This window comes from Adiantum capillus-veneris, chromosome 10 (assembly GCF_014529385.1).
Source record: "Adiantum capillus-veneris isolate H3 chromosome 10, ASM1452938v2, whole genome shotgun sequence".
In the NCBI taxonomy this organism is placed as follows: Eukaryota; Viridiplantae; Streptophyta; class Polypodiopsida; order Polypodiales; family Pteridaceae; genus Adiantum; species Adiantum capillus-veneris.
In genome coordinates this window covers 8,009,272-8,153,450 of record NC_140940.1, presented here as the reverse complement: position 1 = coordinate 8,153,450, position 144,179 = coordinate 8,009,272, and the positions used below count along the sequence as shown (strand labels likewise).

Genomic DNA, 144,179 nt, shown 5'->3' with positions numbered 1-144,179 from the left:
TATTGCTCACATTGCTGGTAAACATAATCAAGTGGCCAATGCACTATCACAAAGACCAAGGCTAAATATAGTGTTTATAGCAACTCACAATGATCTATCTTCCATGATAGATGAGAACGCTACTGACCCTGATTGTAAAGACATAATATCAGCCCTTGCCTTAGGGAAGAAAGAGGAACCATTCACCTTGCAGGATGGTTATCTTCTCCATGGCAATAGGCTATGTGTTACTCCCTATGCGAGGCATCAACGGATTCAACCTACTCTTCGAGGAGTAGAAACGTACTTCTATTGGCCTACCATGAATGTGTACAGAGTATGTATCCAAAGGTGTGATATTCTAGAAGACAAAGTATGATAGAGGGAAACAACCTTGATTACTCCATCCATTGCCAATCCCTAATTCTCCATGGGAGAGTATTTCCATGGATTTTATCTTTGGATTTTACTGAGTCTATCCATGGGAATATGGGAATATGGACAATAGTTGACAGGTTTAGCAAACAAGCACACTTTATTCCTGTCAAAAAGACTAATAAGGCACACCAAATGGCAACCCTCTTCATATCTCAGATTTTCAAACACCATGGATTGAGATCCTAGAATGACCAGTAATTTTTGGAAAGGTTTCTTTGAAAATCTAGGTACAAGATTGAATTTCTCTTTAGCCTATCACCCACAAATGGATGGCCAAAGTGAAATATCCAATCTTACAATCCTCAATCTACTAAAGACCTTTGTTAAAGTAATCAACGCTCACAATGGGAGAAGCACTTACCCCTTGTAAAGTATGTATACAATAATACTGCCCATACTACTATGGGAAAGGCACCTTTTGAGATCATAGAGGGAAGACCTAAAAGTCCCTTGCTACTTAAAGTACATGGGAAGATCTTCACTACCGATGAGTCATGACCTACAAGAATCTTTCCAAAAGATTAAGGAGGCTATATCCATCTTTCAACAAAGGCAAAAAGCTACTGTTGTGATAAGCACAAAAGGGCCTTAACGTTCAAAGAAAATGATTAGGTCTTGCTCAAATTTTTCAAGGCTTGATTGAGGAAATTGACGGGCAAAAATCCCACGGGCCACCAAAAGTATTATGCTAAACTAGCAAGAAGATACTATGGTCTTTTTCAAATCTTGAAGCCAATCATTGACATGGCTTATCAACTCAAGTTGCCCAACCATCGGCTCACACAACGATTTTTATGTGATCCTACTCAAACCTTACAAAGGAGAGCCATTAACAAACCCAATAATTGAAGACCTCCCAGAAATCAAAAACCATAGAGAGGTTCTACAACCCAAAGCTATCCTTCAGCATGAGGACAAGGTGCTACGGCATGGTAAGATTATCTGATGATATCTTATTAAGTTAAAAAATTATCCTTTTGAAGATGTTAGATGGATGCAAGGAATACAGCTTAAGGATAGTATGAACCCTGTCAATGCTTACAATGCTACATTAGAGTAAGCAAATGTAAATGTTTCGTTTAAATTATCAATGATTTTGTCTACCAAGTAGAAATTTTCACTCTACTTTGGGAGAATGAAATGGACTCAAGAGTAGACATGCTTGTGGCAGCTAAGTCTCCCAAGCCCCAAATGGATTATTCATCCATCTTGGAATGACATCGTAGGGTAAAAAGGGATCCTCTACCCTCTAAGAAACATTGACTAATGACTAAGGCTTTATAAATTATCTCTTCCACCTCATAGTCGAGGACAACTATGATTTCAAGAGAGAGGTAATGTCATAAAATCTAACATCTAACTAACCCAAATGATTTTCTCATATTAAACTGATCATTTGGGAGAATAAACGAGAACAAGAGTTAGGATATAGACATGTGCTTATGGATCTATCTCAACACGGGGCCAAAGTCAATGGGTCCAAATGAGAGATGATCTGTCAAAGAGAAATGTTAGCTAATGGAGCTTAAAGACCTTAGGGTTAGCTTCATTGAAGACCTCCAAAGGTTAGTGTCAAAAGTCATTAGACCTAGGAACTTAGGCAAGCTAGGGTTGTATTGGAGGTGGGAACCCGGCCCATGATTGAGGTGCTTGTCGTGCTTGCTGGCTAAGGTGCTTGAGGTGCTTGTCATGCTTGATGACTAAGAGGCTTGAGGTGCTTCAGGTGATTGATCTGCTTCATGACTAAGGTGCTTGAGGGGCTTAAGGTGTTCCAAAAATCAACAAGGATCCCTACATATACTTGTAGGAGCATGAGAGAGAACACACACACCCTCACTCAAGCCAAGCCTAGTCTAAAGAGGTAACAAGGACGCATGTCGAGCTCCTCTCCATGTTGCCCTCATAAGGTGCCTATAGCCTATTGATTGGCCTTTAAAGGGGTCCAATAAGCTTTTAGCTAATTAAAATAATTGTTTAAGCATTTATCAAGTCCTGTCTCTCAAAGGGGAAAGGAGGACACTTGTCCAAAGGCTACCTCTATTGCTAGTTGTGACCAAGGCTTGTGATTGGCTAGGCTTGAGAGAGCCAATGAGCCACAATCATGATCTAGAAGACGGGGTTGACCATGCAAGTAGAGGGCTTGCTTGAGGGATATACTCTCTCTCTCTCTCTCTCTCTCTCTCTCTCTCTCTCTCTCTCTCTCTCTCTCTCTCTCTCTCTCTCTCTCTCTCTCTCTCTCTCACACACACACACACACACACTCATTTTGTGAAGTACCAAGTGCAAGAGCTTCATCTCCTTCTCCAATCTTGTTGAGAAGTGGATATCTTACACCAACAGTCTTGGCTATGGAATGCAAATCCAACAAAAAGCCATGCTTCAATGTTAAAGCTTGCCATCTTCTCCATCTTCATTACTATGCTATTATGTTATGCTAAGCAACAAGAGTGATGATAAGTGACGAACTATTTCTTTCTCTTAAGAATGTTTCTTCTTCCTCTTCCCTACCCTCATTCCTTGCTAGCTCTCTCCACCTTAGAAGGTGTTTGAGGTCTTGGGATTGAGGCCACGGACAAGTTAATGCTTTCATTTAGCTAAGTGTTGGGGGTTTCCATCGTTGCATAGATCGAATGACCAACGAAATTATCAATCCGGAGGGATGAGCTACCCAGCTAGGGCATGGAAACACTTACACGATTAGTGAGCTAATCATGGCAACACAAATGGGGACTCTACGAGGTGACCTTCTCGGTCTATGGAGGAGCTAAGCCACAATGATGGGCAATCTCCACATCCACTTCTCTTCACCTCTAATCAACCCAATCACACACACTAGATTGCAAGACGCACACAACACTAATCCTATCTGCAACACACTAATCTCAAGCACACACACATAGATCTATCAAGCACCACTCTCCTAGAAAACCTACATGCACACACAAGCAAAAGAGGGCAAGCACACAAGATTAGTGCGGGATTAAACACTAATTAGTTACAATCTAGCTAATTAAAGCATCATAGGCAATCATAAGAAGCATGATAGAGGCATAGTGAAAGAGAATTAAGCATTGATTAGTGTTAATAAAGTCACGTGAGCAAGGAGAAGCTCAAGGACTCCATAGCCACACACCTCAAGAGCTCTCACCAAAGAGTGCTCTAAACAAATGAGCTTGAGAACCCTAATTTCTTTTACACAGTGCTTTATATACCTAGGGTAAAAATATGCAATGTCCGGGTACCCAATGCCTTTAGGGCTCCACCACTTACTAAATCTGCAACCTAGGCACGCTATATGACCTATTCTTTACATCTTGGAACTCCCATTGAGCCCGTAACACATTAACATATTACAATGTCTAAAAATAAATGGGGAATTTACAATACATGACCATTTTGGGGAAATGTGGAAAATGTGTAACTCCAATCTTCACTGCTTCTTTCTGTTGATCTTCGATGTGCATCCGTATGTCTTTGGTCTTTAGCAGCTCTTGTTAACTGACATTGACTTAGTTAACATTCTCCCCTTCCGATTTAAGTGCCCGTCATCGGGCACTGTTGAAAAGTGTCCGTGGAGGCTGTAGAAGGTTTTTTATTGGTTGTTGATGGGCTAATTTCTTCAAGTGTCGTTGTGAATTTGTTGATGAGGTTCAATTTGTTGCAGCATCTTCATTGTTCCGAATATGTCTGTTGTGAGAGATGATGTTGCATTTGTCCATTCTAATAGCATAATGATGAGGCTACTCTTTATTTATGAAAAGCATCTACAAGGAAGTAGAACAATGAGGTTTTAAATTAGGCTCTAATATCTGGATGACCAAAGGGAAAAAACCTAGTGAAGAAAAAGTGCCTTTAGGATACGCGCATTATTGGAGCACTTATTAGCATTGGAAATATTAATAAAGTACTCAAGGGATTATTTGTTGATAGATATGGAATTAAAAAGGTAGCAAATATGAAAGGGTAGCATGATGGAACATTTGGTTTGCCTTTTGTAGTCCACTCAAGGTGCATAGGTGGAAGCAAGAAAAGTGTCTAATGCATATGTCCAATGATGGGACATCCTATTTATGCATACACAAAAATGCATGGAAAACAACATGTTGTGCAAGAAGGATTTTGAGGGGTTCTTCAAAAAGATGGTGTAGCTATAAAAGCATATGACATGATTTTGCAAGCTGACACCCCTTTAAGAATGATTTTCGTTGACGAGGATATTTGCTCTCATCTTACTGTGCATTGTGCATGAGTGTTGGACTCTACGAACACCAATTGTAAGTTAATAGACTTTGACTCTTATGCTCATCTCATCCAGCATGAGCAACACGACTTAGATATTCTCAACTCTTCCAGCTTGAGCGTAAGCCTAATAACTATGACTCTTAGCATAGAGTTTAATATGACTTGAAGCTTTGGGACTAATGCTTTGCTCATTTTATGGCTCAGCAGCCCGACTCTAACTAAGCCAAAGAGTGTTTTTTGCACCCCTGGCGACTTGACTTTTTACATTCTTGTGCTTACTATAAACATTTCTTCAGGTAAAAGTAAGCTTGAATCCTCAAAAAGAGGATTAGTGAAGGACCAAGTTGGCATCGAAGGTTTCTTTTGCCATACCTATTTTATCATCTTTGAATCTGCGTTCTCGTTGGTTGGGTTGTCTTTCTTTGACTGTGAAGACTCCATTATCTGTTTGATTCTCCAATGAGGCCTGTTGATAGGAGTCTTTGATGTTGTTGTAGGCCTCTGTTGGTTGTCGACATCTGGCTTTTGACTCAGAGCATTGGAAGACTTAGGAATCCAAATCTTTTGAGGACCTTTGTAATTCCTTTGTTGACTTTGCTTCGCTTTAGGTCTTGTTGAGCTCTTGAAATCTTCATGCAGGTCTAGTGTAGTTGCAGCTGGCTTGTGGTTGACTAGTAGCCAAATCTTTCTATAACCTATGTAGAATCCTTGTCCAAGAGGAAGATTCTTTGAGATCCGTCTTTGTTTTGTATCCTCTTGAAAGTTGTGGTAGACTTTAGCATCTTTCAATGTTGTTTTGTTTTGTACCTGCTTCTTAGGTATCCTGGAATATTGTCAAGGTTGATACCTAGTGGGCCTTCTTTCTTGGGAGGGACTTGACATTACTTCATATGCTCTAACTTGCAATTTTGGTACCCATATCTTTCTGTTACCTCTATAGTACTCCTTTTCTTTTAAGCTCCATCATGATGCTATCTATCCCATGTGTTTGTCTTTCTGTGTTGATTTTTTATCTTTAAAACTGGATCATTGACTTTGACTAAACTACTCGGAACAAACACTTGCTTGACTTTCCTTTGCTTTCTTGAGTACTTTGGGTGAAATATCTTTGCTTTCTTGGGTGTCTCCTTAGAGGTTTCAGTTGGATCAGCAATTGACTTGAAGTTTTGAAATCCTGACTTGCTTTAAGAAGCTTATCCATGAGGGTTCTTTAATGTAGAGTCATATTCTGTCACACCTTCTTTGCTAATCGATGGAATTTCCACTTTAGCTTTACCTTTGTCTGCAAGATTTATCTTTGATTCTTGTGACTTCTGCAACTCTCAATCTAGCATTATTGGTACCTGTATCTGCTGCTTGCTATCTCTTGGAAAAGAGAGTATTAGCATTTTATCTTCTTTGTAGGCTCTGTGTTGGTCTAACCACTGATGTCCAATGATGACATCTGCAAGCATTTTCTTTAAAGGCTTCACCTGAAACTTCACCTGCTCTTCATGATTGTGGATGCTAAGGGTAGCAACCATTTCTTTTTGACATGTATGCAAACCTAGCATTGTTTTGCTATCATGTTTGCATGGAGTAATCTCTAGAATGCTCTAAATGTGGTCTGTAACCATATTGCACTTTGCGTATTTATCCAGTAGAGCATTGCATCTGACACTTGCTCCATTTACACTACTGAGGACTAGAGGCCATGCACATAATCTTTATGATAATTCTTTATGTATTTAGGATATAATCGATATTTACCTTGGTAGCCAGATTTGTCTTTGCGCTTACCACTTTTGGCCAAAGTCTCTCAAGTTTCTGGAGCCTCTCCTTTGGAGCGTAGACTTGTCCACCATTGGCAAGTTGATTTCTAAAAGTGCATAGCAACATGTCAGAGTTGGGAAGACATGAAGAAATTATCGTCTACAAAAGCCACATTGAATTGTTGAATGAAGCTCAACACTTTGTCAATATTTCCAAAAAAAGTCCTTCAAAATAAAGGAAGGTAGCCCTTTTTCCGAAATTTTGCAAGCGGCTAGCTCTCAACGACCTCTTCGCATGGACTTTTCGGAGTAGCTACTATCTGAGTTGGAAGAACTTTTTGATTTAGATGAGCTTGATGATGATGAAGGAGAGGTTTATGATTTCTTCTTTCTCTGCTTCTCTCAGGTTTCTTTTCACTCTCCTCTAAATGAAGAGAGGAGTTGGAGCTTGAAGATCTCCTGTTAGAAGGGGAAGGAGAAAGTGATCTTCTAGGACGACGTCTCCTTGGGTGAACATCTACTTCAGGTGACACATGACTATCCATATCATTCATAGAAGACTTCTCTCATGTAACCTTGGTCTTCTTACTTCCCTTTGCATTGCTTTGGGGTTTCATACTCTTTTTTTTAGTTGAATGCTACTTTCACTAAATATAATTTCCTCTTTTGGAAGTCTCTCTAAGAGACTTCGCATGAGAATTCTCTTTGGGAATGATAGCAATCAAATATGTGTTTGAAGCTACATTTGCTCCACATTTGCAAATTAGAATTAGACATAGCTTCCGACAACCTTTGAGCAAAATACTCGACTCTTCGTACTCCATTAAAAGTAGCATTGTCATTGATTAAATCAAGACTAGTGAAATCAATTTCTCTCTCCTCTACATGTGGAATTTCAGTCATGGTGATGGTCTTTTTAAATCAAGAATCTATCTATAAAGAGTGATTACTTAGTGTAGAATTTACATCTATTTTTCCCTCAAGAATCAAGGAGAAGCTCTAATGGATTTCACACACCCTTGGTTTAAACTCTGTTGGGGTATAAAGCCCAATGTGGTCGCCCAGGTAAGTGGGCGGGCCGCCAGGTATGTACACATATTCTTTTGTAAAAACCTAATAAGAACTCACTATGCTCTACACATTACAGTAGAGCGAGTTCACCATATCGTCGTGCTCTTCTTCTCGCACTCTCTCTTGCGTCGCACTTCCGCTCGTACTCCTTCAACTGGTATCAGAGCTCAAATCGAGGCTCGGGGCAGCACTGCAGGAGGCTAGAGTCACCAGCTCAGATTGGAGTGAAATAAGACACGGCTCAGAATTTCATTCTGAGGTCATCTCGGTCACCGTTCGGCTTCGACAAAGGTCTGCGCAGGCCATTTTCGACTACGTGGTCTCAGCGGGTGCAGATCCGACTCTGCAAATTTGGGGTTTTCGGCTTACGATTGCAGGTGCTGAAGATATCGACACTCCCAGAGTGTTGATTTGTGGCTATCTACACATCGAAGGACGGCTCACAGTTCTTGGAGGCGTGTCACATACGACACGGGCGCATCTACACACAGACTGTAGGCGATATCCACTAGTTCATCAAGTAGCTTGTGTTTGCTGCTTGATATTCCAGATTTCATCCTGACATTGTAGGTACTTCCACATGGGATGTATTGTCAGAGATGATGTATGTCTGTTGAGGGTTTGCTGGCTGTGAGTCATGCAACAAACAACCGCCGCAGCGGTTACAGCATACAGTGGGAAATTTGTGGATGTATGACTTTGTGGGAAGTCTATGTACTGTCAGATTTACTGCAGCCTTTGTTGAGGGTCGAGTGAGGTTTTATTGAGCTGGGGGATTCTCGAATGTTGAGATCCTTTCGGTGATACAGGTCTTAGAGCGATCCCTCGAGCACCCTTAGATAGGCAGCTAGGATGTATTGACTGTGAGTTAGACAATTGGGATTGCATCTTTGCTTTACAGCCATTGAGGCATTGTCGCAGTCTATGCTTACAGGACAGTGACAGGACAGTGAGAGACAGTACAGGTGCAGGACAGGTTTACCCGCAGCTTACAGTGTCAGAGAGACAGTGTTTTTGAGCTGTTTTTTGGTCTGTTTTGAGTACACCAGAGCCATTTTACAAAGGAGACTCTGCCGAAATTTATGCAGAATCTGAAGCTTTCTTGGTTCATTTGACAGGTTGATATTGGTTCAGAGGTCAGTTTACAGGGGAAACTCTGCCGAATTTTTCCCAGGAAAGTAAACCACTGTGAAGCGTAGCTATGGCTGGATCACAGGACACTGCTCTTTACAATATCCAGAAGCTGGATGGAACCAATTTCCCATTGTGGAAGAAGCAGATTTGGCACGTGTTGGTACAAAAGAAGCAGATAAAACCTATAAAGCTCAAGGGGATAAAACCAGAAGATATGGACGAAGATGAATGGAGCAAAATGGATGAATTGGCACTTTCTACCATTATGCTAACTTTGGCAAAAAGCGTTTACTTCAATGTAGCAGACGAGATGTCGGCTTATCAAGCATGGTTAAAGCTGAGTGATCTTTATGAGAAGTAGAGTGCAGCCTCACAGGTATACTGGCTTAAGAAGCTTGTTGACTTGAAGATGAAAGAAGGGACACCTATGTCCAATCATCTGAATGAATTCAACACAATCTATAGTCAGTTGTCAGCTCAAGGTGTCAAGTTTGATGAACCTGTTAGAGCTATGTTCCTGCTGATCACATTGCCGGAAAGTTGGGACACTTTTCGCACAGCTTTGAGTAATTCTGCACCTCCAGATGGTTTGAACATAGCAGGTGTAGAAGGAAGTCTGCTTACTGAAGAAACCAATAGAAAGACAGGCCTACCTCCCACGACTATTTATGCTTTGTATCTCTCTCTAGTGATTTGACATGGGTTGTCGGAAGATTTGTGTCTCTTTTGAAATCAAAATCCCCAAGGATGTATTTTCCTAATGTAGATATGTTGCGTTTTCTAGATTTTCCTATTTTATAAATAAGTGTAAGTATCAATCTAGGATAAATCTTGTTGGAGAGTAAAAATTTCACCGATAAACTCACAATTTTTGAATAATTCCATTTGTTTATTCATTATTGGAGCCCATAATATGATCCTTTTGTGTCGAGAGAGCACCAAATTTCTTATAAAAACTAGCAAAAAATGAAACATCAAGAGATTTTTCTAATATTGACAAGAGTGCATTGGAATTTAAGCCGGCCAAATTTAAGAGTAATTTGGAAGGTTTTGACAAAATGTGCTACAAAATAAGGGGTATTGTGAAAATATATGAGCTTAGAAGGATATTTTGGAAATTTCACAAAGTTCCAAAGGCATCATGATAATTTCTTAAAACAATACAAAAATGAAATGTACTATGTTTTTTTAGTGGCAACGAGCGCACGCGACCCGCCTAAGGCGGGTCTCGTTCGCTCTTACTTGCAAACAGGTCAATCCTTTACAGTTTCTCAAGCTCATTCATGTGAGTATGTCAGTACGTACCTAAGTGTGTGTGTGTGTGTGTGTGTGTGTGTGTGTGTGTGTGTGTGTGTGTTGCTCTTTCAAAGTAATGGACTTTCTATCCAACATGATGTCATTTTGATTATATTTTATATAGGATATGTCATAATAATCAATATCTAATTCTCCTAAATGATTTTCTCATGTTAAACTGATCATTCAATATGGGGAAGTGCTAAGGGAGAAAAAGCTAGAATATTGGTTAAGCTAGCAGACCGGCCATAGTAGGGATCCAAAGGAGGGAAAATAGGGATCCAAAGGGGGGGGCATCTGAAAAAGAGCTATGTGCAACAATGGGCTCAAAAGACCCTAAGGTTCAGCCCATTAAGACTTCCAAAATGCTAAGGTTCCAAAATTCAAAGGTTAAGTCCAAAGGTCAAACATTAGGGGAATTGGATGCTTTGTGTGTGTCCCAAAGATTCTTTGTCAAGCCCTACATAGGAAGGGGCGAGCCCAAGAAGTAGGGGATGAGAGAGAAACACCCACACACACTCACAAGCTTCGTTTGTACACAAGGGGAAAGAAAGACACATGTCAGCTCCCTAGGCCAGATGCCCACAGGGTGTACTCAAATCCTATTGGATGGCCATGGAGGTGGACCAATGAGAATTAGGCTAGAGTAAACCTAGTTTAATTAATTTAAAAACACTTAATAAAAGAACTAATAATAATTAAGCTCTCTAGAAGACTATTGGACAGTCTCCCAAAGGGACCAATGAGCATTCAACAGCCCAATGGCTTGCCTGATTCCTATTGGCAAGGAGGCAAAGGGGTCCAATGAGAGTTTCGTTGCATTTATTAATTACCTAAAGCTCTCACAAAAGGGGAAAGGGGGACACATGTCAAAAGACTATCACTTATGCTGCTTAATTTCCATTGGCTAGGCTTGGGGAGGTCCAATAGGGCTGTAGCATGAGCATTTAGCAAGGGGGGTCAACCAAGAGAGAGAGGGGGACCGATTTTTGCAAGGCATTATCACACACACACTCACACAATCTCATGTGTGAAGCAAAGAAAACTCTCTCTCCTTCTCAAGCTTTAATGGAAAGCTTACCACCTACTCCAAGCTTGTGAGAAGAGATGCCTACACCAACAACTCTTGGCTTTGTGATGCAAATCCAACCAAGAGCCAAGCGTCAATGCATGCTCATCTCCTCTACCATGCTAATTACTAAGCTAAGCTATGCTAATATGAGTGATATGTGAGGAGATGTACATCTTTCTCGTAAGAATACTCCTTCTTCCTCTCAATCTACTCTCATACCCCGCTAGCTCTCACCATCTTCGAAGGTGTGTGAGATCTTGGATCTGAGATCGTGAGGGAATTGATGTTGTGTTTGATAAGTGTTTTGCTTAGTGCATGATGTTTCCATCTTCATTGCACTAGCTAGTATTGAACACAAAGAATTGTATTGTTAAATGTCTCTCTTAATGGGAGAAACCATAATACAAAGCCTTTTGGAGGGGGGACCGTCGGCTCCATGCAAATCCGGTCCTCAACTGTTGTCAATGGATTAATTTCTTTCTCTTTTGAAGTATTGTTCATGCTATCTAACTAGGTGTTATGCTTTTTGTTGCTCTCTCCACCCAAGCACTCTTGTTATTCTCATTAGGAAGCTATTCTAATGAAATGCTCACTATGTTCATGCTATTTTCCGCTACACACAAGTTACTAGACCATTAAATGTTACAGGATATGATCAATAGGAAGGCGGCCAAGAAGCAATTGGCTATTTTTAGAAAGTGTGAAGTGATAAATCTCCCAAATGGAGGCCTTTGAAATGCACTCATATGGAATCTTTGGATGCTTTTCAAAGAATGCGATAGGAGGGAATCACCCAAGAAGCAATTACTCTTGTTTAACGTGCTCTATGCATATAGTCACTCACATGATTAGATGCAAGAAATATGCACTTTAACAACATGAGGGAAAAATATGCCATTGCGATAAAAATAGAACGGAGACTTTGCATGGTTAACCTTTTTGTAGCCTAAGATTACTCTCTCTAATCAACAACAGCTCACCATACCAGAAATGGAGTATGCCATGCAACATAGGTGGGTAGGGAATGAAGAGTCCTTGCATGAAGTATTAAGGTTTAAGAAAGCCCACGTTATCCCCCTTTGTTTGCTTTGCTCGTGTCGTAGCTGAATCTTGAAAATGGCCCCGTGATGTAGTCTCTATGCGAGTAATCTAGTGCTTTGGGTCATCTCTACATTCTCGAACAATCTTTGCATGTTGTAGTGCAACCCCTCTTTGAAAGCGGTACATGGTACTAGAAATTTTGTGAAAGAAGTATGTGATCAGTTGCGACTGCCATCCTCAAGAAACACACTTCCCCCTACTCTCATCATAAAAATCACATCATGTTATTTTGTACTTTTGTCCATTCTTGATAGATAGAGAACACACACACACGTATGTTTGATTTGTCTCATAGGCTGATTTCGGCATCTAATACTCGTACCCTAGTCAAGATAAGAGTACGAAGATAACAATAGGCAGACAATTAAAGAGATAACATAAACTGCACTGGGTGTTTGTGAAATTCAAGATACATTTTAGTACGGCATGCATTGGTGCGTAGGGAATGAAGATTCCTTGCATGAAGTAGTAGGGTTTAAGAAAGCCCACTCTATCTCCCTTTGCTTGCTTTGCTCATGTCATAGTTGAATCTCGGCAGCATGACGTAGTCTATGGCAGCTAGTAACTTGGTGCTTAGGGTCATCTACAGGCTTGAATAATCTTTGCATATCATAATGCAACCCCTGTTTGAAAGCAATCAGTGGTACTGGAATCTTTGTTGAAAAAAGCACGTGAATTGTGACTACCATCCTCCATTGGGGTGTGTGGGTGACTGAAGGAGAGCCTCTTTATGCCTAAATCTTTATCTCAAGATCTTTATAAGAATCAATCTAGTTGTCTCTGGTCTCTCGACTCTAATGTGTGGGATGTCTCGTGAAAAAGGTTGTATATTGGACCCGTATGATCTCATATGTTGGGCATCTACATACATAGTGCACCTCGTTCTCCATGCATCCACCTTTATATGCAGTGCAAGTCCTTTGGTCTAATCAATCAATCAAGACATAGTGGATTCAAGTGGAAGATAAGGGTGGGGCACATGACTGTGGCAACTGGGATAGTTGGTTACAAAGGAAAAGGTGAGTCAATGGAGCTTGATGCCGATATTCTATTGTAGATGTAAGGAAATGGTGATGAAAGGGAACTTAGAATGTTCTCAAGCTATTTAGTTTGTGGATTGCAATGAGTATTGGTACCATATACCATCAATGCAGCTTGCTTTGTATCTCTCTCTAGTGATTTGACATGGGTTGTTGATAGCTTTGTGTCTCTTTTGAAATCAAAATCCCCAAAGATGTATTTTTCTTATGTAGATATGTTGCATTTTCTAGATTTTCCTATTTTATAAATAATTGTAAGTATTAATCTAGGAAAAATCTTGTTTGGAGTGTACAAAAGTTTTGCTAGAAAATGCCTGCCTGAAATAACCCCCTTTACATTGATTCTATCCAATGAAAATGACATATCTTAAATCCTTAGATAACAATTTTCATTGATAAACTCACAATTTTGAATCATTCCATTTATTTATTCGTTATTGGAGCCCATAATATGATCCTTTTGTGTCGAGAAAGCACCAAGTTTCTTATAAAAACTAGCAAAAAATGAAACCTCAAGAGGAGTTTCTAATATTGACAAGAGTGCATTGGGATTTAAGCCGGCCAAATTTAAGTAATTTGGAAGGTTTTGACAAAATGTGCTAAAAAATAAGGGGTATTGTGAAAATCTTTGAGCTTAGAAGGATATTTTGGAAATTTCACAAATTTCCAAAGAAAACAATACAAAAATGAGATGTACTATGTTTTTTTAGGGGCAATAGGGAGTTAAAACAAGTGACAAAATCACAAGGCCTGCCAATAGATGAAACGAATTAAGAAAGTGGAAAGCAAAGACAAAGGTACAAGGATGGAAGTCACATTGATTGAGAAAGTGATTTGCAGATTACATTACAGAATGTCGGTCTTGATGAAGGATTGAAGAGTGGGAAAGTTGCATCTTCTTAGGATAAAGGTAGGCATAGAAAAGGGAAATATGGTTTGTTTTTGTTGAGAGGATGAGGGAAGGGAGAGATGACGGGAAAAAGGGAGGGAGGGAGGGATGGAGGTATAAGAATCATTTAGGAATGATTAGATGTGTAGATGAATGATCGGACCAAAAGCAAAACCGTGTGCCTGAGATGAATGATGCAGGGGGATTTTTAATCCAAACATGATCGAGCTTTGAGTTGTACATAGTGGTCACATCATGAATTTGTTGTGTGTAGCCATGTGCTTGGAGCCTCTCCTCCAAGTAATGATATTGATTGTTTGTGGGCTCATTGTGTACATTAAAGTCTCCCATGATGACACTCATTCGTGTAGGATGGGATTGTTGCAGCAAGGTACAGAGTTGTGTGACCAATGCGGTTGAAGATGTGTTTGGTGATTTGTAGACGCATATGATTTCCCAATCAAGGTGTTCATGAATGGCTAATATAACTTGAATGATTTCTATTCCTGGAGCTAGCAATGTTTTTGCAGAGTGGAGCTTGATGCTAGGTTTGTAGTAGATTGAAACACCTGTTTTGCTGTGGTGATGGACATGATAAAACTTTGGTGCAAGATCATTGGAAGGATTTTTTTGCTTTGTTTCTTAGAGGCATAGAATGTCAAAACTTGTAAAATTCCAATCGTCTTTGATATGTTTGAGATATTTGTGACTAGAAACGATGTTCAATAATTGAATGATATGATGTGTGCGTTTGTATGCGAATGGAAATTTTGTCAAATACTCCCATTTGGCATCATTGTTGAGGCGGTCAAGCTCGTCAAGCACAATTTTGTCGACTTTGATTTGAGCTGGATGAATCGGATCGAGAATGTGGAGGTTTGATGGATCTTTGATGCGAGAAAGAGCTGTGTAAACCAATCCATGTGAGTTTATTGATGTTGGATCAAATGCTGCGGTTGCTCATTGTCAAGCCTTGTGATCTATGGATACTGCGTGCATTCGCTGCTTGTATTGGAAATTGAGTTCGAGAGACAATGTTCAATGTATTTTTACCAACTTGAAATTAATTGTTGTTTGAAAAATTGGTGTCCACTGAGGGCCAATGGGAATCGTATTAAGGTGCTGGTTCACATGTCGTTGCTTGGAGCCTGTTGAGAAATCAAAAAACTCTATCCATGCAATAGGACAGTTAGCTCTACTATCTACAAGCTTCAGAATTCCATCTGCGCCATTCACAAGACCGTCGAAAATATCAATATTGCCACCACAAAGCTCGACAATCATTCCTGCTTTAAGCTCCAACATTGAGGACAAGCCTGCTGTGTTTTGTGGGTTTTTTGGAACAACAAGGTTTTTCGAGCAAGTTTTATGGTGGTTGTCTTTTTAATGGATTATGTATGCGTGACTAGGCAATTCTTAAAAAACAAGACGATTATGTGAGTCCTTCAAGTTATTGGTGAAGTATAAATGTGGTGTTGTCAATTTGTTAAAGATCTTGTTAGTATGGTTGGTATTCAAGAGCAACAAATCCTCGGTTGTGTGTTTTGCTTTGCGTATTCTATTGAGAATGGCAATGAAGTCATTATCTGATTGACGCATTGTCTTTGTGAGCTCGTGGCATTTTATATGGGTGAGCCAGAATGAAGGCAAGAGCAATTGTAGAGAATCCTGTGGCTCGTTGAATATCCAACGATCTCGAACCGGGCTTGCTTGACACAGGTCACCGTAGAAGATGACATCTAGACCACCAAATGGTTCCATGTGATTGTGCTTAATTGATCGCAGTCTTGTGTCTATGATACGCAAGAGTCTATTCCCAATCAAGGATGTCTCATCGAACACAACAAGCTTGAGGTTTCTATACAGTTGCGAGAGCTCGGCAAGGCTCTCAGAAGAAAGAGAAATATTTGGTTGGAACACAAGGGGCAAACACAGTGCTGATGAATCGTTGTCCCTCCAAGGTTGAAAGCTGCTTTTCCTGTATATGCCATTAACAATGTTGAGGGGAGATGAACATCTAATTCAAGGGAGGTATTGTAGTGACGAATTAAGCCTTGCACGATTGCTTGCAAAGTGAAAGTTTTTCCCGTTCCTGCACCCCCAATCAGAAAGAGATAGATTGGTTGAGTTGGTTGCAAGCGCTTCCTAATCATAATGTCGTCAAAAAGGGAACGTTGCTCGATGTTCAACTTGGATACAAGTGAGTGATACTCTTTGTTGTATAATGCCAAATTTTGAAATGTTGGTAAGGATCTTGTAGTGGTCTTGCTTGGTTGAATATCAAGTGCTAACTCATATTTGTATGACTCACAAGGCTTAGATCTTGAGGATGAGGGTAATGAGGCCGTGTTTGAGCTTGCTGCACGAAGTTGTAGCTTACAATATTTTTGATGATTGCCATCTATAATTGCATAGTTTGTGGTATATTTGTCTTTCCAACAATCAACACTTGTCTCAAAGGTTTTCTCATCCACCATAAATGGAAGAAACAATAAGCAAAGTTCATGGAAATGCCTCTCTACATCTTTCTCCAAAATGAAGTTAGCATATCGTATGACTCGAGGGTTCTTAGACTTGCGGGTGGAGCCATGCACGCAACGGTAGTTGCTTGCATAATCAGCCAAACATATGTGTGCAAGGTTGTCTGGACGATTGGTGTATTTGGTGACAATGTCGTCAAAGAAAATGTTAGAGTCATCAGGATTCAAAGTATTCAATGCAGCTCTTCTTTTCAACAACAATGTGCATTGATTTTCAAAATTTGCATTGATGAATACAAATTGTTTGCTCGCACTATGCAATGAAAGAAAAATGTATATGGCTTGCTGTGATGTCATCTCTTGTGTATTGATCAAAGCACTGCCAATTTTTCTCAATCGATCCAATGTTGACACACTTGTCTTCTTGCAATCTTGCAATATGTGCTTGATTGTTTTGCTTGTGGTCGAATCGTTTTTAGTCATGTATGATGTGCAATATGCAGCACCGCCATGGCCATTGAATATAAATTGAATGTCAATGTTTGCATCCCATAGACTACACAACTCTTTGTTGAAATTATTTGTGTAAATGTCCTTTGGATGTCTTTTCAAGAGTAGTGTTGGCTCTATGATGCTCACTGAAAGGGACTTAATGTACACTTCTTCAGTCATTCCCAAAGAGGTCAACCATTCATCATACAATGCTTCTGAATCATGTCCAAGAGCAAGCAATTGATCGTCAATGCACTTTTTGTAGGCTAACAATACGTCTTTCTCTGTTTGTGCCACTGTTACTGGATATAGAATCATAGTTTCTCGAGAGGGTGCACGCAGAAAACCAAACCGACACAAACTTTTATGCTTTTTGCATGTTTTGCGATGGTGGTGGGCTTGTACGCTTTTGAGAGACTCTTCTAGCAAATTCTTGTCGGTAGTAATATGTGTGTCAATAAAATGTATTGTATCATTATCCGGCGCTACACCAAAGAGAGGTGCATCTTTTACCCAAAGCAATCCATGATCATGCTGACTTTCTCTATTTTGAAACTCGGTCACAAAAAAGTAATCGATCAACTCACCAAGGATGGCGTTGTTGCGTTTCAATTCTGTTTTAATTGCTTGAAATCTATGGACGTAGTATCGCGCTGTTGTTATAGGGTCAGCCCGTACAAGTGCACAAATGAATGAGGCTTTGGTTGAGTAATCTGTTTCTTTAATATGAGGATTCAATGCACACAAACATTTTTTCAAAGGGTCCCATCTTTGCTCAGCACATGAAAATGTTACAAAGAAAGTCGGTTGACCCAACTGACGAATCATTGCAAACACGTTTCGCTTAAGCTTCACCTTGTAATCGATTGAAGTGCGCAACGATTGGAAGTCGTGGTACCCTAGCTCGGATGAAAGCAGCTGCTCTATGTTAGTGCTAGCTTGAACATCTTTTGCTTGTAATTGCTTGCCACAAAGTTTTCCCTTGCGTAAGCGCACCCATATAGATCCAAGCACTTTCGCAATTGTTAACCCTCACGGCACACGGACACCCTATCGCCTACGATGGACGTGTATTATGTATTTGGTAGAGTCAGGTACCGGGCTTGTCGGACCAATAGGGAAAGGTAGAGTGATCGTCGATGAGAGGCGCACTTTAACTTGGACATTCAAGGGATTAGTTGGTTAAGCATGGGCGCCCAAGTGTGAATGGGGTGAGCTCCTATAAAATCCAACTAAACCTAATTTTTACTCATTCTCTCATTTGTGCAATAGAAGAGTGCTCTTGCTCCATCTCCATCTCCTTCTTCTTCTTCACCTCCTTGTGTGTGTGTGTGTGTGTGTGTGTGTGTGAGAGAGAGAGAGAGAGGGAGAGTGTGTGTGCGATCGAGCATTACGAAGGCACGACAGCGGCGAAGCGGTTGAGCGCGGCACAACTGCAGCTTCTTCTTCATCGCGGCGAGGAATCCACCACGAAGGCGAGCGTAGAGCGGTGAGTGACACACCCTTTGTTTCCTTGAGCTTGCTAGTTTAGGCTTGTTGTGTGCTTGGAGCCGTTTGTGGCTCGCACACGGTGTATTGGCAAGTCCCTTGCTTCGACAGTGCGACAAAGAGCGCACATTTTTGGCGCCGTTGCCGGGGATATGCCCTACACTAAGCTCGGTTAGCACTTTACGCTTCCTTGTGGTGCAATTTCTATCATAGGAAAGGCAGGGAAGGAATGTGTGGAGATTTCTGTTTTTTGCGTTTTCTGCATTTGCTGTCAAGTTTCAATTTCTGCTATTGTCTGCGTTTTTTCAATTTCTGCACTTTCTGCATTTTCAAGTTCGGCGTTTTCAATTTCTGTAATTTTCTGCATTTCTGCGTTTTTTCAATTTTCTGCAATTTCTGCATTTTCAAGTTCGGCGTTTTCAATTTCTGCAATTTTCAATTTGTGCGTTTTCAATTTCTGCAATTTTCTGCATTTCTGCGTTTTCAAGTTCGGCGTTTTCAATTTCTTTATTTTCTGCATTTCAGTTTTTTTCAATTTTCTGCATTTCTGCGTTTTCAATTCTTGTATTTTCTGCATTTTATTATATAAAAAAAAGTTTTTTTGAAAAAAAAATTTATGGAAAAAAATTTATTTTTTTTAAAAAAATTATTTTTTAAAAAAATGTCGAAAAATAAAAAACGCGAGTGAGCGGGCGGCGAAATAAAAACGTGACTCTTAAAACGGACGGGGTGGTTTGTATAAAAGATAGATCGGGATCGGGATCATTTGCCCAGGCCCAGGCCTCAGGCCTCAGTCTTATGATATATACTAGACTCACTCTTATATATATACCCTACTCCCTCAAGAGAGAATGAGAGCATGTGGGACTTGTCCTCCACTCTCCTCCTTTCTCTTCCCACTTGCACCCTTAGACTTTCTAGTTTGGGCATAGTTCCCTACTGGAAATTGACAGTTTTAGGGATTCCGAGGGCATAGAGTGACCAAACGGAGGGCTGTAAAGCACGGCACGACCCTCTGACCGATACGCTCGTTTCGAGCTATCACACGGCCCATTCCACGACACACTCTAAAAAATCTAGCAAAAAAACAAACAAAAAACATGCTAAAAACTAGTCACAAGGCCTCCTAGAGCAGCTTTTTGACACCTTAGGGTATCAAAAGCACATGCACTTACGCTCTGGGCGGGTGCTAGAACACAAGCATATTGAGAGTGCCTCTGTTCATACGGACACCCATTACCCATCCACGATAAGCTCTAGACCCTCAGCGGGGACACAAGGTAGCACCACCCAAGACCCTAAAATAGCCGCTAGTGATTCCTCCTCCGACTCAGAAATCATGGAAGCATACCCTACCCAAAACACTGAGAGAGAAGGCCATGCACCTCCCGAAGCTCCACAGCCTAGTACTAGTATGTTTAGCCGTTTCATGGAAACATTAGGTAGAGCTACTCGCTCGGAACCTGATGCAAATGAAGCACACGAAGGGGGTGGGGAGGTGGACTCTCCTTTCACATCGCACGTGGACCCCACACCCCCAAAGAGTGTCCATGTGGATATCCTGCCAACTTCTTACCAAGAAGGCCTTGTTGAGCTGCCTCCTTCAGAAGTTCCCTCTAGAGTACCGTTGGTGACAAGTAAAACCACGGGGAGCAACATTGCTTCTACCTCAAAAGAAACCGTTAACACGTCGACTCTAGAAGGATTGTTCATTAATGATCATTGGACATACGACCTCCACACTGAGGTGTTGACGGATCTACACTCTGGCCACGCCTACCATGTAGGATGGATAGAGATTGTACAATCCACCTCTAGTGCCACGAGCATCGAAGATCAACAGAAAATGATATGTAATGTTATCCATGGCATTATTCAATCAGAAAGGCAAAACCGAGGGGTAAATATACTCTCAACTGGCCCCATGAGATTTCTGGATACGAGCAAGGCTCAACAGCCTACTCTATCACAAATGGAGACTCCTCTAATGAGTCCCATGGACCCATCTTACGTCATTTCACCTGGGGTCTCTATGCAATCTGAGCCTCCGAGCGAAAACTTTAGCTTCCCTAACTTGTCTCAACCCTCTATTAAGGAAAACACAATGCTCACTCCAGGGATAAGCCTGACAGAGAATGTACCGATGACATCTACGGTTAGCGCAGTGCCACTACCTAGTGTCGTAGTACCTAATATGGGGCCTCGACCATATGTGCCTCTAGCCCCTTATGCACACATGGCCCCCACACCTCCAATTGTACCACTTGCTTATGCTCCTCGAGTGCCGCTCCCTAGCTCTTATCCGAGTGGACCTATGCCCGGTTATGTTCCATATCCTGCATCATCCACACATATGCCAAGACCGGTACCCGTCCCTCTCCCACATATGATTCCAAGAGTACCTCCACCAGCCCTACCTCCTCACATAGGTGACTTGGCAGCGTTTGCTCAAACCATAGGTCGATCTATCGCGGAAAATATGCGTCACGCATCTGATAGAGAGCCTAGAAGTAAGGCAGTACAAATTGCCAAACTCACGCAAAAATTCAATGGGGACGAAGATGCTAGGAAACACATTGAAGTGTTTGAACAAGTATGTGATTCCTTAGGGGAACGCAACGAACTACATAAGTGCAATGCCTTAAGCTTGACATTAAGTGGGAAGGCTGGAGATTGGTATAGGACCCTAAGGGTGGACGAGAAAAAAATCTACCCTACCCTTCGAAGGTTTTTTCTAAAGGAGTACATACGAGAAGGTGTGCTTTGGGGTGTAGCATCTCAGCTACAAAAGGCTGAACGTAAGGAAGGAGAGTCAGTAAGGGACTTCATTAGTCGCCTAAAGCACTTAAACTCTCGTTGCCCTGTAAATGAGCGCTTCAACAATAACCAACTGCTTGATCGATTCATTCGAGGGTTGAGGAATGAAGGAATCTATAATGGACTAGTGATTAGAGGTATCACAACCTGGGAAGATGTCACTGCCAATGCAATCCAATTGGAAGACAACTTGATGATAGCAGGCATGAGGGTGTCTACTGACACGAGATCCACTAGCTCACAAGCCATTGAGTATGAACCCATGACTGCAAAGCCCATTGCCAATGAGCCAAAGGTATTTGAGACATTCTTGACAGACCTCACCAAGGCAATCCAAGAGTCTCTTAAGGATAACCGACCCCCTAAAAATAGTCACATGTATCCAAGAAGGGAGCAACAATGGTGTTCCATTTGCTTAGGTCCACATAGCACTAGTGAGTGCCCTACGTTTAGAGTAAAATTTAATGGAACTTGCAACGCATGTGGTAGGTATGGTCACCAAGCTAAGGATTGTTTAATGATCAAACGTATGATGGCAAATAGACCACCTGTAGCCTGGACGGATGCACCTCGAGCTCCTGTATTGATGCCTACTCCACCTGTTGAGCAACTACCGCAACACATGGTCCCTAGATCTCAAAATGTTGTACAAGCTACACCGCTACCACCTCTTGTGCTAGGACCGCAGCCCCCGCATCCAAGAGTCGCCCCTATGAACCAAGTGGGTTGCGAGCCATCAAATGCTTATCCAGATGGCTGTGAGGAGGAAATATACACTAGTATTGCCTACGGACTTGATACATTGGAAGAGTGTCCTATATACTACATGGAAGATTGTTGGGGGCAAGTCAAGCCGGTTTATCAAGCTGCTGCTCTCGCATCCAGAGGTCAAAATATCAACACCCAGGCTAGGAGGCCACCTCTTCAATGCTACGAGTGTGGTGGACCACATCGAGCAGCGGAGTGCCCTATTAGGCTGCAAAAGAATGCTGCACAGATGCAAATGAATCAAGGGAGCACGTCTGCAATGCCAATACTCACATGTAATCGTTGTGGCATAGATCACTTGATTGCCCAATGTCCCTATAACCCAAATGCGCCTAAAATCACACCCCTAAATTTGGTCGAAATTGCTAGTGTGACATCGCCAATACCACCCGTCGCACCCGCTTATGCGATTACACGGTCCATGCTTCAAGGGCCAGGCCATATCCTCGAAGAGAGAGATACCGCGTCAGTTATCCAAGCAAAGAAAAAGAAGACACGAAGGAAGAAGTCGCAGAATACAGAAAATTCAAAGCCAAGTTCCAAAACAAACATAGGAACAGGAGATGACCCCGTGTATATGAATGACCTCGAGGATGATTCAGATTCAGCCGAGACAATGGAGACTAGAACCAATACCACAAAGGGAAAGACCGACAAAGAAAACCGTAACATGGAACCAAATGAAAACCGAATAAGAGAAAACCATAAAGAGCCTCTGAAAACACCACAAGTGTTTCCAAATCCAATCCAAGACCCCCAAGATAAACCGCAGGGGCAAAAAGGGAAGAATCGTAAAAAGAAGATTGGGACGTACCCAAACCCAGTAGACGAGATTAAGCAGGTGAAACATCTAAGAGGTTTAGTGGAGGAGACTCAAAGGAAATTAGAACCAGAACCCATGCATGTCAAAATTCATGACACAGTGTTTCCCACGCAAGTTCATCCACCCCACATGAACCATAGACCGTTAGCCATATATAGTATCATCCAAGAAGGGAGTGAGGACGGGACATCAGAAAGTGAGCATACACCCTTCTTGTTGGAAAGGATGTTTAACGAAGGAATACCTGATCCCATTGAGGAATATGAGATTCCATCCTCACCAGTTCCTAGTCAAGGACCTACACCCTGCAAAACGCCAATGAATGTTGCCAAACTAGTGGACTTCATGTCTTCTGAGGTCCGAACCACGATCATAGCAAAGCTGTATGGAGATCCTGAGTTATTCCTTGCACTTCGAGCATTCCTTAACGGAGAGCTACGAACGGGATTACCGCAGTTTGCGCAACCAAATAGGCCTGACTCGATTATGATTGATGAGGAAAATCATGTGCAATCACTTGACTTAGATGGACACGAGTCTGTGATTGAGGTACCCATTAACGAATTAGGGCAGTATTTTGAAGGCGACGAGTCTAATGCGACCCTACCCATCACTACCAAGGGATTAACTATAAAGGGAATTCTTGATGGTGGTGTGGGAGTTAGCATCGTTACAAAAGATTGTTGGGAATCCATGGGAAAACCCCGCCTCAGTGTTACTAACATTGTGGTAAAGATGGCAAATGGTACCATAGCCAAACCTATGGGGATGCTCAAGGATCTTAAGATCAAAGTTCTAGGACACAAGGTACGACATACGTTCATTGTAATGGATTTCTCTAAACACCTTATGTCATATGAAATGATTTTAGGACGACCATTCATGAGGGAAGCACAAATGGTTCACGATTGGTCTAAAAATCATGTCTATTTGCAATTCCAAGACTCTGTCCTTAGAGTGGATTTGGTGACTGGTAAGGTACACCCCTTAGGGAGTAAAACCATTATTGATCATCGCTCTGACACCACAGTTCACTCGGCCCCACTACAATATTATTACACTTGTAAGAAGGATACAGACATTGGCCAAGATTCTCCTTATATGGATATCCTACCTGGGATGACTGAATCAGACAATGTGGATTGGGTCCACCTAGCATCAACCATAGACACTTGGGGAAATAGGGGGACGACCTGGGTAACACCTGAGGGGGATGAAATGCCTATACCCTTAAATATGCTACAAGCAATGCATATCGCTTCCGACAAGACTCATCCTAATGTAACGAAGAAAACATACAAGTGGGTCCCTAAAGCTTCTTTAGTGACCATAGATAGTGCTAAAAAACAGAAGCCTTGTAAGAAACGTACCACTCGCTCCAATAAAAGTAAGAAAATGTTGCGATGGATCCCTAAACGACTATTGGAAGCCCAAGGCTACTATCAAGGAAATGATCATATCTGGGTGCCAAAACGTAGATTGTGCTCTTACCTATCACCTGACCCAAGTGAGCCCAATCCCGTAGCTCCAAAACGAATCAATGATCGTGGAAAGAAAAAAATCACAGAATGCTACACACCCGCTCCCGAGCTAGTTTGGGTACCAAAGAAAGAACGATTTGTTCCACCTAGCTCAGGAAGGGGAGAGTCCCATGAAGATTCTAGCTCATCATGTAATACATCCATAGAGGTAAAAGCTTCTACACAGCCTCCATCTATAGTAGTGGACCTCTATGAAGCTACACAAGAATCCACACCTCCCAGTGTTCAAGAATCACCTGATGAACCACTTCAAGTTCGATCCTGGGAGAGTACCTTACCACCGTTGCAACTTGACGAGGCACCTAGGGTAATAGAAAACTACTGGAAAAAATCCTCACCTATTACCAACTGGAACAATTGGTTTCAAAGGGTGACAAGCTCATTTCAAACGGTATGATCTACCCAAGGAAGGGGGGAGTGTTTGCTGACAGTCATCATTCACTTGCTTCCCTCTCAACCTTTTTCCCTTACCTCTCAATTCTAATCTTAGGGAATGTACATATAAAGCTTTATACTCACAAAAAACAAAAAAAAAAGAGCAAGAGCAATTAGCAAACGAGTATGCACATTAAAGTCAAAACATTGACTCAGACCTACACATGTCACATCTGGTACAGTGAAACAGAAACCTATGCCATAAAACACCTTTGATCCTCATCACTTGAGTGATGGAGGGTAAGTAAGATTAGTACGATAGGAGTGTTTCTGTTTTAGAGTTGAGTGATTAGCAAAGTTCTCTTTTCCCACTAATGTGCCTCCTGGAGGTATTCCTTTTGTTTCCTAGTGTGTACAGGAGCGTGTTGCTATTGATAGGATTTGGACCTTCATGGAACCTTTCTCTCGTTCACACTTCAAATCAAGCGTGACCATCAACACAAACATGTGTTTCTTATCCATTAGCATTGCCCTTATCTTTTTGTATCTATGATTGTCTGCTTTGATTGTGATTGGTAGCATAATATTCAGCGCATTGTCTTAGTATCAAACATTTAATTCAATGTAATGTTTTGTCATAATCACTTGTCTAGGTTTAAAAATCAAGCAGTCCGACTAAGCTAGTTTGACCAAGCTAGGTATTAGAAATCTTCTCTTAATACCATGGGGGATGCCTTCCTAATAATCAATGGTTACTTAGGTTCTTAATCCGATTTAGGCAGCATTGTATGACATGTACTAGGGCTTTCTAGTGGGCTTGACCCTATTGACCTTTAGCTTAAGTATTATAAAGGGAGTTTACTAATGTGATGAGCCTGGGGAGGGTAACAGTGTTATATGACCCCCCAAAGTTACAAAATTTAAATGTTGAAAATGAACAAGCAAAAATCAAAGTGCCACAATGTAAAATTTTAAGCTGGAAGAGAAATCCCTGCTTAAATTGGTACTTCAATCACATGTATCGCCTATGGTACTAGAGCCCTAGAGGTTCCCAGTGTGGGCGCTTTTCCTTGAAAAGCAAAAAACCCAAGGCATACAAAATAAGCACCCACTTCATAATTGAATCAATGTGAAAAGACTTTGGGGGGTCAAAGAAAAAGTAATCAGTCAGGCGATGATTTCATGAGAAATTCCTTTTATGGTAGCTTAACTACAAAGTTTTCTAGATATAGCCTCTAGTCAGCCCTCGAACATGAATACTTGGCTCTCGCGATTAAACAACTTAATTGACCACAGAAAATTAAGAAGCTTACCCATGGTATTAATATTCGATCTCTAGTGCCTTTCGACCGTCAAATTAGCGACCCCAGACTTTGAAAATTTTTTACCTTTACACCTGTTTATGCATTTGATTACATTGCAATTTAATGTTCATTGCTACCAAATTGTTTGAAATTCTTTTACCAATCAATTTGTCTACCTAAAACTGCATATGCTTTTTAAGAGAATGCAATTACTGTGCCAATGTTGTTTGATTTTGCAGTGACTGAAGAAGGCTAAGGACATTCATCTCAAATGCTCTTCCACCTCGACGAACCAGCTTCAACTCAATAGCTTCCGAGGACGGAATCTACATCAGGAAGGGGGGCATGTTAACCCTCACGGCACACGGACACCCTATCGCCTACGATGGACGTGTATTATGTATTTGGTAGAGTCAGGTACCGGGCTTGTCGGACCAATAGGGAAAGGTAGAGTGATCGTCGATGAGAGGCGCACTTTAACTTGGACATTCAAGGGATTAGTTGGTTAAGCATGGGTGCCCAACTATGAATGGGGTGAGCTCCTATAAAAGCCAACTAAACCTAATTTTTACTCATTCTCTCATTTGTGCAATAGAAGAGTGCTCTTGCTCCATCTCCATCTTCTTCTTCTTCTTCACCTCCTTGTGTGTGTGTGTGAGAGAGAGAGAGAGAGGGAGAGTGTGTGTGCGATCGAGCATTACGAAGGCACGACGGCGGCGAAGCGGTTGAGCGCGGCACAATTGCAGCTTCTTCTTCATCGCGGCGAGGAATCCACCACGAAGGCGAGCGTAGAGCGGTGAGTGACACACCCTTTGTTTCCTTGAGCTTGCTAGTTTAGGCTTGTTGTGTGCTTGGAGCCGTTTGTGGCTCGCACACGGTGTATTGGCAAGTCCCTTGCTTCGACAGTGCGGCAAGGAGCGCACAACAATAATAATTTTCATTGTTTTAAAGAACAAATTTTCAATGTTTCTTGCAAATCGTCTATCCACATTTTAAAGCTCCCATTGTGCCACTTTTTGGTATTTTTTCTTCGCCAACAAATGATACTTTCTTCTTTGACCAAAAAACAATGTTGGGAATGACAACTCCTCACAAGATTCATCATCAAAAATGCTTAGAGGGTTGAATCCCTCACAAGGTGCTATACTTGCAACTTGTGAATTATGGTCCACAACTTGTTGAGCGGAGTAGATACCATGCACCAAAGTGTCCGTAGTATCATTCTCGTCTTCAAGATCTTCTTGGTGTGGACTGCGACACACATCTGCATGGATTGTGAAACTAGATGACCAAGATAAATCGATAGAAACACCATATTCAATGTACAAGGAAGTACTCAACAGGTCAACCAAAGCTTGAACCACACAATTTGGTCGCACAATGCCACTCAAGTAGGCATGATCATAATCAAGCTTGCGCTTAATTTCAACTAGAATTGAAGCTTGATCACTGGAGAAGCGTGGCAACACTCTTTGTACTCTCGACAAATCTGCCATTACATTCACAATGCTACCGCGTAAACCAAATTGACCTTCAAAATTGAGCTCACGAATTTATGCGAATGGTATACGTAAGACACAAGACGACTCTCTAGTGAATTCAGCCTTTCCACACTAGAGATTTTGACACTAAAAGTCATCTCTCTTCTCATGCAAAATAGTGGTTCCTCTTGTTTCTTCAATGCGACCTTGCATGGGTGACACACTCTAAGCACCTTATCATCAACCACAATGATTGATTTGATTTTTTTAAGAAGCAATAACTCCACCTTTGAAATGACATGCAAACTTTGACGAAACATAAGTGAACCACATGAGGCACAATCAAAAGAAGGAGTATCCTCGATTATCTTCGCATATTGTGAAACTCTACTAGGAGAAACTGCAGAGCTTTTTTGATGTGTTCGAGATGACTTTGACATATTGTAAATTTTGGTTATGACTTGTTTAAGGGTAAAGGTGTTGGGATATAGACTCAAAAAAATAGAAGCAACTTGCTGAACAGCAACATTATGCGTGTCAATGAGAGTAGCTAGAGACAATGTAGCCTCTTTCGGCCATACACATCGTTTATGTTTAGGACTGTCAAAACCATCGGGAAACCATAAGAATTCACCATGCAAACTCAACAAAACCAATGATGGCAAAGTTGAAGAGGAGCGACAACCATGCGTAGCAAAGGAGCGAGCTTCACGTATAGTCTCACCTTGGTAGAAGTAAAGTTTACATCCAGCAGAAAATATACTGCACATTATACCAACCAAGTGTACGCTCAACATCAATGAGGATTGGCGAGTAGACACGAGAGAGATTATAAAGTCTCTTTGATCAAGAGAGTGTGATTGAATACTTATGATCCAAGGCTGCACCCAAATTTTCAAAATGTCTTCATTTTTCAATGATATTTGATGCACAATCAAATCCACGACTTTAGACTCAAGAGATTGCAAAGAGAGGCTCAAGTTAAAAAGATGAAGTAAGCTTAGCAAAACATCTTTGTTGTTCGAGAAATTACATATAAATATGGGATCTAGGTACAATCTTTTACTTTCAACCCACAAAATCAGATCGCTTGCCATTTACAAAAAGGATAGTGTAAGAAAGAGATACACAACTAGGCACCTTTGAAAGCTGTGATCTGACCCGACTTGTCAATAGTAAACCAACCAGCCTTCTTAAAGTTCAAAAGCGACGATTTTAGGTCCACCAAACTTTGCTCAAAGAGATGCAGAAATGGACGAGAAAATCCAAGCACAGAGTCAACTACAGCACCTTGTAAAATAACACCAGCAGCCTCTCCATCTTGAGGATATAATTTGGCAGGTAACACAGGTTGTTTATTGATTGTAGATTGTCTTCCACAAGAGTAGCAAAATGGGTTGCTAGCTTGGCGGCTTACATTCAAACCTTTGCACGTGCCACAAGAAAACTCCACATCCAAACTGTTCACACTAACAATCTCCAAAGTTCCAAACACCTACCAATTTCACATTTTACAATGAGAATTATAACAATTTTTATTGGATATGCAATAAAAGATTACCTTCTTCCCAAAGCCTAAGTTCGAGACTTGTTTCTGCAAGTATTCTTGGAAGACATCAGCCAACAAAGGAGGCAAAGGACACAAGATTGTAGCATCGACGACACTTAGAGTGTTAGATAGGTGCTTGAAGACGTTAATGTTACGAGCAACGCAAGTGAAGAATCCTTTTTCTTTGACGTCATTGACCATAAGTTGATAGTCGAGGCACCGCGTTGGAACAAAGAGAAGCTGCCACACACATAGCTTAGAAAAAGGATACACAAAACTATATGAAAGGCTGGTTAAAACTTACACTAGCTCGATCGCTTGTTGACGGTCCAATCAGCAATGGTCAATCGAAAACTAGGAGTGCCATCACTTCGAGTTGCATTCTCTACTTTGATGACAATAAATGCAACAGTTGACACAAACTCGTTAGCATTAGAAGCTTGGGCCAACAACTCTTTGATCTTTTGTTCAGGATAAAGGTAGAGGCAGCACTTGAAAGGCTCCGCCTTAACAACTAAAGTAGTTGCATCTGCATACAGAGCCCACAAGCAAGTGCCACCGTCTTTTGCAACAGCCCTTTTAACACATGCCCCCTCGATGCGCACGTAATCATGGACAGCGAACGCCTCTATAAACTCTGAGAGATATATCTCAGTAACCACAAAATTTACAATATGGAGAGATTCTCTGTCAACGAGGTCTGCACGCATGTATCTACCATAGTTAGACTTTGGTATTTTATAAATAGCATACTTACAGAGCACTTTGCCTTCGAAGGCAAATCTAAAATTTGCAGTCTCGGACAACTCGGAGATCGCTAAGTTTCTTAGGGCAGGGGTTATGGCCAACTGAGAAGTGAACGATTCAGCATTTGGCTCGTCTTTCTCTTCACCTATATTTTTTATAAGAGGTGACAAGAATGAGGTATCTGCCAAGCACCTAGACGCTTTACCTAAAAACAACCATTGGTGTCAGTAATATAGTCTATCGAATCAGCAGGGAAACAACAAGTATTACCTCTAACTGCAAGCAATGCCTTTTTAATAGCCGAAGAAGAGGCTTTATTCGACTTTCCTCTTGGGCTAAGCTTTTTGCTATGCGGAGAAGGTTCTGAGGATTGATTGAGGCTTTGAGCCAAAGGAGAAAAATCAGCAACAGTGTTACACTTCTCACTGTCACGAAGCTCTTTTTGCACAGAAGGTGATTCTACACGCTCGGGCTCATACAGTGCATCATCAAAAGTAATGTCTACAAACATATGCTCATGTCAATGCTCAAGATCAGATGCTCAAAGTAAACACAGCTCAAGTAAAATCAAGATAACAACATACTCACCATTCATGGGAGTATCCATTGTATTAGATATGCAAGCTAGAATTGCAGGGAACTATGACAATAAGAGCTTAAGATTTAGGAATAGCATATGTACATGGTGCTAGAGGTAGTTGTTTATATAGGAGCTGTGAGAGGAGGAGTGGAGAGCAATGAGATGTTTCTATGATGAGAGCCAATGCCTCACGTTCAGCATTCAAACCAAAGCAAAGATATTGCAATATCTTTCAATAAATGAGAGGTATCATTTCACGTTTTCAAAAGTAAAAGCACATATTTTGAGTGCGACTTTATAACAACTCGAGGCAGTAATGACTAAGTACTCTTTTCTATTTTTTTCAAGAAGTGAGTTAAACATCTCACAATAAAGCTAAATAAAATAACCTAAATTATAGTTAACAAATATCTTATAGAACGATGCATTTATCATGGGCGACATGTTTTTTTCGATGGATTTAAATATAATCAAAAGATCTGAAGAAATAAATTTTAGGCTCATTTTAAATAATAAAATATCTCGACTCTATAAACCTAGCTCAATACAAAGTCCTAATCTTTAAAATAAGGATAGTATATGATTCTCAAAAGTAATATAAACCTATCTACTTTATAATATTAAAATTAAGTTTAAGCACAATGATATTTTCTTTATTTTGATAATTAGTAAGTGGAAAATAAAGACAACGAAAGAGTTATTTTTGCTTAAAATTCTATCCTAAGTTTAGACAAAAATCAATAGCCAAATGATGAGCTCCCGTTGAAAACCTAAACGGTGTGCCTTATCACTCCCTTCAAAAATCATCATAACCCAATAAAAATCCTACACGTCAGCCTCACCTCTACCAACCACCTAGGATACCCATTCCCAACCACTTTAATCATCCCACAAAGCGGTGCATGATAACAAACCACAAAATAAACATAAAACAAATAAAAAACATTTTAGTCAGCAAAAAGAGAAGTGATCTCTATAGCCTTTGCCCTTTGGGCAAGCCAACAAAAACCCTTTTTATAGGTAGGATAGAAATTTTAGGTGAAGTCCTTCTTCATCAGTCTTTTAAAAGTTGGGCTTGAACTCCGTCTTCGGAGCTTTACGTGCGTGCGAGGAAATGGAAGAGGGCGAGGCAAGTCTAGATGTGAAGCTTACGCTCTCGCAGAAGCTCTTTCTGATCCGCAGCCTCAACGTGCCGGACATTGAAAAGGTGCCGCTCAAGGAGGATGTCATGACTCTCATTCGCCAAGATGGTAAGCTTTGCTCAATGGTCCGATGCTTCGTATATTTCTGTGCACATGCTGACGGACATATCAGATAGGGCGTTTAATATGCGTGCAGAAAGCACCACAGTGTGTTTCATACTTGATCGTGCAAGTCTGGGTCTTAGCATGGTGTGTGTTGTCTCAGGCATGTCAGGACTTTATCAGAGTCTTTGCCATGAGCTTGGATGGGAACTGGACGAAAGTTTGCTGAATAGCATGCATTCTAGTTTTGAAGAGAAGGTTAAAGCTTTTGATGAAAAGTAAGTTTCTCTATTTACTGCACTGTTTCATTTTCTCTAGTACCCCTCACATTAGGAGAACCTTTTGTGAAACATAGATGTTACTATTGCAGCCAATGTCGTAGAGTCCAATTTAGGACACCTTTTTATATGTGTGAAGTCTTTGAATGTGTTCAATCTGAAAGAGGTATTGAGGTCTTTTGAATTACGTGTTCATGCATCTGCTCCTAGAAGCTAGCGCTAGAAACCCAAATCTGTCAGTGTAATTTGTGGAAATCCCTACAACCTGCCACGTGGAACCATCAGCGCAAAACAGTGAAAATCCGTACAATCTTGCCATGTCATCGTCTGTACGGCCTGCCACATCAACAAGTTAGCGCCTCTTACGAAAATCAGCCTCAAACTTCAAGCTTTGGGATTTTTAGGGCTAGGTCTCTCGGTTGGGCTCATAAGTTCTTTAAATTGGTGGGTTCAGTTTCTCTTGTCCACTCAGCCATTTCTCTTCCAGTTAGGTATGCCACGTTATCACTTTGTGACAAGGTGCCTCTTCCGTGGTTATTCGCTGTGAGCAAAGTAATCCTTCCTTGCTATTAATCTCTCACTCATGTTTTGAAAGGGGATAAAATACACAATTCAGTAGCATCTTTCAGTACATAGTCACACAAGTTTCTCTCTGTCATTCGTTCTCTATAGCATGAGAAGCATTTTTTGCATGATAGAGAATCAATTGTTCATAAGGATCATCAAGTCCTCAAGTGGCTCCAGTCTCTATCGAGTACAACTTAGAGTGATTGTCAAGCTAGATGGTTCCAGACTTTTGAGCAATTTGGTGGTTTGATTGATTATATTCTTAGTAAAGCTAACCCAATTGCAGATTTGCTCAGTCGCGAAGGACAGATCTTGGCTCTTGAGTCAAGGTCCACAATACCCATTCAAGAAGTATCTCTTGATAGCATGAAAAGGTAGTATGCATTTTGCGAGTCTCTCATTCGTGACGGTCTGTCACAAAGTGATGATGTGGCATGACCTAAAGGATGGACTTTGGACAATTGGGGTCAGAATTGTCACAAACTGATGATGTAACATGACCACCCGGGCTAGGACCAATTGATAACGTGGCAAAGCCGTACGGACGATCGGAAATTGCACTGGCATGTTGACATGGCTATAGTACGGACCTTCGCATTTTGCATTGACATGCCACGTCATCAGTTTGTGTATGGTGGGAGCTCAGGATGATCAGTGAGTGCTCAAGGTTCCATTTACTTAGCGGAAGGGAAAGCCTTTCGTACTTAGAGAGAGAATGTGTAATGGCCAAAACAAAGTAGAAAGTTGTAAGTGCAAAGTGCATGCGAGAGAGAGAGAGAGAGAGAGAGAGAGAGAGAGAGAGAGAGAGAGAGAGAGAGAGAGAGAGAGAGAGAGAGATCTGATACCACTGTCGCTTCTTGCTCGGAGAATCAACCTCCGTACTCAGTCGTCACGCGAACACTTGCAAATTCTGTCGCCAGGCTCTACTCCAGAATCCCAGCGCTGGTGCTTTTCTGCTGCTTCCGGCTCCTACAAATTGAAACGCTGGCTACCCTTTTATAGGATCTGACACCCGATAGGAATAGGGGTCCAAAAGCAGAGCTTGGTGCTCCTAGAGAGGAGAGAGAAAATCGCGTTTTCTAGAGAGAGGAGAGAGAGAGATCGCAAATCAACCCGTTGCCTTGGTTTTAGTGCTGGTTTTCTTTATAAGGGCCTTGCTTGCTTTATTTTATTAATAAAAGGGCTGGGCACTTTAAAGTGATCGGCCACTTTATAAAATAAAGTGTAACCTGTTCAAACTTTAAAAACTCGCCCAGTTAGTTAAAATAATGCTACACTGACACATTCCAAGCGTCCCCGGGTGCAGGACACGACACAGATGAAATGCAGACACAGACTCCTCGCGGGGAAACATCTGTCATCCCGCGACTGTTCCTGCTTTTCATAAAAAGCTTCATTGAACCCATCTTTATTCTTGTGCTTGCGTTCTTACGCGTATTTTCTTACTCAGTTCGGATTTCCTCCTTAGCCTACGGGATGCCTCCTTACTGATGCACCCGTCACCCATCATGTGACGCATCAGGGGTACTCGTAACCTGGCCCTTTCCATCGAACTAACGGAAACTCCTTCGCGATGTTTACCGTCACCCATCAAATGACACATCAGAGTTGTCCGTTCCTGATGGCAGTTCCTGTAGCTACAATCTTTTAACAGTTCCTAGTGCACATAATAAAATATCCTAAAAGAGATTAATCATTAAAAATAAGAAAATAGTCCAATTAGCAACATCCCTCTGGCTTCTAAACAGTTGACCTCAACTGTAGTGCTTGGACATATACCTCCAGTATCTCGGGATAAGCTGCTAATTCCTCCTGCGTCATCCACTGAGCATCTAGATTCAAATAGTTCTTAAACTTAACCAAATACTTCCGTGTTATCTTTCCGGATTTCAGAGACTACTCCTGATGACTTACTATCTGCTCCGGTTGGAGTATTTCTTCTGTTTCCTCAACCTCAGGAGGTTCCTCAGCACTAGGCTGGCTCGGAGGCGGTCCCACATACGGCCGGAGTAAACTGACATGGAAAGCATTATGGATCTTCCAATTAGGCGGTAGCTCTAATCGGAAAGCGACATCATTCACTCGCTCAGTAATCTTAAACGGCCCATAATAATGGGTAGAAAGTTTTACCACTTTCCCCTTATGAGACGCTTGTTTCTTAAGTCTTGCCTTCTCAAACTTGAGTAAGACTAACTGTCCGACTGTTAAGTCTAGATTCCTTCTATGCTTGTCTGCAGCTTTCTTATGCTTTTCTTGAGAGCGTAGAATAGCTCTCCCCACTTGCCCGTAGGCGGTGTCCAAATCCCGGACAAACTCATCTGCTGCAAAGATCTTATCCTTAGTTAAAAGGATAGGTGGAAGCAAAGGCTTACCATAGAGAATCTCAAAAGGTGCTTTCCCCGTCGATGAGTGTATGGTATTGTTATACGCATACTCGACAAGAGGCAAATATTTCTCCCAGTCAGATTGTCGGTCTGACACATAAGCTTTTAACATATCCAATACTGTGGAATTGGCTATCTCACTTTGCCCGTCCGTTTGAGGATGGTAGGCAGATGAAAAATTCAGCTTTGTACCAAGATTATCCATCAAGGCACGCCAAAAATTTTTCCTCGTGCGAGGATCTCGATCACTCACAATAGACTTAGGCATTCCATGATGCTTAAAGATCCGTGCTAGAAAGACCCTAGCCATATGATTTGCTTTGATCGTTTTCTTGACTGGTATAAAGTGTGCTTGCTTGCTAAACCTGTCCACAATGGTCCAGATCGCGTCATTTCCAGTCTGAGTTCCAGGGAGGTCCATGATGAAGTCCATGGCAATGCTTTCCCAAGGTTCATTAAGCACAGGCAAAGGTTGTAGCAAACGAGGCGTCTTATGCCGATCATACTTCACTTTTTGGCAAACCAAGCATTCCCTGACATACTTATCAATGTTTGCTTTAAGGCTAGGCCAAAAGAAATATCTTTCTATTGCTAAGGTTGTAGGGAGAATACCCCGATGACCCGCATAAGGCGAAGCGTGTGCTTCATCCATGATCTTCTTTCTTAATGGTTCCGCCACACATATGGCCTGATGGTGGTAGAGGTAACCGTCCCGAATGGAATAGGGAAACCCATTCTCTCCACGATGTAGCTTTCCCCAAATGGTGGAGAAGTCTGGATCATTTGGATACAAATCCGGTAGTGCTTCTAGTTCTTGGTGATACACCAAAGTGATAGCGTTCACCCTTGGCCGCCTAGACAATGCGTCTGCGACTACATTCTTACTCCCAGCCGTGTGAAGGATCTGGAAGTGAAACATAGACAAAAAGTTTGCCCACCTCATCTGCTTCTCAGATAGTTTCCTTTGCGTAAGAAAATACCGCAAACTCTGGTGATCAGTCTTGATCACAAAATCCGCTCCGAGAAGATAGTGCTTCCAGTTGGATAAGGCGTATATCACAGCCGAGAGTTCCTTTTCGTAGATTGATGCATGCAACTCTGCATCCTTAAGCTGGGAGTAAGACAGTCGGACAGTTAGTCTTACTCAAGTTTGAGAAGGCAAGACTTAAGAAACAAGCGTCTCATAAGGGGAAAGTGGTAAAACTTTCTACCCGTTATTATGGGCCGTTTAAGATCATTGAGCGAGTGAATGATGTCACTTTCCGATTAGAGCTACCGCCTAATTGGAAGATCCATAATGCTTTCCATGTCAATTTACTCCGGCCGTATGTGGGACTGCCTCCAAGCCGGAGCAGATAGTAAGTCATCAGGAGCGGTCTCTCAAATCCGGAAAGATAACACGGAAGTATTTGGTTAAGTTTAAGAACTACTCGAATCTAGATGCTCAGTGGATGACGCAGGAGGAACTAGCAGCTTATCCCGAGATACTGGAGGTATATGTCCAAGCACTACAGTTGAGGTCAACTGTTTAGAAGCCAGAGGGATGTTGCTAATTGGACTATTTTCTTATTTTTAATGATTAATCTCTTTTTAGAATATTTTATTATGTGCACTAAGAATTGTTAAAAGATTGTAGCTACAGGAACTGCCATCAGGAATGGACAACTTTGATGTGTCATTTGATGGGTGACGGTAAACATCGCAAAAGAGTTTCCGTAAGTTCAGTGGAAAGGGCCGGGTTACGAATGCCTCTGATGCGTCACATGATGGGTGACGGGTGCATCAGTAAGGGGATATCCCGTAGGCTGAGGAGGAAATCCAACTGAGTAAGAAAATACGCGTAAGAACGCAAGCACAAGAATAAAGATGGGTTCAATGAAGCTTTTTACGAAAAGCAGGAACAATCGCGGGAGGACAGATGTTTTCCCGCGAGGAGTCTGTGTCTGCATTGCATCTGTGTCGTGTCCTGCACCCGGGGACTCCTGGAATGTGTCCGTGTAGCATTATTTTAACTAACTGAGTGAGTTTTTAAAGTTTGAACAGGTTCACACTTTATTTTATAAAGTGGCTGGTCACTTTAAAGTGACCAGCCCCTTTATTAATAAAATAAAGCAAGCAAGGCACTTATAAAGAAAACCAGCGCTCAAACCAAGGCAGGGGGTTGATTTGCGATCTCTCTCTCCTCTCTCTAGAAATCGCGATTTTCTCTCTCCTCTCTCTAGGAGCGCCAAGCTCTGCTTTTGGACCCCTATTCCTGCCAGGTGTCAGACCTTATAAATGGATAGCCAGTGTTTCAATTTGGGAGAGCCGGAAGCAGCAGAAAAGCACTAGCGCTAGGATTCTGGAGCAGAGACTGGCGAAGGAACTGCAAGTGTTCGCGTGACGACTGAGTACGGAGGTCGATTCTCCAAGCAAGGAGCGACAGGTATAAGGTGTTGATACGCATTGAGAATTGTTGCTCTGTGTGGTTTGTTTTGCAGGAATCTCCCGTCTCAAGGGAAGGCCCTTTACGAGAAGTACGGCTTTACGCCTAAGTCCCTTTACGGGAAAGTACGGTTTCGCGCCTAAGTCCCTTATGGGAAGGAATGGCCTTGCGCCCAAGCCCTTTACGGGAAAGCACGACCTTCGGGTCTAAGGTTACAGAACGGAGGGGTTTCCTCGGGTTCTCGTGCTTGTATAAGAATTCTCCCTGAATAAAAGAATACTCTTAACGGGGGGGGGGGACCAACCCATCTTCTGGTCCCCAATACTGTGTCGATCTTCTCCCTTCTCTCATGTTTGCAAAGTATTATAATTTTCAGATTTTCTAAGTGCTCGTGTATGCTCCCGTTTTGTGACAGTGGTATCAGAACGTGCCGAGGTGCACAAAGGATCTTCGGATCGGAATAAACGGCCTGCTTCACGGAAAGGCCAGGAAAAAGCGCTCTCTCTGCTAGACGAGAGCAAGGACATCTCTATCTCATCTCCATCTTACTCTCCTGATTATACTTCTACTTCTCGATCATCTCGTCAGAAGAAGGAAGCAGCTACTACTGCCACTACCCTACATCAACCTAAAGATAAGCCTCGATCCAAGAAGCATGGTCGCAAGTCTCAACATCGCATGAGAGTCTTCAAATCGGGCGACAAGGACATCAAGTTCGAAACCTACAACGGATGGAGAGACATCTCCAAAGCACTGTCCTTCATCATACAGTTTGAAGTCGCTTTTACCAATGGGCACTTCACAGAAAGATCCAAATTACGCCATGTGGGGATGCACCTCAAGGAAACGGCAAGTAATTGGTGGTTAGCCAAGATTCTGGAAGGTTCTCAGGCCAGAACTTGGGAGTGCTTCAAATCTGAATTTTATGAATAATTTCTTCCACCTGACTTCGAGCAGGACATACGGAAGGAATGGGATTGGCTTGCCCAGAAGGAACATGAAAGAGTAACGACTTATGTGGACAAGTATTGGTCGGTTCTTCTGAAGGTCACTCCCTTCATGAAGATTGCCGATGAGGAAAAGAAAAGAAAGTTCGAAGCGAGTCTCCAACCGCAGCTTCGAAAGAGTATGGAGGTGTATCCGCATGATACTCTTCAAAGGATGATGGAGTCAGCAAACATTGCTGAGGATTTGCACTCAACTGGGACGCCCAGAAAGATGGAGCATAGCACTTACCGTGCAAGACAAAGAGGGGTCTACGATGACCAAGGGGGCCAAGGAAGAAAATGTCCTCCATCTAGAGACGATGATCATTCTAAGAAGCCAGAGGGCACTGGCAAGCGAACTAAGTATCTTTCTCCTACTCAACTTCAAACTTTCAGAGAGGAAGGAAGATGCTTCTACTGTGGCGAGAAAGGACATATGAAACCGCATTGCCCGCTAAAGCACCAACGACAAGAACAAGCCTCTACGAGGCAAGAGAAAGCAAGGAAGGAACCCGCACCACCAAGCTCAAACTCAATTCCAGATGTTCAAGGAAACACAGAAACGGAGAAAGGGAAGTGTCAACTTCTGAAGGGCTAGGGGTCTTTGAACAACGAGTGAGTATTGATTCTTTATGATCCAGGATCCACGGATAACTTCATCTCCCTGGATACTGCAGAACATTTGTGTCTTACACCGGCTCAGCTTGGCACACCGGTTACATCCGGATCGGCATTCGAGGGGTTGACAACCAATGCAACTCCCGTGCTAGGACAGCTCAATCTTCGGATTGGCGAGTACAAGGACCGCGAATCATTTTTGATGGCACCCATCGAGGGATGTGATATCATCTTGGGTATGCCATGGCACTTTCACATGACACCTATTCTCGATTATGTGGAAAAGACCCTCACTTTTGATCATGGGGGTAAGAAAATAAAGATTCAAGCTGATGCAGGAGATTGGCAGTTCCCAATTGTAAGCCATATCTCCATTAAGAAAGAAATGAAGAAGTGTGTTTCTGCTTACTTGATTTTTGCAAAGGATAAGACTAGTAGGGACTCTCTCTCTAGTCTGGAAATTAAGCGTCTTCAATTTATTGAAAAGTACAAGGATTGTTTCACGGAAACACTTCCTGATGAACTCCCTCCGGTACGCCCGGAAGATCACCGCATAGATCTCATACCGGGTAGCTCGCCTCCCAATCAACCCCCTTATCGGGTAAGTCTTGCTCAGCAAGAAGAAATTTTGAAGCAAGTCAACGAGCTTCTAGAGAAAGGGTTAGTACGGCCAAGTGCTTCACCCTACTGCTCTCCAGTACTACTGGTGCAGAAGAAAGATGGCACGTTTCGAATGTGCATAGACTACAGGTCTTTAAACAAGATCACGATCAAGAATCGCTTTCCGATCCCTCGGATTGATGATATACTTGATAAGTTGCAGGGTGCAAGTGTCTTTAGTTGTATAGACTTAAAGCGTGGGTATCATCAGATACGGATCGCCCCTGAGGATACTCCGAGTTACGAGTGCCCCTGATGCGTCACATGATGGGTGACGGGTGCATCAGTAAGGGGGCATCCCGTAGGCTAAGGAGGAAATCCGAACTGAGTAAGAAAATACGCGTAAGAACGCAAGCACAAGAATAAAGATGGGTTCAATGAAGCTTTTTACGAAAAGCAGGAACAGTCGCGGGAGGACAGATGTTTTCCCGCGAGGAGTCTGTGTCTGCATTGCATCTGTGTCGTGTCCTGCACTCGGGGACGCCTGGAATGTGTCCGTGTAGCATTGTTTTCATTAACTGAGTGAGTTTTTAAAGTTTGAACAGGTTCACACTTTATTTTATAAAGTGACCAGCCCCTTTATCAATAAAATAAAGCAAGCAAGACTCTTATAAAAAAAAGCCAGTGCTAATAGCTATGCAGGGGGCTGAATTGCGATTTTCTCTCTTCTCTCTCTAGAAAACACGATTTTCTCTCTCCTCTCTCTAGGAGCGCCAAGCTCTGCTTTTTGACCCCTATTCCTACCGAGTGTCAGACCCTATAAAAGGGTAGCCAACGTTTCAGTTTGGGAGAGCCGGAAGCAGCAGAAAAGCACCAGCGCTAGGGTTTTGGAGCAGAGTCTGGCGACGGAAACTGCAAGTATTTGCGTGACGATTGAGTACGGAGGTCGATTCTCCGAGCAAGAAGCGACAGGTATAAGGTGTTGATACGCTTTGAGAATTGTTGCTTTGTGGGGTTTGTTTTGCAGGAATCTCCCGTCTTACTGGAAAGTACGGCTTCATGCCTAAGGCCCTTCACGGGAATTACGGCTCCACGCCTAAGTCCCTTACGGGAAAGCACGGCTTCGCGCCTAAGTCCCTTACGGGAAGGAACGGCCTTGTGCCCAAGCCCTTTACGGGAAAGCACGACCTTTGGGTCTAAGATTACAGAACGGAGGGGTTTCCTCGGGTTCTCGTGCTTGTATAAGAATTCTCCTTGAATAAAAGAATACTCTTAACGGGGGGGGGGACCAGCCCATCTTGTGGTCCCCAATACTGTGTCGATCTTCTCCCTTCTCTCATGTTTTCAAAGAAATATAATTTTCAGATTTTCTAAGTGCTCGTGTACGCTCCCGTTTTGTGACACACAGAGAGAGAGAGAGAGAGAGAGAGAGAGAGAGAGAGAGAGAGTACCAGATGGGGTCCCAAACCCCCCTCCAAGGCCCCCTCCCTCTATTACTAGAGAGGTATTTGCTTTAGATTGCACAAAGGTCTGGTACAATGCTTCTAGACGCTGTGGTATTTGACGAGGATGATGTCGATGTCGATGTCAATGTCAATGTCAATGATGACAACGACAATGATGATGACTGTGACGATGACGACGATGGTGTCGCTGTCAAGGTCAAGACCTGGGAGGCTAATGGCTGAAATTTGAAAACGGTAGGTGAATTGTTGAGGATCTGCAACTGCGGTGCTGCTACGGGGCGGATCTGTAAATGTCTATGCATGCAATGGCTGGAAAGTGTAAAATGTTGGTTGTCTGAAAACTGATTCAGAAGCCTTGTAAGGTGCAGTAGAATGAATGTTGTCCTTTCTCAAGATGAGTGCTCCGAATTGTGCTGAAGGGTTTCTTTTACTTACGGAAGGGAGAGCCTTCCGTTCCTTTAGTGAGAGAGTGCAATGGACCCAAACAAAGTGAATGGACACTGTGAATGAAGGTGCATGAGACAGAGATAGAGAGAGAAGAATACGACACCAAGAAGTTGTCAAACTCTCCTCCAAAGGCCCCACTCTCTATGGCGAGAGCGGTCTACTTATGATTGCACAAATCTCTACAAGGCTTGAACTTGCCGATGATGTCGTCGACGATGAGGACGACGACGTGACGGGCTGAAATCTGAGAATGCTAAGGGCTGAAATCTGCAAATCTTGTATTTGCTGAATTTTGACTCTGTTGATGACGACGGTACGACGACGCGCTGAAAACGCAGATGCTGAAATCTGCTTTTTCTGGGCTGAAACTGCAAGCTTCGATGGATCCCACCGTGCGGCGAGGAATGACTGCAGGAAGGTGAGATCTGGGAGGTTCGGGACTTGTTCTGTTGTGTCTAAAGGCTGAAACTTGAAAACGTTGGTCCTAGGGCTGATTCTGTCCCGAAGATTTGCAAAAACGCTAGGTCTTTGGCTACGGTGGAAAACTGCTAACGCTAGGGCTGATCTGTTCCTTGGTGTTTCCGGGTAGATGTAGATGCAAAAACGCTGGTTGATCTAGGTTCTTGTCCAAAAAGGCTAGCTTTGTTGCAGTGATGCAAAAACGCTAGGCCTCTTGGGGGTTCTGCTGAGAAGTTACCTGTTGAGCGTGTGCTCCTGCTCACACCAATGTTGTTCTTTCTCAAGATGAGTGCTCCGAACTGTGCTCAAGAGTTTCTTTTACCTACGGAAGGGAGAGCCTTCCGTTCCTTTAGTGAGAGAGTGCAATGGACACAAACAAAGTGAATGGACACTATGAATGAAGGTGCATGAGACATAGAGATAGAGAGAAGAATACGACACCAGGAAGTTGTCAAACCCTCCTCCAAAGGCCCCACTCTCTATGGCGAGAGCGGTCTACTTATGATTGCACAAATCTCTACAATGCTTGGACTCGTCGACGATGTCGACGACGACGTGACGGGCTGAAATTTGAGAATGCTAAGGGCTGAAATCTGCAAATCTTGTATCTGCTGAATTCTGACTCTTATGTCGATGACGACGGTACGACGACGACGTGCTGAAACCGCATATGCTGAAATCTGCGTTTTTTGGGCTGAAACTGCAAACTTCGATGGATCCCATTGTGCGGCGAGGAACGATTGCGGGAAGGTGAGATGGTACGAGGTTCAGGATTTGTTCTGCTGTTTCTAAAGGCTGAAAACTGGAAACGCTGGTCCTAGGGCTGATTCCGTCGCGAAGATCTGCAAAAACGTTAGGTCTCTGTCTGATCCAAAAACGCTAGGCTGATTTAGGGTTCTGCGGTGGAAAACTGCTAACGCTAGGGCTGATCTGTTCCTTGTTGTCACCGGGTTGATGCAGGTGCAAAAACACTGGCTGATCTAGGTTCTTGTCCAAAAACGCTAGCTTTGCTGCAGTGATGCAAAAACGCTAGGCCTCTTGGGGGTTATGCTGAGAAGTTGACTGTTGAGCGTGTGCTCCTATTGCCTCTTCTGCCAGAAAGTGCTAGCTTTGGTTTGCTTATATATTATCTTAGCAAAATTGCCCTACCTATTTCCCAACAAATGTCAAAAATAGGTAAAATAGGCTAAATGCATTGGAAAATTCCCTTGAAGGATTCTGATGGATTTTGATAGAAATGCTTATGATCATGCTGTGTTCAACCAGAGGATATGCATCTACACTAAGTGCCTGGGCATGCACGGTCTGCGAATAGACTCACGAAAGTGCCAGAGCATTTCTAATCTAGATTGACTGGACTGACTGAACCCTTGTCGTGCTGTAGCTTGCCCACGGACACATAGGGTTGGATGTGTCACGTGACATCCCCTCCTTTTCAAATTGAGGTACTGGTACCGAACTGTATGGCGTCGAGGGAGATCGCCGATAGCATCCGGAATCCTGGAAGGGTTTCTTCGCCGGCCCACTCTGATGTGTGGTTCGTGCAGTTGTCACGTGACAGATCCAACCCTATGTGTCCGTGGTCAAGCTACAGCACGACAAGGGTTCAGTCAGTCCAGTCAGTCTAGATTTAGAAGTGATCTGGCACTTTTGTGAGTCTATTCGTAGACCGTGCATGCCCAGTCACTTAGTGTAGATGCATATCCTTTGGTTGCACACAGCATGATCATAAGCATTCCCATCAGAATCCATTAGAATCAGTTAGGGGAATTTTCCAGTGCATTTAGCCTATTTTACCTATTTTTTGGCATTTTTCACTTATTAATTTAAGCGACTTTCCAACAAAAGTAGGCAGGGCAATTTGAGTAAGAAAATATATAAGCAAACCAAAGTTAGCACTAAATGGCAGAAGAGGCAACAGGAGCCAAGCTCAGCAGGCAACTTCTCCAACAAGACCCTTGGTGGTTTCCCTCCAAGCAAATAACCCCATCACTAGCGTTTCCTCCAACAAGAATCCATTGCCATCCACAAGCATCCCCAGCGTTTTGCATCAAGCATCATCGCCCAAGCAAGCCTCAACATTGGTGTTTTTGCATCCGATCTTCCCGCAAGTATTCCACAACACTTAGCTTTTTTGGAAGACCAGCAAGTTGGCGTTTTTGGAACACATCAGTCCAGTGTTTTTGGTCCCAACTTCAGCCTTTGCAGATTCAGCATGCAGCGTTTTTCATCATTAAAGAACCTGCAAGATCAGCCCCTAAGAAGGTAGCAGATTCAGTCGGATAGACCATCAGTTTTTCAGCCTTAATGAACCTCAGTTTTCAGCCCTAAACCTGTAGATTGTCAGCGACAAAGAACCACAGAAATAGCCCCCCAAATCAGCGTTTTTGGATTGTAGCAGATTTCAGTCCATAGCGTTTTTGGACAGCAGATACAAGATTGCAGATTTCAGCCCTTAGGTCGGTCTCTTCGTCCCCATCATCATCGCCGACATAGCCTAGACTTGCATCAGTCTCATGCATTCCATTTGTGCAAGATTGTGCAATCATAAGTAGACCACTCTCGTCGACGAGTGGGCCCTTCGGAGGAGGGTTTTACAACGTCTCTGTTGTCGTATCTCTCTTCTCTCTTTGATGATGTTAGTGGGGATGTCGTGGTATTTATACTATACATGATGGAGCTGATGGTTATATTGTCTTGTGGTCGACTACCATGGGTCTATACCTTGCACTTTCCTTCAAGGGTGAATCTGGGCTTATCCTGGATTCATCTAGGTATATATATTCATCCGCTGCACCTAACAGCAGTCCTTGAACTTCATAAAGGTCTGCAAAGTCTTCTTCTTTGGGCCGCGCCAAAAGCGACACAAAATCTTTTGTGGATCCTTCCATGCTTCAACTTCGTCGAGAGTCATGCTTCTTTCTTCTTCAAGAATCTCCATGGCTGAGAAACCACTTCCAACACAAAACCATGAACATACCTATTTCATGTAAAGTGAGTGAAAAAAATCTTGTCTTCCTAAAAGATTGTGCATGCAATGTAGATGAACAAAGAGACGGAGTGTCAAACTGTTCACCACATACACGCAAACAATGAGATCGAATCTTGTCGTGTTGATTTAAAGCAATCAACAGTGGCAAATTACAATGGAAATGCCCATGCTTGGTGCTCATACTATCATGTGTTCTTTCTACAACTGTGTCGTGCCAAGGAAGAGACATGAAATATGACTTCCTTGAATGCATACTTTTCAGCTTTTCATGAGAAATCCGCATACATCCGTGCTCATTCATGAGTGAATCGTGCTCAACGTACAATATGTCATGCCTAGGAAAAGGGATCACATAAAGACGTTGACTAAAATACAGGAAACGATCACGAATGAAACACTCGATCAATGCGTGTGTACTAATCATGCGAACACATAGTACTTCCTGTAAGAGTTCTTTGGACCTAGGCTCGAGAGCCAAGATGGCTTCTTCTTGAGGGAGTTCTTTGGACCTTGACTCGAGAGCCAAGATTGATCATTCGTGATTGATCGTCACGTGACACGTCCAACCCTATGTGTCCGTGGACAAGCTATAGCACGACAAGGGTTCAATCAGTTCAGTTAGTCTAGATTAGAAGTGATCTGGCACTTTTTGTGAGTGTATTCGTAAACCGTGCAGGCCCAGTCACTTAGTGTAGATGCATATCCTTTGGTTGCGCGCAGCATGATCATAATCATTCCCATCAGAATCCATCAGAATCAGTCAGGGGAATTTTCCAGTGCATTTAGCCTATTTTACCTATTTTTGACATTTTTCACTTACTATTTTTAAGTGACTTTTGTTGGAAAGTAGGTAGGGCAATTTTGCTAAGTTTGTATATAAGCAAACCTAGGCTAGCACTAAATGGCAAAAGAGGCAACAGGTGTCCCAAAGTGATGACATGGCTACGGGAAGCTGAAACCCTAAAATCCCTGCAAACCCTAAAAACTGCCAAAAACCCTAATTTGCAGCAAACCCTAATTTGCAGCAAACCCTAATTTCTGCAGAAGCCCTAATTTTTGCTGAAACCCTAAATTTTGATAGCAAACCCTGATTTCTGCCGGGGTGCCACATGGCAGCAGCAAGGCAGTACGGATTTTTGGAAATTGCGCCGCAATTTGCGTTGACAGCTTTTGGGCGTTGCTTTTTGAATTCTACGCCATGAAAGAGAGAGAACTTGCTTAAAAAAAAAAAAAAGAGTCTCTATGAGAGAGAGAACTGATGCTTTTGATTTTGAAAGCTTTTGGGGCTCTGCTTTTGGGCATCCCTTGTATCTTTAAATATGTGGAGAGGGCTTCACTTCTCAGAGCATGTGGACGCAGAGTTTGAGAGTGAAACCCTAGCCACTCTCTTGTACTTTGATCTGATTAATATAAAAAGAAATACCGAAAGGGGCGCCAGTCTTTGGGGCCAATATCTCTAGGCACGGAACTCCGCCGGGCCAGTGTAAATCTATTGTGATCTATGACTTGTTTTGAAGTGGTTACTTGGTGTTGTCGCGGTTGATTCTTGACTTAGAGTGTCCAAGTCTGTTACAGTGGTATCAGAGCATGGCCGATTTCTCTTCTACGGGAAATCCGATCCCCAATTTTTTTTCCGCGGCACCTATGGCTTCACGCAAGGATCAGTCGACTCCCTCTGCATTTGGAGATGCGGGCTGGGATCGCAACGAAGATTCAGGCAGAGAGTATGGCCCGCCTCTCATAGTAACAAGGAATGGCCGTTTTCAGATCTCCGTTCCCCGTTCCCATTCCAAGTTCCTGTTCCGAATCTCCGTTCCGTGTTTCAAACGTGAGTACCCGTAACAGGGAATGGCATTTTGTTCCACGTTCCCGTTTCCCATTCTCGTTCCGGTTTCCCGTTCCTGGTAACTATGCCGCCTCGGCCTACTCAGGTGGAGAGACAAGAGATGGAGCATCGTCAATTAATCGGCGATGCAATGAAGATGATGCTCAGTTTTTCGAAGGATCCGAAATTGGCAAAATATATGAGCGAGACTTCTTTTCAGGAAGTGCATGAACAGTGGCAGAAAACCACTACACCACCATTGAAACCCGCTCTCAAGAAACTTTCTGATCACAAACAGTATTCAGAGAAGGAATTACAAGAGGTGGTTGATGCACGGATTGCGCAGCTTTTTGACGTGCAAAAGAAAGCCAACAAAGCACGAAAAAAAGCAGAAGAAAAGCACTGACTTCTTGGGATATTTGGGTCGTCAGTCGACATTTGACAAGGCAAAGAAACAGAAGAAGCGTGTCAAGTTTGAAGGCTTACCCACTTCTTCTTCTTCCATGAACAATTCTTCTAGCTCTTCAGACTCAAGCGAAGAAGTCAGAAAAAGCAAAAAGCGAAGCAAGAAACAAAGCTTCGGAAAGGGCAAGAAAAAGGCAAAGAAGGCTACATCTCGCTCAGAGACTGATAGTTCTACTGAGGACTAGTCTACAGACAGCTCAGATTCCGATGACGGAAACTTTTATGCGAACAAGAAGAATTTTTACAAAGCTAACCAGTATGACTTTCTCGAAGATAAAAGCAAGAAAGTCCGAGAGTTTTAAGGAAGGTGGCCACTCGATCAAGTTTGATACTTTTTCTGGATTCTCAGATGCTTCGAAGGCTTTGTCTTTTATACAACAGTTTGACATCGCTTTCGTGGGAGGACGCTATTCAGAGCACTCCAAGATTCGGAGAGCTGCCTCTTACTTTAAGGGGAATGCTCGTACTTGGTGGTCCACGCTTCTTTTAAACAAGATTGCGCCCGTTAAATGGCTGAAATTTAAGAAGCTTTTTATTTCTTCTTGGTTGACGCAAGAATATGAATGAGATGTACGAGCTGCTTAGAACCATCTTCGGATGACCAAGAAAGATACAATCAATGCTTATTGTGAAAGATTCTGGAGCTCTTTTCTACCCGCCTCTTCATTCAAGAAGATCTCGTTCAGAGAACAGATTGAGCGGTTTACCTTGGGTCTACCTACAAAGATCCGACATCACTGCTTGGAACAGAAGTCAGCTTCTATTCAGGAGTTGATGAGTCGTGCGAAGCGGGGCTTGGCCATTCACTCTGGCAGTCTGACCTACCCCACAGATGAGGCCATGACACAACGAGCCGAATAGACTTCTGGGAATGAAAGTAGAAGGAAAAAGAGCAACCCAGAGAAAAAGGATGCACGACCCAAGCTTACTCCTGAGGAGAGAGCTCGCTTTATCAGAGAGGGGAAGTGCTTTGGATGCGGGGAACATGGACATATCTCCGCGAAGTGCCCTAAACATGCACCGAAAGAACAAAAGGATAAGAACGACGACAGGCCTGAGAGTTCGAGAGCAGCTGAGGAACGTGGCAGAAAACGCAGATAGAAAGCAGAATTGGTACCACATGGCATGGGACCCGCACCGAATCTAATGAATGAAAGTACAAACTTTGCCGCTTTTGGAGCAAAATGAAGGATCAGGAAGCTCTTTTGAAGGAGCCAAGGCCAACTTCTTTTCACTTGGAATTGGCGGCTCGATTTGGAATTACGCCCGACAGACTGACGCCACAGGCGGAGGTAGTTCGATTGGCACTCGGATGGGATGTTGCCATTACACCGAGCATTGGCAAACTTCATTTGCAATGACAGGGGGTGTTCAGGGCACGTGAGTGACGTTCTACTTAGGATCCCTTGGTACCACAAGAACTACGTCGTGGTTGACTACTGGGCCGAGAAAGCGACTTTGATAAATGAAGGGCTTAGAGATTGTACTTGATGAACTTCAGTTTCTTACTCATTCTTTTGGGAGGCGAACTGAACGATGGATAAAGGTTGAATATGTTTTGACCTGAACAAAAGAACGCCAAGATTTTTTTCTCCACACTCATGTACATAGCTTTTTAGAGGGCCTGAAGATCAAACCATTGATTTGATACCTGGAAGCATGCCACCGAACCGGCCACCTTACCATGTGAGCCGAGCATAGAATGAAGAGATTATGGACCCAGTGAAAGACCTCTTGGAAAAGGGTCTTGTCCAGCGTAGTACTTCACCGTATTGCTCTCCACTGTTGTTGGATTTGAAGAAAGACGGATCTTGGAGAACGTGCATGGATTATAGATCTCTCAACAAAAATCACCATCAAGAATAGATTTCCGATTCGTAGGATCGATGATATACTCGACAGATTACAGGGATCCTCGTGCTTTAGCAGGATTGATTTGAAGAGTGGATATCATCAGATCCGAATTGCGACGGGAAACGTCTAGAAGACAGCCTTCCAGACTACTTTTGGGTTATTTGAGTTTTTGGTGATGCCTTTTGACTTAACCAATGCTCCTGCAACATTTAACCGGATGATGGACAGGATTTTTCGAGAGTACAGGCTATTTGTTGGCACTTTCTTTGATGATATCATTGTTTTTTCCAAGAATGAAGCAGAACACAGAGATCATATGCTTCAGAGATACAATTTTTTTGGGACACTTTGTCTCAACAACAAGAGTGCAAATGGATCCGGCCAAGATAGACACTACCCGTGATTGGCCCGATTTGAAGAATATCCATGAAGTTGAAAACTTCTTGGGACTGTGTTTGTACTACATGCGGTTGATACGAAAGTTTGCAGAGGTTGCTTCCCCTTGTGCATATCTTGATACAGAAAGGAGTCTCTTTCTCGTGGGGATCCACAGAGGTGACTGCCTTTCAGACATTGAAACAGAAATTGACTACATGACCAGATTTGACTTTGCCGGACTTGCAGAAGTCATTTGAAGTATTTTGTGATGCTTATGGTCGTAGTCTGGGTGCGGTCTTGATGCAAGAAGGCCATGTCATTGCTTACGAGAGCCGATTGTTCTCTAGGCCGGAGATGAGAGCACAGATACATGAGAAAGAGCTTTTGGCAGTGATCCATGCTCTTACTACAGTGGCGGCACTACCTACTCGGAGCGGATTTTACTGACTTTACATGCCATCAGAGTTTGCGCTACTTCTTGTCACAGAAGCGGCTTTCGGAACAGCAGATGCGCTGGGCGAACATCTTGTCACAGTTTCACTTCCAGATTGTCCATGAGCAGGGACAAAAGAATGTGGTGGCAGATGCTTTGTCTCGGAAGCCGTTGGATCTGGCTATTTCCGCGATACATCATAGGAGCTTCGAGGATATGGTCTATCAGTATGCCACAGATACAGATTTTGCAGATATTTTCACACGGATACGGGATGGGGAGACAGTAGCTGGATACTCCCTTCGGGAAGGCTACTTGATGAAAAAGACTATGTTGTGCGTTACACAACCGTTGAGGGAAAAGGTTATGACTGGATGCCACTGTCCACCTTTTACGAGTCACCGCGGCATTGCTACCACCATGAAGGGGGTAGAGAGATACTTCTTTGGGCCGAGACTCAAAAAGGATGTGGAAGAGTTTGTGCGCAGTTGCTTAGTATGCCAGAAGGTCAATTTTGACAGGCATAAGGCACAGGGATTGTTAAAGCCTTTACCCATACCCACCCTCCCCTGGAAAAGTATTGAAATGGATTTCATTTTTGATCTCCCGAGAACACAAAAAGATCATGATGATTTTCCGATTGCATGGCACGTCTGAGACGATTGTCTCCAACAGAGACCCCAGATTTATGAGTTTGTTTTGGAAGGCAATTTGAGAGAACATTGGCACGCAGTTGCAGTTCTCGTCATCGTTCCACTTGCAGACTGACGGGCAATTTGAGATTGCCAATTCAATGATTTTAGATTTATTGAAGTCTTGTATCTCGGATCAGAAGACTCAATGGGAAAAGAACTTACCTTTGGTGGAATTTGCCTACAATAACACGATACACTCTTCGACGGGGAAGACGCCATTTGAGATTGTTGAAAGTGCTGCGAAGGTTCCATCCTTTCTGAGCACAAAAGATTAGATATTTGAAGTGGATGAATATTCGCGAGATTTGGATATGGCTTTTGCCAAGGTTCGCGAGACTTTGTAGGAGTCTCAAGAACGACAGAAAAAGGCAGCGGATCGCCATCGTCGCGACTTGAAATTGAAGGAGGATGATTGGGTCCTCTTACGTTTTGAGAAGGCCCGCCTAAGAAAGAAAAAGGGAAAGGAGAGGTGTTAGGTGCAGCGGAATGACTGTTGTATTTTCTCAAGATTAGTGATCTTTATTGCTCAAGGTTCCTTTTAGTTCTTAGGGAAAGAGAGAGCTTTCCGTCTTATGGAGAGTGCTATGATCACGAACAAAGTGAGTGGATTGTGCGTGCAAGTGAATGAGACTGAGAGAAGGAGAGAGAAGAGATACGACACCTGAGAGGTTGTAAAACCCTCCTCTGAAGGCCCCACTCTCGTCGGCGAGAGTGGTCTACTTTGATTGCACAAAGGTGTACAATGCGAATGCAATGGACTATGCAACTTGGACTATGCCGACGACGACGACTCGATGGCTGAAATCTGTAGGCTTCTAATCGCTGAATTCGGGGACTGTTTTGGTGGCTGAAAATGACTGTTTTAGCTGCGTTTTTATGGCTGAAAATGGGGAAGCATCTGCAACCAACTTGGGGGAAATCTGCTACTGTGCATAAGGCTGAAAATCTGCGTTTTTTTCAAGGCTGAATTCGTTGATAAAAAACGCTGACTGCTGCAGATACCTAGCGTTAGTAAATGGCTGAACTTCTGCCGTTCAACTGCTACCAAATGCTGCGTTTTTAAAAGGCTGAGAAGCTGATGAAAAACGCTGGTGTCTGCTGGTTCTTGCAATCCAAAAACGTTGGACCTTTGGGGCTGATGCTGTAGGTCAAAAACGCTAAGGCTGAGGTGACTCTGTCGCGGGGAAACACCGAGGATGGGGCTGATCTGCAAGGATCTGCTAACGCTAGGATACTGTGGTTGATGGCGATGACTGCAAGAGAGGAAAACGCCAGGCTTGCTGAGTTGATGCAAAAACGCCAGGAAGGGGAGAAGATGCAAAAACGCCAGGGATGGTCTAAGGGGGTACTGCTGAGAAGTTGCATGTTGAGCGGGAAGCTCCTGCTGCCTCTTTTGCCAGAAAGTGCCAACTTGGGTTTGCTTATATATTAACTTAGCAAAATTGTCCTACCTACTTTTGTTGGAAAGTCACTTAAAAATAATAAGTGAAAATACCAATAAATAAGAAAATAGGCTAAATGCATTGAAAAATTCCCCTAACTGATGCTAATGGATTCTGATGGGAATTCCGATGATCATGCTGTGTGCAACCGGAGGATATGCATCTATGCTAAGTGATTGGGCATGCACGGTCTACGAATAGACTCACAAAAGTGCCAGATCATTGCTAATCTAAACTGACTGAATTGACGGGAACCCTGCTATGGTGTAGCTTGTCCACGGACACATAGGGTTGGGATGTGTCACGTGACAAGAGGCTTTTTCCAAAGCTTAGTATGCGATACTACGGACCTTTCCAGATTACTGAAAAGATAAATGATGTCTCCTTCCGATTGAAACTGCCAGATACTTGGAGGATTCACAATGCATTGCATGTGAGTCTCTTGAAACTTGTTAAGGGTGATGTGCCTGATGAGCAACCCGAAGTGGAAGAAAACGAGGAGATCCTTGTTCCTGAATAGATTTTGGCACATAAGGATACAAAGAAAGGTAAAGTCCGAAGGCGGTTCTTGGTTAAGTTCAAGAACTTTCCTGCATTTGATGCGAAGTGGATCGCGGAGGAGGAACTAGCAGATACTCCTCGGATTGTGAAACTTTACCTCGATGTTTTGGTTTAGCATAGTCTACTCCAAACGGAACCCAAAAATGCAGCTTGGCCGAAGATCTGGTGCAGTGGGATGCACAAGAGGAGAGTTACTCCGCTCCTTTGTCAACAGATGCCTTGATTTAGATACTAGAGTCACTGATGTCTCTTTGAGCTTCAAGGATACTGAGAGCTGACAGTATTCTGCTGGATGACTTTATGAAATGGAATTCCTGATAATGATACTGATTTGTTCTTGACTTCTTGTGAGTGCACGAACTGATAGCCGAAATGACTACAGCATTTTGGTCTGATTGATCTCGAATAGACATGGTTGCAATAGGGGTTAGTCAATCGGACATCGATGAGGTCCCGATTGGACCTAGATGTGATTGCTAGCTACAGTGCCAAAAATCATGGTCTAAGATCCGAATGAATGAATGTCATGTGATGTCCTGTGATGTCTAGTGATGTCGTGTGATGTGACTGTCGATTTTGTACATGTGCTAGATATGTGTTCCTAGTACGTAGGTACTAACTGTCAGTGTCTGCTAAGACGGTTTATGGCTTTGGTCCGTTTTGCAGGCGTAATCGCGGTCGATTACAATGCTTTCAAGAGGGGGGTATGTCACAAAGTGATGACGTGGCTACGGGAAGCTGAAACCCTAAAATCCCTGCAAACCCTAAAAATTGCCAAAAACCCTAATTTGCAGCAAACCCTAATTTTTGACAGAAAACCCTAAGTTTTGCCGGGGTGCCACGTGGCAGCAGCAAGGCAATACGGATTTTCGCAAATTGCGCCGCAATTTGTGCTGACAGCTTTTGGGCGTTGCTTTTTGAATTCTACGCCATCAAAGAGAGAGAACTTGCTTTAAAAAAAAAAAAAAGACTATGAGAGAGAGAACTGATGCTTTTGATTTTGAAAGCTTTTGGGGCTCTGCTTTTGGGCATCCCTTGTACCTTTAAATATGTGGAGAGGGCTTCACTTCTCAGAGCATCTGGACGCAGAGTCTGAGAGTGAAACCCTAGCCACTCTCTTGTACTTTGATCTGATTAATATAAAAAGAAATACCGAAAGGGGCGCCAGTCTTTGGGGCCAATATCTCTAGGCACGGAACTCCGCCGGGCCAGTGTAAATCTATTGTGATCTATGACTTGTTTTGAAGTGGTTACTTGGTGTTGTCGCGGTTGATTCTTGACTTGGAGTGTCCAAGTCTGTTACAACAGGAGCCAAGCTCAATAGGCAACTTCTCAAGCAAGAACTTGGTGGTCTCCCCCTCCAAGCAAGCAAGGACTCAGCACCTTGGCGTTTTCTCATCAGGCATCATCGCCCTAGCACAGCAAGCCTTGGCGTTTTGCATCAGGACATGATGGCCCACAAACTCACAGATACCTAGCGTTTTGGATTTGCAGCCCTAGCGTTTTTCAAACCAGATCGCCCTCCATTGTAGCTGGCGTTTTTCAGCAGCAAGGCAACATCGGATTCAGCCTAAAGAACCTGCACAGATGCAGCCCTAAAAGAGTAGCAGATTCAGCCCAAAGAACTTCAGTTTTCAGCCCTACAGTTGATGCAGATTTTCAGCCCTAAAGACCAGCAAAATCAGCGTTTTCCTTAGCGTTTTTGGCAACAACAGATTTCAGCCCATAGCGTTTTTGGACAATAGATAAAAGATTGCAGATTTCAGCCCTTAGGTCGGTCTCGCCATCCCCGTCGTCATCACCGACGTAGCCTCGAATGGCATCATTCACATGCATACACTTTGTACCAATTTGTGCAATCAATCGTAGACCACTCTCGCCAACGAGAGTGGAGCCTTCGGAGGAGGGTTTTACAACGTCTCTGGTGTCGTGTCTCTCTTCTCTCTCTATCTCTCAATCTCATACACTTGCACGCATAGTGTCCACTCACTTTGGTCGTGATCATAGCATTCTCTCATTAAAGGCGGAAGGCTCTCCCTTCCATAAGAACTAAAAGGAACCTTGAGCAAAATATGGAATACTCATCTTGAGCAAAGTTCAAACATTCATTGCGCTGCACCTTACATTGGTATCAGAGCTTTGACAGGTTCTGTATCACTCAAGGAAAGAACCACAAGAATCACTGATTTTTTTTTGCTTGTTGAGGTCGCACGAACCCAAGTTTACTTGGGTGTCTCGATTCCTAATTGTGTTTTTGAAGAGTTACAAGAATCCCAAGAAAGAAGGGCTTGTCCAACCTCCCCTTGTGTCTCTTTTCACTCATTGAGAGCGGACCGTGCACTTAGTGGCCGGCCAATCGACGTGAGGTGGGAAAAAGCAACGTTGGTGTGAGCGCAAGGCTGCCAAGGGGTGCGCCCACGGAAAAGAGCAGAACTCGGGTGAAGAGAAGATCCTTCTCAAACACAGATTGCAAGCGAAAGAAAACCTCAAGAACCTCAAGAAGCTCAAGACCCTCAAGAACCCAAGAACCCAAGACCCTCAAGAACCCAAGTTCCTCGTGAACTTAAGAACCCAAGACTTCAGTGGATGGTCATCACTCGATGCGGAATGGATACTCGGCTTGGAGGTGATGAGCATGAGAGAGGCGATGAAGAATTTTCCCCACTAGGAGGTTTTTCCGACCCTCCCCCTTCCCCATCTACGCCAAGGATTGCACTAACTCCTATGGAGGAGTTGGAGCAATTGTTTATGGAAAGACAGTTAGAACGCGAAGAAAGAAAAGCAGAAAGAGAAGCAGAAAGAAAGGCCTACGAAGAACGAAGGGCAGCCATAGATCGTGAATACAAATAAGGAATGGCAGCCATAGAGCGTGAGCACGAGCAAGCACGCTTGGAAGCCAAAGAAAGACAAGCACAATTTGATCACGAGAACAATGAAAGACAAGCAGAATATGATCGTGAGAACAAAGCAAGACAAGAGAAGGGCGACCAACACATGAAGGAGTTGTGGCGACTTTTTTCTCAAGTGCAGGTGTACTTTGCACAGAATCAGGAAAAGGAGCCTCTCTCACTCCCTTCTTATCCCAAGCATGACACACATGATTTGCATGATGATGATTTGAATGACACTGACGAGCATGATGATTTGCATGATCAAGATGTGGTTTCTCACAAGCATGATGATTTGCATGAAGATCAGGTCATTGTTGTCACCAGCGTGTGACTACTATCTATCCTTTTTGTTGATTTCTTTCTTATTATCTATTTACTTTCACTTTTTGGAAACACCCCTCGGGAAATCTAACTGCCCTGCATTGCATAGCTAGTGTGGAACTGTCCAGAGGGAGTCAAGGCCTGAGGGCAAGAGAGCACTAAGGTTGGACAAGGACTATGGTTAGCCAAGTGGGGTCATTGACTAGCCAAAGTGGAATCCTTTGCTACAGAGGCTACATTTCAGTTCTGGATGTGGCCGCAGTGTACAAAGAGGGTCGGATGACCTAGAAAGATACAATGGCAGCATCTCCTAAAATTTAGGGAACTGCTATTTTGGGACCTGAAAATGTGTTGACGTCATTACCTCCGGAATGACAAGGGAACATTTTCTTACTCTGCCGTGAAGTCAACTGGGCAGCCGGTTGGGAGATTTTTAAGCGGCAACCCCGAAACGGGAAAATGCTTGTAAATGTGCCAAGTGGCACCTTCTGGTGCACTTGCCTCATGCAACAAGAAGTGGTGCTGAATTTAGGAGGGGGAGAGCTTCATTTTCAGTTTTTGTCACAGGTTAAGAGCTATGGAGTGCTTGCTTTCCTCTTATGCACAGTGCGGTGCCAGGAGTGATGCCTTGCACGCTACGCACTGCCCTCTCTCTCCCCTTTGGCAGTATGTTATGCCCCTCTAGTGGGCTCTTCATTTGACCAATGTACAGTTGTGTGGGTTCATGCGCGATTGCCTAGGCAAGAGCCTCTTGCACAGGACCTGGATTAGCTAGCGGCTAATCCCCTCGCAGGTACAGGTGAATTCGGAGAGGTTTCACGCCAGAAATCTCGTCCGATTCAAAGGGCAAGTAGCCCTACAGGTGCGGGAGCTCGAGGACTTGCTACGGATGCGACCGGCACGGGAAACGGAGCCCGAAACAGTGAATTACAGCCTGCTGTGTATTTTTGCAGGTTTATGGTTTTGGCCCTAAACGGACCCTAATACCCCCAGGAGGTTCGGGGACGCAAGGGGACCGCTGTACAGGTGATCTGGCGCATTTTCAGGGCTGAAAACAGAGAATTCAGCGTGCTGCAGATTCTCGCCAGGTTTTGCAAAGTGCCCGTATGCGTCGGGAAAGTCGGCCAATGCGTGGGAATACTGACCGTGAAGGGTTCTAGTACAGTTATGTTGCCGAAATCGGCCTGGAACAGTGGAAATTCAGCCGAGTTTGTGCGGGGCAGCTTGTAGGGAACCTCAGCGTTTATTCCCTCTTTTTAACAATAAAGAAATACCGAAAGGGGCGCCTAAGTTAGGGGCCAATCTGGTGTCCGTCTACTCATACAGGTGCAATCTAGCAGCTTGTATCTCTCTCCCCTTTGTTGTGTCTTGAAAGTACAGGTACAATAGACGACTAATAATGGGTGAAAGCTAAATCAAGGTTTAAAGTAAAGTCTACCGCCCTTTTTGGATTGAACAGGCCGGTTTCATGGTTCCATCGACGGGATTAAATCACTTTTTCCCATAGAAGTGAGCCTTGGTCAGTTTTGGGCTTGAAGACACAGGGGATCATAGACCAGACACAGTGAATTGCAATTATGGCTGACAGACCAGATGATGTGACTGAAGAGGTTTCCTCTTCACAGGGTCAACAGATACATGAAGTGGGTGAGTCCTCAAGACCACCACAGACAGATGACGATATATTCAGGACCCAGTTGGCTACTGCTGTGGCTATGTTCACACAAGTAATGCAGAACCCGAGGTTTTTAGCCTTTCTGCAACCTCTTGTTCCGTCTCAGCAAGCTGGGTCACTGGATCATATTCAAAAGCCTGTTAAGGCTCGAGCACAGGTGATTCATACTGCACAGTCAATGGAAACACCTGTACACTTGACGGAGAACATGCAGTCTCCACAACCTGTGCCTAAGGTGCAAGAACAGGTGGCTGAGATGCCAGTTTTTCAAGCTGTACCAATTCAGCCCGCCACCTTTCAGCAGCCCATAGCTGGTTCTAATGGGCAGGGAAGCAACCTACAGGCTATGCAACAGGTCTTCCCACCACCTTCAGTACACCCTGGCTATTTTGGAGGTGGATCCGTATTCCAGAGCATGGCTGGTCATGCACCTGGAAATCAGTTTTATACGCCAGGAACAGTGTTCGGGGTGCTCAAACGATGATGCCTAACCCCATGTACAGTGTCATGGGTATGCAACCAGGGTTTCAGAGCACTCACGGCCAATTTGGAATGCCACAGGCAAATTTTGGTATGGCTGGAATTACAAATCAGCAGCCAAATATGGCATTTCCAGGTCAAGTTAATAGCGGCCAAGGAACACAGATGAACCGTAATAGTGTTCCCATGTTTCAGTCACTTCCATATGACAATTTAACGCTGCTGGAGAGGCCAACTCCGTACAAAGAAGGTGGCAAAGGTGTGTCATTCACGACCTTTATAGGGTTTGATGACAGGAAGAAGGCTCTTTCATTCCTCCAACAGTTTGACAAGGCCTATGCAGGGGGAAACTTTACAGAGGCTTCAAAGGTCCGCAAGGCAGCCACTTTCTTGACAGGGAATGCGGGACAATGGTGGACAACTTTATTGCTTCAAGGGCAAGCTCCGTCCACATGGATTTACTTCAACTGCCACTTGTAGAAATCTGGATGATTACAATCGGAAGTTTTGGAAAGCTCTACTTCCAGTAACTTCCTATAGGTTTGTGCCATTGACAGAACAGATTGAAAAATACTGTTGTGGCCTACTCAAAGGATTGAGAAAATACTGCACGAAGACAAAAGTCACTACTTTGACGCAGCTCATCGAGGTAGCAAACACTGGCAATGGTTTGCTCAAGGGAGAAGATTGTGAATTTAACACTGGCGTCAAGGCAGGATCATGCAAGAAAAATTCAGCCAAGAAGCACGTTCCCAATGAGGCTCCTAAAGGGACTCAGGAGTCAGCCAACGCAGGGAAAGACAAAGCTACGGTTGAATCAGAAAAAGGACCAGCAAAGAAATGGAAAAGACGTTTTCCTCGCAAGTCAGAAGAGCAAAAGAAGGTCCTGAGGACAGAAAACAAATGCTTTATATGTGAGCAGCCTGGCCACATTGCTTACAACTGTCCTACAAAGAAAAGGCCAGCTGATTCTAATGACAAGGAAGACAGGAAAGGAAAGAAGCCCATGGTTGGTCTAGTGCCAGATATGGTGGGTGACAAGCCAAATTCAGATGCAAGTGAGCTTTGCAGAGCATGGGGAAAGGTTAGGGATCAAACAGTGCTTATCTTCTTTGATCCAGGTGCCAAAGCCAACTTCATTTCCCCAGAATTGGCTTCAAAGTTGGGAATCAGACCTGAAGAGATGGGGTATACAGCAGAGGCAGGTTTGGCATGTCCTGGCCATACAGAGGCTGTGACACCCATCATTGGAAAGTTGCGTCTACATATCCAGTCCTATGTAGATGCTGAAGAATTTTACATCATGCCACTAGACGGATGTGATGTGTTGTTAGGTATTCCTTGGTTGTTTCGTGTTCAGGGAATCATGGATGCCTACAACAAAAAGATCACTGTATAGAGCAGGGGAAAGACTCACATTCTGGATGTAAAGCTTAAAGGGGAGTCTATTCCTACTGTATCAGCTTCTGCTATTACTTCTGTAATGAAAAAGCATCTTTCTGCGTACTTGGTTTTTGCACGTGAAGTGTCAGATTGTGATGAATCAAATTTATCTGTGCTAGATAAAGAAAGGTCAATGTTTTTACAACAGTATAGTGACTGTTTTTCCGATTCATTACTGTCTCAATTACCGCCACAGAGACCCGAGGACCATGCGATAGATTTGGTGCCAGGCAGTAGCCCACCAAATAAGCCTCCGTACAGGGTTAGTGCGGCTCAGCAGAAAGAGATAATGGGCCAAGTACAGGAGCTGTTAGAAAAGGGGCTGATTCAGCCCAGTTCATCTCCATTCTGTTCTCCAGTGTTGTTGGTGCAGAAAAAGGATGGCTCATGGCGTATGTGCATCGACTATCGTGCACTGAACAAGAATACCATCAAGAATAGGTTCCCTATACCTAGAATTGATGATATTATGGACAAATTAGAAGGAGCAGCTATGTTTAGCAGGATAGATCTAAAGAGTGGGTACCATCAGATCCGCATTAGATCAGAGGATGTGCACAAGACTGCTTTTAGAACGACGTTTGGCCTTTACGAATTTTTAGTGATGCCCTTTGGTCTCACAAATGCTCTTGCTACGTTCAATAGGATGATGGACAGAATTTTCCGTCCACACCAGCAATTTGTTGGTACGTTCTTTGATGACATGATAGTCTACTCAAAGAATGAAGAGGAGCATAGGCATCACTTGGCCATTGTGTTCGAAGAGCTACACAGTCATAGGTTGCTCATCAATGCAAAGAAAAGTGTGTTTTCTCTGGAAGAGATCCACTTTCTGGGACACATTGTCTCAAAGGATGGTGTCAGAATGGATCCTGCAAAAGTTGAAGTGATCAAGTCATGGCCAAATTTGAAGACGGTGCATGATGTCTGAAGCTTTTTGGGACTATGCTCCTACTACAGAAGGTTTATCCGAAATTTCGCTGAGATTGCTTCACCTTTACATGCTCTTCAAAAGAAGGCAGTCACCTTTAGATGGACACAAAAAGAGATTTCAGCTTTTAATCTCTTAAAGGAAAAGATGACTTCGGATCCAGTCATTGTGTTGCCAGATCTTAGGAAGTCATTTGTGGTCCAGTGTGACGCCTGTGGTAGTAGCATTGGTGCAGTGCTAATGCCAGATGGCAGGGTAGTAGCCTATGAGAGCAGAATTTTGCAAGGGTCAGAGATGACCATGCAGGTCTATGAGAAAGAGTTACTGGCTGTGATTCATGCGCTCTTAAGTTGGAAACACTACCTGCTAGGTGCAGATTTCGTTGTCCAAACGGATCATCAGACCTTGCGATACTTCTTGACACAAACAAAGTTATCTGAGAAGCATATGCGATGGGCAAATATCTTGTCCATGTTCCATTTTTAGATTGTGCATGTGGAAGGCAAGAAGAACGTTGTGGCTGATGCCTTGTCAAGGAAGCCACAAATTTCAGCTGTGTCGATTCCTTATCATCATGAACTTGATGATATGAGAGAACAGTATGCAAATGATGAAGATTTTGCAAGGGTCTTCGAGCAACTAATGGATGGACAACGTCATGAACAATATCTTCTTAAAGACGGGTTCATGATGATGCATGGCAGATTGTGTCACAAAGCCATTGCGACGCAAAGTTATGGAAGAGAGTCATGTCCCACCGTATGCAGGGCATCGTGGTATCGATGCTACAGTTAAAGCGGTTGAGACATTCTTCTACTGGCCTACATTGAGAAGAGATGTGGATGCCTTTGTGCGAGAATGCCTAATATGCCAAAAGGTCAAGTTTGACAAGCAAAAGGCACCAGGGTTATTGCAACCACTACCTATTCCAGATAAACCGTGGGAAAGTATTGCTATGGATTTTATCTTTGATCTTCCGAGAACGCAGACAGGAAACGATGGTATTTGGACCATTATTTGCAGATTCAGCAAACAGGCTCATTTTATTCCTGTCAGGAAGAAGATAAAGCCAGATCAGATGGCACGCTTGTTTATGAGCAATATTTTCAAGTATCATGGCATGCCACAGTCGATTGTTAGCGACCGTGATCCACGCATGACAAGTTTGTTCTGGAGAGGCTTGTTTGAGAATATGGGCACCACGCTCAAATTCTCTTCGTCATTTCATCCTCAAACAGATGGGCAGTCAGAAGAGGCAAATTCTACTGTCCTAGATCTGCTGAAGTGCTATGTGTCAGAGCATAAAGGAAAGTGGGAGCAGTATTTGCCATTGGTGGAGTATGCATACAATAATACAGTGCATTCATCAACTGGCAAGGCACCTTTTGAGATAGTTGAAGGTGGCAAGAAAGTTCCTCCTATACTGCATACAAAGGACAAGATATTTGAAGCAGATAAGTATGTTTAGGACATGGATGAAATGTACAAGAAGGTCAAAGTGGCCTTAGAAAGGACTCAGGCAAAGCAAAAGAAAGCAGCTGATTGTCACCGTCGTGAAGTGGTATATTCACTTGGTGATTGGGTGCTTTTACGCTTTGAAAAGGCAAGGTTAAAGAAGATGAAGGGCAAGGAAAGACTGTTTCCAAAGCTCAACATGCGTTACTATGGGCCTTTTCAAGTGTGCGACATAATCAGTGATGTTGCATATAGGCTGAAATTGCCTGACAGTTGGAAGATTCACAATGCGTTTCATGTGAGTCTTCTCAGACCCTATGTGGGTGATGTGCCAGAAGATATGCCAGCTGAAGATCAGCCGGAAGTCGAGGAACTTGACGAGATCTTGGTCCGGGAACAGATTTTGGCACACAAAGAAAGGAAAGTGAAAGGCAAGGTTGCTAAGCATTACTTGGTAAAGTTCAGAAACTATCCACCAATGGATGCTAAGTGGATGGAAGAAGGTGAACTTGCAGAGTCACCAACTGGGTTATCACTTTACCTGGAAGCCTTCGATTTGCAACCTACCTTGACCCCTTGAGTTTCAAAGCTACATGGATTGTCAGTGTGACAATGGCTTCTGAAACAAATGATGTACATGGTATTTAAAGTGAGCTCAAAACAAATACCTGTTACATGAATGTTAGAGTTGTACAGATTGTCAGTTTGGCAATTGCTCTTATGGAATGTCCAAAAATTTGGTTAGTGCTATAGAAGTGAGTATTTCTTGTCAGTTTGTCAAGGATACAGTGATTGCTTCTATTGAAGAGTACATGTGTAACTGCATTCTTAAACTGTCGGTTTGGGTATGCTTGAAAGTGTTACAGGATCCAACGTGTACTATAAGACAGTGGCAAAATGAGTAGCTACCATTTTGTCATTGGACAGTTAGTGACTCAAAGCAATGGCACAGTGCGCAGCTACCACTATGTCATTGGGACAGGGTTCACACGCAGGCAATACATGAGTCAACAAGGTGTTGAATACACTAGGGTTGACAATGAGCATGTATGTGTCGTATATGTGTCGACAGGTGTTGAATACATCAGTGTTGACAGTAAGCATGTACGACATAGATGCAAACGAGGACGTTTGAGATTTCAAGAGGGGGGTATGTCACCAGCGTGTGACTACTATCTATCCTTTTTGTTGATTTCTTTCTTATTATCTATTTACTTTCACTTTTTGGAAACACCCCTCGGGAAATCTAACTGCCCTGCATTGCATAGCTAGTGTGGAACTGTCCAGAGGGAGTCCAGGCCTGAGGGCAAGAGAGCACTAAGGTTGGACAAGGACTATGGTTAGCCAAGTGGGGTGATTGACTAGCCAAAGTGGAATCCTTTGCTACAGAGGCTACATTTCAGTTCTGGATGTGGCCGCAGTGTACAAAGAGGGTCGGATGACCTAGAAAGATACAATGGTAGCATCTCCTAAAATTTAGGGAACTGCTATTTTGGGACCTGAAAATGTGTTGACGTCATTACCTCCGGAATGACAAAGGGAACATTTTCTTACTCTGCCGTGAAGTCAACTGGGCAGCCGGTTGGGAGATTTTAAGGCGGCAACCCCGAAACGGGAAAATGCTTGTAAATGTGCCAAGTGGCACCTTCTGGTGCACTTGCCTCATGCAACAAGAAGTGGCGCTGAATTTAGGAGGGGGAGAGCCTCATTTTCAGTTTTTGTCACAGGTTAAGAGCTATGGAGTGCTTGCTTTCCCTCTTATGCACAATGCGGTGCCAGGAGTGATGCCCTGCACGCTACGCACTGCCCTCTCTCTCCCCTTTGGCAGTATGTTATGCCCCTCTAGTGGGCTCTTCATTTGACCAATGTACAGTTGTGTGGGTTCATGCGCGATTGCCGAGGCAAGAGCCTCTTGCACAGGTACTGGGTTAGCTAGCGGCTAATCCCCCCGCAGGTACAGGTGAATTCGGAGAGGTTTCACGCCAGAAATCTCGTCCGATTCAAAGGGCAAGTAGCCCTACAGGTGCGGGAGCTCGAGGACTTGCTACGGATGCGACCGGCACGCGAAACGGAGCCCGAAACAGTGAATTACAGCCTGCTGTGTATTTTTGCAGGTTTAGGGTTTTGGCCCTAAACGGACCCTAATACCCCTAGGAGGTTCGGGGACGCAAGGGGACCGTTGTACAGGTGATCTGGCGCATTTTCAGGGCTGAAAACAGAGAATTCAGCGTGCTGCAGATTCTCGCCAGGTTTTGCAAAGTGCCCGTATGCGTCGGGAAAGTCGGCCAATGCGTGGGAATACTGACCGTGAAGGGTTCTAGTACAGTTATGCTACCGAAATCGGGCTGGAACAGTGGAAATTCAGCCGAGTTTGTGCGGGGCAGCTTGTAGGGAACCTCAGCGTTTATTCCCTCTTTTTAACAATAAAGAAATACCGAAAGGGGCGCCTAAGTTAGGGGCCAATCTGGTGTCCGTCTACTCATACAGGTGCAATCTAGTAGCCTGTATCCCTCTCCGCTTTGTTGTGTCTTGAAAGTACAGGTACAATAGACGACTAATAATGGGTGAAAGCTAAATCAAGGTTTAAAGTAAAGTCTACCGCCCTTTTTGGATTGAACAGGCCGGTTTCAATTGTTCACAAGGATGATGTGTTAGTTGATGCTTTTTCTAGCGAAGCTAACCTCGTTGCAGATTCGATCAATCACGAAGGATTGATCTTGACTCTCGAGCCTAGGTCCAAAGAACCTCCTTAGGAAGAATCGATCTTGGCTCTCGAGCCTAGGTCCAAAGAACCCTCACAGGAAGTATTATGTGTTCGCATGATTAGTACGCACGTAGTGATCGAGTGTTTCATTCGTGATTGTTTCCCGTATTTTAGTCAACATCTTTATGTGATCCCTTTTCGTAGGCATGACATATTGTACGTTGAGCACGTTTCACTCATGAATGAGCACATATGTATGCGGATTGTTCATGAAAAGCTGAAAAGCATGCATTGAAGGACGTCACATTCCGTGTCTCTTCCTTGGCATGACACATTTGTAGAAAGAGCACATGAAAGTATGAGCACAAAGCATGGGCATTTCCGTTGTGAATTGCCACAGTTGATTACTTTAGATCAAAAGAGGAAGATTCGATCTCATTATTTGCATGTGTGTGGTGAACGGTTTGGCACTCCGTCTCTTTGTTCATCTACATTGCATGCATAGTCTTTGAGCAAGACAAGATTTTTTCCAGTCACTTTACATGGAATAGGTATGTTCATGTTTTTGTGTTGGAAGTGGTTTCAGGAATTTTCAGCCATGGAGATTCTTGAAGAAGAAAGAAGCACGACTCTAGACAAAGTTGAAGCAGCGAAGGAGCCACAAAAAACTTTGTGTCGCTTTCGGTGCGGCCCAAAGAAGCAAGCGTTGCAGACCTTTATGAAGTTCAAGTACCGCACGATCCACACATCCGAGTGGGCTGACGAAGAGTCTCTTCTAGGATTCCAGACCCTGTTTGGCGATCTCCCTCGACGCCATACAGTTTGGTACCAGTATCTCACTTTGAAAAGGAGGGGATGTCACGTGACACATCCAACCCTATGTGTCCGTGGACAAGCTATAGCACGACAAGGGTTCAGTCAGTCCAGTCAGTCTAGATTAGAAGTGATCTGGCACTTTTTGTGAGTCTATTCGTAGACTGTGCATGCCCAGTCACTTAGTGTAGATAGTCACTTTACATGGAATAGATATGTTCATGTTTTTGTGTTGGAAGTGGTTTCAGGAATTTTCAGCCATGGAGATTCTTGAAGAAGAAAGAAGCACGACTCTAGACAAAATTGAAGCAGCGAAGGAGCCACAAAAAACTTTTTGTCGCTTTCGGTGCGGCCCAAAGAAGCAAGCGTTGCAGACCTTTATGAAGTTCAAGTACCGCACGATCCACACATCCGAGTGGGCTGACGAAGAGTCCCTTCTAGGATTCCAGACCCTGTTTGGCGATCTCCCTCGATGCCATACAGTTTGGTACCATTACCTCACTTTGAAAAGGAGGGGATGTCACGTGACACATCCAACCCTATGTGTCCGTGGACAAGCTATAGCACGACAAGGGTTCAGTCAGTCCAGTCAATCTAGATTAGAAGTGATCTGGCACTTTTTGTGAGTCTATTCGTAGACTGTGCATGCCCAGTCACTTAGTGTAGATGCATATCCTCTGGTTGCGCACTGCATGATCATAAGCATTCCCTTCAGAATCCATCAGAATCAGTCAGGGGAATTTTCCAGTGCATTTAGCCTATTTTACCTATTTTTGACATTTTTCACTTAGTATTTTTAAGTGACTTTTGTTGGCAAGTAGGTAGGGCAATTTTGCTAAGTTTGTTGTCTCCCCCTCCAAGCAAGAAGGACTCAGCACCTTGGCGTTTTCTCATCAGGCATCATCGCCCTAGCACAGCAAGCCTTGGCGTTTTGCATCAGGACATCATCGCCCACAAACTCACAGACACCTAGTGTTTTGGATTTGCAACCCTAGTGTTTTTCAAACCAGATCGCCCTCCATTGTAGTGGGCGTTTTTCAGCAGTAAGGCAACATGGGATTCAGCCTAAAGAACCTGCAGATTCAGCCCTAAAAGAGTAGCAGATTCAACCCAAAGAACTTCAGTTTTCAGCACTACAACTGATGCAGATTTTCAGCCCTAAAGACCAGCAAAATCAGCGTTTTCCTTAGCGTTTTCGGCAGCAGTAGATTTCAGCCCATAGCATTTTTGGACAGTAGATAAAAGATTGCAGATTTCAGCCCTTAGGTCGGTCTCGCCATCCCCGGTCATCACCGACATAGCCTCGAATTGCATCATTCACATGCATACACTTTGTACCGTAGACCACTCTCGCCAACGAGAGAGGGGCCTTCGGAGGAGGGTTTTATAACGTCTCTGGTGTCTTATCTCTCTTCTCTCTCTATCTCTCAGTCTCATACACTTGCACGCACAGTGTCCACTCACTTTGGTCGTGATCATAGCATTCTCTCATTAAAGGCAGAAGGCTCTCCCGTCCAGAAGAACTAAAAGAAACCTTGAGCAAAATATGGGACACTCATCTTGAGCAAAGTTCAAACATTCATTCCGTTGCACGTAACATTGATCGAATCTGCAACGAGGTTAGCTTCGCTATCGACTAACTCATCATCCTTGTGAACAATCACATCATCTTCATGAAAATCCTCATGCTTGTGAGAAATCACATCTTAATCATCATGCAAATCATCATGCTAATCATTAACATCCAAATCATCATCATGCAAATCATGTGTCATGTTTTGGAGAAGAAGAGATTGAGAGAGTCTCCTTCTCTTGAATCCGTTCAATCTTTGCCTGCACATTAGCAATGAGAGAGGGAGAATGAACAACTTCCTCTCCACGAACGACAATGGGAGAGTCACTTTTGGCATTCAAAGTGAATGTGTTTTCCACCCAATCAATGAGAGGGTTACACTCATGAAACCGAATGCCCAAAATCATATCACATCCTGAGAGAGGAGAGACAAAAAATCTTCTACGGAAAGCAGCTTGTTGAATTGTAAACAACATACCAAGACACTCTTTCGTGATGAGAGAGTCCATACTGGGAGCAAAGCCAGAGACCTCGAGAGGAGATTTCTGACTAACCTCTAGGCGGGCTTTCTCAACAAGAGAGGTATTGATCACATCATGCATGCTACCTGGGTCAAACAATATGACAAAACGTTGCCCCGTCATATGACCATAACATCTAATGAAAGACTCATTAATGGGAGGGTCAGGAGAAACTTGGGGCACACTCGTGTAGTCTGTTATTGCCTTAACAGAGGAAGTGGGTTTTGTGGATTCTTTAGATTCATTCGATTCAAGCTTAGGACATGTTCGTTTTATGTGACCCTTAATGTGACAATGAAAACAACGACCTTCCTTAGAATAAGTGTTTAGCTCTTCCGACGTGATGTATCCTCCTAAAATTCCTTGTGCTACCTTTTTATCTGGAGTGAGCTTAGGTTTAGCATTTGTGTTAGCCTTACCCTTAGGTTCATGGGAGGAATTCTTTTCTGAGAGATTGTTGGAAGATTGTTTAGAAGAGTTACCGTTTTTACCATTCTTACCGTTCTTACCGTTCTGAGGGTTTTGAGAAGTTTACGAGGTACTTGTGGAAGTCTTGTTCTCCTTAGGCTTTCCCTTGTGCTTCATCTCCTGTGCGAGAGCAATCGCTACCGCCTTGTTGAGATCGATTGGATCGAGCACCTCGACATCGTACTTGATATACTCGTCCAATCTATAAAGGAATGCCTCCTTGCGCTCATCATCCGACTTGCGTAATTGAGTGCCTAACTGCAAAACACGATTAGAGACGGTCTACAATTATCCAAATGGAATCATGGCCACGATTTGTAGTAGGTAGTCCTACTACAAAATCCATAGAGATACTCTCCCACTTACCTTGTGGAATATCTAAAGGATGTAAAAGGCCACCTACCTTGAGGAACTTTGCCTTATTAACTTGGCACTGTGGCAGTTTAGTATGTACTCTTGAACATCATGATGTAAGCTCGGCCAATAAAATTGCCGTTGAACTAAGGCATACGTCTTACGGATACCTGGATGACCAGCACTTGGACTATCGTGAAACTCAAATAAGATTTGGCGCCTAGTGTTTGAGTCCTTTGGCACAAATACTCTACCTTTGTGGAGTAAGTAGCCATCATCAATGCAAAAATTATTCCATCTCTTAAGCTCTTCCTGAGTAGGGGTGGAGCTTTGTGTGTTGGAGTTTCTATTTGCGCGTGCAGAGACATGTTGATCTGGCTGTTCAGAGACATGTGAGTGTGAGGGATCCCTTTTTAGAACTGCACTCCACACTTTAGCATATGAGTGATCTTGTGCACACTTGCCACGTAATGACTCTAAAAATCCACTCTTTAGTTCCGTGAAATCAAGTGAATTAATACGAGGCATCTGACTTAGTGCATCCCGGTGAAAGCATGGTTTGGTGGTACAAAAAAAGGACCTATTTTTCTTCTACCTAGTTGGTACTTCTACATATGTCCACACTTTGGAGGGAACCTTTTTTTTCATCTATGTTAAAGAATGGTAGGAGGGAAATTTGTATGATTTAAACTTTCCGTGAAAGAAAACGTGGGTGGGGCAATAAGTAATGCGAGTGGTGTTTTGAAACCGTGCCAAAAGTCTCATCATAGTAGCATGTGTTTGTGAGTGGCGCAGTTGCTCAACACGTTTTCCAGCTTCCACCTTGCTCTCTTACTACAACGCCTTCTGCAAACCACTATAGTTGCAAGTAACAAGCTCCCCGACTACTCACAATCAGGAAGATGAGGACGCCAGTGAGGAAATCAGCAGCCAAAGAGTCACCGGGCAATGGGAAGAGAAGAAGAGGACAATGGATGCAAAATCCCCTCGGAACATCGACACCCCAAATACGAGGGCTAGCAAGGGGGCCTCCTTTGTGGAGAGGGAGAAACCTGCGGTGTCCGTGGAGACTTCATTTAAGCTTGGGCCTCTTTTTACCGATGATGAGACTCCACGGTCATCTACAACATCTAAAGGTAGGTGCTATGAGAGCTCTGCGTTTTCTGGTGATTTACCATTTTCTTTTCCATGCATGCAAGCTTCTGCATGTCTTTTATCTGATGAGGGCTGCATTTTCTTTTTTTGCATGCAGCAAGTACATGTGCATGTTTGGGATTTTCTTAGGAATTTAGGGTTTAGGAAAGTTACAAAGTTACATGGATAAGCTGCTCTTTAGATAGCTAACTTGCATGCATGCAAGTGAAAAAATCAGTATATGTTGTGCATGAGCATAGCACAAAGTTGAAGCTCAGTAGGGCTGTCAGCATAACCAAATTGGGTTAGTACCAAATTTGGTACTAACCACTACCAAATTTGATACTAACCACTACCAAATTTGGCTTTGTACACAACTGAATTTTGCAATTGTCACGTGAATGAGATACATTCATTTCATTCCATGTGTTTTGTTTTGCACAACTGAAATGAGGCATATAGGGTGAATAATCAGGTATTTGGACTGCTCGAATGAGGGCATGTCTTTACTTGCGTGTTGTTTCCATATCACAAGAAAAAACAAGATGGAGAAGTACCCTATCTTGACAAAGTTTTGCTATACAGCACAAGAGCTTCATGATGAGTATGGATTGAGCATGGAGGGGGTGCTGCCAAAGGATCTTACGGAAGATGACATCCCCGATGACCAGTGGCTCACTGTATTCAGGCATTCTAGCCAGAAGAAGACAAAGATTTACTTAAATACGTGCAGCCACAGCTTCAGGATGAATGCAGGTTCCTGTTTCATAAGGTGTACCAAGCCCCACCATCATGTGGAGAGATCACTACAAAATTTGCCCGCTGTTTTGCATATGAGAAGTGTCATGCAGCCAAAGGACCTTGCGGGCCAGGTTTGGTGAGAATGTACTCAACGTGTTCCTCCCGACCAGGAGGCTTGTAAAATAAGGTTGAGAATTAGCGAAAGGCAAATGGTGCGTCCCAAGAAGGCCACCCGTCAAATACCAAGAAGCCCCGACTTACGCCAATCGGTAGTATGCCCCCTACAAAGAAAGTCCCCCCACAGCGTCATGAGAAGAAGACACCTGATTATATTGCGGATCTTTAAGCTATGGTTGGGAGAGTCCCTCGGACATGTGTGGGGGTAGCCGACAGGCTGAAAGAGTTGACAATGTCTCTAAAGCAGAAGAAGGAAACACTCTTGAGGACGGAGGGTTCCAATAAACTTGTCAAGGAGATTATGGACGACATCAAGGAATATGAGACCCAGTTGGAAACACTGAGACTGGCCAACATTGGTGATGACGCAGAAGTCAATGTGTTAGAAGCTGATTTGGCTGCCAGTCGAAGAATGCTACGTCGATGCGGAATCAATGAAGATACGTCATTACTCGACAAGGAGATTCTAGAGCAACAGGTGCTGGTAGTTTTGGGAGTTTTTGGTAGAACTGTTTATGCTTGGTTTGGTGGGATTGGTAGTGTTAGGTACCTTCGGTAGAGCTGTTTATGCTTGGTTTGGTGGGATTGGTAGTGTTAGGTACCTTTGATAGAATTGTTTATGCTTGGTTTGGTGGGATTGGTAATGTTAGGTACTTATGGTAGACATAACCGGCATACCATTTTTCTTGAGAGCGCGCCAATCGTCCTTCAATCGTGCGAGGTACTGAGGTGGCATAAACCGCGCCTTGAGCTTGTCTTGGAAATCAACCCAATTGAAGGAAAGGGGCGTGAATTCGTGAGCCTCCTCTAGGTGCGCGGCCAAGTGTGCCTCTTGCCATGCGTGGTACCAATTGATGGCATCACCGGCAAGGTACATGGCTGCCGTCAAAACTTTGCTATTTCCTGTCTTCTTAGTTGTGGCAAAATAAGTATTAATTTGATGCAACCAAGAATGAATTACCGTAGCATCCATCTTACCATCATACTTACTGAAAGTCAACTTCTCTGTGACTGGATTGTTGGAGTCTGCATCACGGCTTGCGCCACTTGAGGAACTACCAACCTCTTTGGCTAATTCAGACTTTGAGGCAAGAACTTGTCGAACCAATTCTTGAGTACGGAGTTCTCTTTGAGCCTCACGCTCGGCCTCCAAGGTTGCTCGTTGAGCCTCCCGATCGGCCTCCTAGGCCACTCGTCTTGCTTTCGCTTCCTCCTTTCTTTGTGGCTTTCTTTCTTTTCGTTCGTCGCGCTCGCGTTCCAAGGCAATGCGAGTCGCTTCTTGTTTGGCCATCATGTCCATCATCGTCTTGACCATCACCTCCATAGTATTTGGTACAATTCGTGGCGTAGATGGCGAAGGGGGAGGGTCGGAAAAATCTCTTGGTGGGGAAAATTGTTCGTCGCCTCTCTCATGCTCATCACCTGTATGCGAAGTATCCATTCCGCTTCGGGTGATGACCATGCACTATGATCTTTGGTTCTTAAGTTCACGAGGAACTTGGGTTCTTGAGGGTCTTGAGGTTCTTGGGTTCTTGAGGTCTTGAGGTTCTTGAGGTTTTCTTTTGCTTGCAATCTGTGTTTGAGAATGATCTTCTCTTCACCCGAGTTCTGCTCTTTTCCGCGGGCGCACCCCTTGTCGGCCTTGCGCTCACACCAAGGTTGCTTTTTCCCACCTCACGTCGATTGGCCGGCCGCTAAGTGCACGGTCCGCTCTCAATGAGTGAAAAGAGGCACAAGGGGAGACTGGACAAGCCCTTCTTTCTTGGGATTCCTGTCACTCTTCAAAAACACGATTAGGAATCGACACGCCCAAGCGAACTTGGTTCGTGCGACCTCAACAAGCAAAAGATATTCTTGTGATTCTTGTGGTTCTTTTCTCGAGTGATATAGAACACTGCCAAAACTCTGATACCAATGTAAGGTGCAGCGGAATGAATTTTGTTCTTTCTCAAGATGAGTGCTCCGAACTGTGCTCAAGGGTTTCTTTTACTTACGGAAGGGAGAGCCTTCCGTTCCTTTAGTAAGAGAGTGCAATGGACACAAACAAAGTGAATGGACATTGTGAATGAAGGTGCATGAGACTGATAGAGAGAGAAGAATACGACACCAGGAAGTTGTCAAACCCTCCTCCGAAGGCCCCACTCTTTATGGCGAGAGCGGTCTACTTATGATTGCACAAATCTCTACAAGGCTTGGACTTGCCGACGATGTCGACGACGACGACGACGAGGACGACTGAAATCTGCGTTTTCTGGGTTGAAACTGCAAACTTCGATGGATCCCATCGTGCGGCGAGGAACGACTGCGGGAAGGTGAGATCTGCGAGGTTTGGGACTTGTTCTGCTGTGTCTAAAGGCTTGAAACTTGAAAACGGTGGTCCTAGGCCTGATTCCGTCGCGATGATCTGCAAAAACGCTAGGTCTCTGGTTGATTCAAAAATGCTAGGTTGATTTGGGGTTCTGCGGTGGAAAACTGCTAAAGCTAGGGCTGATCTGTTCCTTGCTGTCGCCGGGTTGATGCAGATGCAAAAACGCTGGCTGATCTAGGTTCTTGTCCAAAAACGCTAGCTTTGCTGCAGTGATGCAAAAACGCTAGGCCTCTTGGGGGTTCTGTTGAGAAGTTGCCTGTTGAGCGTGTGCTCTTGCTGCCTCTTCTACCAGAAAGTGCTAGCTTTGGTTTGCTTATATATTATCTTAGCAAAATTGCCCTACCTAGTTCCCAACAAAAGTTACTTAAATTAATAAGTGAAAAATGTCAAAAATAGGTAAAGTAGGCTAAATGCACTGGAAAATTCCCCTGAAGGATTCTGATGGATTTTGATGGAAATGCTTATGATCATGCTGTGTGCAACCAGAGGATATGCATCTGCACTAAGTGCCTAGGCATGCACGGTCTGCGAACAGACTCACAAAAGTGCCAGAACACTTCTAATCTAGACTGGATTGATTGAACCCTTGTCGTGGTGTAGCTTGTCCACGGACACATAGGGTTGGATGTGTTACGTGACAAGCCTCCACGATTCTAATTGCCAATAATTTAATTATAAAAAATAATGCCATAAGAGGTGGTTCACATGCAGCTTGGGGAAAATCCTGTGGTCATACTGCTCATGCTGGGTACTGAGTACTTATGCTAATGATCCTGCGTTGTGCAATTAGAGGGTATGTAGCTACTCTAAGTGCTTGGACAGGCACGTCCTGCGTACTGGCTCACAAGGTTGCAAGAACATTTCCTAGGCTACCTAAACCCTAGTAGTAGGAACAACTTGTCCACATGCACATAGGGGTTTGATGTGCACGTGAAAACGACGAATCTTGTAAGAATCAAACGAACCCACCTGACAACTCCGGATCGGGTGAAAGTATGGGAAGTTCAAATGGACAATCAGAACAAGAGTACGTGTAAGGTGCAATGGAATGAATGTTGAACTTTGCTCAAGATGAGTGCTCCGAACTGTGCTCAAGGGTTCCTTTTACTTACGGAAGGGAGAGCCTTCCGTTCCTTTAGTGAGAGAGTGCAATGGACACAAACAAAGTGATGAACACCGTGAATGAAGGTGTTGAGACCGAGAGATAGAGAGAGAAGAATACGACATCAGAAAGTTGTCAAACCCTCCTCCGAAGGCCCCACTCTCTATGGCGAGAGCGGTCTACTTATGATTGCACAAATCTCTACAATGCTTGGACTTACCGACTATGTCGACGACGATGAGGACGACGACGAGACGGGCTGAAATCTGAAAATACTAATGGCTGAAATGTGCAAATCTTTACCTGCTGAATTCTGACTCTATGTCGGTGACGATGTCGATGACGACGATGCAACGACGATGCGCTGAAAACGCAGATGCTGAAATCTGCGTTTTCCGGGCTGAATCTACAAACTTCGCGGGATTTGACCGTGCGGCGAGGATCTACTGCGGAGAGGTGAGATCTGCGAGGTTTCTTGTTCTGCTATGTCTAAAGGCTGAAAACTGAAAACACTGGTCCTAGGGCTGAATTTGTCGCGATGATCTGCAAAACATTGAGGTGTCCTGCAGATGCAAAAACGCTAGGGCTGAAAATGGTCTTGCTGTGGAGAATCTGCTATCGTTGTGAGTCTTCTGCTTCTTGCTGTCGCCAGGTTGCCAATGCAAAAACGTTGGCTGATCTGGTCCAAAAACGCTAGCCTTCTGCTGTGATGCAAAAATGCTAGGGCATCTGGGGGTTCTACTGAGAAGTTGCTTGTTGAGCGAGTGCTCCTGCTGCCTCTTCTGCCAGAAAGTGTTATGGCTAGTTTTGCTTATATACAAACTTAGCAAAATTGCCCTACCTACTTTCCAACAAAAGTCACTTAAAAATAATAAGTGAAAAATGTCAAAAATAGGGAAAATAGGTTTTATGCACTGGAAAATTCCCCTGATGCGATTCTGATGGGAATGCTGATGATCATGCCGTGTGCAACCGGAGGATATGCATCTGTAACAGACTTGGATACTCCAAGTCAAGAATCAATCGCGACAGCACCACTTCAAAACAATTCACATATCACAATAGATTTACACTGGTCCGACGGAGTTCCGTACCTAGAAATATTGGCCCCAAAGACTGGCGCCCCTTTCGGTATTTCTTTTTGTATTAATCAATGTCAACGTACAAGAGTGGTTAGGGTTTCACTCTCAGACTCTGCGTCCAGATGCTCTGAAAAGTGAGGCCCTCACGGCATATTTAAATGTTACAAGGGATGCCCAAAAGCAGAGCCCCAAAAGCTTGAAAGCAAAAGCAGATTCTCTCTCTCTCTCTCTCTCTCTCTCAATGAGAGTAAAAGTAAAGCATATTCTCTCTTTATCTCTCTTCCAATTTCCTTGCAAAGCCAAAAAGCAGGGATTTGTGTCGCTAAAAAAATAAATAAATATTTTTTTTCCTCCGCGATTTTTGGAAATTAGGTTTTTTGGTAAAAATTAGGGTTTGTAGGAATTTTAGGGTTTCTGGCAGAAATTAGGGTTTTTGCTGTCGGTAGCCACGTCAACACTTTGTGACATACCCCCCTCGTGAAAGCATTGTAATCGACCATGATTACGCCTGCAAAACCAACAAAAGCAATAAATCGTCTTAGCAGACACTGACTGTTAGTACCTACGTACTAGGGACACACATCTAGCACATGTACCAAATCGACAGTCACATCACATGACATTTAACATTCATTCGGATCTTAGACCATGATTTTTCGGCAATGTAGCTAGCAATCACATCTAGGTCCAATCGGGACCTCATCGATGTTCGATTGACTAACCCCTATTGCAACCATGTCCAGTCGAGATCAATCAGACCAAAATGTTGCAGTCATTTCGTCTATCAGTTCCTGCATTCAAAAGAACTCAAGAACAAATCAGTATCATTATCAGGAATTCCATTTCATAAAGTCATCCAGCAGAATACTGTCAGCTCTCAGTATCCTTGAAGCTCAAAGAGACATCAGTGACTTTAGTATCAAAATCAAGGCATCTGTTGACGAAGGAGTGGAGTAACTCCCCTCTTGTGCATCCCACTGCACCAGATCTCCGGCCAAGCTGAATTTCTGGGTTCCGTTTGGGGTAGACTATGCTAAACCAAAAGCATCGAGGTAAAGTTTCACAATTTGAGGAGTATCTGTTGGGTTCTCCTCCATCCACTTCGCATCAAATGCAGGATAGTTCTTGAACTTAACCAAGAACCGCCTTCGGACTTTACCTTTCTTTGTATCCTTATGTGCCAAAATCTGTTCAGGAACAAGGATCTCCTCGTTTTCTTCCACTTCGGGTTGCTCATCAGGCTCCCCATCATCAGACACATTACCCTTAACAGGTTTCAAGAGACTCACATGCAATGCATTGTGAATCCTCTAAGTATCTGGCAATTTCAATCGGAAGGAGACATAATTTATCTTTTTAGTGATCTGGAAAGGTCCGTAGTATCGCATACTAAGCTTTGGAAAAAGCCTCTCCTTTCCGTTTTTCTTTCTTAGGCGTGCCTTCTCAAAACATAAGAGCACCCAATCATCCTCCTTCAATTTCAAGTCGCGACGATGGCGATCCGTTGCCTTTTTCTGTCGTTCTTCAGACTTTTGCAAAGTCTCGCGAACCTTGGCAAAAGCCGTAGCCAAATCTCGTGAATATTCATCCGCTTCAAATATCTAATCTTTCGTGCTCAGGAACGATGGAACATTCGCTGCGGCGTCTTCCCCGTCGAAGAGTGTATCGTGTTATTGTAGGCAAATTCCACCAAAGGTAAGTTCTTTTCCCATTGACTCTTCTGATCCGAGATACAAGACTTCAATAAATCTAAAACCACTGAATTGGCAATCTCAAATTGCCCGTTAGTCTGCAAGTGGAACGATGACGAGAACTGCAACTACGTGCCAATGTTCTCCCAAATTTGCCTTCCAAAACAAACTCATAAATCTGGGGTCTACAATCGTCTCAGACGTGCCATGTAATCGGAAAATCATTGTGGTTGTTTATGTAATCTGGGGTCTCTGTCGGAGACAATCGTCTCAGACGTGCCATGTAATCGGAAAATCATCGTGATCATTCTGTGTTCTCGGGAGATCAAAAATGAAATCCATTGCAATACTTTCCTAGGGGCAGGTGGGTATGGGTAAAGGTTGTAACAATCCCTGTGCCTTATGCCTGTCAAACTTGACCTTCTGGCATACTAAGCAACTGCGCACAAACTATTCCACATCCTTTTTGAGTCTCGGCCAAAAGAAGTATCTCTCTACCTCCTTCATGGTGGTAGCAATGCCGCGGTGACCTGTAAAAGGTGGACAGTGGCGTTCAATCATAACCTTTTCCCTCAACGGCTGTGTAACGCACACATGGTTTTTCTCATCAAGTAGCCTTCCTGAGGGGAGTATCCGGCTACTGTCTCCCCATCCCGTATCCGTGTGAAAATAAATCTGCAGAATATGTATCTTTCTTATAAATCTGTGCTGTCATTTCCGACCTAGAGAACAATCGGCTCTCGTAAGCAATGACATGGCCTTCTTGCATTAAGACCGCACGCAGACTACGACCACAAGTATCACAAAATACTTCAAAAGACTTCTGCAAGTCCGGCAAGGTCAAATCTCGTCCTGTAGTCAATTTCTCTTTCAATGTCTGAAAGGTAGTCACCTCTGTGGATCCCGACGAGAAAGGGACTCTTTCTGTATCAAGAATATGCAAAGGGAAAGCAACCTCTGCAAACTTTCGAATGGACCGTTTGTAGTACGAACACAGTCCCAAGAAGCTTCCAACTTCATGGACATTCTTCAAATTGGGCCAATCACGGATAGTGTCTATCTTGGCCGGATGCATTTGCACTTCTGTTGCTGAGACAAAGTGTCCCAAAAAATTGTATCTCTGAAGCATATGATCACTGTGTTCTGCTTCATTCTTGGAGAAAACAATGGTATCATCAAAGAAAGTGCCAACAAATAGCCTGTACTTTTGAAAAAAATCCTGTCCATCATCCGGTTTAAATGTCGTAGGAGCATTGGTTAAGCCAAAAGGCACACCAAAAAAAACTCAAATAACCCAAAAGTCGTCCGAAAGGCTGTCTTGTAGACGTCTCCCGACGCAATTCGGATTTGTTGATATCCACTCTTCAAGTCAATCCTACTAAAGCACGAGGATCCCTGTAACCTGTCGAGTATATCATCTATCCTAGGAATCGGAAATCTGTTCTTGATGGTGATTTTGTTGAGAGCGCTATAATCGATGCTCATTCTCCAAGATTTGTCTTTCTTCAAATCCAACAACAGTGGAGAGCAATATGGTGAAGAACTATGCTGGACAAGACCCTTTTCCAAGAGGTATTTCACTGGGTTCATAATCTTTTCATTCTGTACTCGGCTCACACGGTTCGGTGGCCGGTTCGGTGGCGTGCTTCTAGGTATCAGGTCAATGGTCTTATCTTCAGGCGCTCTGAAAAACAATCGGCATGAGTGTGGAGAAAAATCCTGGCGTTCTTTTGATCAGGTCAAAACATATTCAACCTTTATAGTTCTCTCCCAAAAGAATGAGTAAAGAAACTGAAATTCATCAAGTACAATCTCTAAGCCCTTCATTTATCAAAGTCGCTTTCTCGGCTCGGTAGTCAACCACGGCGTAGTTCTTGTGGTACCAAGGGATCCTGAGTAGAACGTCACTCGCGTGCCCTGAACACCCCTGTCATTGCAAACGAAGTTTGCCAATGCTCTGTGTAATGGCAACATCCCATCCGGGTGCCAATCGAACTACCTTCTCCTGTGGCGTCAGTCTGTCGGGCGTAATTCGAAATCGAGCCGCCAATTCCAAGTGAAAAGAAGTTTGCCTTGGCTCCTTCGAAAGAGCTTCCTGATCCTTCACTGTCACGTGACAAATCCAACCCTATGTGTCCGTGGACAAGCTACACCATAACAGGGTTTCCGTCAGTCTAGTCAGTCTAGATTTAGAAGTGATCCAGCACTTTTGTGAGTCTATTCGTAGACCGTGCATGCCCAGTCACTTAGTGTAGATGCATATCCTCTTGTTGCACACAGCATGATCATCAGTATTCCCATCAGAATCCATTAGAATCAGTTAGGGGATTTTTCTAGTGCATTTAGCCTATTTTTCCTATTTTTGACATTTTTCACTTATTAATTTAAGTGACTTCCCAACAAAAGTAGGTAGGGCAATTTGGGTAAGAAAATATATAAGCAAACCAAAGCTAGCACTCTTTGGCAGATGAGCAAGGAGCACAACAGGCCTTTGGCAGCAGGTACTCCCCTCTCTCAGCAAGAACCATCAAGCACGCACTTCCCCTTGGCGTTTTTCACCTGCCTAGCCTAGCGTTTTTCGCAACATCGCCATCCTCTGGCATCCGGCGATTTTCGGCATACACAGGTCCAACCCCCTTGCAGCCAGCGTTCCCAATATCAGCAAATCAGGCTGCGTTTTGGCCTCAGATCAAGCTGCGTTTCTGGTAGCAGATCTGGCTGCGTTTTTGGCAACAAACAGGCAGCATTTTCAGCCTTGCAGCACAGCAGCAGTTCAGCGTTTCCATCACAGCATTGTAGCGTTTTTTCAGCAGCCAAAACAGCACCAAAATTCAGCGATCGTGAACAGCAGATTTTCAGCAGTTAGCATTTTTGGTGCAGCATTTAGAACCTCTCAGATTTCAGCCCTATTGTCGTCACCGCCACCTCGGTTGTCGTCATCGACATAGCCTAGATCTTCATCAGTTTTATGCATCATCATTGTACGCCCAAGTTCGCTTGGGCGTGTCGATTCCTAATCGTGTTTTTGAAGAGTGACAGGAATCCCAGGTAAGAAGGGCTTGTCCAGTCTCCCCTTGTGTCTCTTTTCATTCAATGAGAGCGGACCGTGCACTTAGCGGCCGGCCAATCAACGTGAGGTGGGAAAAAGCAACCTTGGTGTGAGCACAAGGCCGCCAAGGGGTGCGCCCACGGAAAGGAGTAGAACTCGGGTGAAGAGAAGATCCTTCTTAAACACGGTGTGCAAGCGAAAGATAACCTCAAGAACCCAAGTTCCTCGTGGACTTAAGAACCAAAGATCATAGTGCATGGTCGTCACCCGTAGCGGAATGGATACTTCTCTTGGAGGCGATGAGCATGAGAGAGGTGACGAAGAATTTTCCCCACCAAGAGATTTTTTCGACCCTTTCCGTCAAGCAGATGTTGGACATGATGGCACAACAACAAGAAACGAATCAAGTTGCGTTGGCACAATTAGCAAGCAAAGCAGAACAACAGGAAGCTAAGGACCGCGCGCAAGAAGAAAATCGCATTGCGTTAGAATGCGAGCGCGACGCACGAAAAGAACGAAAAGAACTAAGAAAGGAGGAAGCGGCAGCACGAAGTCGCGGCCTTGGAGATTGAGCGAGAGGCTCAAAGAGAACTATGCACTCAAGAATTGATTTGACAAGTACTTGTCTCAAAATCCGAAGCAGCCAAAGATCGTGGGAGTTCCTCAAGTGGCGCTAGCCACGATGCGGATTCCAACAACCTAGTCACAGAGAAGTTGACTTTCAGTAAGTATGATGGTAAGATGGATACTACGGTTATTCATTCTTGGTTGCATCAATTTAATGCTTATTTTGCGACAACTAAGAAGACAGGAAATAGCAAGGTTTTGACGGCAGCTATGTACCTTGCCGGTGATGCCATCAATTGGTACCACGCATGGCAAGAGGCACAGCTAGCCGCGCACGTAGAGGAAGCCGACGAACTCACGCCCCTGTCCTTCAATTGGGCTGACTTCCAAGACAAGCTCAAGGCGCGGTTTATGCCACCTCAGTATCTCGCACGATTGAAGGACGATGGGCGCGCTTTCAAGCAAAATGGTATGCTGGTTATATCTTTTTCTAATTGTGTTTTGCAGCTAGGTACCCAATAACGCAAGTCGGATGATGAACGCAAAGAGGCATTCCTTTACGGATTGGACGAGTATATCAAGTACAATGTCGAGGTGCTCGATCCAATCGATCTCAACAGGGCGGTAGCGATTGCTCTCGCACAGGAGATGAAGCACAACAAGGGAAAGCCTAAGGAGAACAAGATGTCCACAAGTACCTCGCAGACTTCTCAGAACCCTCAGAACGGTAAGAACGCTAAGAGTGGTAACTCTTCTAACCAATCTTCTAACAATCTCTCAAAAAAGAATTCTTCCAATGAATCTAAGGGTAAGGCTAACACAATTGCTAAACCTAAGCTTACTCCAGATGAAAAGGTAGCACAATGAATTGTAGGAGGATACATCACGTCGGAAGAGCAAAGCACTTATTCTAAGGAAGGTCGTTGTTTTCATTGTCACATTAAGAGTCACATAAAAAGAACATGTACTAAGCTTGAATCGAATGAATCTAAAGAATCCACAGAACCAACTTCCTCTTCCATGCAATTAATGATAACACGAGTGTGCCCCAAGTATCTCATGACCCTCCCATTGATGATTCTCTCATTAAATGTTATGGTCATATGACGGGGCAGCGTTTTGTCATATTGTTTGACCCAGGTAGTATGCATGATGTGATCAGTCCCTCTTGTTGAGAGAGCCCGCCTAGAAGTTAGTTTGAGATCTCCTATCGAGGTCTCTGGCTTTGTTCCCGGTATGGACACTCTCATCACGGAGGAGTGCCTTGATGTGTTGTTTGCAATTCAAAAAGCTGTCTTCACTAGAAGATTTGTTGTCTCTCCTTTCTCAAGATGTGATATGATTTTGGACATTCGATGGTTTCGTGATGCTAACCCTCTCATTGATTGGGAGGCTAACACTTTCACTCTCAATGCCAAAAGTGATTCTCCCATTGTGATTCATGGAGAGGCCATTGTTCATTCTCCATCCCTCATTGCTAATATACAGGACAAGATTGAACGGATTCATGAGAAGGAGACTCTCAATCGCTTTTTCTCCAAAGCATGACACACAGGAATTGCATGAGAATGAGCAGCATGATGATTTGAATGACAATGATTTGCATGATGATGATTTGATTGACAATGATCAGCATGATGATTTGGATGATAAAGACAAGCCTGATGATTTGGATGATCAAGATGTGATTTCTCACGAGCATGATGAGTTGCATGAAGAAGATGTGATTGTTCACAAGGATGATGTGTTAGTTGCTGCTTTTTCTAGCAAAGCTAACCTCGTTGCAGATTCGATTAATCACGAAGAACCGATCTTGGCTCTCGAGTCTAGGTCCAAAGAACCCCCTCAGGAAGAAGCGATCTTGGCTCTCGTGCCTAGGTCCAAAGAACCCTCACAAGAGGTATTATGTGTTCGCATAATTAGTACGCACGCATTGTTCGATTGTTTCATTCGTGATCGTTTCCTGTATTTTAATCAATATCTTTATGTGATCCCTTTTCCTAGGCATGACATATTGTATGTTGCGCACATTTCACTCATGAATGAGCACGAATCTATGCGGTTTTTTCATGAAAAGTGAAAAGTATGCATTCATGGAAGTCACATTCCATGTCTCTTCCTTGGCATGACACATTCGTAGAACGAGCACATGAAAGTATGAGCACCAAGCATGCGCATTTCCGTTGTGAATTGCCACAGTTGATTGTTCTAGATCAAAAGGGAAAGATTCGATCGCATTGTTTGCATGTGTTTGATAAACGGTTTGTCACTCCGTCTCTATGTTCATCTACATTGCATGCACAGTCTTTAGAGAAGACAAGATTTTTTCCACTCACTTTACATGGAATGGGTATGTTCATGGTTTTGTGTTGGAAATGGGTTCAAGAATTTTCAGCCATGGAGATTCTTGAAGAAGAAAGAAGCACAACTCTAGACGAAGTTGAAGCATCGAAGGAACCACAAAAGACTTTGTGTCGCTTTCGGCGCGGCCCAAAGAAGCAAGCATTGCAGACCTTCATGAAGTTCAAGTACCGCACGACCCACACATCAGAGTGGACCGGCGAAGAGTCCCTTTCAGGATTCCGGATGCTATTGGCGATCTCCCTCGACGCCATACTGTTCGATACTATTACCTCACTTTGAACAGGAGGGGATGTCACGTGACACATCCGACCCTATGTGTCCGTGGACAAGCTACACCATAACAGGGTTTCTATCAGTCCAGTTAGTCTAGATTTAGAAGTGATCTAGCACTTTTGTGAGTCTATTCGTAGACTGTGCATGCCCAGTCACTTAGTGTAGATGCATATGCTCTGGTTGCACACAACATGATCATCAGTATTCCTATCAGAATCCATTAGAATCAATTAGGGGATTTTTCCAGTGCATTTAGCCTATTTTTCCTATTTTTGACATTTTTCTCTTATTAATTTAAGTGACTTCCCAACAAAAGTAGGTAGGGCAATTTGGGTAAGAAAATATATAAGAAAACCAAAGCTAGCACTCTTTGGCAAATGAGCAAGGAGCACAACACGCCTTTGGCAGCAGGTACTCCCCTCTCTCAGCAAGAACCATCAAGCACCCACTTCCCCTTGGCATTTTTCATTTCCCTAGCCTAGCGTTTTCTGCAACATCGCCATCCTCTGGCATCCAGTGATTTTCAGCATACACGGGTTCAACCCCCTTGCAACCAGCGTTCCCAATATCAGCAGATTCCAGAGACGTTGTACAACCCTCCTCCGAAGGCCCCACTCTCGTTGGCGAGAGTGGTCTACGATTGATAGAAAAGAGCTCAGAATCTTTCACAGTAAGCATTGATTGTATCTTTCTTGGTCATCCGAAGATGGTTCCAAGTAGCTCGTACATCTCGTTCATATTCTTGCGTCAACCAAGAAGAAATAAAAAGCTTCTTAAATTTCAGCCATTTAACTGGCTCAGTCTTGTTTAAAAGAAGCGTGGACCACCAAGTATGAGCATTCCCCTTAAAGTAAGAGGTAGCTGTCCGAATCTTGGAGTGCTCTGAATAGCGTCCTCCCGCGAAAGCGATGTCAAACTGTTGTATAAAAGACAAAGTCTTCGAAGCATCTGAGTATCTTGAAAAAGTATCAAACTTGATCGAGTGGCCACCTTCCTTAAACTCTCGGACTTTCTTGCTTTTATCTTCGAGAAAGTCATACTGGTTGGCTTTGTAAAAATTCTTCTTGTTCGCATAAAAGTTTCCGTCATCGGAATCTGAGCTGTCTGTAGACGAGTCCTTAGTAGAACGGTCAGTCTCTGGGCGAGATTTAGCCTTTTTTGCCTTTTTCTTGCCCTTTCTGAAGCTTTGTTTCTTGCTTCGCTTTTTACCTTTTCTGTCTTCTTTGCTTGAATTTGAAGAGCTAGAAGAACTGTCAGAAGAAGAAGAAGAAGTGGGTACTCCTTCAAATCGAACATGCTTCTTCCGTTTCTTTGCCTTGTCAAAAGTCGACTAATATCCCGGGAAGTCAGTGCTTTTCTTCTGCTTTTGCCGTGCTTTTTGGCTTTCTTTTGTGCGTCAAAAAGCTGAGTAATCTGTGCATCAACCACCTCTTGTAATTCCTTCTTTGAATGTTGTTTGTGATCAAAAGGTTTCTTGAGAGCGGGTTTCAGGGGTGGTGTAGTGGTTTTCTGCCACTGCGCATGCACTTCCTGAAAAGAAGTCTCGCTCATATACTTTGCCAATTTCGGATCCTTCGCAAAACTCAGCATCATCTTTGTTGCATCGCCGATCAATTTACGACTCTTCATCTCTCTTTGCTCCGCCCGAGCAGGCCTAGGCGGGCCATACTCTTTGCCGGAATCTTCGTTGTGATCCGTGCCCGCATCTCCAGATGCAGAGGGAGACGACTGATCCTTGCGTGAAGCCATAGGTGCCGCGGAAAAAAAATTGGGGATTGGATTTCCTGTAGAAGAGAAATCGGCTGTGCTCTGATACCACTGTAACCGACTTGGACACTCCAAGTCAAGAATCAATCGCGACAGCACCACTTCAAAACAATTCACAGATCACAATAGATTGACATTGGCCCGGCGGAGTTCCGTGCCTAGAGATATTGGCCCCAAAGACTAGCGCCCCTTTTGGTATTTCATTATGTATTAATCAATGTCAAAGTACAAGAGCGGTTAGGGTTTCACTCTCAAACTCTGTGTCCAGATGCTCTGAAAAGTGAGGCCCTTATCGCATATATTAATGTTACAAGGGATGCCCAAAAGCAAAGCCCCAAAAGCTTGGAAGCAAAAGCAGATTCTCTCTCTCTCTCTCTCTCTCACATGATATGGAGCAGCCGAGAGCTTATACGAGATCCCAGGACAACCACCCATACCTACGCCATCGGCTACCCGACCCACATCATCTACTTTCACTACCCACATGGTGAAGAAAGCTATATCCCACCTATAGCATGGGAGGGCTAGAGATCAGGTAGGCCTACAGGCAGAGCATCTTATATATGGCTGTGATGCATTGGCACCACTCATTGCCCACCTCTTCAACCGCGCGCTTTCAGAGGGATTCCCAGAGTCGTGGACAGCGCACACCATCGTGCCTATCCACAAATCTGGGGATGCCATGGATCCTAGCACATATCGCACTATCATGATTGGTCCTATACTGGCCAAACTATATGGCGCGGTTTTAGAGGAGGAGCTCAATTCTCTAGCAGAGGGAGAGGGCATGAGGACACCAGGACAGGCAGGCTTCCGCCGAGCTTTCTCTACTATTGATCATATCTTCACCCTTCGTTGTCTGATCGACCAGACACGGGTGAGGAAGAGGAGATTATATTGCTGCTTCGTTGACTTCCGCAAAGCATTTGACACAGTACCTAGAGAGAGACTTTTCCGGTGTCTGGCTGCGCTTGGGATTGGAGAGGAGATTGCATGGGGGATCTATGCATTGTATGAGCATGCATCTGGCAGAGTGAGATGCCCGGGTGGATTATCTGACACCCTTGTGAGCACCATTGGTGTGAAACAAGGTTGCCCCCTATCACCTACACTCTTTGGTCTATACATTGACGAGATTGTAGACTTCATCTTGCACAGGGGTGGAGAGGGTGTGGATATTGCAGGGACTACTGTACACATACTCTTATATGCAGATGATATTGTCTTGATGTCAGAGACGGCAGAGGGACTACAACTACATTTGCAGGCCTTGGATGATTTCTGCTCACAGAGAGGACTTACGGTGAACCTTGGCAAGACCAAGGTTCTCATATATCATACATCGGCTCAGATTCGCCGACAGAGTAGATTTACAGTAGCTGGAGGGGATATAGAGGTGACAGGCTCATATGTATATCTGGGGGTTACATTCACCGCAGCATCAGGGACCTTCTCCATGACACAAGCAGCTAGAGATAGACTTACCAGAGGATACGCATCACTAGCTCTGATGGAGAGACAGTGCCACCAGGCCCACTTCCACGAGCCCCGGACGAAGGGGTGGCTCTTTGACACACTGGCCACACCTGCACTCATGTATGCCTCGGCCATTTGGGGACCGGGACTGGCAGACTCAGTATGGACACAGATAGAGAGGCCACAGATTATTATGATCTCCAGGATGATTCCAGCAAGCCATCAGTTCCACACGACATTATTAGAGCTGAGCTGGTTGCACCACCGATGTTGGTAGAGACACTCTTTCAGACTGTTTGCCTTCTTCGCAGATTCAAAGATATGGATCCAGATAGGATCTCTCATAGAGCCTTCATTGCATCTAGAGAGATGGCACAGGCAGGGGACACTAGCTCATGGTATGCCCAGACAAGAGATTGGCTAGCTCAGCACGGTTTTGATATCGATAGACTACCACCACTCCAGTATGACACCCAGGCCCCGACCTATACCCTCTCACGCTCTGAGCGGAATAGGGTCATCAGACAGGAGATATGGCATACATATATTCAGAGGACATGGCGCAGGCCCACAGACACCCTACCTCCTAAAATGCTATATTACTATGAGCATTTTCTGAGGTTCAGAGCAGGGATTCATTGAGATTCCATTATACATGCAAGAGTACATGCCACACCGACTTCGGGTCAACATTGGCCAGCTACGAGTGTCATCACATCAGCTAGAGATTGAGAGTGGCAGAGCCAGAGGCATACCACGAGAGGAGCGTACATGCCGGATTTGCCAGACGGAGGTGGAGAGTGAGGAGCATTTTGTCATGAGATGCCCAGCATATACAGAGCTGAGAGAGAGAGATGGCATTGGAGACTCATTACAGCAGCATATGATAGGCCGAGAGCAGAGGAGGTTTGGCTAGTTCCTGGTTGCGGCTTTAGAGGTTCGAGAGCAGTTGTTACAGCCACGCCAGAGTCAGGATAGCAGGACACAGACTACCATCACACAGTTTTTCCGACGAGTAGGGCCAGACCCCCCCACACTACCTACACAGAGTAGAGGGCTTACCCTTCTGCAGGTAGAGTCTCAGAGGGCACGTCGGAGACCGAGGCTCCCAGGATACAGGACACATGGGTGTCACCAGAGGGAGATCTCGAGGATACTAACCTTACACCATCAGTATCTAGAGCAGAGTCATGTACCGGCACCAAGGGATCCAGCATTCCAGAGATACCTGAGCAGGCCACCACCGATGTACCACATTCTCTACCCTACATATGTTGCTTGTTTTTAGATACCCTTCCTATCATCTCATGGTGGTATCACCTTGCAGCCCCTAGTTGAGCCTGATGATGCATGAGCACACCTCGACACGAGGACCCACACTATACATTGTACACCACATGCACCACCCTACCACACCCTTTTGCATAGTATAGGCTCATTTCAGTTTGTACCCTTTTTTTTAATTTTCCGATGCCTAGAGCATCAACACATGTATATGATATTGTCTCATAGGTCGAGTTCGGCCTTTCGAAGACGTTAATAAAGCTTTCTTTCTTTCTTTCTTTCTTTCTCTCAATGAGAGTAAAAGTAAAGCATATTCTCTCTTTATCTCTCTTTCAATTTCCTTGCAAAGCCAAAAAGCAAGGATTTGCGTCGCTAAAAAAAAACTTTTTTTTTGTGTAAATTACCAAAATACCCCTCTAATTTGTGGAAATTCCCAAAATACCCCTCAAATTCCGAAAATTCCCAAAATACCTCTGGTTGTGAGAGTAAATTTTCCAAAAATAATTTTTTGTAGGTCTTCACAAGAAGGTGATTGTCTATTATATAAGATGATAAAACTACAATTTGAGTTGGTTATGTAGGCTTTGGAGATGAATTGCTTCATTATTTTTAGACATAATTGCCTTTTTTGTGATGGTAACTAGTGACAAATTCCATGCTGAGCACTCAAAAACAGATCTCAATTGTCAAAAACGAATGAAGATTAGAAAACCTTGAACAATCCAACCAAAATAGATACAAGGGTATTTTGGGAATTTCCTCAAATTAGAGGAGTATTTTGGTAATTTTTCCTTTTTTTTTTCCACCTTCGCGATTTCCGAAAATTAGGGTTTCTGGCAAAAATTAGGGTTTCTGCTGTCGGTAGCCACGTCATCACTTTGTGACAGCAACTAATCTAAGTGTCTGGACATGCACGGTCTGCGAACAGACTCACAAAAGTGCGAGATCGCTTCCTATTCTAGACTGACTTGACTGAATTGAACCCTGGTCATGCTGTAGCTTGTCCACGGACACATATGGTTGGATGTGTCACGTGACATCCCCTCCTTTTCAAAGTGAGGTACTGGTACCGAACTGTATGGCGTCGAGGGAGATCGCCAACAGCATCCGGAATCCTGGAGAGGACTCTTCGCCGGCCCACTCTGATGTGTGGGTCATGCGATACTTGAACTTCATAAAGGTCTGCAATGCCTGCTTCTTTGAGCCGCGCCGAAAGCGACAAAGTCATCTGAATCTTCTTCAATGCTTCAACTTCGTCGGTAGTCATGCGTCTACCTTCTTCAGAATCTCCGAGACTGAAAAGTTCTGAAACCACTTCCAACACAAACACATGAACATACCTATTTAATGTAAAGTGACTGGATAAAATCTTGTCTTCCTCAAAGAATGTGCATGCAATGTAGATGAACAAATAGACGGAGTGCCAAACCGCTCACCACACACACGCAAACAATGAGATCGAATCTTGTGCTGCTGATGTAAATCAATCAAATGTGGCAATTCACAACGGAAATGCCCATGCTCGGTGCTCATACTTTCTTGTGCTCTTTCTACAACTATGTCGTGCCAAGGAAGAGACATGGAATGTGACTTCCTTGAATGCATACTTTTCAGCTTTTCATGAATAATCTGCATACATCCGTGCTCATCCATGAGTGAAACGTGCTCAACGTACAATATGTCATGTCTATGAAAAGGGATCACATAAGGACGTGACTAAAATACAAGAAAGCATCACGAATGAAACACTCGAACAATGCGTGCTGACTAATCATTCAAACACATAGTACGTCCTGTGAGGGTTCTTTGAACCTAGACTCGAGAGCCAAGATCGGTTCTTCCGGATTGATCGAAATCTTCCTGTGGGGGTTCTGTGGACCTCGACTCGAAAGCCAAGATCGGTTCTTCATGATTGATCGAATCTGCAACGAGGTTAGCTTTGTTAGAAAAAGCATCAACTAAACCATCATCTTTGTGAACAATCACGTCATCTTCATGCAAATCATCATGCTTGTGAGAAATCACATCGTGATCATCATGCAAATCATCATGCTTGTCATTGTCATTCAATTCATCATGCTTGTCATTATCATTCAAATCATCATGCTTATCATCATGCAAATTATGTGTCATGCTTTGGAGAAGTTGAGACTGAGAGAGTCTCCTTTTCCCGAATTTCTTGCATCTGTGCTTGCACTTGAGAAAAGAGTCGCAAGAACTCTTTTATGTGTTGGTCGCTCTTTTCTTTTCTTGCTTTGTTCTCGCGATCAAATTCTGCTTGTCTTTCCAGGCGTGCTCACGCTCTTATGGCTTCCATTCTTGCTTCGTATTCACGATCTATGGCTGCTCTTCTTTCTGCGGATTCACGATCTATGGTTGCCATTCTTTCTGCATTTCTTACTTTGCGTTCTAACTCCCTATCCATCATCCTCTTGTCGAAAGCCTCCATAGGAGTTAGTGCAATCCTTGTCGTAGATGGGGAAGGGTCGGGAAAACCTCCTGGTGAGGAAAACTCTTCTTTGCCACTTCCATGCGCACCACCTCCATGTGAAGTATCCATTCCGCTTCGGGTGATGACCATACATTGTAATCTTTGGTTCTTAAGTTCTCGAGGAACTTGGGTTGATGTGGGTCTTGGGTTCTTGGGTTCTTGGGGGTCTTGACTTCTTGAGGTTCTTGAGGGTCTTGAGGTTCTCGAGGTTCTTCTTTCGCTTGCAATCTGTGTTAGAGAAGGATCTTCTCTTCACCCGAGTTCTGCTCTTTTCTGCGGGCGCACTCCTTGGCGGCCTTGTGCTCACACCAAGGTTGCTTTTTCCCACCTCACGTCGATTGGCCGGCCGCTAAATGCACGGTCCGCTCTCAATGAGTGAAAAGAGGCACAAGGGGAGGCTGGACAAGCCCCTCTTTCTTTGGTTTCTTGTCACGCTTCAAAAACATGACTAGGAATCGGCACGCCCAAGCGAACTTGGGTTTGTGCGACCTCAACAAGCAAAAAAAAATTCTGTGGTTCTTTCCTTGAGTGATACAGAACACTGCCAAAGCTCTAATACCAATGTAAGGTGCAGCGGAATGAATGTTGAACTTTGCTCAAGATGAGTGCTCCGAAATGTGCTCAAGGGTTCCTTTTACTTGCGGAAGGGAGAGCCTTCCGTTCCTTTAGTGAGAGAGTGCAATGGACACAAACAAAGTGATGAACACTGTGAATGAAGGTGCTGAGACTGAGAGATAGAGAGAGAAGAATACGACACCAAAAAGTTGTCAAACCCTCCTCCGAAGGCCCCACTCTCTATGGCGAGAGCGGTCTACTTATGATTGCCAAATCTCTCCAATGCTTGGACTTGCCGACAATGTCGATGACGATGACGACGACGACGAGACAGGCTGAAATCTGAAAATACTAATGGCTGAAATTTGCAAATCTTTATCTGCTGAATTATGACTCTATGTCGGTGGCAATGTCGATGACGGCGATGCAACGACGACGCGTTGAAAACGCAGATGCTGAAATGTGCGTTTTCCGGGCTGAATCTGCGAACTTCGCAGGATCTGACTGTGCGGCGAGGATCTGATGGGGTGCATTTTGGATGGCGTACGGCCATCGATTCACCATTAACGTCCGCATTGAAGAAACCACTTGTCCCGCGGATTTACACTGAAGATGAACTTGATGATGTGATCGAACGACGAGTCAACCGAATATTGAACACCACGAAGCCTCCAAAGAGACGAAACAAGGGAACAAATTACCCTGGTTATTTGGGTCGATGTCACGTGACACATCCAACGCTATGTGTCCGTGGACAAGCTACAACACTACAAGGGTTCAGTCGTCCAGTCAGTCTAGATTTAGAAGTGATCTGGCACTTTTGTGAGTCTGTTCGCAGACCGTGCATGCCTAGTCACTTAGTGTAGATGCATATCCTCTGGTTGCACACAGCATGATCATAAGCATTTCATCAGAATCCATTAGAATCCTTCAGGGAAATTTTCCAATGCATTTAACCTATTTTTCTTATTTTTGACATTTTTCACTTATTATTTTTAAGTGACTTTTGTTGGAAAGTAGGTAGGGCAAATTGAGTAAGTTTGTATATAAGCAAACCTAGACTAGCACTAATTGGCAGAAGAGGCAGTAGGAGCACCAATGCTCAACAGGTAACTTCTCAGCAAGAACCCTTGGTGGCGGTTTCTCCTCCAAGCAAGGACTCAGATCCCTAGCGTTTATCATCAAGCATCCTCGCAAGGAAAACTCAGCCCTAGCGTTTTTCATCCTAGCCTCATCGCCATACAGTCCCAACCCCTAGCGTTTTTCCTCCAAGGAACTATCGCCATAGACCACTCCCCTTGCTGGCGTTTTTAGCATATCAGGAGCACCCACAGCCATGGCGATTTTCTGCAGATGAAGACCATCAGTTTTCAGCCCTAAAGACCAGCAGATTTCAGCCCGCAAGAACCTGCCCACATCAGCGTTTTGGTGTTAGATAATCTCAGCCATCAGCATTTTTGGAACAACAACAAAACAGCTGCAGAATTCAGCTAGGAGCGTTTTTGGACAGGAGTTAGAAAGCCTCATTTTTCAGCCCTTAGATCGGTCTCGCCATCCCCGTCATCGTCATCGATCTAGCCTAGACTTGCATCAGTCACATGCATTTAGTTTGTACCAGTTTGTGCAATCAATAGTAGACCACTCTCGCTGACGAGAGTGGGGCCTTCGGAGGAGGGTTTTACAACGTCTCTGGTGTCGTATTTCTCTTCTCTCTCTTATCTCTCAGTCTCATGCACTTTCACCCACAGTGTCCATCCACTTGTTTGTGATCATTACACTCTCTCACTAAGAACGGAAGGCTCTTCCTTCCATAAGAACAAAAGGAACCTTGAGCACAGTTCGGAGCACTCATCTTGAGCAAAGTTCAAACATTCATTCCGCTGCACCTTACAGTCTGACATTCTTCTTTTGCAAATGCACAAAAAGCCAAGAAGCATGTACGCTTCGAGAGTGTGTCCAATTCGTTCTCATCCTCTTCTGATAGTTCCGACGACAACTCCTCGTTTGATTCCAGTGATGAGGATAGAAAGGGTAAGAAACGACCGAAGAACCAAAGACATGGAAAGAACAAGAAGAAGGCCAAGAAAAGCAGATCCCACCGCAGATCTCGGAAATTTTCTAATAGTTCTGAGGATTCATCCTTGTGAGAGTTTGGACTCTGATGATGAGATGTTCTATTCTAAGAGGAAGCACTTTTATAGAGCCAATCAGTATGACTTTCTCGAAGATAAGAGCAAGAAGACAAAAGAATTCAAGGAGGACGGACAAGCAATAAAATTTGATAACTTTTCAGGTTTTTGCACAAGGCCCTCACTTTTATTCAACACACTCATTGATAGGTTGGTGGTAGCAAATACGAGGTGTATCCGGTAGATGTCAGTATTGGGGTGTCGATCGACTTGGTCTTCATACACGTGTCCACTTTGAGGTGTTAAAGTTTTATGCATCTCAAGTGAATGTCCAATGTGATCCCATAGTTCATTTTGTCTCTTAGGTATTTATTTTACTTACTAAGGACTGCAAGTAGGTATGTAAGTGCACCTCTGTCCCCGTTGTATAATCATCTAATTCATTGCCAAGTTGGTTGCTTCAGCAAACTCTCTCTCTCTCTCTCTCTCTCTCTCTCTCTCTCTCTCTCTCTCTCTCTGTGTGTAACATTTAATGGCCTAAAATCTTTTGTGTAGCGGAATTTAGCATGAACATAGTGGGCATTTCATTAGAGTTGATTCTTAATGAGAATTACAAGAGTGCTTGGGTGGAGAGAGCAACAAAAAGCATAACACCTAGTTAGATAGCGTCGACAATACTTTCAAAAGAGAGAGCAATTAAGCTATTGACAACAGTTGAGGACCGGATTTGCATGGAGCCGGTCCCCCCTCCAAAAGGCTTTGTATTATGGTTTCTCCCATCAAGAGAGACATTGTACAATACAATTCTTTGTGTTCCTTCAAGACTAGCTAGTGCAATGAAGATGGAAGCTTCATACACCAAGCAAAACACTTAATCAAACACAACTTGAATTATCCCCGTTCTCAGACCCAAGACCTCACACACCTTCGAAGATGGTGAGAGCTAGCAGGGTATGAGAGTAGATTGAGAGGAAAAAGAAGTATCTTACGAGAAAGAAGTACATCTCCTCACATAATCACTCATATTAGCATAGCTTAGCTTAGTAATTAGCTTGGTAGAGAAGATGAGCATGCATTGAAGCTTGGCTCTTGGTTGGATTTGCATCCACATGCCAAGAGAGTGTTGATGTAGGCTTCTATCTCACAAGCTTGGAGTAGGTGATGAGCTCTCCATTAAAGCTTGGGAGGAGATAGAGTATTTTCCCTTCACACATGGTCAAGTGTGTGAGTGTGTGTGTCAATGCCAAGCAAAAATCAGCCCCTATCTCTCTCTTGGGCGAGCCCTAGCTGCTAAGTAAGTCTGCCTTTTGCCTCATTGGACCTCCCCAGGTCAAGCCAATAGGGATTAAGCAGCATAAGTGATAGCCTTCTGACATGTGTCCCCCTTTCCCCTTTTGTGAGAGCTTTAGGTAATTAAATAATTAAACTAAACTCTCATTGGACCCCTTTGCCTCCTGGCCAATAGGAATCAGGCAAGCCATGGGGCTCCTGAATGCTCATTGGACCCCTTGGGAGACTGCCCAATAGTCTTCTAGGACACTTAATTCTTATTGGTTTCTTTTATTAAATGTTTTTAAATTAATTAGACTAGATTTACTCTAGCTTAATTCTCATTGGTCCACTTCAAGGGTCTTCCAATAGGAATTGGGCACACCTTGTGGGCATCTGGCCTAGGGAGCTGACATGTGTCCCTCATTCCCTTTGTGTAAAGGGAGCCTGTGTGTGTGTGTGTGGCTTTCTCTCTCATCCCCTAGCTTTGGGGCTCGCCCCCTCCCATGTAGGGATATGCAAAGACTTTTTGGGCACACACTAAGCATCCAATTTTCCCTAGGGTTGACCTTTGGACACAACCTTTGAATTTTGGAACCTTAGCATTTTGGAAGTCTTAATGGGCTGAACCTTAGGGTCTTTTTGGCCCATTGTTTCATATGGCTCTTTTGCAGATGGCCCCCCCTTTGGATCCCTATTTTCCCTCCTTTGGATCCCTACTGTGGCCGGTCTGCTAACTTAACCAATATTCTAGCTTTTTCTCCCTTGGCACTTCCCCACATTAAATGATCAGTTTAATATGAGAAAATCATTTAGGAGAATTAGATATTGATTATTATGACATTACCTCTCTCTTGAAATCATAGTCGTCCTCGACTATGGTGTAGAGAAGATAAAGCATACGCATGAGTCCTTTTCTTAGCGGGTAGAGGATCCCTATGTTACCCTACGACATCATTCCATAATGGATGACTAGTCCATTTGGCGCTTGAGAGCCTGAGGCTGCCGCAAGCATGTCTGCACATTAGTCCTATCAGTCTTCCATAGTAGAGTGACAAGCCCTACTTTGGTGTTTGGGAGACGTCGTCCCTGCAAACTTGATCTAAGCATGCATACTACTTCATTTTTGTGCACAAATAAAGAAAAAGAGAGTCTTATAAGACAAAAATTTTTGTTCATTTTTATCATTTTGTACATTTGCTTACTCTTGGGAAACATTGTAAGCATTGACAAGGTTTAGGTTATCCTTTAATTGTATGCCTTGCATCCATCTAGCATCTTCAAAAGGATAATTCTTAAACTTAATAAGATATCGTCGGATAGTCTTACCGCCTCTTAATACCTTGTCTTCATGTCGGAGAATGGACTCGGGCTGCAGCACCTCCTCGTGGTCCTCAATCTCCGGTGGGTCTTCAATAGTTGGTTCTTGAGGTGGCTCTCCTTTGTAAGGCTTTAAGAGGCTCACATGAAAAGCATTGTGTATGAGCCAATGATTGGGCAACTTAAGTTGATAGGCCATCTCATTGATTGGCCTAAGAATCTGGAAGGGACCATAGTACCTTTTTGCTAGTTTAGCATAGTACTTTTGGTGGCCCGTAGGATTCTTGCCCGTAGTGTGCCTTAATCGAGCCTTGGGAAACTTTAACAAGACCCAATCGTTTTCTTTAAAGGCTTGGGCTCTTCTGTGCTTGTCAGCAGCAGCCTTTTGCCTTTGCTGTGAGATAGAGATAGCATCCTTAATCTTTTGGAAAGATTCTTGTAGGTCTCGGCTATACTCATCTGCAGCGAAGATCTTCCCATGTACCTTAAGTAGCAAGGGACTTTTTGATCTTCCCTCAATTACCTCGAAAGGTGCTTTTCTTGTAGAAGTATGTACAGTGTTATTGTAAGCATACTCTACTAAGGGTAAGTACTTCTCCCATTGGGATCTTTGATCTACTTCCGTTACATAGGCTTTTAGTAGATCGAGAATAGTTAGGTTAGCTATTTCACTTTGGCCATCAGTTTGTGGATGATAGGCCGAAGAGAAGTTTAGCCTTGTTCCTAAATTCTCAAAGAGACCCTTCCAGAAATTACTGGTCATTCTAGGATCTCTATCCGACACTATGGACATTGGCAAGCCATGGTACTTGAAAATTTGTGAAATGAAGAGGGTTGCCATTTGATGGGCTTTGATAGTCTTTTTGACAGGTATAAAATGAGCTTGTTTACTGAACCTGTCTACTATCGTCCATATTCCCGTATTCCCATGGATAGACTTAGGCAATCCAAAGATAAAATCCATGGATATGCTCTCCCACGGTGAATTAGGGATTGGCAAGGGTTGAAGCAATCCAAGTTGCTTCCCTCTATCAAATTTTGTCTTTTGACATACCACACATTTGGAAACATACTCATGTATGTTCACTTTCATGGTAGGCCAATAGAAATATGTTTCAATTCCCTTTAGGGTAGACTGAATCCCTCTATGCCCCGCATATGGGGGAGCATGAGATTCATACATTACTTTTTCACGTAGTGAGTTAGTAACGCATAGTCTATTGCCATAGAGAAGATAACCATCTTGTAAAGTAAATGGTTCTTCTTTCTTCCCTAATGCAAGGGCTGAAATCACATCTCTAAAATCGGGATCAATAGCATACTCATCTATCATTAAAGATAGATCATTGTGAGTTGCTATGGAAACCGCATTCACTCTCGGTCGTCTTGAGAGTGCATCGGCTACTTGATTATGCTTGCTAGCAATGTGAGCAATATGAAAATGAAATTGCGAAAGGAAATTTGCCCACCTCATTTGTTTGTCGGAGAGCTTGGTCTGCGTCATGAAGTACTTAAGACTTTGGTGATCCGTTCGCAGAATGAAAGGAGTCCCCAATAAATAGTGCTTCCATGAGTCTAAGGCATGTAGAACTGCAAGGAGTTCTTTTTCGTATATGCCTAGAGCTTGCTCAACAGGGTCGAGCCTTCGACTCTCATAGCCTATGGCGTGCCCTTCTTGGAGCAGAACAGCCCCAAGGCAATCACCACAAGCATCACATTGGACCTCAAATGGTTTTGAGAGATCCGGTAGTGTAAGCACAGGTTGAGAGATAAGCTTTTCTTTTAGCTTTTCGAAAGCATTGTTCTCCTTAGTAGACCACGTATACCTAACATTTTTCTTTGTTAGGTCATGTAATGGTCCCGCAATTTGTGAGAACTTTTCTATGAAGCGTCTATAGTATGCACACATACCTATAAAGCTTCTTAGTTCATGAAGATTCCTTGGTTTAGGCCATCCTTTTATTACCTCTAACTTGGATGGATCCATTTGGATTCCATCTTGAGAGATAATGTGACCTAAATATTGAATCTCTTGCAAGAAAAATTCACTTTTCTTTCGATTAACATAAAGTTTATTCTCTCTTAAAACTTGAAATATTACCTGGAGGTGTTGCTTGTGTTCCTCTAATGAATTAGAGTAGATGATAATATCATCAAAGAACACTCCAGTGAAGGTTCGATGAGGTCTGAACAGCTTCTCCATCAAGCGGTTAAATGTGGCTGGTGCATTAGTCAAGCCAAAAGGCATGACAATGTATTCGTAAAGACCAAATGTAGTACGAAATGCGGTCTTTACAATGTCTTGATCAACTATCCTTATTTGATGATAGCCACTTTTTAGGTCAATCCTACTGAAGTAGGTCGATCCTTGTAGCTTATCAAATAGGTCTTCTACCCGTGGAACGGGAAACCTATTCTTGATAGTGATCCTATTTAGTGCTCTATAGTCGACACACATACGATATGTGCCGTCTTTCTTTTGCACTAATAGCACAGGTGAGCAAAATGGAGATGAGCTAGGCCTAACCATGCCCTTCTCAATTAACTCATGCACTTGCCGCATAATCTCCTCTTGTTGAGCTTGAGAAACTCTATAAGGAGGTTTGTTAGGCGGTGAACTTCCTGGAAGAAGTTCAATTGCATGGTCGTCATTACCTCGTTTAGGAGGTAGCTCACAAGGGATGTCGTCAATAAAGACATCTTGAAACCCCTTGAGAAAATTGGATAACTCTAATTCCTTTTGGTTGCTTTTATTTTCTTTTGCTAAAGCATTAGGTTCATTTTGAGAATCTTTAACAAAAATCATGTACACAGAAATAGAGCTCTTTATTGACTTGTTGAAAGCTGGTGTATGTACAATGGGGATGGTGTTACCCATCTCCCTAGCATCTATATACATGTCCTTTTCCCTGAACTTAAAGGAGATTCTCCTTTCAGGAAATTTAACATGGGCAGCCAGATGGTCAAACCATGGTGCCCCTAGGATTACATCCTCATGCTTGAGAGGAGAGATAAAGAAGTCCTCTTTGTCCACATAGCCTTGGACATGAAGCCTCAATTTCCCGATTAAGGGAGTGACTGAAGCTTCTTGCCCCTTGAAGGCACTGTCTGCGGATAGGATATCTCCCATCTCGTAGGATTGTATGCCTAGCTTGGTGGCTAACTCCATAGATATGAAATTGTGAGTAGAACCAGGGTCAAAGAGAATAAAAGCATCATGTTCTCTTACCTTTCCCCAAGCATGGCATAGAGGAGATCCTTTGTGGTGAGTTTGGTGAATCTCCTCCTCTTGGATTTCAACCAAAGAAGCTCTAGGAGGATCTTGGCGGTTGTTCTTTTGGGGACAAGCGCGGTACGCATGCCCTTGTTCGCCGCACTTGAAACACCGGTTATCTTTACGATAACGCTCAAGCTCTTCAGGAGAGAGTTTATTCTTTCCTTTGTAAACTCCCTTCTCTTTAGCTTTGTTGGAATTGCCCTTAGGAGACTTTTGGACATTGTCCTTCCCCTTAGGCTCATTGGAACCCTTGTTTTCCGGGGGCTTATTATTTCTTTTACCCCCCGTTTGGAAATTGATTCGCGAGGCCACCATAGTATGGTGTATTACCGCCGATATGGTACGTGGCCTTTGGGAGTTGACATACTCCGCCATTTCTTCGGTTAAGCCCGCACAAAATTGTTGCTTTTGCTCTCCAAAATCCAACTTTTTGAAGACAGTGGCTTTGAGTTGTAGGTCCCAAAACTTGTCTACATATTTGTGGATGGATTCATTGGGAGAGAGCTTTAAGCTTCGCCATTCGGTGAGTACTTTGTCTTTGGCATCGGTGGCCAAAAACTGCTTCATAATGGAAGCTCCTAAAGCCTTCCATGTTCGTGGAGCTTCACCGTTGGCTCGTAGGCTAGACCACCATTGTCTGGCGGACTTTTGAAAGTGCATAGCTACATGGCGTAGCTTAGAGGACTCCGTGAAGCCCTCATCTCCAAACGCCGCATCGAATTGCTGGATAAAGGCCAAAACTTTGTCTGTAGCACCGAAGGTGCCATCATAGGTAAGGAAAGAGATGCTCTTCCCTCCCTCTTTGAATTTCTTCAGCTTGGACGACCTCTTCCATGCGGCATAGGATTTCCTATGGCCTCTTCTTTTTGATGGTTCAAAAGTTGCACCATCACTTTCTTCAGAAGATGAAGAATTTGAAGAAGGTGGAGAAGAGGGTGACCTCTTTCTCGCCTTTTTCTTGTCTTGATCTTTGTTGTCTTCACCATAGCTTTCATAAGAGGAAGAGGATGAAGAAGATGGAGAAGAGGGTGTCCTCTTTCTCGCCTTTTTCTTCTCTTGCTTTTTATCATCCCTCTTTGAATTGTGGTGAGGAGAAGAATATGATGGTCTTCTCCGTTTTGGTGGTGATGGAGAGCGTTTAGCCCGCCGTCTTCGTGGAGCCATCTCCGTCGAGGTGGCGGGAGACTCGCTTCTTTCTCGTTCCTTCGGTGGAGGCTCTTGAGTTCTCCTTTGGGAAGGAGATGCATCATCAAGAAGTAAGTTCTTGAGCCCTTCATATGGATTCTCTTCTTCTTCCCGAATCGGAGAGAGACCTCTTTTGGTAGTCTCACAAGGAGGCTTCCTAGGTGTTCTCTCGTCATGGTGATGAGCTTGGAGAATCCCGTGAGCACGGAGCTGCCGTTGCACTTCACTTTGGAGAGATGGATTGCCCATGGCTTGTTGAAGCCTAGAAACAAGATAGTTAACAAGCATTGAAGCATCATTAGTAGCTTGCTCATGAGCAAAATCAAAGTTATCAACATTAATTTCACTCTCTTTACTATTGTCAGCCATTCTAACAACTTTTAGGTGTAAACTTTTTAGGTGTACTTTGGCACTTCAAGCCCTAGTTGCTACTCCTCTTTACCCCTTTAGAAAAAGCACTCAAGCTACTGTACCCGCGGCTCGAATACCATTAATTGCAAGGAATAGAAGAGAGGGTCTTTCGACACCAAAACAGCACCGGCTCCTGTCAAGCTTCTAATAGCTCAATAGTGGTTAAGCCGTAGGCAAGCCCCGTAGGACTCCACTATTAAGACCATAGCTCTCGACGGTGATGCCCCGTTAACTGCACAAAGGCAGGCGCACTGCAAGGCTGAAAAATCCCTATTCTACTTACTCACAGGCAATTAATAATACCAACCATTTGTAGCTAGCTTGAGGACCTCCCTTCTTGAGCAAGAAAAGAGAAACCTTGAGCTCTGATACCAATGTAACATTTAATGGCCTAAAATCTTTTGTGTAGCGGAATTTAGCATGAACATAGTGGGCATTTCATTAGAGTTGATTCTTAATGAGAATTACAAGAGTGCTTGGGTGGAGAGAGCAACAAAAAGCATAACACCTAGTTAGATAGCGTCGACAATACTTTCAAAAGAGAGAGCAATTAAGCTATTGACAACAGTTGAGGACCGGATTTGCATGGAGCCGGTCCCCCCTCCAAAAGGCTTTGTATTATGGTTTCTCCCATCAAGAGAGACATTGTACAATACAATTCTTTGTGTTCCTTCAAGACTAGCTAGTGCAATGAAGATGGAAGCTTCATACACCAAGCAAAACACTTAATCAAACACAACTTGAATTATCCCCGTTCTCAGACCCAAGACCTCACACACCTTCGAAGATGGTGAGAGCTAGCATGGTATGAGAGTAGATTGAGAGGAAAAAGAAGTATCTTACGAGAAAGAAGTACATCTCCTCACATAATCACTCATATTAGCATAGCTTAGCTTAGTAATTAGCTTGGTAGAGAAGATGAGCATGCATTGAAGCTTGGCTCTTGGTTGGATTTGCATCCACATGCCAAGAGAGTGTTGATGTAGGCTTCTATCTCACAAGCTTGGAGTAGGTGATGAGCTCTCCATTAAAGCTTGGGAGGAGATAGAGTATTTTCCCTTCACACATGGTCAAGTGTGTGAGTGTGTGTGTCAATGCCAAGCAAAAATCAGCCCCTATCTCTCTCTTGGGCGAGCCCTAGCTGCTAAGTAAGTCTGCCTTTTGCCTCATTGGACCTCCCCAGGTCAAGCCAATAGGGATTAAGCAGCATAAGTGATAGCCTTTTGACATGTGTCCCCCTTTCCCCTTTTGTGAGAGCTTTAGGTAATTAAATAATTAAACTAAACTCTCATTGGACCCCTTTGCCTCCTGGCCAATAGGAATCAGGCAAGCCATGGGGCTCCTGAATGCTCATTGGATCCCTTGGGAGATTGCCCAATAGTCTTCTAGGACACTTAATTCTTATTGGTTTCTTTTATTAAATGTTTTTAAATTAATTAGACTAGATTTACTCTAGCTTAATTCTCATTGGTCCACTTCAAGGGTCTTCCAATAGGAATTGGGCACACCTTGTGGGCATCTGGCCTAGGGAGCTGACATGTGTCCCTCATTCCCTTTGTGTAAAGGGAGCCTGTGTGTGTGTGTGTGTGGCTTTCTCTCTCATCCCCTAGCTTTGGGGCTCGCCCCCTCCCATGTAGGGATATGCAAAGACTTTTTGGGCACACACTAAGCATCCAATTTTCCCTAGGGTTGACCTTTGGACACAACCTTTGAATTTTGGAACCTTAGCATTTTGGAAGTCTTAATGGGCTGAACCTTAGGGTCTTTTTGGCCCATTGTTTCATATGGCTCTTTTGCAGATGGCCCCCCCTTTGGATCCCTATTTTCCCTCCTTTGGATCCCTACTGTGGCCGGTCTGCTAACTTAACCAATATTCTAGCTTTTTCTCCCTTGGCACTTCCCCACATTAAATGATCAGTTTAATATGAGAAAATCATTTAGGAGAATTAGATATTGATTATTATGACACTCTCTCTCTCTCTCTCTCTCTCTCTCTCTCTCTCTCTCTCTCTCTCTCTCTCTCTCTCTCTCTCTCTCTCTCTCCAATCTGTAACTACCGCTATCTCCCCCGGGCCGTACCGCCTCGCGCTCCACCACTCGCCGAGACCGCCGCTAGCGTGGGTGCACACGTGCATCTAGCGACTCCCTTGCGGACGACGAACTACCGCGCCCGCTGCTAGGGTGGGTGCACACGTACATCTAACACCCTTGCGGACGGCGATCAAGCATGAGGAAGATGAACGATAAAGCCGACCCCCTAGAGGATGCCATTCAAAAATGCAAAGAGGAAATGACGGAGACCATTACCAAGATGAACCGCAATCTCTGGGGCACAATAAACATGCTGGAAGGAGGTGTGCTGATCCAAGAGAGCAAGATAAGCACGTTGGAAGACCGAGTGACGACCCAAGAGGAAGAGATAGCGTCACTCAAGAAAGAACTCGCCGAAGCCCGATCAAGAAACACACTGGAAGAGGGCGAACTGCAACCCTCAGTAATCGAAGAAATCAACATGATCAAGGAACAAGTACGGGCCATCAAAGAGGGAGAAGAACAGCACAAAGAAATGACGACTTCTTGGGTGGATGTTCTTACCAAAACCCAATAGAAGGCGGACGAAGCCGAGAAATGGATCAAGGTGGCCAAGAAAGGAAAAGACAAGGAGATAACGCCCACGTCCACACCCAACAACATCATTAACCAGACACTAGAGGAGGAGCAGAGGAGAAGGGTGCGCGCTTTACATGTGAGAATTTGCGGTCTTAAAGACAAAGGCAATGTGGACGAAGAAGTAAAAGAACTCACACCCTTGATGGGGATTCATGAGCCGACACACACAAGGGCATGGAGAGTGGGCAACATAAAGAAAAATGGAGGCAGTGGAGAAACCTCAAAAGAAAGAGCACTCATCCTCCGTTTTCCCTCCATGGAAGCAAAGAAGTCATTCTTGAAGAAAAGACCAACTCTTAAAGAGACTGGCATCTTTCTCGGGGATGATCTCACCCTCTCGCAGATCGCTCATATGCAAGAAGTAATGCCGGAGATTAGAGCGGCAAGGGAAAAAGGCAAGATCGCTTTTTACCAAGACGGAAAAGTGGTAATACTAGAGCGACGCTCCACATGCCGGTGTGAGACCTATGGGACCACACTCAAAGTAGCTGCCTGGAACTGCAATGGATCTCTGCGTCTTGATGTGGGTGCCTTTGAGGATAGCTTTACTGGAAGAGACATCATCTTTTACTCTGAGACACACCAGGCCCCTCGGCAATCCATGCCTCACATCAGTGGATACAGGTGGGAGACAACCTACAGGCAGGAGACACACACAGAGCACAGAGGGCGGGGCTCGGGGGGAGTGGCAGTGTTATTTAGAGAGGAGCTGCAGCCACTGATACATATAGCCCGCAGGGACGAGCAGGCTAGGTACATGTGGGTGAGACTGAAAGCAAAGACAAGCAGATACCTCTATCTAGCTATTTGCTACTTTCCCCCGAGTACATCAGTTTATGCATCACCCAGAGGACAGTCCCCTTTCTCTATTTTGGATGATGACCTATGGGAGTTCTCTAGGGACGGTGACATTATCATCCTAGGGGACTTCAATGCTAGGACTGCCCATCACCAGGCAGTGTTTTATGATACTTCAGAGGAGATGCTAAGAGAGCTAGATGTTGTAGAGACGGGCCTTTCCAGACTATCACACGATGTGGAATATACTGAGTATGGGCGACACTTGATAGACATGGGCACTGCACATGGATTGGCCATCTTGAACGGCCTACAAAGATTTCCTGTTGCGGGAGGTATTACATGCTTCCCACACAGACATGGAGCCAGCACAGTGGACTATGTCATGGCACAGCGGAATCTCATCTCCAGTATCCAGGACCTCATAGTTGAGCCCAGACCGGTCGGGGTGGCAGTGGATCATGCTCTGGTGTCGATGACCATCTCCTTCCAGTTCAGTGTAGCACACAAGCCACGAGTAGCAGCCCCTACTCGCTACACATTCACACGGAAGACGGATTCTGTATACATGGACGGAATCTACAGACGCCTATGTACTGAGGACCCGGGGCGACCTCTGGAGGAGCTAACTACTATACTGACACAGACATTACATGAGGCAGCAGCAGAAGCATACCCACACACCCAGCCTGAGCAGTGCCGCCGATCAGGGAGCATGCCTCAGAACAGCTGGTACAATGAGGAGTGCCGCCAGACTAGAGCCAGACTTCAGAGAGAGGTGCTGTTGGGGGACGTCACTCACAGACAGTCATAGATTGACTTCCGACGCCTGGTGCGGCGGAAGAAGAGGGCTTTTTTGGCTCGACTCGAGCAGGATCTATATCAGCTATTCTTGAGTCAAGACTCGCGTGAGGCGTGGCGGCTCTTTCATGAGCAGTCCCCCCTCCCCTTGCTATTTCCTCCACAGAGACCTGGGGGCAGCACGCATCATCTTTGTACACAGTACCTGGACAGTCGCCCCTCCCCAACCCCCCTGATCCATGCCCACACGCATGTGTCTTTTTCATCGCTGAGATGGTGAAGAAAGCTATTGACAAGATGAAGACTGGGAGAGCATATGATCATGATGGCCTAGTGGCTGAGCATTTCATGCATGCCAAAGACCTACTAGCAGAGCTTCTAGCAGTTATGTTTAACCGGGCCATGTGTGAGGGCCTACCGGACACTTGGAGCCTATCTACGATCGTACCTATCTTCAAATCAGGAGACCCCATGGAGCCTGGGAATTATCACACTATTATGATTGGGCACACACTGGCACGGTTGTATGCATCCATTCTGGAGCAACAGCTGAGTAGATGGGCAGAGGGGGAAGGAATACGTGCAACTGGGCAGGCAGGATTCAGGAGAGGCTTCTCTACTCTTGACCATATCCTAACACTCAGGGCCATCATCGAAGAAGGCAGATCTCATGGGAGACGGATCTATTGTAGCTTTGTGGATTCCCGCAAAGCTTTCAACACGGTACCCAGAGCTAGACTGATGCGTAGATTACAAGAAATGGGAGTACCCACAGAACTCATTTGGGGGATCATGGCATTGTACAGATCAGTAGTAGGGCATGTACGCACCTCGGAGGGACTTTCTACACCGGTTCACTCCACTATTGGGGTGAAGCAGGGCTGCCCACTCTCTCCTACTCTTTTCGGTATGTATGTGGATGAGATTTCCGACTACATTGACAACGATGGGGATAAAGGTGCTCAGTTGGCAGGGACATGGATTCCACTTTTGTTATATGCTGATGACATAGTGTTGATCTCCGAATCCCCAGAGGGAATGCAACGTCAATTGGATGCTTTGCATACGTTTGCCCACGAAAGTGGTTTGTTTGTCAACCTCGGTAAAACCAAGGTTATGGTGTTTAATACCACCCCATAGTGGATCAGGAGGTCAGCACCTACATTTACATACGGCCAAGTGACTGTGGAGTACACAGACGCTTACACTTACCTTGGAGTGGTTTTTAGCGGACCCGCATTCTCACTTAGAAGAGCAGCAGAGACCAGACTTACTAGAGCCCACGCAGCATTGGGTAGATTGGAGAGGATGTGTTCGCAGGTTCAGTTCAGGAGCCTTGGACGAAGCTCTAGCTCTTTGACACCTTGGTGGCTTCAGCATTGCTCTATGGAACCGAGATATGGGGACCTTCACTGGATCACCACGGGAGGCCGGGTCGCTTAGACGGATGGGGGAACATGGAGAAACCTCTCGTCTCTATGATCTCGCGGCTAATTAGAGCCAAGGCATTAGTACCACGGGCCATTATCTAAGCAGAGCTAGCCCCCCCCCCCCCCCACTTGTGGTGGAGGCGCTCACCAGACCAGTCTCCTTCGTAAACCGCACATGGGCACTTCCTAGAGACAGATATGCTCGCATAGCACTTGAATGCTCTCGACAATTAGCCATACAAGGAGATACAACATGCTGGTATGGGGAGATGACATCATGGTTTCAGGCACATGGGTTCAGCATAGATAGGTTGCCACCATTCCATTACTCATTGGATGCACCATCTCTCACTCTTACATAGTCAGAGATCACCAAGCTCATCCGCCAAGACTTGACCCAGCTAGACACCAGGAGGACATGGATACAACCAGCACAGGAATTGGGCACGAAGATGGCTTTCTACAGAGACCACCTCCTCCAGCTTACGGAAGATGGTTTTGTGGCGAGACCCAGATACATGGATACCCACTTGTCTCATGGGATACGATGTGCTATTGGCCAGTTACGCACATCTTCTCACCAGTTGCGGATTGACACTGGGAGATATAGCGGAGTACCAGTAGAGGACAGGACATGCCCCTTGTGTAACATGGAACCTGAGACAGAGCTACACTATACATGCCGCTGACGGGACACTATACATGCCGCTGCCCCGTCTACTACGAGATACGAGGCCGCTTCCATTGCTTGTTCAGAGAGGGTTTTGGACCACTCTCAAGAGTCATGGGATACGAAGATCAGAGATGTCTGGGTTTGTTCTTGCTCGAGCTGCGCAGGCTCAGAGATAGCCTGATGAATGGCGAGGCTAGCTAGTCTCAAAGACGGATCACAGACTTCTTCAGAGCAGACACGGGACAGCCGCAAGAGCCACTCCCACAGCAGAGCTCCCCCTCGTCTCACACCAGAGGCACACTGATTGACCGAGCGATTGAACTGGGGAAATCCAGGTGCCCGCGACTGCGAAGAACTACACAGCATCGACGTAGGCTACGACATAAAATTCGGAGCACGCTGGCCAGGCATGCACGATGCCCGGTCAGACTACTAACCATGGAGGAAATTGATGAGATTCGCCAACGACCGATGCTAGATCTCTTGTGATTCAGCTGTCCCAACAAGCTGCCCATTTTTCTGCCTAGTTTTTTCCCGACTCACATTGACCAACTGAGGACCCCATAGTATATATCTTTGTTTTGTACTGTTGTTAGGTTATTTTGTTACTCCGACTTTGTATCAGATCCATCACTTTGTAACTTTCGGGTCTCATAGGTCATTATGGCCTTTTGAAGACGTTAATATAACATTTCATTTCATTTCATTTCATTTCTCTCGTGCATTCTCGACTTAACTCTACGCTTCCACATCATAACAGAGTCAAGTTTCAACTAGTTATTCTAGGTTCATTGGAGCTTCTTTGTGCTTAAATCGTATGATTTTGAAGGTGCTTATCTACGTATACGTAGTGCTTAGTTTGGGATGCGTAACCTTTTTCGTAAAAATATATTTTGCAGGATAGTTGATGCTGAAGAAAATCTAGGAGAGAGTGAGGTCAGAGAGGCACATCTAGCAAAGGCTTTATATTTCATACAGATTGGTGACAAGGTGCTTTCTTTTTGCAACTATTGTTTTGCAGAAAGGTGGTCGTGTACATTTGAAGCAGAAAAGCTGATTTTATGTGTTGGCCTTGTTCTAATACTCCACTGTGTGGTCTTCTGCACTCTTGGGGTCTCTTTATCTGTCTCTTTTTTCATTGTTCTTAATGTGATTAAACCCTGCTCCATAGATGGCTATTGTTCAAGAATTTTCTGTTTTGATTGCTTTTAAATGAAGAGTTATGAATAAGATGATGTTAAAAGGAATTCTTGTATGGCAATATGGAGGAAGGGTTGCTTATTGAAAAGCCTAAGGCTGCGACAGTGTCGGCCACCTGAAGAGGTATTTGTGATTGCCAATGGATGACTTATGTTTGTGGCTCTCTTTGCCAAGGTATCAGCCATTCAAGAATGGCAGGTATTTGCTTCAGCTGATATTGTGTAATATTTATACAAGAGTGTGAAGGCCTCCAAAATGTTTTTCTGCAGTGTGCATGGGCTTTCAAATTGGTAAAATTTGACAAGTTGGATGTTTAAAAAGAAAAAACGCTGGGCAGGAATCCGATTGGAGAAGGGCAGTGGACATAAAGCATACCAGGGCCAATCAAAGGGTCGACTTGATTAAATCTATCATAAGACTATGCTCACATGCATTGTGTATTTAGTGTTGCAGCCTATGTCTGTAATTACAGCATGGTGCTAATGGATGTATAAGGTTTTGGCTATGGAAGCCATGCCCAGGCCTGACTGAGATGTTGACCAAGACCTTGTAAACTCCTGAAAGAGTTGTGAGGGGCTATGATCTTTCAGGTTCAAATCAGTGTTTTGACACAAATCTTTCTTGAAGGGTGAGATAATGCTATAGTCCCTGGAAATGAAACTTGCTTACATAATAATCTATCCTCAAAGTAAGGTAGCATTTATTCCTCTTCCATGTAAAGCCCACAATAAAGGTCAGAAGGTATTTGTGTTTCTGCACGAATTAATTTTATATGACCATCTTTGTTATTTTGGAGTATCTCAATTAGCCTGTTTGTGCAGGAGGCAAATTAATGTTCTAAGGTAGTGAACAGTTTAAAAGTTGTGATTGGGTCTTTGCCAGGAAAAAGCTCTGGAGCAGCTGAAAATCACAGAAACTAAGACCGTTGCCGTCGGGCAACGTATGGATCTTGTGTTCCACACGCTGAGGATTGGCTTCTTCTCAATGGATTACAAGCTGATTTCCACAAGCATTGATAAGGCTAAAAGGTTTGCGACATTTTGCTTAAAATGGGCTTTGCATGTTTGGGCTCCTTGTGTCATTGTGCAGCTTTTTACCTTTCCAGCCTATTTGAAGAAGGTGGAGACTGGGAGAGGAAGAATAGACTGAAAGTTTACGAAGGATTGTACTGCATGGCTACAAGAAATTTCAAGAAAGCAGCGGAGCTCTTTCTAGACTCAATATCTACTTTCACAACCTATGAGCTTTTTGCATACGATACATTTATCTTTTACACAGTCTTGACCAGCATTATCTCCTTGGATAGAGTCTCTTTGAAACAGAAGGTCAATGAATTTGGAGTGTGATTCTCTTGTGGAAAAAGTCAGATGTGTGTCATATATTGATTTTGCCCTTGGCTGGATGCAGGTTGTGGACGCACCGGAGATTTTGACTGTTATTGATAAAATACCGAACCTGTCCAACTTTCTGAATTCCCTTCATGGCTGTCAGTACAAGTCATTTTTTATAGCTTTTGGTATGGGTCTCTGGAATGTGATTGGATTGTTATGAATTATTTAGAAGACTGTCTCTAAGATTCTTTCTTGTATTTGTAGATGGATTAATGGATCAGATTCGGCTTGATCGTTACATATTTCCCCATTTCCGGTACTACATGAGGGAAGTCCGGACTGTTGCCTATTCTCAATTTCTGGAGTCTTATAAGAGTGTCACAATGGAAGCTATGGCCAAGGCGTTTGGTGTTAGTGTGGACTTCATTGACATGTAAGATGTGCAACTTGTCAATGTGTTCACCTTGTTGACTTTTTGCTGTGAGCTTATGGTGCTATTTCAACTGAATTGTGGCCTTGATACTTTTTAAGTTTACATAAAATTAGAGATAGTTGTGGCAGAAAGTGAAAAATGGTGGCGGAGGTGCTCGTACCAGTTTGTGGATTAGGGAACCAGGGAGCCATCAGGACCTTGTTGATCTGTATGCGTGCCCGGTTCATTGATTTGCTGTTACCAAACCAGCTTTATGCCTCAACAACTATTTGTCCACATTTCGCTGAATACTAGTTGCATGAATGCATGTTTTTGGTGGGTAGATGAGTCGGAAATGTCCAGATGCATTGGTAGTTGACCTGTTTACTGTCATACTAAGGCAACGGAGCCAATAATGTGACGGCCTCGGCACTGTAGAACACTTGAAGGCCAAAAAGAGCAGTTTTGCTGAAATGGATGGCATCAATTCAGCAATACCCATATAATCCACCCATCGTGGGGCGGTTGGAGGTTATGCTTTGACAGTGAGCCTTCCTTTGTGTGCTGTGACAGCATCGGCGCCCTCACTCTGAGCTTAAAGATTATTGAGAAACATAGCCGATGAGCATTGTAACAGCTGCTGTGATGGGAAGGTGCTGCAGCGTATGTGACCCCTTATTCATGCATGCGAGCTACAGCAGTTGTGCAATTCTCAATCTGGAAGTAGTGCTCTGAGTACCCGTGTTGTGCCAGGAGGGTAAAGTTGGTAGCTGGAATAAGACTGAAGGGAAGTCAGCAGCACGAAAATAAACATGGCTAGTTATTTATTTGTATTAAATTGAGGGCTATGTCTATGCTCCCCTCAAACCATGTTGTGCTTAGTAAAGATTAGACAAGGTATTGATGAGCAGGATATTTGGTTATCCAAGATCTTTTGATGGTTTCTTATTCTCTTTTAAATGTTGTGTTTCAGGGAGCTGTCTCGATTCATAGCTGCAGGTAGGCTACACTGTAAGATCGACAAGGTAGCTGGTGTGCTAGAGACGAATCGTCCTGATGCTAAAAATGCTCTCTACCAAGCTACAATCAAACAAGGGGACTTCCTTTTAAATAGAATCCAGAACCTTTCAAGAGTTGTTGATTTGTAAATGCTTAAAGCATTCAAACGATTTTGGTATAATTCTGACTATTTGCCCTTTTTCTTCCTCCTGTGTGACTGTATGTGAGAGAATATCAAGGTTTCTGTCAATATGGACATGTCGAGCCATGCATAGCTAACTAGGATATATTTAATTTCTCTTCTCTGGGTTTCTGTTTTTTTGGGGAAAGCTAGATTGGACAATTGTAAATAATCTTTACCGTTAGTAAATAGGAAAGCTAGATTGGACAATTGTAAATAATCTTTACCGTCAGTGTTGGGAATGTACTCTTCCTTTAGATGTGAAGCTTTTATAGTTTATTATTGTACTTTTTGCTCATACAATGTTTAATTATAAATTTTCAACGTCTATAATTTGCCTTTAAAATTTTTAACTGTCATTATCGAAATCCTTTACTCATGTCGCCTTTTGGGAAAAGGAAAGTTGAAGCTAATATTCAAATATAAATTTAATGAAGGTTAAAGAAGATTAGCAAACTTATCATGTAATATATATATTTTCCCCTAAACTCTAAGTATTATTTGATGACTTGCCAAGTCAGTATTAAAGTAAATGAATTCATAAAATTATATTTTGCTCTTCTTTTTCTACGACTACATAAATTGAATATCATACCTTGCCAGATTATCAAGATGCAAAAGTTTTAGACTCAACATAAATTGCATAAATTGGAGGCTTTCATGAAAGAAAACTGCATAAGTGGGGAAAAATGTTTGAATCAAAGACATTTTTTCATCTTTATACGAGTCTATAATATTTTGCTACCCACATTAAAACATGGCCTTGCACTCATGATGTCAAAATAATCATTTTATAATATGGATTGTAGCAATATAATCTTGATCAATATGGAGCATGTGGAAAAAGAGTATGTAAGGAACTTAATCTATTAAACCTTTGATGCTTTGTTGGCTGATAATCTGCAAATCTAGAAAGAGGAAAATGTGTGCTTTAAAAATTACCAAAAACTTCTCAAAGGCAACACCCTTGAAGTTCTGACTACACAAGAAAAATTTATCTTGGGAATAGCTGCGAACTATTATGTATCTTGATAGGTGTGACTTTTCTTTGAAGATTGAAAATCTTTCAATATCTCCCGCATTCAAATTTTCCACTCCCATCCTGTGCTCCCCCAACCCTCATTTGCTTGCTAATAACCCCCTTGCTTTATCCTTGGGGTAGCTTATGGCCAAACCCATTAGGTGTTCCTCTACCGTAAATCCGACCCTAGCATCCTCATCGAACTTGCTAGCAAAAACTTAAGTATTGCCATCATCAATAGCTCCTCCCCCAAATCCAACCCTAACATCCTGAACCACCTCTTCTTCCTTGTAAAGCTTTTAGAGACTAATAGGCAATTTCTTTCAGCCTGTAGGATTATTGCTTGCGGACCCCCCTCCCAAACTTTGTGAGAAGCCACTCTCCTCTCTCCCTTTTGACTCAATGTCTTTTCATTCTCACAAACCTTAATCTATCCAGTTTGTATCTAGGCTTCATAGTTACTGTTCCCATATTGTAACGGGTAGACATTGCCAATTTTTTGTTTTCCTTGGTAAGACCTCTTGAATCGAAAATGGGCAAAGAATCTCTAGTAAAAGTCCACGGCGAAGGTTTTCAAACTTGGCAAGTCAAAGTAAAAGGGTATCTCTTGAAGAAGAATTTGTGGGGATAGTGAAGCCATTAGTTGAGAACGAGAGGGTAGAAACTAGGGCAGGTATCAAGAAAGAGATGAACAAGCCTATGACATTCTCCTTACCTCTTGACGACAACGACATCCACTACCTAGATGAATGCAAAAGATCTCAAGAAGCTAGAAAGTCACTTTGAAGCAAAGGCCAATAGGTCTAGAATTGCACTTAAAATGCAACTTTATGCACTCACAATGGAGCCCAGGGAAGACATAGCTTCGTTATTCAATATGATAAAACGCATTTCTATTTTACTTTAGATGCACATTCCCACCTTTTTGATTAGTTTGTGGTTAACACCATTATGTTTCACGTCCATGAATGCTACTAACACTCATCCAACCTAACCTTACCCCATCATGTGGTATCAAAGCTTCATGATGGCTAACTTCACTTCTTAGCCCTTTTAATAACCTAGATTTTTTTATCCCTCAAGTGATGCTCTCTCATCACTTGATTGGAATATAATTTCTCACCCAAGAAGAATTGACTCAAGCCATTTCTACAACACCTTCAAGAGCAACACATCAAAGGAGCTATTCTTTGATGCCCAAGACATTGCAAGGATCAACCTTGATCATCTTGCATGTTCAAGTCCCATATGCTTGCTCTCTACGTGCTCTCGGCTGCTTGCGATCTATCGTCGTCGCACTGTTTTCGATGCATAATCCGTTCTAGGCAGTCCTATTGGAGGAGAGAATGTATGCAAGGCCCCTCAAAGTCATATGTGCAACTCTCCACTTCTAATTTTTCTCTGCAAATGGCTTGACCCATGTTAATTTGGTTTGTTGAATTGATTGTCCCTTTAAGTAAACTAAAATAATATTTTCAGTTTCACCTTCCAATTCTCTCTATAAGGTTTTAGAGAAACATGATTTACCACTACACTCTTTTTGTATTGCGAGAGCATTGGTTAAGGGGGAGCCTTGTTTCCCTTTTCTCTTATGCCCCACATTTGTAAGACCTTCGGAATCCAAAATGGGCAAAGAATCTCAAGCAAACTTCAAAGGCCAAGGTTTTCATACTTGGGACACCAAAGTAAAAGAGTATCTCATGGAGAAGAATTAGTGGGAAACAATGAAGCCATTAGTTGAGAACATGAGGATAGAAAATATAGCAGGTATAAAGAGAGAGATAAACAAACCTATGTCATTCTCCTTAGCTCTCTTGACGATAACCACATCCACTACATAGATGAATGCAAAACATCTTAAGAAGCTTGGCTGACCCTAGAAAGACACTTTGGAGCAAAGGCTAAAAGGTCTAAAATTGCACTTAAAATGCAAATTTATGCACTCACAATTTCCAGGAGAACACTTAGCTTTGTTAGTCAAAAGGTTGACATGCATTTCTACTCTATTTTGCATGCACATTAAGTCTACCTTTTTATTAGTTTGTGGGTGACACCATTGTGCTTAACGCTCATGAATGCTACTAACACTCATCCACCCTAATCTAATCCTATCCTGTGGTATCAGAGTCTCACGATGGCTAACTTTCTTTCTTAGCCTTATTGGTATCCTAGTCATTTTTTATCCCTATGCTAGGTCCAGTGGTGCGCTTCTCCCTCTCTCTCTCTCTCTCTCTCTCTCTCTCTCTCACACACACACACACACACACACACACACACACACACACACACACACACACACACACACACACACACACACACACACACACACACACACACACACACACACACACACACACACACACACACACACACATTATTTGATTGGAATCATAATCCCTGCGCACTTCCATTTAGAGTAGTTGTTATTCCTTTAGTTTTTCACATGCTCATTTCTTTTATGGTTCCAAACCATTTTCAGTTAAGGCTATATCATTGAAGTCAACATTGCCAAAACCAGTCGTGGCATGTTGAGGCTCCATTGAACGAGTATAAGACGCTACACATAGGCTCATCTACTCATGGTGACTGATGGAGAAGCACAAATCATTTCAAGGAATAACTTCTAATAGCCATAGCTGATTGGGATCATTTGAACCCGGTTCAATCTTCAGCTCTCAGCTACAGCCTCTGGCCTAAGACAACTACATGTTGTCCCCCAAGAGGAATCGACTTAAGCTATAGCACCTGTGGGAGCATCACATCAAAGGAGCAATATACCGACTCCCAAGACCTTGCAAGGATCACCCTTGATCACTCTTGCATGCTCAAGTTTCATCCCGTTGCTCTCTATGTGCTCTCGACTGCTTGCAATCTTTTGTCAACACACTGCTTCTGATGCATAATCTTCCCAAGGCAGCCCCTCAAACTTATCCCTGCAACTTGCCACCCTCTTAGGTTTCTTTGTAGATGGAATCAATGGTGTTAATTTGATTCTCTAATTGATTTTCCCTTTCAAGAAGTAAACAAAGTACAAAGTGCATTGATGAATTTTTAAAAACAAATTGCGTATATGATGACTAATTACCTCTATAACTGTAAAATGGTCTATTTTCATGGCATTGACGTACTTTTAAAAATGAAATACATGTGTATTTATTCTCCAAATCAAGCATAGTCAATCTTGTCTTATTTCTCATAGAGCTTGAGAGAGAGAGAGAGAGAGAGAGAGAGAGAGAGAGAGAGAGAGAGAGAGAGATGTTGGGATTAGGATTGCAGGGAAACACACACAGCTTGGAGAAGATGAAGGAAGCTTAAGGCACACAACAGAGAGTATATTATTTAGTGTGCAATGGAAAGATAAGATAGCCTTGGAGTGATGGGCCTATATACAATGCACGGGGGGGAAAAATGAGTGTGCTCACACACATCACTACCACATGTATATGATAACAAATCCCTCCAGGGAGTGATGCGGTGAACCAGAGCTGACACATAGAGTATAGGGAAGTGCCATGCCCTGTGAGGACATGATCAGTTCACAAAGGGGAGTAAGACCAAAGCTTTGCAGAAAGCTTCGAACTTCTCATGAGAAAATGCCTTTGTGAAAAGATATGCAAGGTTGTCATCATGTATTGGCACATAAACCAAGGTGATCTCTCCTGTTGAGAGCCTCTCCCTGACATAGTGGTAATGCATCTCAATGTGCTTTGTGCGAGCATGAAAAATTTGTTAGGAAATAACACGTAGCTAAACTTGATTTTTGAGTAGATTACTTAATGGAGAGAGATAGATTTCACACACAAGAGATTATAGAGTAGAGAGAGAGAGAGAGAGAGAGAGAGAGAGAGAGAGAGAGAGAGAGAGAGAGAGAGAGTACACACGATATACGTGGTTCACCCAATGTGGGCTACGTCCACGGGAAAGCAGCCACTCAATGGCTTTAGTACTTCAAAACAAGAAGTAGTTTACAAAGGGATTATACCCTTAATGGAGCTCCCGCCTTGCTTCACTCTCACCACCTCACACTCACCTTGTTACATCAACTTCGCACTCTGAAATGTGTGTAGAAATGGCCTCCTTTTATAGGCCAAAAGGGCTGCCCTCTCTTATGAGAGACAGCCATGTGTAGCCGCCCTTGTGTGAATAAGTCCAAATCAGACCCTCCAATCCGCCCATGTGTGGCTTCCCTTGAGAAGACAAGTCCGCTTTTGAATTCGGCCACCGCCATCGGCCATTGACTTCCGACCACCGGCCACCAGCCATTGACTTTCGACCACCGGCCATCGGCCATTGACTACCGACCACCGGCCAACAGACCGGTTGTTTTCTGACCACTTTCCGGCCGCCGTCCGGCCATAATATTCCGGCGAAAAAGAATATTCCGGCAAAAAAAAAAGTCTGGCCTCTAAAGTTGCCCCGGATTCTTGTCCGTGAATTTTTTTGGTTTCCGGTGAGTGATTTTCCTTCACGCACGATGGTTTCTCCTCATAATGGGGGCCTTACAAATGTGCGCTTTTACCACAGAAAATTACAAGGGTAAATCAGGCTCCATACTTAACAATCTCCCACTTGGAGACTGATCTCCAAACCAAACCTATGACTGCTTTCCATTCTGGCTTCTTATCCTTGAATGCCGATTGAAGATGAGCAAAAGCTCAACTTCTCCTTGTTGACCACCTTTGTAAACATGTCTGCAGGATTTTCACTTGTATGCATCTTTCTTAGCTTTAGCTGTCCCTCTTCCAAAAGTGTGCGTATGAAGTGATATCTCACCTCAATGTGCTTTGTCCTTGAATGAAAGGCTGAGTTCTTCGCAAGATGGATAGCGCTTTGGCTATCACTATACAAAACACAATTGTCTTGTTTGAATCCAAGCTCTTCTAAGAATTTGTGAAGCCACAGAATTTCTTTGCTTGCCTCCGTCATTGCTACTTACTCTGCTTCCGTGGTAGAAAGTGAAACCACTTTCTGCAGCTTTGAAGCCCAGCTTACTGCTGTGCCTCCAACCGTGAACACATAGCTAGTAGTGCTCCTTCGAGTATCTTTGTCACCTGCCATATCTGCATCAGTATACCCTTCTAGAAAAATATCAGTTCCTCCAAAATACAAAGCATTTGTTGTTGTCCCTTTTAGATACCTAAGTATCCACTTCACAGCTTGCCAATGCTCTTTACCTGGGTTGTCCATGAACCTACTCACAACTCCCACTGCATGTGCAATGTCTGGCCTTGTCCAGACCATAGCATACATTAGAGAACCTACCGCTGCAACATATGGAACTTTAGACATATAGGCTATCTCCTCTTGTGTCTTTGAACACATATCCTTCGTTAGTTTAAAATGACCAGCCAAAGGTGTAGAAACTGGTTTTGCATTTTGCATTGCAAACCTTTCTAGTACCTTCTTGATGTAATCTTCTTGAGATAGCTTTATTGTCTTCTTCGTCCTGTCCCTTGATATTTTCCTTTGCAGCACCTAAATCTTTCATTGAAAAAGATTTGGACAGCTCCTCTTTTAGGTCTTTGATGTCCTGCATGTTAGCACTTGCAATCAACATGTCATCAACATACAACATTAGGATGATGAATTTCCCATCTCCCAAATTCTTCGTATAGACGCAGTGATCCGAGTCCTCTTCTGGAACTCCCCCATCCAATGCCGTTGAGGGTGACCGATTGATTAAGTACACAGACGTACTTACAGCTTCCGCCCAAAGCTCAAGCGGTAGGCCTACATGTAGCCGCATGCTTCGTGCTCATTCCATGATTGTCCTGCTCATTCTTTCTGAAATCCCATTTTGTTGAGGTGTCCTTGGGGTTGTCCTTTGCCTCCGAATGCCATTGCTAGCACAAAAGCTTTCAAAAGCTTGACTGCAATATTCGTCTCCATTGTCGGATCTGAGGCATTTAACTTTGGTACCTGTTTCATTTTCCAAAAAGGCTTTCCACCTTTGAAATATGGAAAATACATCGGATTTATTCTTCATGACATAAACCCATGTTTTTCTACTCGCATCGTCTATGAATGTTACATAGTACAATGAGCCACCAAGTGATGGTGTACTTGCAGGACCCCAAACATCAGAATGAACCAACTCAAGTTTTTTATTTTTTCTTTGATTTATTGATTTTTGAAATTTTACCCTCTTTTGTTTACCATAAACACAATCTTCACAGAACTCTAAGTCCACTTCTTTCAAACCTGGTAGAAGCTTCTTTGTTTGAAGGATTTGCATTCCTTTGGCACTCATATGCCCAAGTCGGTAGTGCCACACCGCACTGTCAACTTCTGTAGTTGCTACACAAGCTGAAGGTTGCGTGCTAACAGTACACAAGTAAAGTGTACCGACTTTTTCTCCCTTGGCAACCACGAAAGATCCCTTTGAGATCTTCCACCGTTTGTTTCCGAATGCAATGTTGTGACCTTCATCGTCTAATTGTCCTGTAGAGATCAAATTTTTGCGAAGAGAAGGAACATGCCTAACATCTTTAAGCTTCCATTCATTTTCGTTAGCAGTTTTGACAGAAACTGTACCTTTGCCGACAATCTCACAAGCTTCATCATCTCCCAAGTATACATACGCAAAATTACCTTTGGTGTAGTCTTGGAAATTTTGCTTGTGTGGTGTCACATGGAATGAAGCCCCGGAATCTACTATCCAGGAATTAGACACATTGTCTAATGAGAGAATTAGAGCATCTTGCTCTACTTTACCTACCACATTGGCCTCCGATGTTGGCTTGTTGTCTTGAGACTCTGTCTCCTTCTTATTCTTGGACCAGCAATCCTTCTTGACGTGGCCCTTCTTGCCGCAGTTCCAACATTCAAGAACTGACTTTGTGCGTGACTTGCTCCGCCTTGAGCGATCACGACCCTTTTGGTTTTTGAAACTCTCCTTAGGCCTTCCTCTTGTTTCCACTGGTAGTGCAGCACTTGATGATTCTCCTGTGCTTCTCCTTCGCATTTCCTCGCTTAGGAGAACACCCACAACATCATCAAACTTAAGAGTATTTGTGCTAGAGATAGAATTACTTACAGCCATCACAAGGCTGTCCCAACTATCCGGTAGAGATGATAGTATAAGGAGAGCTCGCACTTCGTCATCGAAATTGATTTTCATTGATCGAAGTTGACTTATGTTTGTGTTAAAGTCATTTAGGTGTTCTGCAACTGAACCATTCTCTGCCATCTTTAGATTGAACAAGCGCTTCATAAGAAATACCTTATTGGATGCCGATGGTTTCTCGTAGAAGTCGTCAAGTGACTTCATCAAGTCCTCCGTGGTCTTCATCTCCGAAACATTGAAGGCCACTGTTGACGCCAAGCTTAACCGGATTGTTCCCAGTGCCTTTGGATCAAGGACAATCCATGCTTCATCTGCCATTGTTGCGGGCTTCTTCGCAAGACCGCCTAGTGGCAAAAGAGGTCCTTCTGGTAGAGATAGTCTTCAATCTGCATCTTCCAATGTTGGTAGTTTTTGCCGTTGAACTTCTCAATCTTGAGCTTCCCTTCCTCCGCCATAACTCCCACTCAATTCAAGGAATCCTTTCCTTGAGATAATTTAGCTACGAGCAAACCTTGCTCTGATACCAGTTGTTAGGAAATAAGACGTAGCTAAACTTGATTTTTGAGTAGATTACTTAATGGAGAGAGATAGATTTCACACACAAGAGATTATAGAGTAGAGAGAGAGAGAGAGAGAGAGAGAGAGAGAGAGAGAGAGAGTACACACGATATACGTGGTTCACCCAATGTGGGCTACGTCCACGGGAAAGCAGCCACTCAATGGCTTTAGTACTTCAAAACAAGAAGTAGTTTACAAAGGGATTATACCCTTAATGGAGCTCCCGCCTTGCTTCACTCTCACCACCTCACACTCACCTTGTTACATCAACTTCGCACTCTGAAATGTGTGTAGAAATGGCCTCCTTTTATAGGCCAAAAGGGCTGCCCTCTCTTATGAGAGACAGCCATGTGTAGCCGCCCTTGTGCGAATAAGTCCAAATCGGACCCTCCAATCCGCCCATGTGTGGCTACCCTTGAGAAGACAAGTCCGCTTTTGAATTCGTCCACCGGCCACCGGCCATTGACTTCCGACCACTGGCCACCGGCCATTGACTTTCGACCACCGACCATCGGCCATTGACTACCGGCCACCGGCCAATCGACCGGTTGTTTTCCGACCACTTTCCGGCCGTTGCCCGGCCATAATATTCCGGCGAAAAAGAATATTCCGACAAAAAAAAGTCTCGGGGGCCTCCGCCCCCGAGGCCTCTAAAGTTGCCCCTGATTCTTGTCCGTGAAAATTTTTGGTTTCCGGTGAGTGATTTTCCTTCACGCACGATGGCTTCTCCTCATAATGGGGGCCTTACAAATGTGCGCTTTTACCACAGAAAATTACAAGGGTAAATCAGGCTCCATACTTAACAAAATTGGGTTCCTCGCAATTGCCAATGCGCTCTGAATGTCAGTGTGGATAGTGGTGGCAGTGTCCTGTCCAACACCCAAATAAGCCATAAGGCATCTGAGCCATACACACTCAACTGTAGCTGTGAAGAATGCACTGTAATCAGCCTCACAACTGGAAATAGCCATAGTAGGTTGCTTCTTGCTCAACCATGATATCCATGAACTGCCGAGCATGAAACAAAAAGCACTCGTGGACACTCACGTGTCAAACTAATCAGCCCAATTTGAGTCCAAAAAAGCATGGAAATCTGGCGGCAATGATCTCCCCTTGGGTAAAACAACCGAAGATGTAAAGTGCCACTCAAGTACCGACAGATCCAATTGACAGTCTGCCAATGCTTAGACCGTGGGCTATGCATAAATTTGCTGACTTGTGAGACTACAAACTGAATATCCGGCCTCGTGTTGCATACATAAATGAGGCATCCAACAAAAGTTTGATAAAGAGTGACATCGGTAGGATCAGTAGCATCATGAAGACTCAATTTGAAACCTCTTTCCATGGGAGTGGCAATAGGTTTGCAATCCTCAAGTCCAAACTTACATAGCAATGTCTTGTCTAGACACAAGGCAATACTACCATCATACTACTTGAACTGTATGCCCAAGTAATGGTGCAACAACTCCAAATCTTTCATCTTGACAGTAGCATTCAAATCAGCCTTAAATTCAACAATATGTCTTTCATTTGATCCAGTGATCAACAAATCATCCACATATTGAACGACGATGAGAAGTACATCACCCTCATGCTTTACATACAATGTGCTTTCTGTTGGACTGTAACGAAAGCCTCATTTGACCAAATGAGTGTTAACTTTCTTATACCAAGCATGAGAAGGTTGCTTCAACCAATACAAATATTTCTTAAATTTTCTCACTTTATCCTCTTGTCCTTTCTTGACAAAACCGCGAGAGTGCGTTACATAAACTTCCTCAAATATATCACCATTCAAGAAAGTAGTAACAATGTCTTTTTGATGTATATCCCAACCAAAATGAGTTGCCAATGCACATAGAAAACACACAATAGTCATATGACAAGTTGAAGAAAAAGTTTTTTCATAATCTATGTCTTTCTGCTATGCATAGCCTTTTGCAACAAGTCGAGCTGTATAGTGATCAATCTCACTATCCCGCTTGCGTTTCAACTTGTAAACCCATTTTGTATCAATGGCCTTTTTGCCAGGAGGAGAATCACATCAAGTCATGTGTCATTTTCTATAAGTGCATCATATTCAGATTGCATGGTAGCCATCCAATTTTTTGAATTTTGTGCTTCATCAAAAGATAGAGGTTCCTCAATATGACACAAGCTAGACATAGCCAAAGCATAACAACCTGATGTATAAGATGCATGGCAAGAACCTGAACGAGTACGACTAGACAAAGGTGCATCCAATTTACTGTCACGCAAAGTATGCACTAGCCATTTTGGCATACCTCTAGCCTGCTCATTCTCAGCCCTTTCTTCATCAAGTACATCTGCATTAGTAATAGGCTGATCTCTCGCATTTTTTGAAATTCCCATAGGATGTACATTTGCCTCATTTGAATTTATATTCGAACTTCCACCACTGAAAAGAGACAACAAACTATCAAATGTCATATGAGCTTACATTATTGTCTCTAGTGCATGACAGTAAGGGCTGAGCAGAATCTTCCACAAACACAACGTCCCATGAGACCAAGATACACTTTGTTTGTGGCTAATACAACCTGTAGCCTTTGCTTTCAACACTATAACCAACAAAAATACATTTAACAGCCTTATCATCGAATTTTCCGCGCTCCGTTTGTAGCATCAAAGCATATGCCAAACAACCAAAAACACACGTGCTCAATAGAAGGCTTTCTATCATGCCATGCTTCATAAGGAGTCATAGATTGCAAAATCTTTTGTAGGACACTTGTTAAGTACATAAGTGACACACATGATGGCCTCAAGCCAAAATGAATGCGGCAAAGCTTGAGTTTTGGCCATATATCGTGCCATTTTTGTAAGGGACATTTTTCTCTCTCTTAGCAATAGCAATTTGCTGAGGTGTATATGGCACTGTATATTGGTGTTTTGTCCCACAACTAGCGAGAAATGCATTAAATTTATGAGGCATATACTCCCCCCCTTGATCAAAACGGAGGGTGTCCATAGTACATTTTGAGACATTTTCAGCCATAGCTAGAAATTGCATGAAGCACATAAACACTTTGGACTTAGCTTTAAGTAAATATACCCATGCATGCTTGGAGTAATCATCAATGACAGTCATGAAGTACAGGTAATTTCCCAAGGACGAAGTTTGCATGGGCCCATAAACATCACTATGCACAAGGTACAACCTGCATGTAGCCCTAATTGAACCATACTTTGGAAACTTTGAACGCTGCATCTTACCCAAAACATAGCCTTCACAAACATGTTTGACAAGTGCTTCAAGAGGCGGCAAAGAAGCAACCATGTCAGATTTTTTCAAATGCAGCAAACTGGCTAAATTCAGATGTCCAAAACATGCATGCCAAATTTTTGCATCTGAAATAACCTTAACACAACTGCATTTGCAAGAAAGTGAGCTTATACAGCCGACTGCATAAAATGCCAAATGTAACAATTTCATCATCGAAACTGAGATCATGTACTATAAACATGTTATCCACAAATTTGACTACAAGTCCAAGTCTAGCAAGTGCAGATACATACAAAAGGTTCTTCTTGATCCAGGTACATACAATGCATCAAGAGGTGTGAAAGAATTTCCATTTGCAGCAATGAGCACAATCTTTTTAACTCCCTGACACAAGTGACAATATTCCCATGGGGGATGGACTCAAGAGAGGTAAACAAATCACGACGTGAGGTAATATGCTTTGTAGCACCACTGTCAAAATACCAGAATATGACCCATGGGACCAAAAAAGACATTACAACAATTTCTTCTAAGTGCAGGCTGATACATATCAGTTAAGGACTGAGAGTCCATCAAGAGGGTAGAGTAGAGAAAAAGAGAGAACAAAAAGCTAAGGAGGGTCGGTTGAGGGGGGAGCCGGTTTGGGGTTTTGAAACTCCTGGATGATCGCTTTGCCACCTTGGTAGACTGCCAATTTGCCTTGCTTACGTGCTTCATGCATCTCCTTGAGCTCGCTCGCTTTACTCTTGAGTTGATTCTGTTATATAATTGATATTTTATTATTTATTGCAGCTGACAGGTGGAAAAGATTGGACCGAGCTAGGCCTATATTGCGAATGGATATATATATATATTGTACATTTTATTATTCAACTGCTCTTTTATGAGCTTGGCCATTTATGACCGGCCGGCCAATTTGTACTCAGTTTGACTATTCAAGAAATCTATAAATGAAATACGTGCAAGAGGGAAATGGTCACTCTTGCACGGGGGGAGATTGCACCGAGTGTTTGTGTTGTTCTTCTCTTCTCTCATCTCTTCTCCTCTCTCGTCTGTGAGCGAGAGAGTGGCAGAGAGTGCGTGCTCTAGGAGGTGCGTCTGCACGCACTCTCTTACACTCTCTCGCTCACTCTCTCTCTCTCTCTCTCTGTGTGTGTGTGTGTGTGTGTGTGTGTGTGTGTGTGTGTGTGTGTGTTTGCGTATGGCTTTGATTCTGTGCTACGAGACTCGTCAGGTATGCGGACTTGTCGATTTTGTGGTTGCAACATGTTATTTTATGCATTTTGCAGGTCTTCCATGTCTCATTTGTAGCAGTGGTATCAGAGCTCAAGGCAACGCTCTTGCATGCTATGGGGAGCAACAAAGGAAGATGTACGCACCAACTTATGGCTATGAAATCGTTAACACATCCATTTATCAAAGCTAAGTGCACTCACGATATCATTATTGGTGTATATATATATTTTTTCTTTCTTCTTTTTTCGTTATCATTTCTAGACAGGTTGCATCTTTTTAATCAAATTTCATGTTTGTATACAATTTAGCAGTTCATATTTGAGCATAGTTATTTAAATCAAATAATTTTATTATGAGAAATTGATATTGATGATATGTTAGTCAAGATTTCAGTAGGAAGATCACCTGATGGTTTTCAAAACAGACTAACCACTCAAAGAAAAATAGAAGAAGAATCGGCAAATTTCTTTTGTAGAGACAATCCCGAGAGACCTCAAAAGACCTCATAAAATTGCTTTAATATGAAGCTACATAGATACAAGAAGAAGTCGGAGAGTTGGTGTAGCTTGATGGAGGAGAAATAGAGATTTTTCTTTTCTTTAAGGCAATCAGAACAGCCTCAGGAAACCTCAACTAGTATGCAAAAACCTGCCACTTAAAAGAGAGTTGAGATCTCCAAATTGCACCTAGTTGCAAACGAAACATGAAGATTGACAGAATTGAGGTCTCTGCTGGTGAGAACGACCCTCAGGCTTTTGATAATCACTTAGTGTAATCCAAGGATACTCAGTAATGGTGTGAGCTACACTATTGACGCACAAGTGCTACCTCTGCAACCTAAAACGACAGCCATGCATCGGTGGGAGACGCTCTTTCTCTTTTTCTTTCTCTCCTTCTTTCCCCTGTATGTGACTGACGTTTGTATGCATGCTGCAAGAACTACCCATGTTGCCATCGCTCGTTCTCTTTCTCTCTCTCTTACTTGTTTGGCTGCTTCCTATCTCCCGGTTGATACCCGCCAGCCATCATGATTACCTCCTACTCAATCTCTTGCCCTCCCCAACCGAAGTTCTCCAACCTTGTGCTCTCAGCCAGTTGCTCGCAACCACCACGAGCAGTCCGTGATGCACCAAGCTCTTCCCCCACCCCTAGCCGCAACCCTTTTTCAACTCCCAGTAGCCCCATACTCATGCAATCAACGAGAGTCCACCCTTCAAAATCCTTCTCTCTCTCTCTCTCTCTCTCTCTCTCATCGTCTGCAACAGCAAAACGGTCTCCACCCGAGTTAAACTCTCTCTTCTTCTCTCTCCTCAACCTGTATCTCTCTCTCTCTCTCTCTCTCAATCTGTCGGTCTCTCTTTCTCTCTCTACTGTTCACGTTCAATTACATTGGCCAATGCCCACCACTGCATTGTATCGCATGCAGGCTGCCTGACACGGCCCAACATGCACCTCTCTTTTTCAAGGGATGGCGTAGTGGCTCTGTTGTGCCTTACCATGCAAACTAATTCTCTTTTTCTCTCTCACACCCAGGCAGTCGCCCAGGAGTTTTCTTTTTATATTTCTAGTTAGTTTATACATTCAACCTGAACAAGAGACTTATAATTGATCATTTCCCTAGTAGCTCCAAATTAATACTCACCTACACTACATAGTCTTTGCACGACTCCTTCATAAGCTGATACAAATTTATAAAACATTTTCTTCGTTCTATCATGTTTAAATGACTTATTCTCATATTTAACTCTTCTTCATCAATGTCTGCTTTTGCAAGCACTTACTATTAACAACTTAATAAAAAATAGAGGACAATTAATTTGTGTGATGACTAATCTTACCGACCCTCCCTATCCTCTGTACTTTGTTTTAACAAGACTCATACATGAGCATTATTATTTTCATGATTTTACTAATCAGTCCTACCTTCAAGGGATCTGCTTATAAGTTTTTGTAACTATATGGTTTTCTAATTTTGGTATACACAATCATAAACATCCTCCATGTGAAATCAAACTAAACTTGTGGTATGTTATACAATGGTATCACTCGAAAGGCCACGTAGTACTGCTCTTATTTTGTCATTTCATAGACTCTTTTCGGCATAAATTTGTCACATTTTGGATTTGTTAACTTTATCTTTGTCCGAGATAAATAGTTGCAGCTGTCTCCTATTTGTCCCTCTCTCTACATGCACACACTCGTGTACATTTTGAAATACGGTCTATTATCCAGGTACGTACCTCCAATACCCCTTTTCTCTTTTCAGGTTATCTTATGAGATATGAACCCAGTCATTGCTCATATAATGGCTTGAATTTTGCACTAAATAGAATTTTTTATTAAGGTCATTTGCCATTATATAGCTCCTCACATGAGCTAAGGTGTTTTGGATTCATAAATAATAGTTTTTCTCTTTTATATCTTGTCTAGTCCATTGGTCGTGTACACACAGATTCATCAATTTAGGTAGTGTGTAGATACTCATCTTGGTGCAGATCCGCCGATTTAGGCAGCACATTGATAAATTGTTGATTCATGATTTTTAAACAATATCAAATGCAGAGTCACTGATTTAAACAGCAGTAGTGTAGATTCTCATCTTGGTGCAGATCCGCCGATTTAGGGAGCACATTGATAAATTGTTGATTCATGATTTTTAAACAATATCAAATGCAGAGTCACTGATTTAAACAACAGTAGTGTAGATTCGTAGATTTAGGCAACACGTCAAGTGTAGATTCGCCGATTTAGGCAACACCGATCACAAAATCATATTGCAGTGGCTGGCCACCACTGTAACTGATATGATTTTGTTAGCCGGATATACAAAATGAAGGATATCTGGATTTGGATTTGGATTATGTCGATAGATATTTGGATTTGGATTTGGAAAGGGTATATGATGATTTTTTTATCGCGACAATATTTATGGAATTGGACTTGAGACTGATGAGAATTGATTATTGAATGATGAGTGTGACCAATGATATCCTGATTCATCAGGGTATGACATATGCTGCTTATTCTAGTGGTATGGGACACTAGAATAGGCAGTATGTGGATGACGGCAAGCATACGAAATGTTACCTAATTTTATGGATTTCTCTTTTATTATTTGATACAGATTTCTAATTATTATTTTTGAAAAGTGTTGTTTGCAAATTTTTATATTCGCAACTGAGGACAGTTGCTTTCCAACGGAGAGGTATGTTATAGAATTGATATTTTATTATTTGTTGCAGTTGACAGGTGGAAAAGACTGGACCAAGCTAGGCCTATGAGCTTTGGCCATTTATGACCAGCCGACCAGTTTTTACTCAATTTGACCATTCAAGAAATCTATAAATGAAATACATGCAAGAGGGAAATGGTCACTCTTGCACGGGGGGAGATTGCACCGAGTGTTTGTGTTGTTCTTCTCTTCTCTCATCTCCTCTCCTCTCTCGTCGTGTCGGCGTAGCACTCTGCTCTAGGAGGTGCGTCTGCACTCTCTTACACTCTCTCGCTCACAGTCTGTGTGTGTGTGTGTGTGTGTGTGTGTGTGTGTGTGTGTGTGTGTGTGTGTTTGTGTATGGCTTCAATTCTGTGCTACAAGACTCGTCAGGTATGAGGATTTGTCAGTTTTGTGGTTGCAACGTGTTATTTTATGCATTTTGTAGGCCTTCTGTGCTCCCATTTGTAGCAGATTTGTGGTCAATTCTTCAGCAATCCAAAGCTTTTTTCCCTTGAGAAGTCGAGATTGAGATAGCAGCTTCATACGCTCATCTTTGTCCTTGAAAGTGAGTATGCAATGCTCGGGTGGCACATGTCTATGTGTACCGTTGATCCAAGCATCAGTTTTGGGCTTGATGTAGACAGGTTGGAGAATATTATTGAGCTTGATGATTGTGTCCTTGAGGGTGTCCTCCGTGGTACACCATGGTGAGTTTAGCCCCCCAATCCTGACCTTGAGGCCAAGAGATTCTTATAGGCCGCCTGTATTTGGTGTCAATCTTCTTCTGTGTTGCTTCATGTGATTCTTTTTACACTGCCATAACAATTTTAGTGAGTGAGACTTAGACTGTGTGTGCTTTTTCCAGCAGAGCTTGGCTCTCTACTTCCTTCGCATCTTCAAGCTTGTGTAGATGTTCTTTGAGTCTTTCATTCTCCCCGATGAGTTCTTGAATATGAGCCTCAAGGGATGTAATGTGTGCTTCTTGGCGGGGGGTGGGGTCCTTCCTTGGTGCCGCTGCCACCGCAAGAAATCTCTCGCGTGCAATAGGGGTGCCAAAGGACGACATCAAGCCAAGAATTCTTGTTGGGCACACACTAGTGCGTGAGATCGAGGGATTATACTGATTTAACTTTTTTTGAAAGCACTAAGCCATGCTCTGTGTGAGCGGGTTAAGAGAAAATGAACGAGCAGAGGATGGGGCTTGAGTTTGATGGGCTGAGAGAGAGAGAGAGAGAGAGAGAGAGAGAGAGAGAGAGAGAGAGAGAGAGAGAGATTTTATTATCATCCTTGGAGGTCAAATATGACCTATGGGACCAAAGTTACATGTGATGTAGTATGTGTATGGATGATGAGTGACTCTCGATGCTCCAAAATTGTGGTGATGAGAGTTGCAATGGAGAGCCTACACTGTGGCTGAGAGAGGAAAGTGTGTAGGTCTAACTCATGGTTGAAAATGTGAGAGAAGCAAGTTCGGATGTTACCAAAAGCTGAGCACTCTAGTAGAGTGTGTGTGTGTGTGTGTGTGTGTGTGTGTGTGTGTGTGTGTGTGTGTGTGTGAGAGAGAGAGAGAGAGAGAGAGAGAGAGAGAGAGAGAGAGAGAGAGAGAGAGAGAGAGAGAGAGAGAGAGAGAGAGAGAGAGAGAGAGAGAGAGAGAGAGTTACATATTGTCGCAATCGAAGGGATACAAGGAGTCTTGGCTGCGGATCACACAACCTAGTGCAAAACATATTTGAGGAGGAAAACGCTAGGAAAAAGGTTTGTCCTCATGCTACATAATGGTTATGCAAAGAAGAATGTTGGGTTGAAGTATATAAGATGTGTCGCCGAAGAAGGACGTATATAGATTCACATCAATCGCCTTAGAAATAAAGTAATTATGTGCGGAACGCATTGAGAATTGTAATACATAACTTGGACTGCTAAAATATGAGAAAAGAAGTGCCCGTCTATTTGATATATAGATTCAACGATTGAGATTGTGCATGCACTAGTGAGGAAAACATGTGGCTAAACTAAACTTAAGGAAGCATTGATAAACTCAAAAAATACAAAAAGCATCAACAAACTAAAAATTGAAATGCACTACGGATCTGGTAATTGTGTACGGGTGTCGTCCAATTGTGCAAGCCAGAGGACGATGTTTGAATCAAGCTACATAAAAGCAATGTGAATAGTTAAACATTTTGTTTTGCCGTTAGACACAAATTGAAAATGCTAAATATACAATGCACGTCATGCAAAAGTGCCATACAAAAATATGGTCGAGAGTTGGCACTATGATCTTTCCAAAAATTATAAGAAACGGAATTCGTGCCCTGCCCCGTAGAATTTATGTGTTGCACCAAGCAAACATATAGACATCTAGGGAATTGGATAAGAAAACGGATCCTAATATGTTGTTGAGATGGACTCGTTCTTGTGCAGTCAAAACATCCACTGTTGTGAATATAGGTCCTGTCTGTCCACACAAAACAGGAGAGATAAATACAAAAGGTACATGATATTGATTAAGCTCAAAGAGAAGCACATGTAGCTTTATATTTTACGTTATAGATGGTGTAGGGTTTATTGTGAAGGAGTACGAGTGGAAGTGCGACGCGAGAGAGAGTGCGAGAAGAAGAGCACGACAATATGGTGAACTCGCTCTACTGTAATGTGTAGAGCATAGTGAGTTCTTATTAGGTTTTTACAAACGAATATGTGTACATACCTGGCGGCCCGCCCACTTACCTGGGCGACCACATTGGGCTTTATACCCCAACAACCTCCCACTTAAAGTCCAATGTGGTACTTTGAGTGTGAGAGAAGCTACTATACAAGCTAATATACAAGAGATGTAGAGAAGTGATGTACTACCCTACACCTAACTGCTTGCGAAAATGCGCAAAGCTCTCTGAGGGAAGTCCTTTTGTAAGTAGATCAGCAGGATTTTCTGTGGTGTGAACTTTGACAAGCTGAAGTTGCTTATCCTCAAGCATTTCCCTGATGAAATGATACTTCACATCCACATGCTTGGTCTTTGAGCGATAAACTAGATTGCGAGCCAATTGTATAGCACTTTGACTATCACAATATAACACAGGCATCTCTTCTTTGATTCCCAAATCTGTTACTAGTCGATTAAGCCAAATTGATTCTTTGCATGCCTCTGATGCTGCAACATATTGAGCCTCTGTAGTAGACTGAGTAACACAATCTTGTAATCTAGAACGCCATGATACTGCTCCACCAGCCAATGTAAAGACATACCCTGACGTAGACCTTCGGTTGTCTAAGTCACCTGCATAATCTGAGTCTGTAAAACCCTTTACACTTAGCTCCTGACTCCCATAGCATATACGCATACTCTTTGTAGCTTTCAGGTATCTCAATATTCCTTTCACTGCCTCCCAATGTTTCTTGCCTGGGTTTGACATGTATCGACTTACTACTCCCATTGCAAATGCAATGTCTGGGCGAGTAGCAATCATTGCATACATCAAACTACCCACTGCAGACGCATATGGAATCTTATCCATTTCAGCCCGTTCTTCCTCAGACACAGGACAATCTTGTTTGCTAAGTTTCACATATAGTGGCAATGGAACACTCAATGCCTTTCCCTTCTCCATATTGAAACGTTGCAAAACCTTGTCAATATACTCTGTTTGAGATAACCAAATCAACTTCTTTGATTTGTCTCTCTCAATGCGCATACCAAGTATATGACTTGCCTCACCCATGTCTTTCATGTCAAACGATTTTGCCATCTTTGACTTCAAAGCTGAATTTCTTCCAATTTCTTGCCAGCAATCAACATGTCATCCACATACAAAATAAGGATCAGCCAACTGCCATCCTTAGCCTTCTTTGTATATAGACAGTGATCGAACTCACTACGTTTGTAGCCTTGAGAAAGCATAAACTTGTGGAATTTATGGTACCATGCCCTCGGTGATTGTTTTAAGCCATAAAGACTCTTTAACAACTGGCATACCCAATCTTCCTTGCCTTTCTCAACAAACCCTTCTGGCTGCTGCATGTAAATTTCCACATCTAAATCACCATGCAAGAACGCTGTCTTGACATCCATTTGGTGCAACACCAAATCTAATATGGCAACCAATGCAAGAAAGCATCTCAATGTAGTCATCTTGACCACCGGAGAGAAGACTTCATCAAAGTCAATGCCTTGTTCTTGCTTAAAGCCCTTGGCAACAAGCCTTGCTTTGTACTTTGGCTGACTATCATGAGCGGTGATCTTATACCTGTAAACCCATTTACAGGGTAGATCCTTTTTTTTCCCGTGGTAATTTAACTAGCTTCCATGTCTGGTTTTTATGCAGAGCTGTCATCTCTGACTGCATGGCCAATTGCCACTTCCTGGAGTCCTTCATTTGCACTGCTTCCTTGTAACATGAAGGCTCATTGCACTCAGTCAACATGACATAATTCATAGATGGAACAAACCTATCAGGAGGTCGCGTGACACGTCCAGATCTACGCACAATAGGTGGCTCAGGCTCAGCCACAACCTGTGGTTCCACTCTATCCTATCCTTGCTCCTCTTGAGCCCTGACATTTTGTCTTGCACGTGCAGGTCCATCTTCTTGGAAGACAACTCTTCTAATCTCCTCAACCCTCTCTGGTTTAGAATGATATTTGGATTCATTAAAGTGAACATCATTGTTGCGGACAACCTTTTTGGATTCGGGATCCCAAAGTCTGTACCCCATCTCACCAGAATTACCATAGCCTAGAAAGATGCACTTTCTACTCTTTGGCTCAAGTTTGTTCCTAAATTCCTTTGGAACGTGAGTATATGCCTCACAGCCAAAGACTCTGAGATGCTTGTATGAGGGCATTTTGCCTGACCATACCATCTCTGGCACTGAATCCTTCTGCAAAACCTTGCTAGGAGATCTATTTACAAGATGAACAACTGTTGATACAGCTTTAGCCCAAAACCCATTTGGCAGTTGTGCATTAGACAACATACTTTTGACCTTCTCTTGTATGGTCCTATTCATCCTCTCAGCAACACCATTTTGAGGAGGATTGTAAGGAGCAGTAAGTTCACGTTTTATACCTTTTGACTCACAAAAGTCCTGAAAGGCCTTTGAAACATACTCTCCACCATTGTCAGTGCGTAAGCATTTAAGCTTCTTGCCACTCTGATTCTCCACAAGTGTCACAAACGTTTTGAAAACACTAAACGCTTCATCCTTGTGCTTGAGAAAGTAAACCCATACTTTCCTCGAGTAATCATCTATAAATGTCATAAAGTAAGAAGCTCCCCCTAGAGATAGGTTAGGCATAGGTCCACACAAATCACTATGAACAAGTGCCTACTGTGTATCTCTTCTACTGCTTCTATGCTTATGTGGCTGCTGTGTTTGCTTACCATAGAGACAATGTTCACAGAATTCAAAATCATTAAATGAAAAGCCAGGCAAATAACCAGAACGAGACAAGATTTCCATTCCCTTCTTGGACATATGTCCTAACCGGCTATGCCACAAAGAAACGTTCGGCTGCTCGGTTACATTGATTACATTTTTAGAGACATTTGATACATAAATCATGTAAAGTCCTCCAGACTTTACTCCATGTGCTACTGTCATAGAACCCTTGGATATATTCCACATGTTCTGTCCAAAAATGGTGACGTAGCCATCATCAAGTAAACCTGTGCTGATCAAGCTCTTTGTAATTGCGGGAACATGTCTCACATTCTTCAGTGTGAAAGAAGAGCCATTCTGAAACTTCAATTGAACATCTCCAACACCTAAGATCTCACATGTCTGCCCATTGCCTAGCCGAACATGATCTTTAGTGGTCACATAAGAGGTAAACCACTCCTTGTTTGGAGACACATGAAGTGATGCCCCTGAGTCTATAATCAAGTCACTCAGTGCATTTCCATCAGATGCTGTAAGAAGAGCTGAGTCCATTGTATTCTTCAAGAAGTAGATGTCTCCTGACACTAGACTGTCATCCGCTGCAACAGTGTTTGTCACATTTATTTCTTGAATCTTCACTGAGGACTTGTTCTTCTCACCATGGTCTTCAGCTTTCTCTTTGCCTTTTTCTGCTTTCCATTCTCTGCAGTCTCTTTTCATGTGACCCTTCTTGCCACAATGGTAGCATTCTATGTCACTCTTTCCTTTAGCACTGCGGGACTTGCTACGAGACTGATTCCTCTTTCCACCTTTGTACTTTTCTTTGGTCCTTCCTCTGACAACTAAGGCTGTTCCTTTGCCTTTGTCCATTGTCTTTCTATTGGTTTCTTCAGTAAGCAGACGTCCTTCTACACCTGCTATGTCCAAACCATCTGGAGGTGCATAATTACTCAAAGCTGTGCGAAAAGTGTCCCAACTTTCCGGCAATGTGATCAACAGGAACATAGCTCTAACAGGTTCATCAAACTTGACACCTTGAGCTGACAACTGACTATAGATTGTGTTGAATTCATTCAGATGATTGGACATAGGTGTCCCTTCTTTCATCTTCAAGTCAACAAGCTTCTTAAGCCAGTATACCTGTGAGGTTGCACTCTACTTCTCATAAAGATCACTCAGCTTTAACCATGCTTGATAAGCCGACATCTTGTCTGCTACATTGAAGTAAACGCTTTCTGCCAAAGTCAGCATAATGGTAGAAAGTGCCAATTCATCCATTTCGCTCCATTCATCTTCGTCCATATCTTCTTGTTTTATCCCCTTGAGCTTTATAGGTTTTATCTGCTTCTTTTGTACCAACACGTGCCAAATCTGCTTCTTCCACAATGGGAAATTGGTTCCATCTAGCTTCTTGATATTGTAAAGAGCAGTGTCCTGTGATCCAGCCATAGCTACGATTCACAGTAGTTTCCTTTCCTGGGAAAAATTCGGCAGAGTTTCCCCTGTAAACTGACCTCTGAACCAATATCAACCTGTCAAATGAACCAAGAAAGCTTCAGATTCTGCAGAAATTTCGGCAGAGTCTCCTTTGTAAAATGGCTCTGGTGTACTCAAAACAGACCAAAAAACAGCTCAAAAAACCACTGTCTCTCTAACACTGTAAGCTGTGGGTAAACCTGTCCTGCACCTGTACTGTCTCTGACTATCCTGTCACTGTCCTGTAAGCATAGACTACGACAATGCCTCAACGGCAGTAAAGCAAAGATGCAATCCCAACTGTCTAACTCACAGTCAATACATCCTAGCTGCCTATCTAAGGGTGCTCGAGGGATCGCTCCAAGACCTGTATCACAGAAAGGATCTCAACATTCGAGAATCCCCCAGCTCAATAAAACCTCACTCGACCCTCAACAAAGGCTGCAGTAAATTTGACAGTACATAGACTTCCCACAAAGTCATACATCCACAAATTTCCCACTGTATGCTGTAACCGCTGCGGCGGTTGTTTGCTGCGTGACTCACAGCCAGCAAACCCTCAACAGACATACATCATCTTTGACAATACATCCCATGTGGAAGTACCTGCAATGTCAGGATGAAATCTGGAATATCAAGCAGCAAACACAAGCTACCTGATGAACTAGTGGATGTCGCCTACAGTCTGTGTGTAGATGCGCCCGTGTCGTATGTGACACGCCTCTAAGAACTGTGAGCCGTCCTTCGATGTGTAGACAACCACAAATCAACACTCTGGGAGTGTCGATATCATCAGCACCTGCAGTCGTAGGTCGAAAACCCCAAATTTGCAGAGTCGGATCCGCACCCGTCGAGACCACGTAGTCGAAAATGGCCTGCGCAGACCTTTGTCGAAGCCGAACGGTGGCCGAGATGACCTCAGAATGAAATTTTGACAACACCAAGCCCTTTGGGCTTGCCCACGAGATTTGGGGCCGTGTCTGCGCCTGTCGAATTTCACTCCAATCTGAGTTGGTGACTCTAGCCTCCTGCAGTGCTGCCCCGAGCCTCGTTCTGAGCTTTGATACTAGTTGAAGGAGTACGAGCGGAAGTGCGACGCGAGAGAGAGTGTGAGAAGAAGAGCACGACAATATGGTGAACTCGCTCTACTGTAATGTGTAGAGCATAGTGAGTTCTTATTAGGTTTTTACAAAAGAATATGTGTACATACCTGGCGGCCCGTCCACTTACCTGGGCGACCACATTGGGCTTTATACCCCAACATATTGTAGTGATTAACCGTACTAGAACCTAGTGAAGCACATTGCTACCATGAGCCATCTTATAAGTTGCAAAGTTTACATATCTCGATCATTAGCAAATGCCTTTTTTTGGAAATGTAGTTGTTGCCGAAGAGGTGATGGGTGTCAAACATGTCCAAATTAGGTGGGCGAGTGTAGTGGTTTTAATCTCTCTAGCAACACCTCCAACACACTCACTGTCTCCTTTTGACCAGCTATGGACCGAGGTTTAAACCTTTCAACCTATTGTCACATGCTTTCCCAGTATCCTAACACATACATACCCGTCTCAGAAAGATCCATCACAAACCACACATCTCACTTTGCAAGCCATGACCATGGTTTGGGGTTACACACAATCGCATTGACACCAGCAGAGTACTTCTTCCTTTGCTCTCCTCTTTCTCCACGTTCAAAAACTTCGAATGGCCAAAAATCACTTTACAAACATGAAAACCTCCCCTTATAGGCGGTCACAAAAGTCTAAAAAAAGAAACAATTGGGCCATCTTTGCTCGTGCAACTATACTTGGGCTCTTTTTAGAGCTTTGTTTGCATACATACATTTGGCACCCTATTTTTGGCATATTTTGCATACTCTTGACGACTCACCAAGCGTTCTACTTTCAACTGCACGGGAATCCCCTTTTGAACCACCACCTCGGCAAGCTGCTTCTCAAGATCCATGGGATGTCCCCTATGGGAGCCCCGAGATGCAGTCAATGCTCCCCATTTCCTCTTCAAAAACCATTTGCCCACTTAGGCACATGAACCGACCCCTTATAGGGCGTGTCACATCATCCATTGGTGAGCACGATCGTCGTCCAACACCAGACCGCTTGCAGGGGATAGACACCACCAAGGACCACCACGAATAGCACCCCATAGGGCCGCCTGCAAGCACACGAAGGAGCTCCCAAGGAGCTCTCTCTCCCACTTGATGCACCCAATGGTCGTCAATTGACACAAATTTCAACCTGCTATAACTTCGAGCTCTGGGCTCTGTTTGACGAGCCGCCACTTTTTGCTAGTTCCATACGTCATCCACTATCTCTGCAAACCTTGTCCATGCTCAAAATATCGCCATTGGCACACTTTCCAATGCAATCAAGCAAGCACATAACTGCCCCCCATCAAAATTTCAATTGACGATATCATGCACATTTGGGATCCGATTCTCAATCCGGAAGGACGTGCATGCTCCACAGCTTGGGCACTTCAATCCACCATAACTTTTTCACCGTAGCTCCGTTTGAGGATTCATATGGACCATCTTCTAGAGCACTTTGGATACTACATTTTGGGAGCATTAATCCAACACTTTGAACACATGGACTTGCCAACCCAATTGGCCCTTTCTGGAGCCCTTTTAGCCTAAGAAACCACATCAACTATACATTTCAACTGCCCCTTGCCTGCCCGGGCCTCCCATACCTACTCTAGCACTTTTCCATGCACCTATTAACATACATATCACTCCTTGTGCTTGCTGCTATGGCCGACACATTTTGGATGCACCAACGTCTGTGGGGTCCCCTTACCAGCTGTGCTGCTGGGGTTTATAGGACCCACCCTGCCTCCACCACCTCTATAGCAATCTCATTCCGTCCAGAACTCTTGATGCATGTAGACCACTGTGCAGCTATCTCATCCTTTTGGAACTCTTGATGCACTCACAACAGTTTCCAGTTATCTCCTCGAGATAGACATCTTGATGTACAACAATCTCATTTAGTTCACATTCACTTAGCCATCACATCTAGATCTCGCTAATCTCTAATATATGTCAAGATGCACTAAGTTCAAATTATTCATTAGACAAAATTTCATCTTTCTACATGTCTCTAACAATACACACATGAAAGAGTACATGTATTTAGTTCAATTAAGGAAATTTCCAATTAAGTGCACATTTGTTCATAAAGTCATTCCCAAAATACTGTCAGCGTGTCAGTCCCCTAAAATCTCTACGAGAAATTAGTGAATTTATTCAATCTAGGCAATGTGTGGTTACAAAGTAGTGGAGGGGATGGGTGTTTGCAAGTGAAATTCTGTTGTTTTTGAAGGTGAAATTGAGTGGTTAGGGGTGCTGAGTATATCTTGGGCTATAGAGAGGCATTTGTCCGGTGTTCTTAGTGTGTATCCCTTTCCCCTTTCCATCTTCTGATTCCCCCATGGAGGAGTGCACTAGTGCTCGTGTTTGAAGTTGGAAGCAATGTTCGAAGTCGATAGATGGTTGGTGGATGGTCAAGGAAAATGTAATGAAGTTGGATGAGATGGTGGAGCCAATTTTTGGCCCCATATATACAGGTGTTGAAGACCCTGAAGATTGGGTAGCAAATTTTGAGCTATGGATGCTATTGATGCATATGGTGATGGATGTGGAAAAGTTGCAGACTGTGCCGCTGCTGATGCACGAACGTGCAAAGATATGGTATGATGGTTTGAAAAGTGTTGATCGAGGCTCATGCAGGAGCCCTGGAATCAATTTCTTAAGCGGTTTCGAAAGGTGATTACTCAAGCGGAGGCTGGTGCAAAGTTGAAGGTGTTATGCCAAGATGTAAGTAAAGAGTTTTCCATTTTTGTTGAGCCTTTTGAAGCTTGTTGGAAGCACTTGGAGATTTCTATGGGGGTTAAAGGTAACCGATACCTAAAGTTGTCGAAGTTGCTAGAGTACTTGCATCTAAAGATCAGAGAAAAGATGGATTTTGGTGCGGACACCTATGATGGTATGGTGTATCTGGCCAAGGTGAAGAGTAGAAAGTGAAGAAAAAATTGGAGCTAGGCTTGTTGAAGCCTACTGATTATATGCCATCTACGATGGTAGTGTGTACTATGCATCAATCAAGGATGGTTTCAATTGTTCAGCCTGCTGTTGTAAGGCCTGTGATTGATTTTGCTCCTTTGAAGTTTCCAATTTATGATGATGTGCCTGTGCCAGTGGTGGACAAGCTTGTCAACAAGGATAAGCCACTTCTCAAAGAGAACATGTCTAAAAAACAACTAGCTGATGTCAAGTCTCAAGAGCAGCATGAAGAGGTAAAAGAGCCTGTTTTCATAAAGGTTATGCATGAGAAGGTATTAAAATGTATCCAAGTTGCAGATGCCAAGATCTTGGAGGTGGATGAAGAGTATGTAGTGAGCCAAAATGGTGGTCAAGCTTTTATGGAGCAGAAAGAGGATAAAGATTCAGATAGGGAGCTGGTATATGGTACTGATGATGGTGAAGGCACAAGATCAAGTTTTTGGGAGGCAAGCAAGGAGGATAAAGCGGATGACTCCACATCCTATGGTGAGGAGACCAACATTGATGATCCTGTGCTAGAAAGGGTAAAGCTACCTTGTTGTGTGTCTGATAATATGGTGGTAGCCAATGTGAATGAAGAGCAGGTTGAAGTGCCAAAGCACTTAAAGGAGGATATACAGTTGAGGTTGGCCCGTGGCACTATGTTGATGGCCATGCTGATGAGAGTTGCGGAAAATGCTATAGCAGTGTTATTGGTTGGTTGCAACTATGGAAAGCCAAGCTGGCCTGCAAAATCCACAAGAGGACGAAGATGAAGCGGATACCCAGGGAGTTGGAAATTTTTCTTGTGCTCATGATGTGTCAGATGCTAAATCGAGAGAGCAGCTACTGTTGCCTATTGAGTGTAATGGTGATTTTATGGATATAGGTTCTTTGGATTATGTATGCATTGAAGATGAATCTCACTGGGGATTTGATGGTCCCATCGTTGCTATGGATGGAGAGAAACAGACGCTTATTGATTAATCTTTGACGAGGATAGAGGTGATGTGAGGGCTAGCCCTCCAAAAGTGGACATTCCATTGGATTATTAAGGATCTACTACTATGATTATGCAGGCAGAGGTAGATGTGGATGTTATGGAATTGATATTTTATTATTTATTGCAGCTGTGATAGGTGGAAAAGGCTTGATCGAGCTAAGGCTATGCATACATAAATATATTTTATGTATTATTCAAGTGCTCTTTATGAGCTTCGGCCATTTATGACCGACCGGCCAGTTTGTACTCAATTTGACCATTTAAGAAATCTATAAATGAAATACGTGCAAGAGGGAAATGGTCACTCTTGCACGGGGGGAGATTGCACCCAATGTTTGTGTCTTTCTTCTCCCTTCTCCTCTCTTCTCTCTCGCCGTGCCAACGTAGCACTCCGCTTTCGGAGGTGTGCTTGCACGTTCTCCCTCGCTCTATTCTATTCTCTATCTCTCTATGTTCGTGTTGAGATCGATCATGTGCGTATGCGACGATTCAGGTATGTTGATCTATCATTTTTATGGTCTGTATTGTGCTATTTTGAGTACTTTGCAGGGCAGCCACACTCCCGTTTGTAGCAGTGGTATCAAAGCTACAACTATGCTCTTGGGCTCACAAAAATCATAGCTATGGAGATGGCCGATATCAAAGATGAGTCACGTTTACCTTAAACTTAATCTTTTTCTTGTTTGAAGTTAGATGTAGGTCAATTTTTTTTTGTATTTCCTAAGATTGCAAATGTGCTTGGATTGTTTAGTAATTTTGGATTATCATGGTTGCATTAAATTAAAAATAAATAAATTACTTAGCAACTACACTAGATTTTTTGGCTAAATACGATTAGGAGCTTAATTATGATTAATTTTGGTATAGTAATCAAGCAAAGAGATTCATGTGAATTATCTCATGGAAGGTAATAAAGATTTACGCTATCGTATTTAGATGAATGACTGAGATTTAGAATATAGGTAGAAGAATAAGGAGAAGCAACGACGGCGATAGAATGTGGAAATGGTAGATTGGGTACTTTGCAAGATTCCCTGGGCCTGTCTTTCGGCCTCACAGGAAAGCAACTTTTGTCCTTCGCTGTGGGAAATAACCCCATAAGCCCACATTAAAAAAAATAATAAATCAATAGTTTCATGACAATCTTCTTCAATCAGTTTATGGCGGCAATGGTCGATGAATGGAGTGCAATGGTACCCATAGCTCAGACAAATTTTCTCTCTCGCATCTTACTCTCACTATAACAGTGCTGCCATTGCTTTTTGGTGCCGCTTTCACCATGAGAGCCGCTACTGGACTCGCTCTCTCTCTCTCTCTCTCTCTCTTTCTCTCTCTCTCTCTCTCTCTCTCTCTCTTTCTCTCTCTCTCTCTCTCTCTTGGGCTACTGCACTCATACACACATAGTTACTTCTCTCTCACTCTCTCTCCTCCACTAGCCGCCATGCAGCCTTTGCGGATGTGGTCACTTAACGCACATCAACCACTCCGCCTCTCTCTCCTTTTCCTCACCTAACAACCACCCGCACACCATTTTGGTTGCATGGTATGCTTGCCAACCACACACAGCTTCCCGCTCGAATCTCTGCAAACCAGTCGTCCCACCCGCTACGCCCATGCCTACCCCAACCAGCTCTTGGCTCACCATGCAGCGGCCGATAGCCACTCGCCCACATTTTTTTTAATCGCCAGCATGCAGCGCATGCTGTTGCGTCATTTTATTTTTACCACCCAATCGCCTGCTTTACCTACTCACACCCACCTTCCTTTTGGCATGCACAGGCGGCTGCATTAAGCCCATTAAGCCCGCCTGCAACCCTTCAATCCTGCACCGCTTAGTACTCTCGGATTTGACGGCCTGCCCTTCTTTGCCCTGCTCATCTTCCTCACCGGCTCTCACGACTGCCTCCTCTCTATGACTGCATTCTCTCTATGACTGCCTCCCACGACTGGATTCTCTCACCGGCTCCCACGATTGTAGATTCTCCAGACGTGTCGCCATTGCAACTCCATCCATGAGGTCAACTCGTGCCCCCCCCCCCCCCCCCCCCCCGAGAGTTGTGGATTACAGGCGAGAGAACACCCGGGAGAGATGGAGAAGGCTCAACCTCAGTCGTGATTTGTAGCGAGAGTGAGCAAGGAGTTCGAGGACACGGGCGTACACTCAGTTTGTTGGGAATCCAGTTGCCTCACAATATAGCCGTCACAGAGGCGCACATCAAATAGGCTCGCATGCAGTCGGCTGCACCCAGCCGGCCGTTTTTCAATGACGACGATGCTGTTGATTTTTTTTTTTAAATAGCTCTACCTTACTTCATTTTAATTTGTATCCGCCATTGGATTAGATTCACACCAATTGTATCACTTTGGTACTGATGCTACCCCTCATTTTTGCTTTCTTTTGGCATACAGAGCTCATGAAATTTACAGGAATAACATGTGCCCTGCTGTTCGCAATGGGTTGGGCAAACAATGGCGCCATGTATCATGAAAGCACAAGAGCGGCTCTCCATTATTATGCAAATGGCCTAAGTGTCGTAGCAAATAAAGCATTAATTTGTCTTTGGGACTCCAAATGCACAAGGACATGCCTCACAAACGAAAAAAAAGAAAAAAGAAAAAAAAGGTTTGCATCCATGTGGTGAGAAGACCCAGGCTCGGAGAATAGCTTTCCGCACTGCTATCAATTTGTACCAACCTGCTCTTCCCCCTGCACTAGCACCCCAAAGTTGCTCACTATCGACCACAAAACCCCCACTTATGGTAGTTCGAAGTCGTCTACTCTCGCCCCCACTTTCTCCCTCTCCCCTAGCCCAATCCGACTACCTATAGAGGTGATACTTGATGCAACTCTTCGGCGACCAGTGTAGCTACCTACAACAGTGAACATTGACGCAGGTTTGCAACGATCTTTGCAATACTTTCTGCGACACCGCCCATTGTGGAGCACTATCGGGCATTCATGACAATGCTGATGATGGTTTTAACATGCAGATTTTAGGCTGTTGCCTTAGTTTCACACTTCACTTTGTTTTATTTTTATACCTAGATATTGTAATTAGCTCCATCGAGATTGTATCATATGTAAGTTTGGCCTTTGAAGGCGATTAATGTAGCATTCTGACCCCCCCCACGACAGTGGCAGAAGTACACATTGACGAAGCTTTTCAACGACCCGTGCAATACTTTCTCAGACAACATTTCTCATAACAATCTTCCATTTTACTCCATTTTATTTTTGTACCTGGATAGTAAATTGGATCCACAAGGTTTCTAACCGATGGATCTCATAAGAAATTTTGGCGTTTTGAAGACGATGACTAACAATTCATTCCTCCCTCTCTCTTCACCCCCCATTGCGTTTTGGTAATTGCAATCAATAGTGTTATACTTTTTACATTTATAAACTATATTAGTATCATAATCAAACAATTGAATTTATCATTCTTATTATAATTATTTCAAAAAACCATTTAAATAAATATATAGAGAAAGAGAATGATTGTGTACAGTTTTATACATTTGATGTTATTGGTTAGAGCTTAGATAAGTATTATGTTTATATAGTTTCTTAGTAATTATGTAGTTTTTTATCATATATCTAGTAAAATATGCTTATTAATTCCAACTATGCTATTTTCAGCAAGCTGACAGTGTGACCCATCTATCTTGATTGCATTTTTGGTACACTATCCATGGCCATTACATGTGACCACACAAACACACCTACCGTATGAGTGTCTCGTTAATGCGCAAACCGGCATCCCCACTTGTGCGATCTTTATTCTTCTATTTCAACTAATTACACATTTACTTCCCTTAATTTTGACTAACAAGGTTCTACCTCGTGTGGTTTGCATTATCTGACTTTCAAGGAATTATTTAGCATAGTTTACGTAATTTGTACACACTGTAGACTCTTATACTATGTACCTAGTACAAGTTTAAAAGAGGGGCTTAAGTTTTTGGTCTTGCCAGGCATTTTCTTGATGCATATTCATTTACATACTTTGACGTCTAATTCGAAATGTCTAATAGAGCAACTAAGGTCAAATTAATTTTGCATTGTTTTTTGTATTTGTTGGATCAATCTACTGTTTATAGTGTAGCATTTACATGATGACTAAACACTAGTCAACGACCTTTAAACAATAAAAATGAAAAAAAAAATAAAAATCTTTTATTAAGCATTTTTGAGACAACATTTTGCCATATCAAGAGGACTGCTTCATTTAGTAGATGTCTGTAAGTAATTTGTGTACTGTAATTTTGTCTCTTACATTCATCTATAAACTCAAATCAAATGTGGTTTATACATTTATTAAGTTAAAACTGTAGAAAATTTCTTTTCCACTCAGTTGTCTCACATTTGTCTCCGTTGTATACTAATCCCTTTGTAGTTGTCAAGTTCATGACTAATTATTAATCCCACACTACCACATTTTGGATATGTTACCTATACTTTGGTCTAAGTTTGCTAGTTGCAGTTGTCTCCTACTTGTACCTCTCTCCCCACGCACAAAAACAGTACATATTTTCAGATGCAGTACATCATCCAGAGTCTAATGGTTTACAAAAAGCACACAGGTGAGTTCTCTCCGCATTTTAATTATTTATTTTTTTTGGTTTAAAAAATCTTCTTGTAAACACAAGCAATCATATACTCATAAGACTCTCTCAAAATTCTATGATTTTCAAAGTCCTACACATATACCATTCCACAGAGAACAACACGGTTACAAAAATTCAGTGCACATACCTTACTTATCAGCTTGATTACCATCTATTTTTTAACAGACAGTATGGCTCTTTTTACTTACCTGCATTCTCTAACATGGTGTCAATACTTGTATTAAATGAAATTGCTATTGCGATCATTTCACATTGCGCTATGCATCTACTTACATGAGCCGAGGTGCTTCCACCAATGCATAATAATTTGTCAATACTTTGTTACTCAACCTTACTCCAATGTGGTGTGAACGAGGTAGTACATTTTTTATGTTTTTATGCGTGGTCTAGTATTTTTTATGTTTTTATGCGTGGTCTAGTCCATTGGTCACATGCACACAGATTCGTCGATTTAGGCAGTGTGTAGATACTCATCTTGGTGCAGATCCGCCAATTTAGGCAGCACATTGATAAATTGCAGATTCATGATTTTTAAACTTATACCAAATGCCGATTCACCGGTTTAGGCAGCACGTCTTATTGGTGTAGATTCGTCGATTTAGGCAACACCGATCACAAAATCATGCTACAGTGGCTGGCAACCAGTGTAACTGGTATGATTTTGTTACTCGGGTATAGAAAATGAAGGATATTTTGAATTCGGATTTGGAATTGGTATATGATGATTTTTTGTCGCGACAGTATTTATGGAATAGAACTTGAGATTGATGAGATCAATGGATTATTAAATGATGAGTGTGACCAATGATATCCTGATTCATCAAGATATGACATATACTGCTTATTCTAGTGGTATGGGACACTAGAA

The 144,179-nt window shown here is 43.4% G+C and overlaps 1 protein-coding gene and 1 pseudogene across 1 annotated transcript; one reads left to right on the top strand and one right to left on the bottom strand.

The window, feature by feature from the left end:
- Window positions 1-28,714: 28,714 nt before the first annotated feature.
- Window positions 28,715-29,332, bottom strand: LOC147448408 (uncharacterized; annotated as a pseudogene).
- Window positions 29,333-31,513: 2,181 nt separating this feature from the next.
- Window positions 31,514-110,438, top strand: LOC147448407 (26S proteasome regulatory subunit Rpn7). The gene is made up of 8 exons (XM_086521033.1): window positions 31,514-31,708; window positions 31,866-31,980; window positions 107,190-107,280; window positions 108,373-108,518; window positions 108,596-108,815; window positions 108,898-109,006; window positions 109,086-109,254; window positions 110,207-110,438. The coding sequence occupies exons 1-8, from the start codon at window positions 31,573-31,575 to the stop codon at window positions 110,379-110,381; spliced, it is 1,161 nt and encodes a 386-aa protein (XP_086377159.1). The 5' UTR covers window positions 31,514-31,572; the 3' UTR covers window positions 110,382-110,438.
- Window positions 110,439-144,179: the final 33,741 nt, after the last annotated feature.

Bases quoted from the DNA above. Each gene is read 5' to 3' on its own strand.
- LOC147448407 (XM_086521033.1), top strand. From the start codon at position 31,573: ATGGAAGAGGGCGAGGCAAGTCTAGATGTGAAGCTTACGCTCTCGCAG. The intron at 108,816-108,897 runs GTCAATGAATTT...GGCTGGATGCAG, and splicing joins GAGTCTCTTTGAAACAGAAG to GTTGTGGACGCACCGGAGAT. The intron at 109,007-109,085 runs GTATGGGTCTCT...TTGTATTTGTAG, and splicing joins GTCATTTTTTATAGCTTTTG to ATGGATTAATGGATCAGATT.